The sequence below is a fragment of the Pelobates fuscus genome, chromosome 10 (genome assembly GCF_036172605.1).
Source record: "Pelobates fuscus isolate aPelFus1 chromosome 10, aPelFus1.pri, whole genome shotgun sequence".
Lineage (NCBI taxonomy): Eukaryota > Metazoa > Chordata > Amphibia > Anura > Pelobatidae > Pelobates > Pelobates fuscus.
The window spans coordinates 50,725,271-50,869,449 of record NC_086326.1 but is presented as its reverse complement, the minus strand read 5'-3'; the positions used below and the strand labels follow the sequence as shown (position 1 = coordinate 50,869,449).

The 144,179-nt window shown below is 39.8% G+C and overlaps 1 protein-coding gene across 4 annotated transcripts; it reads left to right on the top strand.

The window, feature by feature from the left end:
• The first annotated feature begins 40,956 nt into the window (after nt 1–40,956).
• On the top strand, nt 40,957–88,943 carry MKI67 (marker of proliferation Ki-67). Of its 4 annotated transcripts, XM_063434557.1 has the most exons (33): nt 40,958–41,061; nt 45,857–45,965; nt 48,152–48,233; nt 50,433–50,548; nt 51,734–51,800; nt 51,905–51,935; nt 52,021–52,995; nt 53,614–53,852; nt 55,656–56,035; nt 56,093–56,626; nt 57,509–57,771; nt 57,884–57,990; nt 59,006–59,177; nt 59,629–59,757; nt 60,275–61,035; nt 63,528–63,579; nt 65,808–65,888; nt 67,925–68,026; nt 69,697–69,936; nt 70,329–70,466; nt 72,313–72,537; nt 75,652–75,891; nt 76,609–76,857; nt 77,402–77,650; nt 78,195–78,437; nt 78,981–79,163; nt 80,733–80,822; nt 81,814–82,029; nt 82,443–82,571; nt 82,890–83,024; nt 83,697–83,825; nt 84,878–86,359; nt 88,198–88,943. In XM_063434557.1, exons 2-33 carry the CDS (start codon nt 45,874–45,876, stop codon nt 88,323–88,325), a joined length of 8,259 nt encoding a protein of 2,752 aa, XP_063290627.1. In that variant the 5' UTR covers nt 40,958–41,061; nt 45,857–45,873; the 3' UTR covers nt 88,326–88,943. The 4 variants fall into 4 exon arrangements, with proteins under 4 accessions (XP_063290628.1, XP_063290627.1, XP_063290626.1 ...); XM_063434558.1 differs by lacking the exon at nt 56,093–56,626 and having other exon boundaries at nt 40,957–41,061; nt 55,656–55,993; nt 56,963–57,771; XM_063434556.1 differs by having other exon boundaries at nt 55,656–56,626.
• Nucleotides 88,944–144,179: the final 55,236 nt, after the last annotated feature.

The following is a 144,179-nucleotide window of genomic DNA, read 5'->3' as shown; positions in this document are numbered from 1 at the left end:
CAGAGTGCTCTGACAGGTAAATTAAGAGACTGACAGGTAAGTCTCTCCATTTACCTGTCACATAACTCTGATTGGTTGGTTTGAAATCCACCAATCAGAGTGCTCTGTGTCATTTTACACAGCGTGGGAAAGTTCTTTGGAATTTTCCCACGCTGTGTAATTTAACTCATACCTCTCTAATTGGTGGATTAAGTAACCAATCAGAGAGTTATGAGTCAAATTACACAGCGTGGGAAAATTCCAAAGAACTTTCCCACGCTGTGTAAAATGACACAGAGCACTCTGATTGGTGGATTTCAAACCAACCAATCAGAGGCACAGGCAGTATAGCGAGTAGGGGCATAATTTACTAATACTAAGTAATCTTTACTTAGTATTAGTAAATTTGGCTGAAAGACCAATTTAGGTCTTTCAGCCTTTTAGTAGATAGCTCCCTAATACTGTGGGAATTTGGGAGTTATCTACTTATTCATTCCTGTCATTACACTGATTGGCTAAGTAACTTACATTTTATATGAATGTGTGTTACTTGATTGTTGTAAGTGTTGCATTATCAGGGAGGATAATGTATAATAAACACAGGTTACTGGCTATGGGAGGATAATGTATAATAAACACAGGTTACTGGCTATGGGGAGATAATGTATAATAAACACAGGTTACTGGCTATGGGAGGGATAATGTATAATAAACACAGGTTACTGGCTATTGTTGGGATAATGTATAATAAACACAGGTTACTGGTTGTGGGAGAATAATTTATAATAAACACAGGTTACTGGCTATGGAGGGATAATGTATAATAAACACAGGTTACTGGCTATGGGGGATAATGTATACAGGGAGTGCAGAATTATTAGGCAAGTTGTATTTTTGAGGATTAATTTTATTATTGAACAACAACCATGTTCTCAATGAACCCAAAAAAACGAATTAATATCAAAGCTGAATATTTTTGGAAGTAGTTTTTAGTTTGTTTTTAGTTATAGCTATTTTAGGGGGATATCTGTGTGTTCAGGTGACTATTACTGTGCATAATTATTAGGCAACTTAACAAAAAACAAATATATACCCATTTCAATTATTTATTTTTACCAGTGAAACCAATATAACATCTCAACATTCACAAATATACATTTCTGACATTCAAAAACATAACAAAAACAAATCAGTGACCAATATAGCCACCTTTCTTTGCAAGGACACTCAAAAGCCTGCCATCCATGGATTCTGTCAGTGTTTTGATCTGTTCACCATCAACATTGCGTGCAGAAGCAACCACAGCCTCCCAGACACTGCTCAGAGAGGTGTACTGTTTTCCCTCCTTGTAAATCTCACATTTGATGATGGACCACAGGTTCTCAATGGGGTTCAGATCAGGTGAACAAGGAGGCCATGTCATTAGATTTTCTTCTTTTATACCCTTTCTTGCCAGCCACGCTGTGGAGTACTTGGACGCGTGTGATGGAGCATTGTCCTGCATGAAAATCATGTTTTCTTGAAGGATGCAGACTTCTTCCTGTACCACTGCTTGAAGAAGGTGTCTTCCAGAAACTGGCAGTAGGACTGGGAGTTGAGCTTGACTCCATCCTCAACCCGAAAAGGCCCCATAAGCTCATCTTTGATGATACCAGCCCAAACCAGTACTCCACCTCCACCTTGCTGGCATCTGAGTTGGACTGGAGCTCTCTGCCCTTTACCAATCCATCCATCTGGCCCATCAAGACTCACTCTCATTTCATCAGTCCATAAAACCTTAGAAAAATCTTGAGATATTTCTTGGCCCAGTCTTGACGTTTCAGCTTGTGTGTCTTGTTTAGTGGTGGTCGTCTTTCAGCCTTTCTTACCTTGGCCATGTCAAGTATTGCACACCTTGTGCTTTTGGGCACTCCGGTGATGTTGCAGCTCTGAAATATGGCCAAACTGGTGGCAAGTGGCATCTTGACAGCTGCACGCTTGACTTTTCTCAGTTCATGGGCAGTTATTTTGCGCCTTGGTTTCTCCACACGCTTCTTGCGACCCTGTTAACTATTTTGAATGAAACGATTGATTGTTCGATGATCACGCTTCAGAAGCTTTGCGATTTTAAGAGTGCTGCATCCCTCTGCAAGATATCTCACTATTTTTGACTTTTCTGAGCCTGTCAAGTCCTTATTTTGACCCATTTTGCCAAAGGAAAGGAAGTTGCCTAATAATTATGCACACCTGATATAGGGTGTTGATGTCATTAGACCACACCCCTTCTCATTACAGAGATGCACATCACCTAATATGCTTAACTGGTAGTAGGCTTTCGAGCCTATACAGCTTGGAGTAAGACAACATGCATAAAGAGGATGATGTGGTCAAAATACTCATTTGCCTAATAATTCTGCACTCACTGTAATAAACACTGGTTACTGGCTATGGAGGATAATGTATAATAAACACAGGTTACTGGCTATGGGGTGATAATGTATAATAAACACAGGTTACTGGCTATGGAGGATAATGTATAATAAACACAAACACAAAAAAAAATGAATGCAGCTTCAGAATTAATTTAAATTGTATGCTGTCTAGGAGGTGGGAGGGTCTGGGAGGGAGGGTCTGCTGCTGATAGGCTGGAATGTGTCTGCTGACTGTGAGGTACAGGGTCAAAGTTTACTCAATGATGACGAATAGGGGGCGGACCGAACATCGCATATGTTCGCCCACCGTGGCGAACGCGAACAAGCTATGTTCGCCAGGAACTATTCGTCAGCGAACCGTTCGGGACATCACTATTTACCCATTCTTTACTATCCAAGGTTACTTGTAATTCCTTTTGCCATGCTAATAATGCTCTTGGTTTTACCCCCTGTTTTAGGGTAAGCATTATTCCATGAATCATCTTAATTATACCTGCTTAGAGTTTATTATCAAAGATTTTGTTTAGTTGATCATGTACTCCATTTTCATCCTAAGTGCACTCTAATATAGTTATTAATTCTTATTCAAGAATAATACTGAGGAATTAAAAGATCTAATTCTTTACATTATGTGTTAATGGTTTTGAGTTTGTCCCCTATTAGTAGATCTCTGATTTTGATTTTTTATTTATCGTATGGAGTTTTTACCGCTATGTTTTGATTATTAGATTCTAGGCTTACAAGAGAGGTGATTTTTAATAACTTTATCTTTTATTAGGAGCTTTTTCTTAAATCTTATCCAACCATTAATAATATTATCAAGAATGTTAGAAGTAGTATATGTAGTTATTTTTTTTATCTCATTATGATGAGCCCACAAAATATTTTCTAAATTCTTGATTTTTAGTACCAATCTTCTTGTTTGCAATTGTCTACTTGAAATTTATGAGCTTGAGTAACCATCACTACATTAGCATAGTTTTCCATTTTAGGTAGGCTAAAACCTCCTTGATGGACCATAGTATATAGTATGTTTCTACAGATTCTAGTTTTTTTTCCCCAACCATATAAACTTCTCTGTAATTTTTTTAAAATAGTCACAATATTTTTTGGAATTTTAAGGGGAATCATACGTAAACGATATAACCACTTGGGGAATTCGTAAGCTTTTATTATATTCATCCTGCCCATCCACGAAACAAATAGATGTTTCCATTCTGCTAGAATCTTTTTATATTCCTTAACAAGATAATTAGTTTGTCAAATATTTTCGACGTTGTCTGTTAAGATTATCCCCAAATATATAATCTCTGATTTATTCACCAAAAGCCCATATTGTCTTTGGATTTTGTGTATAGTTCCTTCTTCTATTGCTAGTGACATTATTTCAGATTTATTTTTATTTACTTTATAGTTAGACAGGGAACTATATACATCTATCTCTTCAAACAAATAAGATAAAGATATTTCTGGCGAACTAAGAGTCACCAACACGTCATCTGCATACATGTTAGTTTGCATTCTATTGTGCCTATTTTTATGTCCTTAATATTTCTGTTGTTTCGTATACTATTAGCAAGTGGTTCCAGAGACATGATGTAAAGTATTGGCGCTAACGGGCATCCTCATCTCATACCGTTCTTAATGTTCAACCAATTTGAATCCTTGACCTACCACTCTAGCAGATGGAGATGCATACAAGGCCATGACAGAGTCAATTAGACTGTCCCCAAAATGAAATGCTCTCATAGTTTCTTCGAGTAACAGCCAATCGACCCTGTTGAAGGCCTTTTCCGCATCGATAGATAACATTAACATCTGTTGATGCTTTTGTTTTGCATATTCAATTAAGTGCAGTATCTTCCTAATGTTACTAGTTGAATGGCGGGATCTCACAAACCCTGTTTGGTCCATTCTAATTATCAAGGGCAGAATTGTATTAATTCTCTCAGCCACTATAGCAGAATAGATCTTGGTATCAGAGTTAATTAATGATAATGGTCTATAGTTTGCTACCCCTGTGGGATCCTTATCTTGCGTCGGGATGGGCAGGATGGATGCTTGAAGCATCTCTTCTGGAAATCTTTTCATTTGTTTTATTTAGTTAAAAAGGTTCGTCATATGAGGGGACAATATTTCGGATAGTTTCTTATATAATATATTAGACATTCCATGCGGTCCTGGGAATTTGTTTGTTTTTAAGTTTTTTATAGCCTTATTTGACTTCTATTATTTTAAAGGGAGTATCTAAGATTTCTCTTTGTTCCTGCGTTATTGTCCGTAACTTAGTTGTAGTTAAATATTCTTTAATTCTCTGTTATATAAGCCATTATAGTAATTCTTATATGAGGTTTCAATTTTATCTGGGGAGCTGTAGACTTAATTATCTACTATTTTAAAAATTCTGGATTTTAAACTCTGTTTTTTGACTTGATTAGTCAGCAACCTGTTAGGTCTATTACCCATATAGTACCATTTTTGTTTCATTTTCAATAAGGTTTTATTCGCTTTATCTAATAGCTGTTTTCTAATCTCCTCTTTCAGCTGATCTATTTTAGTTTTAGCCAGAGAGGATAAACTTATATTGAATTCTCTTTTCAATTTTTCCAATTGGATATACAAGTTCAGTAACGGTTTGTAGTTCTTTTTTCTTTGATATGCATCTAAATTAATTATTCTTCCTCTAATTCGGGAATTATAGGTACACCATACATTTGTGAGGCTTGTATCCCCGGTCAAATTCTCATTAAAAAAACATTCTGATTCTTTAAATAATGTTTCAATATTTTCCTCCCGTCTTAATAGGTATTCTTTAAGCTTACATGAGGATAATACTTTAGAATATTTCTTTTCTATCTCCATGACTACTAAATAATGATTGGACCATGGAACTATTTGAATGTTTTGCACTCCCCTATATTTGTATCTTTAATCAATATCTTATCCAATCTTGAATATGAGTTATGTCTTGTTGAGTAAAAAGTATATTGTTGTGGCGAAACCAACCTCGCCACTATGAGCTGGAGAAGCCTGGTTGCTCGCCTGCTTCCTTTGGACTATGGACCAGACTAAAAAGCTTTATTTTACCTGCAGAAAGGCATATTCGTGCCTTTCAGCCGGGGTGTTCGGTAGATTCCAGCTACCGAACAAACTACCGTATGAGGGACCACCTAGGAGATGGAGTGTGCCGTCAATTAACCGCCCAGAAGCTGCGGTTAACCGCAGCTTAATTGATGAACGCTGGGTGGCCTTTGTTCGTTTGCCGACCACGAGGTAGCGGCCATTTTAATCGTGCGAAAGACCAGCGGTGTTCGGCGAGGATTCTATGGAACTATAAACGGACACTTAATTGCACGGACACCGCTGAGCCGTCTGTCGCCTGGGTCCTAATCGTACAAGGTTAACCGAACACTGGAATTCGGTATTTCTATGGGAATTGTAGTAACCCAGATAGCTATACCATGGAGCCTATTTGTGTGATTAAAGACTTTGGCTCCATGGCGATTAAACTGTATTCGTGTAGTCTGGGTGCCATTCACCTAATAATGTGCACCCAGACCTGAGCTATCTGGGGATATGTAACATGTCTGTGTTGGGAGGAATAAAAGTGACTTTATATATTTTAAAGCATAATACTGTATTTAGATCCCCACATGTGTTATTATTATTATTATTACCATTTATATAGCGCCAACAGATTCCGTAGCGCTTTACAATATTTTGAGAGGGGGGGATGTAACAATAAATAAGACAATTACAAGAAAACTTACAGGAATAATAGGTTGAAGAGGACCCTGCTCAAATGAGCTTACAGTCTATAGGAGGTGGGGTATTAGAAACATTAGGATAGGAAATATCAAGTAGGAGTGAAGCAGAGCTGGAGGAGAGAGCAAAGCACTATCCCATAGGGACAGGTATGTAAGGGAGAGATTACTCTGGGAGGCCATACGCTTTCCTGAAGAGATGGGATTTAAGGCCCTTCTTAAATGATTGAAGACTAGGGGAGAGTCTGATGACAGTAGGCAAGTTATTCCATAGGAGAGGAGCCGCCCGTGAGAAGTCCTGCAAGCGTGAGTTGGCCGTACGGGTGCGAGCAGCGGTCAGGAGGTGGTCGCGGGCAGAGCGGAGGGTACGAGGAGGGGCATACCTCTGGATCAGTGAAGAGATATAAGAGGGGCTGGAATTGTTCAGTGCTTTAAATGTATGGGTTAGCACTTTGAATTGACTCCTATAGGATACAGGGAGCCAATGTAAGGACTGGCAGAGGGGCGAGGTGTGAGAGGACCGACTGGATAGGAAAATCAGTCTAGCTGCAGCATTCATTACAGACTGTAGCGGGGCAGTACGGCTTTTGGGGAGACCAATCAGGAGAGGGTTACAGTAATCCATGCGGGAAATGACTAGAGCATGGACAAGCTCCTTGGTAGCATCTTGCGTAAGAAAGGGGCGGATGCGGGCTATGTTTTTGAGTTGGAACCTACAGGACTTGGCAACAAACTGGATGTGAGACTCAAAGGTGAGACCAGAGTCAAGTATGACGCCAAGACAGCGCGCTTGTAGGGATGGACTTATGTGGATATCACTGACTTGAAGGGAGAGTGAGAGAGGAGGATCAGTATTAGGAGGAGGAAAGACAAGGAGTTCAGTTTTAGAGAGGTTAAGTTTGAGAAATGTGTAATGGAGTCTTGTCTTTGTCCTGTGAGATAAGTGGATTACCTCTACAATTATCTCCAGGGCAGAAGGGAGGAGACCAGGATGCATTGTGGGAATGTTTACTGCTGTGTGTCTGTAATTGGTTTATGTCTGTCCTTTGTTACAGTCTTCCATTTGGTCCCCTAGGGGAGTGTCCACCAGGTGGGAGACCTGCATAAATACTGGGCAGGTAACCCTGAGTAAAAGAGTTGCTGTTTAACCCTGAAGCTGGAGTGTGTCTCTTTCTTGGGGGGAAGGGGACTGTATGTCGACTGCCAGGAGTGTAAGCTGTCCATATTGCTTTTCCTGTTCGGCTGCTTCCAGGGTTCGTGTGTCTGCTGTTCGAGAGTTGGTGAATTCGTGCAGTTTGGGAGTTCGGGGAGTTGGTGCTTATGGTAGCTGCTGGTCCATCTAAAGGGGATTATCGCCTAAACGGATTTTTCCCCTTTTATGCTGAAACGGTCCGTTACAATTGTTTTTCTAGTGGATTAAATGTTCTCCATAAAACGTATTATTTATATTTACCCAATGTTTTCTGAAATGCTCGAGACAGCCCTCTTTGAGAGGGATCTATAGTTTTACCCTTTGGGATACTTTTATCTAGGGTAGTATCTGATACACAATTAAAAACTCCCAGACATACAAAAGTACCTAAGGTAGTTTCGTATAGTTTCTCAAGAGTTTTATTAAAAAAATGCACTTGTTTTTTATTGGGGGCATATATATTCCAAAAAGAGAAATTTTTATCATCCAGTTTACAAATCAGGAAGAGATAACAACCCTGTTTATCTGCCTGTTTAAAAAATAGCTCATATTTTACAACACTAGATATCATTATTGCCACCCCCTCTTTTTGCCTTTCTGTAAAGCTGCGTATTCAACAATTGGATATCTCTTGCTGATTAAACGTTTATTATCCTGGGCCACCAAATGAGTCTCTTGTGGGCAACATACATCTATTCTGTATTTTTTCAACATATATATATATATAGCATAATTCTTTTTTGGGGTACGTTTAAGCCTTTTACATTAAGAGTAATCACTTTTAAATTATTCATCCTTTGTCTTTCTTCGTGTATCTAACGCTTGCCCATTCAAATCCCTCACTGCATGGAACCCTGTATACACTAATGTTTTTTTAGAAAGAAACATAAATATACACACAAACAAGCATACAAACTTACATATCCTGACTTAAAATACTTAAGTCCTCCCAACTTCTGATTAGGAGTCACATATTTATTATTGACTCTCCAACCAGAAAAAAGATGAACATGAGGAAACCCCACGTTCCTCATATACATAAAAAAAAAATAATAGGAACGGAATGAGTCACTGACCCAAAAGAGATACTTTTGTGGGTACAGCCTTCTTTTATGCAATCAACCAAAACAAAAATAAAAACCATACCCATCGCTTCTCCACCATGCTAAATATCATAATTTTTATTTTATTTTTTTTACCCTTTTTAACGTGTATGTGTAGCTACTACTCCACCCTCTCTGTGAGAGGAGGACTTATATAATCCTGAAGTTATTCCTATTTGTGCGTCCCCTTCTCTCAAATTATTAAGGTTTCCCTGACATAGCTTCAATTGTTAAAGCATTATGCTTTGCATAACCTACTAAATTATTTTAGTTTATTTATCCTCAGAAAAATAATTCTGTGTTATGTGACCATTTTTTATATATATGTGATTAACCCCTTAAGGACCAAACTTCTGTAATAAGAGGGAATCATGACATGTCACACGTCATGTGTCCTTAAGGGGTTAATGTGCTTACCACGGTCTATTTATTTTTCTTCCCTTTTCTTTTCCCTTTTTCCTTTCTTTTTAAATATTAAGTCTTAAATATAATATCTTATTTTCCCTTTCCACCAGAATCATTGTTATATTCATATGTGATTTAAATTGTGCCTATTATTATTATCTTATTATCTTATTATCCACCAACCAAAACTTAAATAAATAAATAAAAAGCGCGTTTTTAGCTACATTCCTCCCTTTCTCTTGTTCTCCCTCAAGCCCATTGCTTGTTTGAAATTTCTCACATGTAAATATTCAAACTGCTAGCTTGTCTACCCATTCCTTGGCTTTGGCCACATTATCAAATATGAAGGATTTGCTGTTGTTCCAGATTATCAGCTTCACAGGGAAACCCCATACATATTTAATATTTTTTTTTTCCTGAGGCAGGTAGTAATTTCTGCAAATTCTCTTCTTTTTTGTCTTGTTATAATTGATAAATCTTGGGAAAATGCCAAATTTATCAATCTTTTATCTGTTGGAGAGAATTTTCTGGCTGCTTGAAAAATATTTTGCCTAATGTAAAAGGTGGAGAAGTGTATTATTATATCTCTAGCTAGTTCTTCAGAAATACCCATTGGTTTGAAAATTATATGTGCTCTCTCTATGATAAATCACTGTTTGCTTCCTCAATCCCCGACCCCATCTCTTTAAATAGCTCCAGGAGTTGCGGGTTTTCAATTTTCTCTGTAACCCCTCTTATCTTTAAATTCTTTCTGCGACTACGATCTTCATTATTAGTTATTTTATCTTCCATTTCAACTATCTTCTTTTTCAATCCCCGCAATTTGTGCGTTGGCTTTCTGAAGATCAAAATGTAATCCTTCAATCTTTTCTTCCTGCATTTGAATCTTTGCACCCAATTTTATTATTTCTTCCTTAAAATCTGTATATTGGGATTTCAATTCCTTTTTTATTTGTGCAATATGATTATCCAGGCAATTTTATAATTGAGCCTGAGTAATATATTGTGCTTCCATTATTGAGGTGCTTAAAGAGGTTCTTCTCGTTATTTCCATATTTCCTCCTACCGAAATTACTGAGTCTTCCTGAGACTCTTCATCTTTATTTCTTTTCTTTTTTTTTTAGATTTGTGAGGAGAACATAGAAGTTAATGTATGTTTTTGTTCTACTTCTCCTTTTTTCTCATTTTTTGTATTTAATTTTGATTCTCTTTTTTTGTAGCCATATTGTCTTCACGGAACTCTTTACGAATTGTTTGTTTGTGTTTGTATTTGTCTTTCACTTCTTTCTTTATTTTTACTCTTGCAGCCTTTATTTTTGTGTGCACACGTTAAAGTGGGGACCAGTATTATGTATATATATAAAGGGTATAGGTATAAGGAGAGAAGGCAATAAGGGGCACTATCAGAGAAGTGACATTGCTTCACGCTATCTGGTTTCTTATTAATAGTTCTCCTTTCCCTTTTCTTTCTCTTTTCTTTCACTCTTTTTCTTTTCATGTCTCTTTTTCCACTATTTTTCTTATATGTTTCTTCACCCTTCTCCATGCTGCTCTTTCCTGCTTTCCTCACCCCTTCTTCCCTCCTTAATATTTACCAAGGTAAACTCCCCTCTGGACCAGGTACAAAGCCACCCATACTCAGTATGCTCCTTTCCGTGTTTTACTCACAGTTACCCGCTCTCCGTGAGAAGTCTTTATGTTAACACAACCACCAGATGAGGTATTATGTCTTGTCAGGCAGACACCCCTGCGTCACTGGACTGGGGCTTCCACACTCTTTCTCCCCCGTCCCCTTTCCGTATACTGGGCTGAGGCAAATCTCAGTGTTATACTGACTCAGGTTAACAGTTTGTTGCTTTCCTGCATGAGGCTTTTCGAGCTCGAGGAAGCGATCTGCACCCGCCGTCTTCTCAGATGCTCCGCCCACTCAGCGTCTTATGTCATGACACCTCTTGTTCCCGCAGGCAATGTTTTTGAGATTGAAGCGGCAGGATTTGGCGATAGACTGAACATGAGGCGTGAAGGAGAGGTTGGAATCAAAGAGAACACCTAGGCTCCAAGCCTGCGTGATGGAGCTGATGTTAGCACCGTTGACTTGGAGGGAGACAGACCCATGAGTAGCAACACTGGAGCAAAACAGGAGAGGACAGATAGATTTGATTCATCCAAATAGAAATGATATTGGAAACCAAAGGAGCTAATGAGTTTACCAAGGGAGGCAGTATAGATGGAGAACAGTAGGGGACCAAGGACTGAACCTTAGGGAACACCAACAGAGAGGAGTTGGGGAGAAGATGAAGAGCCAGAGAAAGAAACACTGAAAGAGCGCTGGGAGAGGTAGGAAACATAGAAACATAGAATGTGACGGCAGATAAGAACCATTCGGCCCATCTAGTCTGCCCAATTTTCTAAATACTTTCATTAATCCCTGGCCTTATCTTATACTTAGGATAGCCATATGCCTATCCCACGCATGCTTAAACTCCTTTACTGTGTTAACCTCTACCACTTCAGCTGGAAGGCTATTCCATGCATCAACTACCCTCTCAGTAAAGTAAGACTTTCTGATATTATTTTTAAACCTTTGTCCCTCTAATTTAATACTATGTCCTCTTGTTGTGGTAGTTTTTCTTCTTTTAAATATAGTCTCCTCCTTTACTGTGTTGATTCCCTTTATGTATTCAAATGTTTCTATCATATCCCCTTGTCTCATCTTTCCTCCAAGCTATACATGTTAAGATCCTTTAACCTTTCCTGGTAAGTTTTATCTTGCAATCCATGAACCAGTTTAGTAGTAGTGATGTCCTGAACGGTTCGCTGGCGAATAGTTCCTGGCGAACATCGCATGTTCGCGTTCGCCACGGATGGCGAACATATGCGATGTTCGGTCCGCCCCCTATTCGTCATCATTGAGTAAACTTTGACCCTGTACCTCACAATCAGCAGACACATTCCAGCCAATCAGCAGCAGACCCTCCCTCCCAGGCCCTCCCACCTCCTAGACAGCATACAATTTAGATTAATTCTTTTTTTTATTATTCTTTTTTTTGTTTGTTTATTATACATTATCCTCCATAGCCAGTAAACTGTGTTTATTATACATTATCCCCCATAGCCAGTAACCTGTGTTTATTATACATTATCCCCCAATAGCCAGTAACCTGTGTTTATTATACATTATCCCCCCCATAGCCAGTAACCTGTGTTTATTATACATTATCCCCCATAGCCAGTAACCTGTGTTTATTATACATTATCCTCCCCATATCCAGTAACCTGTGTTTATTATACATTATCCTCCCATAGCCAGTAACCTGTGTTTATTATACATTATCCTCCCATAGCCAGTAACCTGTGTTTATTATACATTATCCCCCCATAGCCAGTAACCTGTGCTTATTATACATTATCTCCCCCATAGCCAGTAACCTGTGTTTATTATACATTATCCCCCCACAACCAGTAACCAGTGTTTATTATACATTATCCCCCACAACCAGTAACCCATGTTTATTATACATTATCCCCCCACAACCAGTAACCTGTGTTTATTATACATTATCCCCCCATAGCCAGTAACCTGTGTTTACTATACATTATCCCCCCACAACCAGTAACCTGTGTTTATTATACATTATCCCCCCACAACCAGTAACCTGTGTTTAGTATACATTATCCCCCATAGCCAGTAACCTGTGTTTATTATACATTATCCTCCCCATAGCCAGTAACCTGTGTTTATTATACATTATCCCCCCATAGCCAGTAACCTGTGTTTATTATACATTATCCTCCCATAGCCAGTAACCTGTGCTTATTATACATTATCCCTCCATAGCCAGTAACCTGTGTTTATTATACATTATCCCCCCATAGCCAGTAACCTGTGTTTTATACATTATCCCCCCATAGCCAGTAACCTGTGTTTATTATACATTATCCTCCCCATAGCCGGTAACCTGTGTTTATTATACATTATCCCCCCATAGCCAGTAACCTGTGTTTATTATACATTATCCTCCCATAGCCAGTAACCTGTGTTTATTATACATTATCCCTCCCATAGCCGGTAACCTGTGTTTATTATACATTATCCCCCCCCCCATAGCCAGTAACCTGTGTTTATTATACATTATCCCCCCCCCCCATAGCCAGTAACCTGTGTTTATTATACATTATCCCCCATAGTTATTTATCGTTGGACCTAGGCAGCATGATGTCTTAGGCCGGCCCAGAGAGCGAGTGAGTGAGTGAATAATATAATATATATGTTCAGAATAGTGATGTCCCAAACGGATCGCTGGTGAACATAGTTCGTTCACGTTCGCCACGGTGGGCGAGCATATGCGATGTTCGCTCTGCCCCCTATTCGTCATCATTGAGGAAACTTTGACCCTGTACCTAACAGTCAGCAGACACATTCCAGCCAATCAGCAGCAGACCCTCCCTCCCAGGCCCTCCCACCTCCTAGACAGCATACAATTTAGATTAATTCTTTTTTTTATTATTCTTTTTTTTGTTTGTTTATTATACATTATCCTCCATAGCCAGTAAACTGTGTTTATTATACATTATCCCCCATAGCCAGTAACCTGTGTTTATTATACATTATCCCCCAATAGCCAGTAACCTGTGTTTATTATACATTATCCCCCCCATAGCCAGTAACCTGTGTTTATTATACATTATCCCCCATAGCCAGTAACCTGTGTTTATTATACATTATCCTCCCCATAGCCAGTAACCTGTGTTTATTATACATTATCCTCCCATAGCCAGTAACCTGTGTTTATTATACATTATCCTCCCATAGCCAGTAACCTGTGTTTATTATACATTATCCCCCCATAGCCAGTAACCTGTGCTTATTATACATTATCTCCCCCATAGCCAGTAACCTGTGTTTATTATACATTATCCCCCCACAACCAGTAACCTGTGTTTATTATACATTATCCCCCACAACCAGTAACCCGTGTTTATTATACATTATCCCCCCACAACCAGTAACCTGTGTTTATTATACATTATCCCCCCATAGCCAGTAACCTGTGTTTACTATACATTATCCCCCCACAACCAGTAACCTGTGTTTATTATACATTATCCCCCCACAACCAGTAACCTGTGTTTAGTATACATTATCCCCCATAGCCAGTAACCTGTGTTTATTATACATTATCCTCCCCATAGCCAGTAACCTGTGTTTATTATACATTATCCCCCCATAGCCAGTAACCTGTGTTTATTATACATTATCCTCCCATAGCCAGTAACCTGTGCTTATTATACATTATCCCTCCATAGCCAGTAACCTGTGTTTATTATACATTATCCCCCCATAGCCAGTAACCTGTGTTTTATACATTATCCCCCCATAGCCAGTAACCTGTGTTTATTATACATTATCCTCCCCATAGCCGGTAACCTGTGTTTATTATACATTATCCCCCCATAGCCAGTAACCTGTGTTTATTATACATTATCCTCCCATAGCCAGTAACCTGTGTTTATTATACATTATCCCTCCCATAGCCGGTAACCTGTGTTTATTATACATTATCCCCCCCCCATAGCCAGTAACCTGTGTTTATTATACATTATCCCCCCCCCATAGCCAGTAACCTGTGTTTATTATACATTATCCCCCATAGTTATTTATCGTTGGACCTAGGCAGCATGATGTCTTAGGCCGGCCCAGAGAGCGAGTGAGTGAGTGAATAATATAATATATATGTTCAGAATAGTGATGTCCCAAACGGATCGCTGGTGAACATAGTTCGTTCACGTTCGCCACGGTGGGCGAGCATATGCGATGTTCGCTCTGCCCCCTATTCGTCATCATTGAGGAAACTTTGACCCTGTACCTAACAGTCAGCAGACACATTCCAGCCAATCAGCAGCAGACCCTCCCTCCCAGACCCTCCCACCTCCTGGACAGCATCCATTTTAGATTCATTCTGAAGCTGCATTCTTAGTGAGAGGAGGGACTGTGTAGCTGCTGCTTATTTAATAGGGAAATTGATAGCTAGGCTAGTGTATTCAGTGTCCACTACAGTCCTGAAGGACTCATCTGATCTCTGCTGTAAGGACAGCACCCCAAAAATCCCATTTTAGGGCTAGAACATCAGTCTGCTTTTTTTTTTCCTGTGTAATCTAATCGCAGTTGCCTGCCTGCCAGTGTGTGTGTCAGGCTCACAGTGTATACTGTGCCCACTTGCCCAGTGCCACCACTCACTCACTGGTGTCACAATAGCTTGCATTTAAAAAAAACAAAACTTTTTTTACTGTAATTTAATTTAACAGTCAGTTTCCTTCACACGTGTGCGTTTCAGGCCCTGCCCAGTGCCACCACGCACTCACTGGTGTCACAATAGCTTGCAATTAAAAAAACAAAAAACTTTTTAGACTGTACTATAATAGCAGTCAGTTTCCTTCACACGTGTGCGTTTCAGGGCCTGCCCAGTGCCACCACGCACTCACTGGTGTCACAATAGCTTGCATTTAAAAAAAAACAACACTTTTTTGACTGTAATATAATAGCAGTCAGTTTCCTTCACACGTGTGCGTTTCAGGGCCTGCCCAGTGCCAACACTCACTCACTGGTGTCACAATAGCTTGCATTTAAAAAAAACTAAACTTTTATGACTGTAATATAATAGCAAGGACTACAACACACATCAGCCCCAATATATAGTAAAAACCAAAGAAAAGAAAATGTTACTTGCGCTTTCTCCTTAATCCCTATGTATATTTAGACAAATGGAGGTCATTTAGTTGCTCCAATGGCCATTGGAGGGAATGCCCGCCTGCCAACGTCAAGGCAGACCCCCCTAAGCGGGTCCTAACACTGACCCTTCAGCCTGCTTCCTTGAGCTTCTGGCAAAGATATCTCTAATGAGACAGAAAGGGGTATTTTTTATATACACCCCTATACTTATTCACCCTTAATAGGGAACACATGGGATGGGTAGCAGCATTGTAACCAGGCTGTGTGATGCAAAGTAAATACAAATACAAAAAGAGAAGTCCTGCGCTTAAGCAGCAAGGACTACAACACACATCAGCCCCAATATATAGTAAAAACCAAAGAAAAGAAAATGTTACTTGCGCTTTCTCCTTAATCCCTATGTATATTTAGACAAATGGAGGTCATTTAGTTGCTCCAATGGCCATTGGAGGGAATGCCCGCCTGCCAACGTCAAGGCAGACCCCCCTAAGCGGGTCCTAACACTGACCCTTCAGCCTGCTTCCTTGAGCTTCTGGCAAAGATATCTCTAATGAGACAGAAAGGGGTATTTTTCATATACACCCCTATACTTATTAACCCTTAATAGGGAACACATGGGATGGGTAGCAGCATTGCAACCAGGCTGTGTGATGCAAAGTAAATACAAATACAAAAAGAGAAGTCCTGCGCTTAAGCAGCAAGGACTACAACACACATCAGCCCCAATATATAGTAAAAACCAAAGAAAAGAAAATGTTACTTGCGCTTTCTCCTTAATCCCTATGTATATTTAGACAAATGGAGGTCATTTAGTTGCTCCAATGGCCATTGGAGGGAATGCCCGCCTGCCAACGTCAAGGCAGACCCCCCTAAGCGGGTCCTAACACTGACCCTTCAGCCTGCTTCCTTGAGCTTCTGGCAAAGATATCTCTAATGAGACAGAAAGGGGTATTTTTTATATACACCCCTATACTTATTAACCCTTAATAGGGAACACATGGGATGGGTAGCAGCATTGTAACCAGGCTGTGTGATGCAAAGTAAATACAAATACAAAAAGAGAAGTCCTGCGCTTAAGCAGCAAGGACTACAACACACATCAGCCCCAATATATAGTAAAAACCAAAGAAAGGCGGGCATTCCCTCCAATGGCCATTGGACAACTAAATGACCTCCATTTGTCTAAATATAGATAGGGATTAAGGAGAAAGCGCAAGTAACATTTTCTTTTCTTTGGTTTTTACTATATATTGGGGCTGATGTGTTTTGCAGTCCTTGCTGCTTAAGCGCAGGACTTCTCTTTTTGTATTTGTATTTACTTTGCATCACACAGCCTGGTTACAATGCTGCTACCCATCCCATGTGTTCCCTATTAAGGGTTAATAAGTATAGGGGTGTATATAAAAAATACCCCTTTCTGTCTCATTAGAGATATCTTTGCCAGAAGCTCAAGGAAGCAGGCTGAAGGGTCAGTGTTAGGACCGCTTAGGGGGGTCTGCCTTGACGTTGGCAGGCGGGCATTCCCTCCAATGGCCATTGGAGCAACTAAATGACCTCCATTTGTCTAAATATACATAGGGATTAAGGAGAAAGCGCAAGTAACATTTTCTTTTCTTTGGTTTTTACTATATATTGGGGCTGATGTGTGTTGTAGTCCTTGCTGCTTAAGCGCAGGACTTCTCTTTTTGTATTTGTATTTACTTTGCATCACACAGCCTGGTTACAATGCTGCTACCCATCCCATGTGTTCCCTATTAAGGGTTAATAAGTATAGGGGTGTATATAAAAAATACCCCTTTCTGTCTCATTAGAGATATCTTTGCCAGAAGCTCAAGGAAGCAGGCTGAAGGGTCAGTGTTAGGACCCGCTTAGGGGGGTCTGCCTTGACGTTGGCAGGCGGGCATTCCCTCCAATGGCCATTGGAGCAACTAAATGACCTCCATTTGTCTAAATATACATAGGGATTAAGGAGAAAGCGCAAGTAACATTTTCTTTTCTTTGGTTTTTACTATATATTGGGGCTGATGTGTGTTGTAGTCCTTGCTGCTTAAGCGCAGGACTTCTCTTTTTGTATTTGTATTTACTTTGCATCACACAGCCTGGTTACAATGCTGCTACCCATCCCATGTGTTCCCTATTAAGGGTTAATAAGTATAGGGGTGTATATAAAAAATACCCCTTTCTGTCTTATTAGAGATATTTTTGCCAGAAGCTCAAGGAAGCAGGCTGAAGGGTCAGTGTTAGGACCCGCTTAGGGGGGTCTGCCTTGACGTTGGCAGGCGGGCATTCCCTCCAATGGCCATTGGAGCAACTAAATGACCTCCATTTGTCTAAATATACATAGGGATTAAGGAGAAAGCGCAAGTAGCATTTTCTTTTCTTTTGTAATATAATAGCAGTCAGTTTCCTTCACACGTGTGCGTTTCAGGCCCTGCCCAGTGCCACCACGCACTCACTGGTGTCACAATAGCTTGCATTTAAAAAAAACAACACTTTTTTGACTGTAATATAATAGCAGTCAGTTTCCTTCACACGTGTGCGTTTTAGGGCCTGCCCAGTGCCACCACTCACTCACTGGTGTCACAATAGCTTGCATTTAAAAAAACAACACTTTTTTGACTGTAATATAATAGCAGTCAGTTTCCTTCACACGTGTGCGTTTTAGGGCCTGCCCTGTGCCACCACTTACTCACTGGTGTCACAATAGCTTGCATTTAAAAAAACAACACTTTTTTGACTGTAATATAATAGCAGTCAGTTTCCTTCACACGTGTGCGTTTCAGGGCCAGCCCAGTGCCACCACACACTCACTGGTGTCACAATAGCTTGCATTTAAAAAGAGCCAAACTTTTTGACTGTAATATAATAGCAGTCAGTTTCCTTCACACGTGTGCGTTTCAGGGCCTGCCCAGTGCCACCACTCACTCACTGGTGTCACAATAGCTTGCATTTAAAAAAAACAACACTTTTTTGACTGTAATATAATAGCAGTCAGTTTCCTTCACACGCGTGCGTTTCAGGGCCTGCCAGGGCACAGTGTCACACCAGTGCAACTCATATCTGGTGTAACAGTAGTGTACATTTAAAAAATAAATACAATTTTGACTGTAATAGATTGAATAGCAGTTAGTTGTCTGCCAGTGTGTGTGTCAGGCTCACAGCGTATACTGTGCTTACTTGCCCAGTGCCATCACTCATATCTGATGTCACAATAGCTTGCATTTAAAAAAAACCAAAAACTTTTTTGACTGTAATATAATAGCAGTCAGTTTCCTTCACACATGTGCGTTTCAGGGCCTGCCAGGGCACAGTGTCACACCAGTGCAACTCATATCTGGTGTAATAGTAGTGTACATTTAAAAAAAATAATACAATTTTGACTGTAATAGATTGAATAGCAGTTAGTTGTCTGCAAGCGTGTGTGTCAGGCTCACAGCGTATACTGTGCCCACTTGCCCAGTGCCACCGCTCATATCTGGTGTCACAATAGCTTACATTTAAAAAAAACAAAACTTTTTTGACTGTAATATAATAGCAGTCAGTTTCCTTCACACGTGTGCGTTTCAGGGCCTGCCAGGGCACAGTGTCACACCCGTGCAACTCATATCTGGTGTAACAGTAGTGTACATTTAAAAAAAAAATACAGGGGGCTTGTTGTCACCTTTCGGGGACCCTTGGTGTTGTACGTGGCTGGGTGGAGGAAGAGCCCTTCAATGACATCAGTGAGGACAAGGAACAGGACATGGCTAGCTTGGTATCCAACCTTGTGCAAATGGGGAGTTTGCGGTTGTGCAAATGGACTGTTTGCGGTTGTTTGCAGAGCGTTAAACGGGAGTTTGGTCCGTCACCGTGAAGCGGGCGTAACCCTTACACTACCTGATCGATACAACATCATACCTGATGTTTTAAAGCACGTTATTCCAAACAATTTAGGAATGTTATGTGATTTATGCCCTTTATGGATTAAAACCAGACTCTGCATCAACTATGTAATTTTCCATGGGAGTTTTTCCATGGATCCCCCTCCGGCATGCCACAGTCCAGGTGTTAGTCCCCTTGAAACAACTTTTCCATCACTATAGTGGCCAGAAAGAGTCCCTGTGGGTTTTAAAATTTGCCTGCCTATTGAAGTCTATGGCGGTTAGCCGGGTTCGCCCGTTCGCGAACATTTGCGGAAGTTCACGGTCGCCGTTCGCGAACGGAAAACTTCATGTTCGCGACATCACTATTTAGTAGCCCTTCTCTGAACTCTCTCTAAAGTATCAATATCCTTCTGAAGATACGGTCTCCAGTACTGCGTACAATACTCCAAGTGAGGTCTCACCAGTGTTCTGTACAATGGCATGAGCACTTCCCTCTTTCTACTGCTAATACCTCTCCCTATACAACCAAGCATTCTGCTAGCATTTCCTGCTGCTCTACTACATTGTCTGCCTACCTTTAAGTCATCAGAAATAATCACCCTTAAATCCCTTTCCTCAGATGTTGAGGTTAGGACTCTATCAAATATTCTGTACTCGGCCGTTGGGTTATTACATCCAAGATGCATTATATTGCACTTATCCACATTAAATGTAAGTTACCACAACTGACCGTTTTTCTAGTTTAGCTAAATCATTTGCCATTTGGCTTATCCCTCCTGGAACATCAACTCTGTTACATATCTTAGTGTCATCAGCAAAAAGACATACCTTACCATCAAGACCTTCTGCAATATCACTAATAAAAAAACATTAAAGAGAATGGGTCCAAGTACAGATCCCTGAGGTACTCCACTGGTGACAAGCCCAAGTTTCGAATATACTCCATTGAGTACAACCCTCTGTTGCCTGTCACTCAGCCACTGCCTTACCCATTCAACAATGGGTAAGCACCAGGAAAGAGCAATATATTGTAGACTGATATTGTGGAGGATGAGAAGAAGCTGTTGATGATCAACAGTGTCAAAAGCCGCAGAAAGGTCAAGGAGAATTAGGATAGAGTAGTGACCACAAGATTTTGCAGCGAGTAGATCATTGGATACTTTGGTCAGTGCCATTTCCACAGAGTACTTAGCACGAAAAAAACAGACCGAAGCGGGTCTAGCAGAGAGTTGGACTCGAGGAAGTCTGTCAATCTCGCATACACAACTGAAGTTAGGTAAAAAGTCTCTTCCAAATCCTGCAAGGCGAATAGCATTTATAGCTCTTTCTTACCCAAACATCCGTTGAGACTTAATGAAGGATCAAGCTACTGCTTTTATTGAAACAAGCACAGAAATATATACCCAGACCCTGAGTATGGGGTCTCCATTGAACATACAGTAAGCCTGCCCAGGCACCTCTGTACCTGGGAGAAAATTGTGTTAGCTCTCGCTTAAACTAATTATCTCCCAGATACAGACAGCAAAATACAAAATAACACCAAAAACACCAATAGGTGTTTTTTTTTTTGTCCCTTCCAAACTCGCTGTTATGTATTCTTATCAAATAATTTTTATTAAAGATTTTAGAAAATAAGTAACATAGTTTTAAAACATTGTATTAGGGGTGGAGCTGTTATGTATTCTCACTATTCTGACAGATGTTGGAGATGCAGCTCCAAATAAGGCTTTCACATGCACATTTGGTGGGAGTGTGATTTAATTAGGACCCCATGGTCAACAGTTTTTGATAAACTAAAATCGCTTATTAAATTGAGCTAGGACTAAAGATCTGATCAGGTTGTATACCAATTAAAGGGACAATCCAGGCACCCAGACCGCTTCTGCCCATTGGAGTGGTCTGGGTGCCAACTCCCACTACCCTTAACCTTGCAACTTTAATTATTGCAGTTTTCATAAACTGCAATAATTACCTTGCAGGGTTAACTCCTCTAGAAGACAGCCACTAGAGGGCACTTCCTGCTTCATAGCACAGGTTTTCTGTGCTAGAGCGTCGCTGGACGTCTTCACGCTGTTTGAGGACCTCCAGTGTCGCTCAATTCCCAATCAGAAAGCAAAGCATGCGCATTAGGTTTCCTCAGCCTGTGGGCGGGATCAGTCTCCCCCGCCGGCTGACGTGATGAAGGGGAGGAGTGGCGGCAACCCGAAACCACCGCCGAGGGACATCAGCGGGGGTCTCAGGTAAGTCACTGAAGGGGTTTCCACCTCTTCAGCAACCAGGCATGGGTGGTGTAAGGGAGAGGGGACCTGTAGTGCCAGGAAAACGGATTGTTTTCCTGGCACTGGAGAGTCCCTCTAAATATGGAAACAGGCTTAAGATGGATTGGCCAACCCTTAATCAAAAAGAGGAATGATACTGAAAAATAGTTAAAGCATCTCCAGGATCAGCATTTTTAGTTTACATACAAAAAGCACCTAACCATATTTTTCCTTTTAATAATCTCATCTTGACTTCCTGGTATAAATATTTATAGTTTGAATTGCTATTCCTCAGATGGTGTATTGTCTTAGTTTTTAATTTGTCTTGTGTATAATTTATAAAACAAAAATCCTGTTTTTGTTTTCGTTGCTTGTATCTGCGATTGTCTATGTTGTATAGAAGAAAACTATAATAGAGATTATAAAAATTACAAAAAAAATCACTGAGCACTTTGTAAACTGGGGAAGGTATAATTTCACTTTTTGTAGGAAGAGTGCATATTCAATTAATCTGTTTGCTAAAATTATATTGTTGTATAAGAGAGAATGACAAGAGAGAAACAAAAGTAAATTTTCAACAGGTATGATTAAAACCAAAGACTTTATTCAGGTGTATTTTTAGGATTTACTGCAGAGAAGTAAATCCAAAGAATATCTTTTCAAAATTGGTGGTGTGAAAGGGGTATGGTATAAGAGAATCTGAGACAACTCTCTGACTCCTTAGCAGAAGTAAAATAACACTGATTTTGGTCTATACGCAGATCAGATGAATCAACTGGCTTATTAAAATCTAGACATGAGCAATTCGTTTTGTTCCTAATGTACATTCAGACGAGTTTCATGAAATTTGGACATTTGGATGCTTCGAATGTCCAAAGTGTCAACGTTTGGTAGTTTGGAAGTGCCGAACCAAACCAAATTGCCAACGTCCCGAATTTATGTAGTTACGAATTGCTGAAGTTTTGAAGTGCTTCAGAATTTCGGAAAAGTGGCAAAACAAGAGAGAGGGAGGGAACATTGCCTTCTAGTAGCAGGGTTGAGAGGTCCTCTGGGTCCACAAAGCAGCCACCATCCAATGAACCAACACCTTCCCATGGCTGACTTCCCTGCAACACAGTTTACAACACCATCCAAATCTTGTAGACGACTGTTTACTCCCCTCACAACCACCAGCACGATTTCTAGTGGTGACATTATTACCTCTACCTCCACTACTGCCAGTTCCACTGCTGTGGTGACACCTGCTATGTTTTACCACAGCTGGGCAGTTTCAACACAGCCTGTTACTGCTGCTCATCCATTTAGGTAGCCTAAGAGGGAGATATTAGAGTTAGAGGAGGAAAAAAATGCTAGTGCTACTCGTGCCACCACCGCTACTACCAATGCTACTGCCACCACCTCTCATAGCAGCAGCAGTCCAATTGACAACATAATACAAGAAGATATTCTTGTAGTTCCTGGTAGCCAGGGAGAAGAGGGAATTGATCAGTTTTCCCCAATTTCAGCTGATGGTGACATATCTATAGCCCCCTCCAACTCCAGCAGTGCCAACTGCCTCTCCAGTTGATTGTGAAACCCACCCATAACTAGTAGTGGCACCGTCGTTCCACAGTGTGGGAACATTTTGCAACAATTGGAGATGGCCGTCTGGCAAAATGTAAACTGTGTTGCAGGGAAGTCAGCCATGGGAAGGTGTTGGTTCATCCCAGAGTTCGTAAGATGACCCAAAATCTCATACACACCACAAAGCAAGAAAGTGGTATGCTACTCCACCTAGCAGTACTAGGAGAAGTAGTAGTGCCACCACCACTAGGCAGAATGGGATCATCGAACGTCTGCTGCAGGTATAGTGCCACCAGTCATCTAATTTAGGCCGCACTCTCTAGGTTTTTCTCTCTCTAGGGGGATGTCCAATCCAGCAATATTACTCTGCTCATCAATGAGCCTATAGCCATTGGAGATGCTCCTTTTAACACGGTAGAAGGCTCACAGGCTTCAAGTATATTATGGAGGCTGTTGTACCGCAATATGTCATTCCATCGGGCACTACTTTTAGCAGGAACATAGTGCCCTCACTCTACCGTTCCTGTGTTGAAGAAGCACCATAGGACAGCAGGCAGACACGCAGATGGGTTTTGTGGTGATTGACGGGGACCAGACGAGACAAGGTCACCCCAGCAGTACCCTGTAGGGGATTTGAACCTTGGTACTTTGTGGTTCTAAGTCTGTGTTGCTGCCTTTGAGCCATTTCAGTTCTTGTTCGAGCCTGAAGCTTATCCTTGCCATGTCTCCAGCACTGGGGGTGGGCTTTACCAGTGACTGCTCCTGTCAATTATGGTCCACCTGTAACTTATCACTAATTAGCCAGGTATAAGATGCTGCCTCTCCCTGAAGGCAGTGTCAGTTCATTGACTCTGATTCACGTTTTTGGTTCCTGTTTCTAAGTATTCAGATCGTTTGTTCTCCAGTTTGTTCTTGGCTCTTCTTATCATTTTCTCAGATCTCTGGCTTCCCCTGACTTTGGCTTTCCACAACTATTCTTCTGCTTGTCCTTGCCTGTACTGTGACTTGGAGTATATCCCTGCACAGCCCCCGTGCACAGACTCACAGGCCAGGTGGCGTCTTGCCTGGTCACCTTGGTCTGTGTTTATTTGCAAGGGTGAGCATATATCTCTGCATACCGGACTCCACATCAGGTAAGACCCTGACATAATGAACTGACCATGGAGTCTGCAGAGATATACAAGTTACTCACCTCCCTTGCTCAGCAAGTAGCCAACATGTCCCAGACTATTATGGACTTGCAGAGAGATACACTGTCATTTAAATGAGCGGTACGCCCAACCCTGGAACATGCATATCCAGAACCCTATGTGATAATGCCTGACAGGTTCGACGGTACCCGCTCCTCATTCTTGACGTTCAAGATGGATTGCGAGCTCCTGTTTGCTTTGAAAACAATGACTTATGCCTCCGACTTTGTCAAAGTCGCTACTCTGTTATTTTGCTTTCTGGATGGCTGAAGGTGTGGGCTGTCCTGGACAACTGGGAGTCGTTCATGACCGCAATGGACTCTCAGTGTTGTGGACTACACCTCCCATGATGGTTTGCCAGCAATATGGGTGTAAGAGCATTATGGGGGATGTAATCCACAACATCTGGAGTGCCGAAGGTTGCCTATCCCTGCCATTGACAATAGTGGCAACTATCAATTTCGATATAGCTGTTAACGCCCACTAATTTAAAAAAATGTATGTGTCATTAAAATATTCTTAGAGATGTAAAAATCAAGATCAAAAAAGTTAATATTAGTTTTACTGGCAGTTTTAGTTAGTCTAATGCCACAATCGTTACTATTTAAGTTTTCATGTTAAAAAGCTCCATAGATCCTTTAAAAATAATAAAAATGTCATTTATGTAGCGTTTATAGAGGAGCAAGTTCACGCCATATTGATTACTCTGGTAAATAAAAGTTCTTTTCCAGAACGCCATAAAAATATTTTCGAAACTAGGCGTAAACTTGGTCCCCATAGCAGTGCCCCTAATTTGAAGAAAAAAATCACCACCAAACAAAAAATTATTTTTAAGAATCATATTGATACCTTCTAAAATAAATTGAATTTGTACATCAGGAATGGTATGTTATTCTTTAAGAAAAAATTCCACAGCTTCACAGCCTTTCATGTGTTCGATAATTGTGTAAAGGCTGGTGACGTCACAAGTAATTAAAATATAGTTCTTCTCCCATTTAAAAATTTCTAAAATATTTAAAAGACTCATAGAGTCTTGTAGAAATGGTTGTAAATGTGCGTCTATGTATTGGGATATTGATGATAAAATGGAGTCCATTCTGGAGACAATCGTTCTACCGGGGGGATTAGAGAAATCGTTGTGAATTTTTGGAAGGGTATATATATATATATATATATATATATATAGAAAAGATACAATTTATCCAGGAGCTTTTACAATAAAAAGAAGAGAATGCCTTATAGTTACACAATAAAATTCTAATTTCTAAAAATGAGGAAATTCTTAAAATGCAAATGTGTGTACTCAGGCAGACAAAGTTATACTCAGTATAAAATCACAGCATTATGTTTCATAGCAGCAAATAGTCCAAGTATAAATATATAGGTCCCAAATTGGATGAATAATATATGCCAGTCTTTTAGAGTGTGTATCATAAACCACCTTTGATCTGCTGGATGAAATAGCAAGATCAACTGGGGTATTTATGAATTTATATACTTTCAATACAAGAAAGATCGAGTGCAAAAGTAGAAAATTAGTGATAATTCAAAAAAATTGATCCAAAATGTCAGTAAATAAACCAAAACATAAAAATGTAAATGGAAATAAAATAAGGGATAATTAGTATTGCTGACTAACAGCCAAAATGCTTAGTCTCTCACCGAAAAAAAATCTGGGCTGACAGCATGAGAGTGATAATTGTGGCTGTAGCAATCAAAGATAAAAAATATACTGTGTTAAAGTCGTGACAGGATCCGTGTATAATCCGTGTGATGCCAATAAAAGATAAAAACTTGTAGGTGAAAAATAGAGTGTTATTTTATTTAATTAATAAAAAGGTAAATCATCTAAATATAGGTGAATAAAATATTATAGAACTGCTCCAAAAGAGAAGAAAGCAAAATTGGCTAAATAACCTGACCGATGATGCTGGATGGCTGTGGATGATATTCGTCTTTTACCAAGTAGGTGTTGCAGCAACCGGTGAGGACGGCGTCCGCAGTCTTGGTTAGTCCACCTCCGACCTCACATCGATAGGTGAGCCATCTCGGTGATGTCAGGCAGAAACAGTAGATAGCCAACAGATGCTTTCTCCAAACAGGCCTTAGTTCTCAAAACTTTCCAATGTGGATTGTAGCCTTACGCGTTTCAAAGGGTATTGCCCAATTTCATCAGAGGCACCTATCGATGTGAGGTCGGGGGTGGACTAACCAAGACTGCGGACGCCGTCCTCACCGGTTGCTGCAACACCTACTTGGTAGAAGACGAATATCATCCACAGCCATCCAGCATCATCGGTCAGGTTATTTAGCCAATTTTGCTTTCTTCTCTTTTGGAGCAGTTCTATAATATTTTATTCACCTATATTTAGATGATTTACCTTTTTATTAATTAAATAAAATAACACTCTATTTTTCACCTACAAGTTTTTATCTTTTATTGGCATCACACGGATTATACACGGATCCTGTCACGACTTTAACACAGTATATTTTTTATCTTTGATTGCTACAGCCACAATTATCACTCTCATGCTGTCAGCCCAGATTTTTTTTCGGTGAGAGACTAAGCATTTTGGCTGTTAGTCAGCAATACTAATTAGCCCTTATTTTATTTCCATTTCCATTTTTATGTTTTGGTTTATTTACTGACATTTTGGATCTATTTTTTTGAATTATCACTAATTTTCTACTTTTGCACTCGATCTTTCTTGTATTGAAAGTATATAAATTCATAAATACCCCAGTTGATCTTGCTATTTCATCCAGCAGATCAAAGGTGGTTTATGATACACACTCTAAAAGACTGGCATATATTATTCATCCAATTTGGGACCTATATATTTATACTTGGACTATTTGCTGCTATGAAACATAATGCTGTGATTTTATACTGAGTATAACTTTGTCTGCCTGAGTACACACATTTGCATTTTAAGAATTTCCTCATTTTTAGAAATTAGAATTTTATTGTGTAACTATAAGGCATTCTCTTCTTTTTATTGTAAAAGCTCCTGGATAAATTGTATCTTTTCTATGTTAATCCTTGGGATTTGGTGAAACCCCACTCACTCCAGTTTTCGAGCTTCCACTTATTACTTTGTCTTGTTCCCTCTTATTTTCTGATAGCCATTACTTTTGTCTTTCAGTTTTGTTTATTTATATATATATATATATATATATATATATATATATATATATATAACAGGGATTCTAGGATAGTCAACTGTTAAAAAAACTTTTTTCATCTTTATCCAAAATTTTAAGATCCATACCTTTATTTAAAAACGCTTGATATTTTTGTTTGATATCACTAGTAGGATATTTTTAAGTTTAGTATATGTGTCGCTATCTTTTAATTGTCTATTGATCTCTTGTATTTAATCCTCTGTATTTTGAATAACTACCCCACCACCCTTGTCGGACGGTTTTATAATAAAAGAGGAATCTTCATTTAATTGTTCTATAACCTTTCTCTCATGAAATGATAAATTAAAATTATATTTAGATAGGGGTTTAATTTATAGATGTCTTCTTGGCAACCTTTTTTAAACAAATTTTGGATAAAAACTTGATTTTGTAGGCTTGTGTGCAAAAAAAGCTTGAGATTCTAAATTAGGTTCAATGGGGGAACTTCTTCTCTTAATGTATTCTCATCTTCAAAGAATTTTTTAATACATAGTTTTCTAATAAATCGATTCACATCTATATATGCTTCAAATGTATTATTTGGTTGAATTTAAAACCCTTTGTTAGAACTCTAATTTGGGTACCAGACATCACTTGTTCTCATTTTTTTCTCTGTCACACACTCTCACTTGCTTGTTCACACACAAATTGCTTTCTCTCTGCTCTCACACTCTGCTCAGTCTCTCTTTGCTCAGTCTCTTTTTGCTCAGTCTCTCTCTGCTCAGTCTTTCTCTGCTCAGTCTCTGCTCCTAAACTCTCCACAAAGATGGTGTCACTGGGGTGGGATTATATAGTGTGCAGAAGTGTTGCATGCTGGTAGTGCTCCCTGATTGGCTGCACTATCTGTGCAGTGAAAATATCATCCATTTTGCAAATTGTATATATACCAAACTAACACTAATAATTATTAACTAAACCCAGACCACTTCTTTAAGATTAAGTGGTCTGGGTGCTGCTGTTTTCCACTATGCAATGTAGAACATCGCAGTTTAAGAAAAAAACACACAAGTTTATTTTTCAAAACGAATGACATTCCGAAGTCCTGAAGTGAAACAAATGACATTGGTCCGAATTGCCGAAGCAGACTATTTTTTTTTTTTTTACTATTTAAATCTACAACACAGTGTTAATATAGCTTACAGGGAGAGAGAAGAGACAACATTGTTATCAGTCATTTATTATCTGGCTGCATGCAGCTTTTTTTTTTTCTGGTACAAATCTCAGTTTAATAGGATGAAGGATTTTGCAACTGAATCCAGCAAGACCAAAATGTGATTAACTGAAATACGACATTAGCTTGTTGGAAACGATTATCCTGAGTCTTTATTGGATGATTTCTGCTCTGAATCTAAACTCATGTATACTGTGGAATGATAGCAGTGGTAGAACGAAAGTAGAGAGGACCCTGATGAAGGAATTTTGGGCCCCCTATCGCAAAGATGGACAAAAAGGTAGATTCCTATCTGTCGTACAACTTCCATATGCTTTGCCAGCTGCGGATTCAACATTTGCCTGTGTGTTCAGGATTGTACTTAGCAATGAGCAGTGCATATAATGTTTTTATTGTAAGCATGTTTTCGCGTGGACTATGTGTGTGTAAATGTAGGGGTGTTGTACTATGTGTTTTTATGTACTGGTGTCATTTAAAAGCAGTAGTTTACTTGTGTGTGGTGTTTGGTTTTGAATGTAGGGGTGTGTTTGTGTGTAGTGTTGGAGTTTGAGTGCTGAGATGTATACTCATATACATATACACTGCAAAACACACACTGATACACATACATATACAGACACACACTGACACATCCGGATACACAGACACACATGCAGATACACAGGCACACAAACTGACACATACATATACAAACACTGGCACACATTTAGATACACAGGTACAGACATGCAGATACACAGACACACACTGACATACATACAGATACACACACAGACACACACATACAAATACCCAAACACACATATTGATACAGACACATTAATACACATACAGACACACAGATGCACACATAGACACACATACAGATGACATATACACACACAGAGATAACGCATGCACACAGATAAAAACACATACGCACAAAGATCAAAATCTAGATATTTTAGCCATCCCTCTGCTTCCATGACTTTTTGGTGCAGGAGGTGGCTTCCCTGTGGTCCAAATGCATTTGCCGGAGTGTGATGGGAGTCTGCTGTCCATTCTGTACCCTTTGATCTTGGCCTGTCCTTACACCATTGTTGCTCTTATTTACAATGTTAAGTCCAGCCACCTCTAACGACTGGCAATATATTATTTTCTCTAAGCTTTCCTAGATGTGTGTTTTGGAATTCCCTAACAATCCTAAAAGTTATAAATTAGCAAAAGTTTGTATTTCTACAACGAAAAAATATATTAATATTTTATTTTCCCATTACATTTTTCTACAGAGAACTGACCTTGATTTTCTAATTAAACTTAACACAACTAACTTTCGTAAAGAAAGCAAAAAGTCTTGATTGTCAGGAGTCAGAATTTAGCTGGATTTTACTCAATTTAATATGGATTAGATGAGTTAATGTGTGAAAGACAGTTTTTTTATTTCAGTCTCGGTTACACTTTCGAATATGGTTACAACAATGAGATGCATTTATCACTGATTTACAGTTACTATGATCCTATGAAATCTTTTATCCATCTGTGGATTATTATTAACCAAATACAGAAAACATAGAGGAGGAGGGGGGTTTAACGATTCTTCTTCTGAACCATGGCCTCTCCATAAATCAAGTGCTGGGCAAGTCAGGGGACCAGTGTGGAAAGTTACAACTTGCCCCACCTCTTATTCCAAGTGTCCATTCTAGGGGACAGAAGACAAAGCAGGAAGAGACATTATGGAAATACTAAATATCCAACATGTAATCATGAACAGCTATATATGCAAAAAACGGCTTGCACTCACGGTCTTAGATGGAGTTAAAATCTCAAATCTTTATTGAATTTATTCCATAAAATATCGACGTTATCAGTGCCATATATTTGTAATTGCAGATCCAATATCATTGTCCCCATCTTATCATAGCTAATTAGTGCCATCTTAGTCTCAAAATATCCTTGTCCCCATCTTATCAGTTAGAACTTTTGTCTAACATCTTATCAGTGTCCAAATTGCTTAATAGTGCCATATTTGTGCCCAGCTTCCCAGTGCTGCCTCTCTCCCCATACAGCTTTGCAGTCTCAATATAGCTTTGTCTCAATATAGCTAATCAGTGCCATCTCTCTGTCTCAATATAGCTAGTTAGTGCCATCTTAGAAATGAGAGACTACAATGGAGTCTAAAGGGCCTTGGAGATTGTTTTATCTAGGATGCTGGCCAACATTCACAATATAGTGATATAAACAGCTCTGTAATACTCACCTCAAGCTGTCTCTTCTCACCTTAATTACTGTTGCTGGCTGACTGCTATGATTAGCAGGCTGCTGTGGTAGTCAGGCTGCTGTGGCTGGTTGGCAGGCAGGCTGGCTGCTGTGGCTAGCCGGCTGGCAACTGTGGTTGGCCTCTTTCTTCCACCAGCAGGCATCTATTTCTAACCCCTTTGTGTGTCTCTTTTTCCCCTCCCTTTTGTGTGTCTCTCCCCCAGCCCTTCCGTGTGCCTGTTCATCCCTGCAGCCCTTTTGTTTTCCTCTTTGTCTCCCCCAGCCCCATTGTGTGTCTCTTTCTCCCCTAGCTCCTTTGTGTGTCTCTTTTTCCCCTTCCCCAGCCCCTCTGTGTCTCTTTGCTCCCCACGTGCTTCTATGTTCCGTTTTTTTTCACGAGTCCTTCTATGTGTCTCTGTGTACCCCGTGCACCCGCCCAGGATCAGCTATGATACTGGGGTAAATGTTTAGGTGACCAGCCCTCCTCAGAATGGAGTAAAAAGGTATTAGATTTACCTTTTCTCCATTGCTACACTGGTCTCGCCGCGGCTGGCCCACCCAGTTGTGTATCCTGGTTTTGTGCTGCCCTAGGCAGGACAAAACTCAGGCGCCCCCCCCTCCCACCGCGCCACCCTCACCCAGCCCTTCCCCCCCTCCTGCCTTCTAAATACACACTCACACACACACATTCATTGACAGATACGCATACACTAGCTAATAAAAACACACACTCACTAACAGACACACACACTCACAGGCAATCACACTCACACTTACATACACACACTCACTCACTAGCAGACACACACTCACTAACAGACACACACACTCACACTAACAGGCAAACACACACACAGTCAGAGACACAAACACAGTCACACACACACACACACATACATGAACAGACACACTCACTAACAGACACACACACACTAACAGACACACTCACTCACTAGCAGACACACACACACTCACTAACAGACACACACACTCACACTAACAGGCAAACACACACACAGTCAGAGACACACACAGTCAGACACACACACACATTAAAATACACACACTCACTCACTAACAGACACACACACACTAACAGACACAGTCACTCAATAGCTGTCATGCCTTAACTATGGTATCCTCTTACTTCCTGGTTCCACGGAGCCTAGCCACACCCCTTTATGACACGGTCTCCATATTTAATCCGACCGCACCAGCTGATCGACGCTGGATTATTGAACTACGTTCCGTACTCACGAACCGGCTACAACTTCGTTGTGAAAGCCCTCTGTTACCGGACCGGACTTGAAGACTTCAAGTTCCCTTCACCTCTCCTCATCCACGACTAAAGCTGAACTCTCTTCACTCATGATAACCGCCTCTGAGGAGATCTCGGGAACCAGTGTTCTATGTGCCGGAAGCTAAGTAAAACCTCTGTGATAAGCGTTGCATCTCAAAGCCGTTATTTCCTGTCTCCAAAGTCCTTCGATAAAACAAACCAGTTACAGCTAACTTCAACTCATACTCTATATAAGTTAGCTGCATCTGTCTTGCTTCAGTTAAATACTATGGAACAGCTATTGTAACTTCCTATCACCTAATTCATTAATACTACTAAGAGACTCTTTCTGATTCAGTGTCTGCTAATTACTACCGTTTACTACTTAAAGCTACAGTGCCTGTAATTGTGGACTTCAGTTATCTTTTACTACTTAAAGCTACAGTGCCTGTAATTGTGGACTTCAGTTATCGTTTACTACTTAAAGCTACAGTGCCTGTAATTGTGGACTTCAGTTATCGTTTACTACTTAAAGCTACAGTGCCTGTAATTGTGGACTTCATTTATCGTTTACTACTTAAAGCTACAGTACCTGTAATTGTGGACTTCAGTTATCGTTTACTAATTAAAGCTACAGTACCTGTAAATTGGACTTAACGTCAATACCTTTTACTTTTTATAATAAATATTCAAACTATACGAAATCTGCAGTTGTGTTCCTTCATAACACATGTTTAGACGTGACAATAGCAGACACACACACACACTCACTAACAGACACTCACACTAACAGGCAAACACACACACAGTCAGAGACACACGCAGACACACACACACACACTCATTCTCCCTGGTGGTCCAGTGGCTGCTGGGCGGGCGGCGCTGGCAGCTGGCAAGGGAGAGCTGCCCCTGAGCTGTCTGCTCAGCTCCCTCGCGTGCCGCAGAGTGAGGCTGGGAGCCTGGAGATGACGTCATATTCCGGCTCCCAGCCTCACTCTGCGGCGCGCGAGGGAGCTGAGCAGACAGCTCAGAGGAAGTGCTCCCTTGCCAGCTGCCCGCCCACCAGCCCAGCATGTCAGTTAGCCGCAAGGCTAACAAGGCATTTGCCCTGGGCATTTGGGGCGGCGTTTTTTGCCGCCCCCTGGAAAATGCCGCCCAAGGCAATCGCCTTGTTTGCCTCACGGCTAAAACGTTCCTTGGCCCACCTCCATGGCTGATATCATCAATCTTGATGATCTCAGTCAATCCAATGCTTTCCCAAAGGAAATTGTTCATGCACACCATAACGACAATCAGCATCTCTTTATAGAGATGCATTGAATCAGTGTCTCCAAGCAGAGAGCTCAGTGTCTCCATGCAGAGCATAGAGACGCTTAATGTAGGTGCTGCACTGAAATGGGAAGAAATTCTAGTGGTTGTCTGACTGACGGCACCTAGAGGTGTTACTAGGTAGCAATGTAACCACTGTCTTGGGCAGCATTTACATTGAGTCTGCAGAAACATACTATAGAAAAAAGAACCACTACATTAAGCTGTAACAGTTCTGGTGACTATATTGTCCCTTTAATATTTTCTGTATGTTTTGTGTAAGGTTTATGTTTTCTTTGTGCACATTTCTGTATAGTGATCATACATATCTCTTTTCTTCCCTCTATGTTAAACTTATTCAATAAAAAAAATATACAAAATAGTTTATCTCTAGTGAGTTGTTTGAAACTGAAAAACAAATTTGCAAAATTATAAAGCTGGAAAAATTCCCAGCTTAACTACTTTGATATAAATATGATATTTTTTCACAATTCACTATTTACAGAATAAATCCCTAAATGTTCCAGGGATACATTTTTTTCTGTGGGTTATTTTCTAAAGTATGAACAGGTCTCTACAGAGGTATCTATGTCTGATCTGATAAATAAAAGAAATTGGTAATATGGGAACATTATAAGAAGACACTAATTTGCTTAAAAGTGAATTTACAGGCATTGTGTAGGTCATTAGTCAACAGCCACAATTCAATTTATGATCAAATTCAGAAATTATTTACATTTGGTTTTCAATTCCATGGAACATTACCACCTGGGTTAATTATTCTAAATCTGAGATTCATATTTGCCCTAAAATATTTTTTACTTATTTTGATACCTAACATTCAGAACTTAATAAACTCCATAAACTTTTCTCCACACGGTGCATACATCAGTACTAAAATACATTTTTTTTTTTTTGTTCAAACATGTGTTACCTAGGTTTATAACCATCAGTGTACTATATCAATAATAAATATATTGCATTCCAAATGAACACATTTAGAAACATTATTTTGGGGAAAACTTACAAATATAAAAAAATAGCACCCGTTACAAAGAATCTATTTTGTAACAATCCCCTTGCCTGAGTGAAGAGATAGTGTATGCCTATACTTCTTGGAAGTAAAGTTTATTCAAATGTTTATGGGGCATTGGAATTAAGAGTGAATAGAAATGCAAGAACTAGTGTTGGTGTGCCGTTCAGGACTGTATGTGTATAAAGACAAGAAAACGAATTATTGAATGTAAAAAGCTCAGATGTTCCATTTACATTGTCACACAGCTTTGACAGCTAGCTCATGAAAGGTATATGCTTAAAAGAAACTTCACCCATATTCCCATTATGGAATAGGGATTAGCAGCAGTTTTATTTTAACATAAATATAGAAATCTTAACTAAGATGACGTGCCTGAGCAACATTAAGAATAATGATAATGGAAGTTTTTTTGTGTGGATAATGGAAGTGTGTTTTGTATCAGTATCATTGGGTTGTGGTCTCTGAGGCTTCCTAACAATTGCAATAAGCACAACATTTTCACCTTTACAAATTTCAACATGCAAGGCATGTCCACCCCACTCCCCAAAAACACATGTCATCTTCTAAACATGTTTGAACAGAGCCTAACCTACAAGAATTTTCACAGGTAAAAAAAAAAAATCAAAGTAAAAAAAAAAACTTTTTTAGAGGGGCATCATTCAGGGGCATAAAATAAATGAAAAAGTAAGACATTACGAGCCAGCATTTTTTAGAATGGATTCAGCTGTTGTGTGTGGTTAAACAAGGCAGTTCACCTGTAAATATATATCCCCTCTGTTCCTGTGCGTCCAATTTCTCTGCTTACAATTACGTGTCTGTTAGTCCACCCATTGTACAGCGCTTTGGAATTTGCTGGCGCTTTATAAATAATAAAATAAATAAATATATATATATATATATATATATATGTAAAATAATTTTATATATATATATATATATATATATATATATATATATATATATATACATACATATAAATATAAAGATGCCAAAATACTAGCGTATTGCAGTGAACAATGATACCTTTCTTTATTGGACTAACACAATATTTCAAAGACAAGCTTTCAAGGGTTTTCCTCTCTTCCTCAGGTCTGAAGCAATACTGATCAATCTGATAAAGTTTAACACCTAAAACAACTGATGTCAGAGAAGGGGAGGGGGTGTCATAAAAAGCAGAAGATGTGCCTGAAAGTGAAAGGTGCAGGTTGGCTAAGAATTGCCAGAAAAAGTAAACAAACAGAAGAGAGTCAATAGACTAGTTGAAAAAAATAATAAAATCTTCTGCTATTTTTGACACCCCACTCACGCTCCCTCCCTCACCCCCGCCTCTAACATCAGTTGTTTTAAGTGTTAAAGATTGATTAGTATTGCTTCAGACCTGAAGAAGAGAGGAAAACCATTGAAAGCTTGTCTTTGAAATATTATGTTAGTCCACTACAAAAGGTATCAATGCATACTGCAATACTCTGGTATTTTGGCATCTTGTCTACTGGACTAATACGGCTAATCCAATCTACACTATATATATTACTTATTTTTTTTAATGTTTTTTTTTTTATTAGAGCATTTTTGTATTGGATCTGCAATTACAAATATATGGCCACCTTAAAATACTCAGCACAGAATACCCTTGAAACAAATGAAGACCTTGGGAGTAGTGTTTTATTCAACTTACAGTATGACTAAATCAATTCCCTATGCATTTCCAGCAATAATTAAACAGTGTTAGCTTTATTTCCTAGTATGTGTTCATCCTAAATAAGTGCTGCATGCCATTTTGGCACTGGGAATACAGGCATTTGACTGTGGTTACAGCAACGTGTTTCATGTAATGCCGAAGGAAGGGCAAGAGGAACATAAAAACAAAATAGATAGAAAGTCATCATTCTTTTAAAAAAAGTGAAGAACTAGCTCAGTAGTGCACATCAATAAACAATGCCAGCTTTTTGAAGGCATTGCAGCTGATCATTCATTTTATTTGGAAACAAAGCTATGGCATGTTTTCATTACGTAAATCTTAAAGCAATTGGTCATGCATATAACTGCGCAAGGGATGTTACCAGGCACACTCAAATCAGTTTTGCTTGCTGAAAAGCCTGAAAGTTGACAATTTTACAGAAACTGTTGTCAATAATGAAAAAAAAATCTTAATTTTTAACGTTCTATTTATTTTTTTTTTAACTATAAATTCGCAATTAAGAAAATATGTTGTTTCAGTTTGGGTGAACATAATTTTAAAAAAAATATAAAAAATTCCTTATAAATGTGTTATATTTTCTTTAAAAAAAAATAATGGGCCCATGAAAACAAGAAATATGTAGCAAATGTTAATTAATGTCTCAAGTACACATATAAGCTAGGTGTGCACAATGAATGTGTGTGCCAAGTATGGCAGGCACGCCCTAATACAAGACTGAATTTAAGTCACTATCTGTTATAATAGGTCACCTTGCTATTTGGTGGAAGATAAAAATCATGAAGACTGTTTATACGTATACCTTGTTATGAAGAAATAGTTTTGTTTTGTTTTTTTATTATTTTTGCTTAATTTTGTATATTTTCTTTTCTTTCATGGTTAAGTATGAATTTAGTTGATGAATAAAAAAAAATGTTCTTTATGATTCCATTTTCAATATTCTTGTTTTATTAAAAAAAAACATACTTAATGCATTATGTATAAAAAACATAACATTTGTTTCAGTTTTCTTATGTATAAAACTGTTATTCAATGGGACAAATTTTATGTCTTTTCTGTAATGTTCTGCAATAATCTGTGTGTTTCCACCACTTTTTAATGGCTCTTTCTGATTATTTGCTCCTTTTTCTGTTTCCATTGATTACATTAACAAAATAAGGCAAATGATCATTACTAAAGAAAAAAAAATTCATTTCTGGAAATAAAGCCAAATTTGCAACCTGATAGATTTTTTTTTGTTCCTTAACCCCTTAAGGACACATGACATGTCTGACACGTCATGATTCCCTTTTATTCCAGAAGTTTGGTCCTTAAGGGGTTAAACAAAAAGGATGACCGTGAAAGCTGCTTGTCTAACAGTCGAGGAAGAATTAGCATAAAAGAAAAATCTTTGTTGCGGATGCTTTGGGTGAAGAGGGTCTCTGTTGCGTTCCTGCAGGAGATACACTTTAAGGAGGGTGAGGCCCCAGTGCTTAAAGATAGATGTTACCTTGCTTACAAGTCCCTACATAATGCTGTTCCAACCTACCTATCCTCCCTAATACACAAGTATGTCCGTCAAGACCCTACGCTCTGCCAAAGACCTACGTTTATCCTCTGTCCGTACGCTCACCTCTAATGCTCGCCTCCAAGATTTCTCCAGGGCTGCACCTCTTCTGTGGAACTCCTTTCCCTTCTCTGTAAGACTTCCACCCAGTCTCCACTTATTCAAAAAATCATTGAAAACTCACTTCCTCAAGAATGCATATCAATTAAACTGTTAGCAGGTTTTTATCCCCCATGACTCCTCTCTTGCAACTGTCAAAAATTACATACTAAGCCCTCAGTGAATACTTTTCTTGCAACCTACTTCGTACCACTACTTTTACCCTTTGTGTCACTATACCCCACTCCCTCTAGAATGTAAGCTCATGGAGCAGAGCCCTCCACTTCTCTGTTCCTGTACGTCCAGTTGTCCTGTACATGTCTGTTAGTCCACCCATTGTACAGCGCTACGGAATCTGATGGCGCTATATAAATAATAAAAGGACAGAAAAGGATAGAAGACAGTGAGTACAAACCCATGCACTCTACCCTAAGGTAATAGTGCTGGGTGTACCCTCTAGTCTTCAGTACCGCAAGGAGACTCCAGGGGTTTCCAGGGGCTTAACCCCAACGTGAGAAATAGACAAAAGACAGGAGCAAAGATGTTACTGGTCTCAGTGCAAACGAAGCCCTGAGATCAGGTACATCACCTCGATATATATATGGCAATGTAGAATCAGGGTAACCATGTACTGGCTAATATATCGAAAAATATTATTTAAATAGTGAGACCATAAAATAAGTGAAAAATAAAGTATATTCAAGTGTAATTAATGCAACTATGCAACCAGGATATAAGCCAGGTAAGGGTAACTCACATATATGTATAGGGATGTGATCCAAGGTACTAAAAGATATATCTTTATTGAAAAACTGACTTAAAAGAGAAAAATCAATCCCAATGTATTACCCCTATCCCCGGTGTATCAAGGACACTCCTCGTAGTGACACTGTACCCTATAAGGTGGAATCTCTGAATCTGTACTCACAGGTTAAAAAAAATATATATAGTTTAATCCAAAGTGTCTCTGTAATAGTTATAGTATGGTTACAGTGGATGACTCAGTCAGTCTGTAGCGAGTGATGATTACAGATAATCTAAATAGGTCTAGAAAGGGTTACAGTGCTAGATTTCAGAGGAGAGATACTGTCAGACAGCCAGTGTGGAGAGAAGGTTATGTTAGATCAATAGGTCAGTTTCAAATAAACTGACAATAGAATTTTATAAAGCATCTCTCCCCGGTAAACTAGCTGGACAGGCATAGAAGCAGAAAGATTAGATAATGAATATCAAAATCATGTTTAAAGTAGGAGGGTGATTAAATCAACCAATGCCCAGTGCCCATAATACAAAATAAAAAGGAAAAAACGCCCGACGCGCGTTTCGGTGCTTTGTATAATGCACCTTCGTCAGGGGACAACAGAAGAGTGATTAGGTCTCTCTTAAACACTGATATGTGCCAAAGGCACTGAATGCCTGTAGCCAATCCTGGTTGCATAGTTGCATTAATTACACTTGTATATACTTTATTTTTCACTTATTTTATGGTCTCACTATTTAGATATTATTTTCCGATATATTAGCCAGTATTGTTACCCTGATTCTACATTGCTATTTATATATCCAGGTGATGTACCTGATCTCAGGGCTTCGTTTGCACTGAGACCAGTAACATCTTTGCTCCTGTCTTTTGTATAAATAATAAAATAATAACCCTGTGGGATTTTTTGCCAATTATAGGGACTCCAGATGCTCGGACGCCATCTTATTCCAATGCCCAACCCCACAAACAGACCCCCATGAGTAGATAACTCTTTGTTAAGGGTACTATAGCTGACCAAATCTACACCTCTGCTAACATTTAATTCCTTTTTTTAATATAGCAACAGCCCCAATATTTAATATGAAAATAGAGAGGAGCAGGACAAAGCAATTGGGTAGCGCGCATACAGGAAAAATTCTTCTGAAATTGTGGTGTGAAACAGTTGCACCACTTTCTACACATAACCGGCACGGTTTGTTCAGACTACAACAGAGACCTTTTTGTTGAAAGAATAAAATAAATAAAAAATAAATGAATATATATTTAATATTGACAAATATACACTTCAGGTGTTGTAAACTACTATAAATCCACAAAGTCATCACTGTTTTACTGGAAAGTGAGATGTTGTGCATTAGCTTTTTATTTTTTTCTTCAAATAGCCGTATAATATATTTCTGCCATAAAGAACTTGACCTTGTCCAAAAATAACTTTAAACCTATTTATCTCTTGTTTAGATTGTTTTGCAGCTAAATAAAACATATATGTAATAATAATGTGTTTTCTGTTGTCATTTATTATATTTCTGGTGTTAGGAAGAAGTTTTATTTTACAGTAATTGGCAATAAAAGGGCACAGACGGCCCTTCCAGCCGCCATCATGGAGCCAGCCTCCTCTACACTACTTCGCCTTCTTTGTTTGGTGAGAGAAGGAGCGAGAGAGAGGGAAAAAAACTGCGCGCTTTTTTCCTTTCTGCCGTAACTCCGCCCACCCTTCCGAAAAAGTTGTCCCTACGTCGCTGCCACGTGACGCTCCCTCCCCCTGACCAATCGCCTGCCTTCGCGCGGGAATTCGAACCCCCTCCGTTTAAAAAATTAATAAACAGAGTTCATCTCCATGCGCCAACTCAAGTAGTTCCTCGCGAGAAAGAAACCTCGCTGGCGTGGATTAATCAAAAGCCAAGAGACTCCCGGTTTCTGGAAGAAAATAAATAAAAAGGTGAGGGATAAGGCCGGCCGGTTGGCTCAGCTTGTCGCTGTGGCGGTGTTATTAAAAGCGGGGCTTGTTCGCTGGCACCGTTGCCAGTCGGCTGGAGGCGCGGAAGGATACGGCGGCTGTGCTGCTCGCTGCTGCTGCAAGGCAGGCGGGTTTGCCGGCGCTCGATGCCTGGCGCGCATGCGCAGTGCCGTCCGCTCGGTGGCGCCGAGATCGTGTGGTAACGGCCAGGGGGGTCACAGAGAGCGCCACTAGGTGGGTGAGGGAACGAGGGCACGGCTGATCCGTCCGTTGATGGGATCCGCGGCTCGGTAACGGGGGGAGGATATTACCGACTGTTAGCAGGTGAGTGGCGGGCTCTCACACCCGGTTACCCGCGCTTTGCTCAATATCCCGATTACTATCTCCCTCCCAACCCGCCAATTCCAGCTCCCGGCCTCCCCCGCATTGCATCCCCGGCCGGCCAGGCACCCTCTCTCCCCCCCGGCCGGGCCCGGCCAGCATGTGCTTCTGACAGAGAGCGCCGCTCGGCTTGTTTTTATTATTTATTTATTTCCATCTCCACGCTGGACACTGCCTCCTTTTAACTCCTCACTGTCCCAGCCAGCCTCCTGCAAGCCCTCACCGGCTGCACTCACACCGAGACAGAGAGCTCTGCTCAAACTAATAATCTGATTATTAACACTCACACTAATACTGAAAATAATAATCTGATTATTAACACTCACACTAATACTGAAAATAATAATCTGATTATTAACACTCACACTAATACTGAAAATAATAATCTGATTATTAACACACACTAATACTGGAACTAATCTGCTTACTAATACACTAATCTTCTTATTAACACACACTAATACTCAAACTAATAATCTGCTTATTAACACACACTAATACTCAAACTAATAATCTGCTTATTAACACACACTAATAATGTTTATTAACACACACACTAATACTGAAACTAATCTGCTTATTAACAAGTTCACCTCACTGGCACCATCATAAAAATAACCTTTTTTTTTTTTTGTAAAAAAAAAAGGGTTTTGTTCTATGTAGTGCGAATACTATTTATATATTATGCTACCTTTTATTATAGTTTTAAGGACCTGTAGATCTAAGTAAATAATTTAATTTTTGTTTGTATAGGGAATCTGTTAGTTTAATTGCACGTTCCCCCTTTTATTTTGTGTTACATGGGTCGGATGGAAGGTTTGCGAACAGGCATGCTTACTGCAGGGCACTAATTTGTTTAAATTGACTTTTTATTTTAATTTATTTTCCGTGCCAAAAAAAAACGTGGCTGTACATATCATACATATGGCAGGTTTTCTGATACTAAGCTGGGCGGCCTTTGAAATCAGATTTTGAAATATTACAACAGTCTTGAACTCTGCTGTAATAAGTGGCAAGATTATTTTTAACACCTTTATTAGATTGTGGCACGTACTGGTAAGTATATATGCTTGTATGGTAACTGGTTGGTTTATTTGTGATCTAAATAACTGCTGGTTTAACCATACATGTGCTTTGTGAAGTTTGGTTTATTATTAATATTGCCATTTATATAGCGTCAACAGATTCAATAGCACTTAACAATATTACAGGGGGGGGGTTAACTGTAAATAGGACAATTACAAGAAAACCTACAGAAACGATAGGTTGAAGAGGGACCCCCTGCTCAAACGAGCTTACAGTCTATAGGTCATTTGGAACCATTAATTATGTTTGACTGTAAATCTTGTCAATCTCGTATTAGGGATTTTAATCACAGCAGTTGATGTACATGTGGTATAGAGTTCTGATTAGTTAGAAATGCAATTAATTTTAGTTTTATGCTATGAAGGAAATCAGAAATATTCACTTGCTTTGTTATATCTGATCTGCTGGGTGAATTTTTAATTTAAAAATAAATATATTTATATTTGTATTTGGTAGTGGTTCTGAATGACCTGAGCAGGTGTTTGGCAGATTATAACACATGTATGAAACCATGTCCACAGGAAAGCAGTGCTATGACAACTTGATCTGTTGCTTACCAGTTGACATTACTAATAGCCAGCATTTGCTGTCTATGACAAGTATGAGTACTTGGTTTATTTTATTTATTTATTTTTGATTATGAGCTTGTTGCAATTCTGCTGTCATGTGCCTCTCTCATGGGATTCTGATTTCCAGAATTTTTGTATGTGTTTGGCACTTGTAATAATACAATGAATAAGAACATTTTCTTTTTAAAAATAACCCAGCCAAGACAATATTTCTTTAAAATAATATATTTTCTTTTATTTGATTTATTTCTTCTTTCAGAAAAAGGGAATCGAATTGCAAAAATAAATCAATGCATGCTCAAAGTTGCTGAAGTTAGTGCTGGGGGTGTCTTCCAAGACATCTGTGGTAGTTCTTTGTTGTATTTTTATATAAAAACAAGAGTGGTGGAGCAATTCCTAGGCAAGGTTGCCATTCCACATCCTCTCCTCATTCTCCTCTGTAGGTCATCCCAAGCAGCAGTTAGATATGAGTAGAACTGCTGAATAAGCAGACTATCAGCATATGGACAGCGTCAGTTTTGTGAATCGTCTGTGCATAGTGTTCTTCCTTTCCACCAATAACAAATTCTTCAGGCATAGTTAAATTGTATGATGGGTATTAATGGGACGGACTGTCTCGCAGTAGTTTGCCCTGTAAGCTGGGTGCCAAGGATTCTCTGTTGCCAGAGACATGCATCCAACTTCAGCAGAGCTAGATACCGATCATGCCAGTGGCACTGAAATCAGGTCAGTAGTTAAAGGGCTAGAGGCCCTGCTGCGGGGGTAGAGGGACACTACAGTGTTTGGAAAAAAATCTTAGTATTCCTAACACTAGAGTGTTTATGGTAAGAAAGTTACCTGCGCTCTCTCCTTAATCCCTATGACAAATGGAGGTCATTCAGTTGCTCCAATGGCCATTGGAGGGAATGCCTGCCTGCCAACATCAGGGTCCTACACTGACCCTTCAGCCTGCTTCCTTGAGCTTCTGGCAAAGATATCTCTAATGAGACAGAGAGGGGTATTTTTTATATACCATATATATATACTCGAGTTTGTCGAGTTTTTCGGCTTAAACTCGAGTATATATGGTATATAAAAAAATTTTGTGCTGAAAAAAAAACCACTCGTCTTATACTCGAGTCAAGGTCTGTATTATGGCAACTTACATTGCCATAATACAGACAAGGACCGCCGAGCTCATTACAAGCCCGGTGGTCCTGTTGGGGTCTGGCAGGAAGCTGTTACCTTTCCTGCAGCTAATGTCAGCTCCCTTCTCTCTCCTCCGGTCCGGTCAGCTCCCCTGTGCTCCCCTGTAAGTCTCGCGAGAGCTGTGGGGTCAGAGCGATGCCACGGCACTCAGACCGCGAGACTTGCTGACAGGGGAGCTGACCGGCAGGGAGGAGAAGAGAGCTGACAGGAGCTGCAGGAAAGGTAAGTAACAGCTCTCTGCCAGCCCCCTCCTACACAGTGCACACCACTGGACCACCAGGGAGTAAGAGCCCCCCTCCCTGGCCAGCTAACAAGCAGGGAGGGGGGACGAAAAAATATAAAGAAATTTAACTAATAATAAAATAAAAATAATATATTAATAATATAAAAAAAATATAAAATAAAATATTAATAATATTAAAACAAAAAAAAATGCCCACCCCCCACCAAGGCTCTGCATCACACACTGCATTCATACACACACACACACACTGCATCCATATATACACACTGTAAATAAATATTCAATTAATATAATTTTTTTGGGATATAATTTTATTTAGAAATTTACCAGTAGCTGCTGCATTTCCCACCCTTGTCTTATACTAGTCAGTAAGTTTTCCCAGTTTTGGGGGGGTAAAATTAGGGGTCTCGACTTGTATTCTGGTCGACTTATACTCGAGTATATATGGTACACCCCTATATTAACCCTTAATAAGGAACACATATAATGGGCGGCAGCGATTTCTATGCAAATCTACGGTTTACTGAACGTTTTTTTAGCATATATATTTTTTTTAAGTGGTAAATGCACAAAAATATACATGCCAGTCAGATTATTTTGTTTTCAAGAATATTTAGTATTCCTCTCCCTTCCCCGTCCCTTGGTGTACCTCTCACCTCCCTTTCCTGTTTTTTTTTTTTTAATGGTACCTAGCTTCCTAGTTCGATATCCTGATTGCAGTTGCCAAATTTTGATGATTTAAATTTATTCAAAAAGGGGGAACTTTTACAGATTTTCTATATTATGCTTATTTATCCTTGTATGTAACAAATGGTTTTGTTGTGAAAAAAGGAAATGCACCAATTTTATCCTGCGACAAGGCTACTCCCTCTTCGCGGTCTGTCATTCATTGCTTTGAGTGCAATTCTTTGCACCTGTCAATCCGCATAGACAAAACACCCAGATAAGAGGAAAAAAACATTTTAATTTCTCCTCTTATTTGCAATGTTTGCCCTGGAGTTGCCTTGTCAATGCTGGATTGTCATATACTAAAAAAAAAATAATTTAAATGAAAACCAGAACTTCTCAAGAAATACAGGGAAGACAAATTATAGGTGATTTTCACTGTTTAAAAATACACTAAAAGTACCCAAACCACGTCGTTCCATTGAACTGCTCTGGGTGTAGTGACCCTGTTTTAACCCATCCATGTAAAAAATTGCGGTTTTGTAGATATGGCAGTGTTTTTATCACAGTTAAACACATGTATATTGGCTGTCCTGACAGCCAAAACATGCACTTCCTCTGCAATAGGTCAGTCGGTTATTCAGTCAAATGGTTTTCATAGAGATAATTTAATCGGCACAGCCTATAGGAAAGCATTGGATTTGCTGAGATCATCAAGATTGATCTTAGCCAGGTAGGTGTGCCAGCAGGACAGACTGGTGCTTTCATGGTTAAAAGGCGAGAAATGCCTTTTTTATTGCATGGGGGGAGGGGGATAACCTAAAATAGGCACTATTGCATTAAGAATACATGTTTGCATTTCTATCGCTCTAGTGTGCATTTAATGTTCAAATAACTTTTTTGTGTATCATAGAAAATTTCAGATAAATATTTATTTTTTGGTTTTACTAGCAAAACTGTTCTTTGTTTTTTTTATTGCATACAGGTAAGACTGATTTGAAGATGCCTCTTTTTGGTGAAATTGTTGTGATTAAAAGGAATGGTTCAGACGGAACCCATTTTCCGTTGACTGCAACTACCTGTTTGTTTGGAAGGTAAGGCTTTTTATATATTTAAACTGTTTTTTTAAATCTGGCATTTTGTTTTTGTAAGAAGAAACAGCCTGTTAATAACAGAGGCCCTGAGTATTTAAAGGACACAGAGGACAGTTATGTGTGGAAGAAAACAAAAGGAACCAGTGCTTCCATCTTGTTAAAAGCTAGTTAGACTGCTCTTTACATTGCATGTATGGTGAGGTTTGGAACTTAAAGGAACACTATAGGATCAGAAACACACACACGTATTTGTAACTCTATAGTGTTAAAACCACCTTAGAAGGGGTTTAAACTTGCCTTATTTCCCACCGGGCTCTTTGGTTGACATCAGAATTGATAGGGAAAGCATTGAATTGCCTGAGATTGCCAAGGAGACGGGGTAGTGGCGGGATGAAATGTTGGCATGGCCTATCAGCATCTACTGATAGATCCATTGAATCCATGCATCTGTGAGGAAAGTTCAGCCTCTCCGTGCAGAGCGTGGAGACGTTGAACGTCCGTGCTGCACACTGTGCAGCATTGACCCAAGAAGCATCTCCAGTAAGCACTGGAGTTGTCGCTAGGCTTTAATGTAAACACTGAGTTTTCTCAGAAAAGACAGTGTTTACATTAACCCATTAAGGACACATGACATGTGTGACATGTCATGATTCCCTCTTATTCCAGAAGTTTGGTCCTTAAGGGGTTAAAAAGCCTACAGGGGTGGACTGTACTCACCAGAACTACTGTAACCTGTAGTTTTTCTGGTGACTATAGTGTCCGTTTAAAGCTATAAGTATTCTGCTACATTTGAAGATTTGGGTTAAGCATAAGCAAAGAAAGGCAAAAACAGCAATGTAGATTAGCATGGCATTAAAAATCTATAGCGTTATATTGGCACTACACGAGCCATGAGACTCCCAAGTGCATCAGCTTCACATAACACAGCAGTATATTGGCTAAGTCTTAAATTAAAGAAGCACTTTAGACTGGAAATCACCCATTTTCATATTTATAAATGTAAAATATATATGCTAAAACCACCAATGTGAAATAGTCTTAATGAAATTCAAAGTCTTTTCTCATAAAAGTTCTGTTTACGAAACGTGATAGTCTGGTTCTAATTTAGTGTATTAACTTGGTGTGCAGCATCATTTAAATGTTTTATAACTGAGCAAGTCATGTCATAATGTATTCTGGATCCAGACAGTTAGCCATGGATTATTCACAGTTAACTGACATTTAATACTGAGCTCAGGATGTAGGCAGCATTTTAAACTATTAAGAATCCCTGTGTTATGCTATTAAGAATTAGTATTAAATGTTATGGAGTAAAGTTTTTCCATGATGTTCATAATCTTGGGAACATTGTTTGCTGTTTATAAAACTGTAATTAGGGCATAAGTAAAACAATGTTACTTGGCCATAATTTTGCTGTCTGCGTGTAATGGTCTATTGTCTTTTCCGTGTCAGAGGGAGTGTAGAAACTCATTTGTTTATGGGTAAGGGGGCATGCTAATGGAGGTGTTAAGTGGAAAATAAAATGAAAACCTTGTAATGAAGTGGGTGTGATTTTTAAAGGACTACTGCCCCCTATAGTGGTTATGTCAAGCATACCCTGGCCCCATATCCTGGTATTGTGGCAAACAATTGTGCAATAGTTTGTCCTCTTATCTTGGTCTATGCCAAGCTCCCTGATGCTTTGGTGGCATAAGCCTGGCTTCTGCAGAAGCCAGATGTTGATGCCATTGTCATTCATTGGCTGTGCATGACACCCTGCTGGGCTTGCTGATGACACCCCAGTGACATTGCTGGAGGTGGAGTATCCCCTTTGGCAAGAAAGGGGTTAAACTCTTTATGTGCAAAACACTACACATACAGACTCCAGGTTCCTAGGGCACTTCATATCACTAAAGTGGTCAGAAAGCTTGTGGTATTAAAATATTTAAGTAGTTGCCACTGCTTTCTTCCTCAATAAAATTATGAAGTTAAGATTGTCAGTTATTTTCTAGGTTTAATTTCAGCTTTCAGTGGTCTTTGGATTTACATTGTTAAACTTTCCTACCTTTCTTTCTGACAAGAGCAAGCGAAGGAATTTTTTTTTTGGAGCCAAACACTAAATTGAACATTTCAATCCGAACTTATATACAATTGGAAATAACTCTATTTGCAGTTGTTAACCAGTGTTAAATGTTGTTTCCAAACAGAAAAGCAGAATGTGACATTCGAATTCAATTGCCCCATGTCTCAAAAGAACACTGCAGAGTTGAGATTAAGGAGAACAAAGAGGTAATTAATTTTTGTATGTTTATTGTAAACATTGTAATGTTGGTGCTATCTACGTATAACGTGGCATTTCTGCTGTCCATTATTCTCTTCATGCCTACTTTGATACACCTGGACAACTTTTTGCGTTAAATCTCATGGTGAAATAACATTCATGGCATAGTATGTATGTTCAAATTTAGCTTATTGAAGCAGTTTTAGTGTATAGATCATGCATCTCATGTTTCATTGCTCAATTTACTGCCATTTAGGAGTTAAACCACTGTTTTTTGCAGCCCTGGCCACACCTCTCCTGGATCTTATTATTATTATTATTATTATTATTATTATTATTATTGCCATTTATATAGGGCCAACAGATTCTGTAGCGCTTTACAATATATTGACACAGCCTCCATGAAACAAAAAATGGTTTCACTTTCAATGAGATGTAACTTACCTTAACCCCTTAAGGACACATGGCGTGTGTGACATGTCATGATTCCCTTTTATTCCAGAAGTTTGGTCCTTAAGGGGTTAAAGGACCACTACAGGCACCCAGCGAAACTGCTATGTTTACACTGCAGGGTTAATCCAGCCTCTGGTGGCTGTCTCACTGACAGCCACTAGAGGCCGCTTCCGCGATTCTCACAGTGAAAATCACAATGAGAAGATGCTGACATCCATAGGAAAGCATGTAATGAGTAATGCTTTCCTATGGGTGTTTTTAATGCGCGCGTGACTCTGGCCGCGCATGCGCATTCGGCTCCACTCGGGAGCTAACAGAGGGGGAGGAGAGGTCGCCGAGGGAGCCCGGTGCTGGATAAAGGAAACCCCTTCAGCCCAGTGAGTGGGGGGGACCTAAGGACTACATAGTTTCATGAAAACAAGTTTGTTTTCCTGGCACTATAGTGGTCCTTTAAACTATTTTATCTCATGCTCTGTAAATTGAACTTTACACACAGAAGGCTCTTTCAGTGTCTAGCAAGCTATTAACATAGCAGTGAATAAGACAATCTAACTTAAACAGTACTTGCAATAAAGGAAGGAAAAACATTCGATCTCACTTTACAGGAAGTTTTTTGGAAGACTGCAAGTCATATGCAGCTAGGTTTGACCAGGGTGCATAAACAAAGTGATATAACTCCCAAATGGCAGAATTGAACAGTGAGGCTGCAAGGGCATGATCTATACACCAAAACTGTTCAAGTTAAAGTTGTTTTAGTGACTATAGTCTCCCTTTAATTTACATGGAGTCCATTATTTATATTAACAGAAATGGTTTGGCTACTTAGTCTTGAAACTTAAGCAGTATGCTTTTGGAGGCTTCAGCTGGGGCTTAGGATAATTTTGGTTGTAAAAAGCAGCTTTCCATTAGGATGGTTCTGTATAGATTAGGGATGCACCGAAATGAAAATTCTGGGCCGAAACCGAAAATTCAGGATGCCCTTGGCCAAAAACCGAAACCGAAAATGCCTTTTTTCCCAAGAATGATTTTAAAATATTTTTTCCTATAATTTGTCCAGTCAGTCACTATAAACATTTCTTTCTAGCAAGGTCTTAATGTCTGCCCTAGTCACTGGGGTTTCCTCCTTGTTCTCAGAGCATTGGGAGATGCTATCTGAAGAAGGGTAAACATTTAGACAATGCAAAGGAAAGCAGGGTAGCTGACACTATTTCTTCAGCCTGGTATATATAGTTGCTAATTGTGTAGTAGCTTGAATCTACAAAACGTATGCTGCTTTTGCAGCGACCCACTCTTGTAAATTACACTTTGTCTCGAAATAAATACTCCTGAACACTGATATTGTTTTAGCTGAATCTTATTATGTCTGTTTCCCTTGAGTACTAGCTCTCTAAGTTGTCCATGGACTAAAAAGCCATAGGTTGATTCACCCATGTTATCCTGCCTTAATCCACAAAACTGCTTTTGATCCACATACATCATATCATTAATTAAAGTGTAAATGGAATCCACTTTCACAAGCAAGTGGATGCGCCTTGCGTTCTAATTACATTTTCTTAATTGAATAAGTTGCTGCTGGCATTTGCATTGCACTTCATTAAGTGACAATCATAAATTGTGTGAGAAATTAGAATATTATGGGCACATTCTTTAACAAATACTATTTTAAAATTATATTTATGGTACAGCTCTGAAATTGGATTGCATGGATTATCACAACTCTTGTTTTTATACTCTCTTGTGTTACTTTAATGTAGGTTTTTGTGACCAATTTAAGTATTGTGAACCCTACACAATTGAATGGAAGAGCTATTCAACAGCCTGTTCGTCTCAAACATGGTGATGTGCTAACCATCATAGATCGTTCTTTTAGGTAACCATTTATTCTCTCTAATGCACCCTGTATTGTAGTTTGATATGTTTTGTAACTTTCCTAAATACTGCTGATGGGTAGTTGTGCATTGTAAAAACGAATAATTTCTCTTTATTCTTTTTACAAAGTTAAAATGTTCCATGCCGCTTTGAAAATAGTGGGCTTTAAAGTTGTTAGGATGATATGGAATTTATTGCAAATTTAGTGTTGGTAGGAATCAATAACTCCTCACAACTGGGAGAAGCAGGTATCAATACCTCTGGCTTTCTCTGCCAAGCAAGATGTTCAGTGGCTCCATTTAGATTGCAATTGGTGCTAGGCTGTGCCAGCTGACCAGCGCTTATTTACTATGTGATATGCAGACAGCACCTTACAGAGGTGAATTTTGCACTTCTGTAACATTTCCCTCCGGTCCGTTCACATTCTTCCTCTGCTCTTTGCTGTTTTGCCCTGCTTCAGGACACTTCCCCAAGCAGGGCAAACCTCCATCGCACTGACATGGGGTCTTCATTGCTGGTGTGTGAGCGGAGTCACGTCACTCTGTTCCTATATTCTCTTGCCAGTGCCGGCCAAGTAGTTACTCTGTGCTTTAGTCACACTGAGTGGAGAGCAGAGGGACTTCCTGTGGGAGTTCACTTCTGCTCTTCGTCTCAATTCCTTGCCATTGAGCCTCTACTGAGGAATTGAGAGACCGGTGGCAGAAATGTATTTTTAAGTGTTTTTCTACTGATCTGTGCAGTTGCTTACCAAACTGCAAGCATGTTGTGTAGATGAATTGAAAGCTTTTAGAAGCGTTAAAGTAGTTTTGCCCATCACTAGTTCATTTTTAGTGCAGAAATGCCTCTAGTCGTGGATAATTTGAAAGAAATATTAAATATATTTTTTTTGTAAATTTTTCAAAATATCATACAAATAGTTTTTTTTAAACATATAAAATAGAGAGGGAAATAACATTGCTATTTCTCAAACAGCAATTTTTATATTTTTTCTGATTAAAGCTATGGAATCTAACCATCAAAACATCCAAGTCAAAATCATGTATGCTTGTAGTTGACGTTGTAGTTAAATTTTGCGATTTTTATATTGCGTGAAATGCCTTTATTCATTTCCTTGAGTTTTAGCTGTGAAACATTGTTTTGATTGTAAATGGAAATAAATGACATTGCGGATGTGTTCTGTGGATAGGTTTGAAGAAGCCGGTTCGAAACCAGTTCGCAGACGTTCCACTGGTTTGGGATCTGAAACATATCAGGTATAATCTGTTCTGTACCCATTAAGTTGCATTTCTTTAACTTTTTCTTCTGTCTTAAGCATATTGGTTGAGTTTTTTTTCTGAAGTCTGTTTTTATCTTCCAGGTGTTGCCAAATGAACAACATTCGAGCGCAGGTATGTGTCCAGTATTTGACTGTATGTGTACGTACGTATGTATTTATATAGAAGCATGTCTAAACACATTTGTTTTTGTGTTTAGATGAGACTGTAATGTGGGATAGTTCCAGAATAAGCAAAGGGTCACGGAAATCAGAAGGAGTTGTCTCCAAAAGCACACATACACGTCGATCTCTCCAAATATCTTCATCAAAGCATAGCAAAGATCTGTCTCCTTTCAGTGAATTATATGAAATGTTCAAAAGCAAGGTTGAATCCAAAAAATCTAAATCGCCTGCAAAGAAAACTGGAGGCTCTCCAAAAAACTTAAGTGACAACATTTTGCAGGCAGAAAATGTTAATCAGTCTCCTTTTACACCCAAAAGAATCTCCAGAGGAGCTAAAGCAAAGGTTGGAGGACCAGAGGTTCTCCTTGATGCTGTCACCAATGAGAATGGTTACTCCTCAAAAAGTCCATCCAGGGGTCGAAGATCTTCTTTAGCAAGACAAAAGAGCAATGAACGCTCTGAAAACAATGCCTATGTGCATGTGGAGGAGGTAAAAGCAGATTTTCCTTTGGTTCAGGAGCTGCGAAGTAATTCAAAGCAAGTTGGGGTTGATGGAGAAAACAAAGCTAGATCCCCTCGACAATCTAGAAGGTCTTCATCTGAATCTCATGTGTTTTCTTCTTCTGATACTTCAATTCAGCATGGAGAGAAAAAGAGTGAAAAGCATTCTCCTAGAAGATCTAGTTCTGGACCAACAGTTAATGTCGGTACAAGTGTTCCTGATTCGCACAGTCCCCGTCAAAGAAAAGGCAAACAAGCTGAGCAGCCTGGAGAAGGAAAGGCAGTAAGTTATTCAGAAAGTTCCCCAGTACAGCCAACAGATGTATCACTTACTCAAACTCGGAGAAGTTCACCTCAAGCCCAAATTAGTAAAGTAGCTATGATACTTCAAGATAAAACCATTGCTGGAGGAGATCCTGGTGCTTCACCACGGTCCAGAAGAGTGTCCCAGATGTCTGTAAGAGGAGGTTCACCCAAAGCTATGGATTTAAACGCTGAAACTACTGCAAGTGAGTACATGTCTATTTAAAATATTACTTGCAGTATATTTTAGTTTATAGAATGTATGTTCAAAGGATAATTGGCGTCTAAAATCTGCAAACATTAGAAGCTAAGCATGGTATCAACAGTTTTACTTGGCTTAAGAGAATACTATGGGCATCAAAACAACTTTAACTTAATGAATCCGTTTTGGTGTATAGATCATGCTCTTGCAGTCTCACTGCTAAAGTCTCTGCCATTTTATAATCTAATGGTAGCACCAACTCTATCTGGGCATCTATTGCAAATTAAATTTCCAATGAAAAATAAATTCATTTGCAATCATTTAAATTGTGTGGGTGGATAGCCTGGGAATTGTGTATACATAAGTCCCATTGTGAAGGAGATGTAAAGAAAAGTGTGAAAATGACTTATGGGTGTAAATACCCATATTTACATACATATGCACACACACTCCCTATTCATTATACACACACCTGCATTCACATGCACATTGAGGCTATTGATTTGTCTGAAATAGGTTTTCTTGCATCCAGCGTGGTTAAAATTTTTCTTTGGATTTTATTTAGCTTTAACACTTTTTTTCTTTTCTTTTTTTTTTTAAAATCTTTAATCATCCCCTTTAGTTGGATCCAAAAAGTCACCTAGAAAACGAAGAAGTGATGAACTTGCACTTCCTGAGCCACCAATGAAAAGGAAGAGGGTTTCATTTGGTGGACATCTTAGTCCTGAGCTTTTTGATAAGAGACTTCCTCCAAATTCCCCTCTGAAGAGAGGAGCAACACCAGCTCGACGGAGTTTGTCTATCAGCACACCTAGTGCAGTTATTCGAAAGAGTTTTGGTCTCAAACAGTCTGTAATAAAGGTAATCCTAGCTATGTTCACATTGGGTTTTAGAGAATGGAGTTCCAAATAACTCTTAAGTTTGCATTAAAGTATCCTTGTAGGCTGATTGCGATATGTTTAACATTGCTCGCATCACCTGTCTTTTGTTATGTGGTATCCTTTTTTCAAATTGTGCATCTGAGCTTTGCCCTTAATTTGCTTCTTTAAATGGTTGTCTGTTTTAGAATTAACTTTACAATAGACTCGAGCATTCGAATTTGGGTTGGTGGGCAAAAGAATAGGGGTTCCGTCCATGGTAAAACAAAAGGAAGAATAATAGATGGCGAGATCTATTTCTCTATAATTTTTAGAGATAACTCTCTATATAACTCTCTATATATATTTATTTATTTATGAGAGATAGCAAGGGCTTGCACTCCTGCAAGGATCATGTAGACATAGCAGTAATGACCTCACTCCAAGTACTTTATAGAGATTTTCAAATAAAATTTAACTTTTCATCAATCCATTTAAAAAGTCAACGTTTCAGCTCCCACATGGAGCTTTCATCAGGATAAAACATAACTTACAAGTGCAGACACAAAGAAATATATACTCCCAATCCCTCAAAATAATTTACCTTAATTGTGTACTCACCTAGCCATGAGACAGCTTGCCCTGCATTAGAGAGTAATTTATCTCTGAGTGTGGTGGCAATGTGTGCAAGGCCCAGAAAAGGGGCGGTGCTACAGGTTACTTAGTAACAATCCAACTGGACTGATTGCTTTCCACCTTGTGGCCTAGTAGCTACACTCATGATTGAGCTCAGGGTAAAGTAGGAGTGTATACAGAGTCTAGAATGTTTCAAAAACTAATCTGTCTGTGTTCATATATTTTAAACAGTATAACAGGCTGGGAGGGCCATCAGGAGTCCAAAATCTGTTATCATTCTGTGAATTCACTCTTTGAGTGCTGGAGCAATTCATCCCATGCAGCACTGAAAGGGTGTATCTGTTCCTTTGTAACTAAGGAAAGAGCAGCTCTTTCCTCAGTTACAAAGGAACAGATACACCCTTCCAGCCTGTGTTACTGTGTTTACATGTTTGTTTTCCTGACCCTATAGTGCTCCTTTAATGTAGTTGTTCTGGTGAGTATATTAGTTCTTCAGGCTTTTTTCATGCAAACACTGCCTTTTAAGAGAAAAGGCAGTGTCTACATTGCCTCTAGGGACACCTCAAGTGGCCCCTCCTTAGATTGCCACTGGAGGGGCTTCCTGGGTCAGTGCTGCCAAAAAAGCACCCTTGATATACAGCGTCCCCACACTCTGCATGGAGACGCTGAATTTTCCTCATAGAGAAGCATTGATTCAATGCATATCTATGAGAAGGTCCTGATTGGCCAAAACAGCATTTGGCCCCCGCCCCGTGCCGATTTTAGGCAATCCAATGCTTTCCCTATGGGAAAGCATTGGATTGGCTAAAAGTTGGCCATGTTGATGTCACAAAGTGGGCGGACCCGAGTGGCACTGGAAATAGGTTGAGTTTTAAATTTTTATATGGGGCTAAGAGGGCAAGCCACCTAAATGTTCCTTTACATTTATTCCTATCACATTTTCTTCCGTTGTGCATTATAGTGTATGCGTTAGTAGCAAAGACTAACTGATCATTTTCTCATAAGTCAAGGAAAAAGGAATTTATGGCATTACTGATTCTTTAGACAAACCCTTTTAAGGAGTATATCTTATTAAAATGTATTTTATTTAAAAAAAGTTTATTTAAATATTTAAGTGGGAATTTACAATTTCAGTTTACAACCCTGCAGTAATTTATTTTTTTTCTTCTAGGAAATGCATGATTTGCAATCTTTGAGAGTTGGATCTCACAATATCACACCAGATAAGAAATCTTTGGCTACTGGATCTCCTATTTCTACTACCACCACAGCGTCTAATATTTCTCCTATTAAGACCCCATCCAGAAGATCCTCTGCTCGAACTCTGGCCCAGCCTTACTCCACAGCTAAATCTCCCATTAGAGCATCTTCTGTGACAACTCCAGCAAAGACTCATGTGACCATTCCGGCATCTGTCCCAACCAAAATATCACCTGCCAAGAGATCGCCTAAAGCTTCTCCTTCCAAAACACTGGTCAAGAAGTCTCCCATCAAGACAACACCTGTCAAGTCTCCTGCCAAGAGGTCCCCCGCCAAAGCCACGCCTGCCAAGTCTCCTCTAAAGAGGTCCCCCGCCAAGGCCTCGCCTGCCAAGTCTCCTCTAAAGAGGTCCCCCGCCAAGGCCTCGCCTGCCAAGTCTCCTCTAAAGAGGTCCCCCGCCAAGGCCTCGCCTGCCAAGTCTCCTCTAAAGAGGTCCCCCGCCAAGGCCTCGCCTGCCAAGTCTCCTCTAAAGAGGTCCCCCGCCAAGGCCTCGCCTGCCAAGTCTCCTCTAAAGAGGTCCCCCGCCAAGGCCTCGCCTGCCAAGTCTCCTCTAAAGAGGTCCCCCGCCAAGGCCTCGCCTGCCAAGTCTCCTCTAAAGAGGTCCCCCGCCAAGGCCTCGCCTGCCAAGTCTCCTCTAAAGAGGTCCCCCGCCAAGGCCTCGCCTGCCAAGTCTCCTCTAAAGAGGTCCCCCGCCAAGGCCTCGCCTGCCAAGTCTCCTCTAAAGAGGTCCCCCGCCAAGGCCTCGCCTGCCAAGACTCCTCTAAAGAGGTCCCCCGCCAAGGCCTCGCCTGCCAAGACTCCTCTAAAGAGGTCCCCCGCCAAGGCCTCGCCTGCCAAGACTCCTCTAAAGAGGTCCCCCGCCAAGGCCACGCCTGCCAAGAGGTCCCCTGCCAAGGCCACGCCTGCCAAGTCTCCTCTGAAGAGGTCACCCGCCAAGGCGACGCCTGCCAAGTCTCCTCTGAAGAGGTCACCCGCCAAGGCGACGCCTGCCAAGTCTCCTCTGAAGAGGTCACCCGCCAAGGCGACGCCTGCCAAGTCTCCTCTGAAGAGGTCACCCGCCAAGGCGACGCCTGCCAAGTCTCCTCTGAAGAGGTCACCCGCCAAGGCGACGCCTGCCAAGTCTCCTCTGAAGAGGTCACCCGCCAAGGCGACGCCTGCCAAGTCTCCTCTGAAGAGGTCACCCGCCAAGGCGACGCCTGCCAAGTCTCCTCTGAAGAGGTCTCCCGCCAAGGCGACGCCTGCCAAGTCTCCTCTGAAGAGGTCTCCCGCCAAGGCGACGCCTGCCAAGTCTCCTCTGAAGAGGTCTCCCGCCAAGGCGACGCCTGCCAAGTCTCCTCTGAAGAGGTCTCCCGCCAAGGCGACGCCTGCCAAGTCTCCTCTGAAGAGGTCTCCCGCCAAGGCGACGCCTGCCAAGTCTCCTCTGAAGAGGTCTCCCGCCAAGGCGACGCCTGCCAAGTCTCCTCTGAAGAGGTCTCCCGCCAAGGCGACGCCTGCCAAGTCTCCTCTGAAGAGGTCTCCCGCCAAGGCGACGCCTGCCAAGTCTCCTCTGAAGAGGTCTCCCGCCAAGGCGACGCCTGCCAAGTCTCCTCTGAAGAGGTCTCCCGCCAAGGCGACGCCTGCCAAGTCTCCTCTGAAGAGGTCTCCCGCCAAGGCGACGCCTGCCAAGTCTCCTCTGAAGAGGTCTCCCGCCAAGGCGACGCCTGCCAAGTCTCCTCTGAAGAGGTCTCCCGCCAAGGCGACGCCTGCCAAGTCTCCTCTGAAGAGGTCTCCCGCCAAGGCGACGCCTGCCAAGAGGTCTCCCGCCACAGCGTCCCCAGCCATCCCTTATACAAAGGGCCGTTTTTCAATTTCTCGTATTAATACACCACCTTCTACTGCACAAGGAATGCTTGCCTCTCGAACACCGAAGTCGTCTCGAAAATCCTCTACATTAAAAAAAACTCCATCAAGGAGAAGTCGAAAGCTTGATGCTCTTGAAATGATCCGTGCTAGGAGGAGAACTGGTGCCTCAGAAGCTAACTTGCTTTGTAAGTATTTGCCAACTTGCTTTGCAATGCAACTACATCTCAAGATTTTTAATTTTAAGGAATAAAATAGTGTGGATAAACTTGTGTAAATCTTATTTATTGACTTTTGTAGTGGCAAGATCGTGGGCTGATGTTGTTAAAATTGGAGTGGCAAAACCCCAAAAGAAAAATGACAAGCCTGCTATCAAAGTTAAACGAAGGAAGCATAAAGTGCTTAAGGTATGTTAAAACTCTTATCCCAACACTATCTAGGCAAGTATTAAAGGGGTACTCTAAGCACCATATCCTCTACTGCTAATTAGTGGTTACTGTTAAGGCGTTGACTCTTCTCTTGGGCTCCTAGATTGCCACAATTATTTGAGTATTTTCTACTGATATATCAACAAACCATGTGATAGGTTGCGCATAATGCAGATTGCTGCAGTGGATTGAGAAGACTGGAGACTCCTGATGCCAGTCCCAGTTGTGAAACTGTGTAAACATTTTACTTTATCCCTTGGGGGGTTGTGTCTGGATAGTTTTCGTATTATAACCACTACAGCATGTGGTAGTGTACTTAGATCAGGGCTGCCCAACAGGTAGATCCCCAGATGTTGTAGAACTATGACTCCCATGATGCTTTGTCTTTCTAAAGGCATGCAAAGCATCATGGAAGTTGTAGTTCCACAACATCTGGGGATCTACCTGTTGGGCAGCCCTGCCTTAGAGTAACCCTTTAAATGACAAAATAAATTGGATAAACATTAGTTTATCTACTTATTTTTTTTTATCCTTTTATTTCTTCTCAAGATGGTATGTGTCCAAAACATGTTCCTTACTAATTTGTTTTTGTTTTTTTGTAAATGACCTGAAGGTAAATGTGAGAATCGTCTATTTAAAGATCTGAAAGTAACAAAGTTCATGTTGTTGACCATGTACACTATGGAAAAATTAAATCTACATATATGTGACAGAAAAAGCACTGATAATTGTGTTTAAATTCAGTGAGTACAAAAGCCTAAAGTGGTTCAGGAGCTAGTAAATTCTGTCTTGAATTATAAAATCGTATTAAACAGAAAATTGTATGTATATCCTGTCTGTCTATGTATATATTTTAAATCTCACTCACCTTCTTTCTTCTAGCTTTAAAACTCATACTCTTTCCAATTTCTGCAATTCAGTTTATATATAAACTCCTATAAAGATGTTTCTTTTTCTGACTTTTTCTAAAAATTTACTTAAATACTTTTAACAGACTCCAGCTAAAAAACTAAAGGCAATCTCCAGTACAGGCCATGCAGATTCCCCGGCAACAATTTTGATTGGAAAGGCTCATACAAGATCTGTGAACCTAATAGGCCATGTTCCTAAGGTTGTGAGGAACCAAGCTTCAAAAATAACTATTGATAAGGATGAAAGCTTTACAGGTAACTGCCACTGTTTACACAAATGTAATCAGAATGCTTTGTGGTGGGTTTATTTCGGTCTCCCAACTTGTTTTAAGTTAATTGATAATTTGCATCCTGTTTAGAGGGAAACTTTGCTGTCCTTTTGTTTTACTTAAGATTTAGTGTTTCATTAAGTTGACTCTGTCATACTGTTCTATGAGATGTTTGGTTTTAAATATGGAGCCCTTTCAATATTATTGCACACTTTGATATGTCCTTACGTTTGCATAGCTGAAGTAGTTTGTTTTTAATTCCTGTACTTTTGATGCTATGGGAACAGGGACACTACACCAATACCACTTTAATGAGAATTATGAAAGTGCTGTCTGTTTAGCTTTTAACTGCAGTTCAGAAGTCTTAAAATGTTCCTGCTTGTTTTTTTCTTTTTCCTTGTATTATCTGAAACAAATGTAATTTTGCTATCCATAAGGCATTTCTGAACTATTTACCACACCCGTGAGTAATAAACAAAGGAGAAGTGCCCGCAGAGAAGGCAATGCTACAGGCACACCAAGATCTGTTTCAGAGATGTCTGAGATGAAGACTCCGGAGGAATCAGGTTAGTTCCCCCACATACGCATTCAGTATCCCTTTAATTCTTCACAAGCACTGTAAGCGTTTGGAATGTATGTATTAGTTACCTTTCAACCCTTGCTGCACCAGTCTCCATTATCACGCTCAATGTAGATGATCACAGCCAATACACTGTTTCTCTATACGGAAACATTGGGAGACTATTTCGCATCTGCAGCAAAATGCTACAGTGCGCTAATCAAATGGTCTGTATGAGATTATCTGTTGAATAGCAGAAGATAACTGCTATTGAGGTGGAACTGCCTCTAATGGCTGTCAGAAAAAAACACCTTTAGTGGCATGTTAACTTTTAAATGTAAACCTTGCCGTTACAATAAAACAGTGTTTAGTTGCAGGGTTACATTGAGATGAAATGGCTTCAGTGCCTACAATGTCTCTTTAAATAGGTAAAACATTTAATTGGTGTATTTATCTGTGTGTGTGTATGTATGTATATGTATTCTCATCTCATGCATTAATTTAACTTGTTTCCCTTTTTTAAGGTGAAATGGTAGTCTCTCCAATTAATAGTCAGTTTACAACACAAAGGAAGAAGTATAGTAGGGATGCAGTGTCTCGTCTTCTTAGAAGTCCTGTGTCACCTGAGCTGCTTAAAGTAAATCAAGTAATAGAAACTACTTCAGCAGTCTTTCAAAGTGAGACAATAGAGCTTGAGTCGGCATTAACCAAAGCTCGGGAATCTAAGAAAGACAAAGGGACAAATATCTCCAAAGAGAAGAGGAAATCTATTGACCTGACTGGAATTAAAAGAATTATGAAAACCCCCAAACAGAAAGGGAAACCAGTTACTGATCCTATAGCATTGAAGAAGTTGCTAAGAACACCAAAATATGCAGTGTCTTTGCCTGTAGTTTATACTCGCAGATCTTCTAATCTTGAAGACTTGGTGGGAATTAAAAATCTTATGAAAACTCCCAAGCAAAAAGGAGAACCAGTGCAGGACATGGCTGGAATCAAACGCATAATGAAGACCCCCAGACAGAAGGGAGAACCAGTGGAAGATCTAAGTGGTATCAAGCACATTGTGAGGACACCTAGACAAAGAGGAGAGCCAGTTGAAGACATGATTGGCATCAAACGAATAATGACAACACCCAAAGAAAAAGGCCAGCCAGTAGAGGATATGGTGGGCATCAGTCGTATCATGAGTACACCAACAGAAAATACACATCCAATTGAAGAAATATTTGGAATTAAGCAACTAATAAAAACCCCACCCAAGAAGTCAAATGTGATTGAACAGGTAATTCATAAAACATATAGTACAGTAGTGACTTTCATAGCTAAAGTGCTCTAAGTGCAATTAAAATGGTTATTTATACAGATAAAGTGAAGGAATAAATTAAATACACCTACCTTTAGAATAATAAACCCGAAGATTTCCTCAACGTAATGTTCAAAATTGACCAATATATATAAATGGGGAAAATCCTATAAGGGAAATAAATGGCACAACATAGTGCAGAACTGTGCGTTTACAGTGATGAAAATGTAAGACAAGTGGCCACTCACAATTATAAGATGCTAAATTAGCCTGCAATGTATTTGTAGATGCTGGTCTTTTCGAGATCTTGAGTAATTGGTCTCTCCAAGTAATAGAAAGAAGCTGCAAGGTATCCAGTTATAAGGCAGCCAAGATAGAATGCACAAAATAGATTTATTAACTTACATTCAAGTTGACAGGTATCAGCATAAAACAAAGTTCTACGCGTTTCATCCCGTTCAGGGCCTTCATCAGGGACAATCCGACCATTTTAAAACCCATCATAAAGTGCAAAAATTCCTCCCCCCCCCCCCCCCCCCCAGTCCTTAAATATCTTCTTCCAGCTTGTGTGCTTCTTCCAATAGTTTCTTTGTTCTCCGTTCAGGTGTTTTCAATAGTCTCTTCTTTACTTCCTTGTTCCGGCTTCCTGACGTCATCACGTGGTAACACCATGCGGTTCACATGTGCGCTCCACTGTTAGGTATCCGGATCTTCCGGTAGTATGAAGCTGGATGCGTTTCACTTGCGTTGCATTCCGTTGGTCTTCGGTTATTTCGGCTCCATATAAATTCAATGTACTTGAATTCAATGTAATATATATCATAAGAAAGAGGAGGGGTGTGGGGATATGCCGAATTATTACAACAAGTTTATTCTATATAATTAAAAATATAAAATGAAAAAGTGTGCAACATAATTTTTAAAAACTTTTAAATGAAATCGAAAAGCCTTTTACATTCCTCCCCTTCATACCTGGAGTGGCAAAATTGTAGTTTCTACCTCGTGATTAAATAGTAGACCATAAACTTGGATTTTTATGTGCTAATTATTTTCTTATATATATCATCAGAATCCTACTCTTGCATACATCAAATTCTTGGTTTATGGACCTCCAGATGAAAAGTGGAGAGTATATTGCATAGCCTCATATGTCTAATTATAATTCCCCAAATGTGAAACCATGTATAGGAAATTGATAAAAAATAATATGGTTAAGTATGAGTTTTATAAAAAATGTGTGGGGGAAAAAAGGGACAAATTAAAGAAGAAAAAATAAATAAAAGTGTGAAAATATATGAAAGTATGCAAAAAAAAAAACTAACCATATGGAATTTTAACCATTTCCATATATGTAATCCAAAAAACACCATAGATCAAGGTCTATATTTAGTACCCCTGGTTGTAGAGTCTTCATGGTATTTATCCTATACGTTTCTCGCTGTGCTAAATTTTTAGTTCATTTCCTCCCCTCCAATACAAGTGGAGAATCATTGGAGGATGGGAATATAACAAAAATGTTTTTTAAATTAAATATAAGGAAATGGTTAAAATTCCATATGGTTAGATTTTTTTTTGCAAACCTTTTTTCATATATTGTCATACTTTTTTATTATTTATTTAATTTGCCCCTTTTTCCACATAATTTTATAACACTCAAACTTAACCATACCATTTTTTTTTATCCATTTCCTAATTTTCCTACACATTTAGGGAATTCAACTTAGACATATGATGCTATGCAATATAATCTCCTCTTTTCATCTGGAGGTCCATAAACCAAGAATTAAGAATTTGATGTATGCATGAGTAGGATTCTGATGAGACATTTTTATTTTCTAATTCATTTAAAAGTTTTTAAAAATTATGTTGCACACTTTTTCGTTTTATATTTTTTTAATTATATGGAATAAACTTGTTGTAATAATTTGACATATCCCCACATCCCTCCTTTCTTATGATATATATTACATTGAATTCATGGACGTTGAATATATATGGAGCCAAAATAACCGAAGACCAACTGAATGGAACACAAGTGAAACCCATCCAACTTCATACTACAGAAAGATCCGGATACATAACAGTGGAACGCACATGTGAACCGCATGGCGTTACCACGTGATGATGTCAGGAAGCTGGAGCAAAGTAGTAAAGAGGCTATTGAGAACAAAGAACCTATCGGGAGAGGCACACTGGCCGGAAAGAAGAAACTGTTGGATTGTCCCTGAACGGGATGAAACGCGTAGGACGATTTATTTTATGCTGATAATTGTCAACTTGAATGCAAGTAAATAAATCTATTTTGTGCATTCTATCTTGGCTGCCTTATAACTGGATACCTTGCTGTTTCTAATTTCTAATAAGAAATTGTTTCTTGTTTGTAGTTCCCCATTGTTAAGCTAGTTTACATTTTGTTTAAAGGTGGTAATGTTTCTTGAAATGCACATTACGACTTTTTTTTTCCTCCGTAGGTATTAACGTCAGGAGATCAGGTGCAGACTGAGAGCAATAAATCAGCAGAAGGTAACAATTGCAATGTTTGTGAAATATGTATTTGTGAGTTTACTTAAAGAAATATATTTTACCTGTGTCTAAAAATAATATATAAGGTAGGAAAATGTATGGATCAACAAAAGAGCAGAGGACAGCTAATATAGCAACGATGTTAAAAGGCATCTATAGTCCCAGAAATAGTAGTTAATTTTTTTGGGGAGGGGTAGGGGGCTATAAGTTACCGTTACTTCTGTCCAGCCCACATTACTGGTGAATTAGTAAAGTTGTAGTTGCCTTGTATCCATTGTCAAGACAATGAAACTGCTTGCTCTGCATTCTTGGTCATCAAGCCTGCTGGCGACTCATGTTATCATCCAATCTTTCTCATCGAAGCATTGAGGATGAGATGCACGGCAAAACACTGCACTCATCCAATGAAATGCTCTCTGAGAAGCTTTTGGTTGGAGAGCTGAGCTTGACTCTTATTTCAGTGGAAGTTCCTCTAGTCTAGAGGCTGCCGGTTAGATAAGAGGTATGTTTAGCCCTGCAATGGAAAAGTTTGTACAAGACTATGTTTTACATTGCAAGATTAAAATGACAAGATCACTGCACACAGACCACTTAACCAACTAACCAGACATCGTGGTGGTAGACAAGGAACGAAAGACTGCAGTCGTGGTGGATGTGTCAATACCCAGTGACTATAATATCAGGAATAAGGAGAAATACCAAGGACTGAATGAAGAATGTGGAAAGTGAAGGCAGTAGTAGTCCCAGTTGTGATAGGAGCACTCGGGACTATGACTCCCAAGTTGGGGGAGTAGCTTCAGCAGATTCCATTTGGGACATCTGAGATCGCTGTACAGAAGAGTGCAATTCTAGGAACAGCTAAAATACTGCGCAGAACCCTCAAACTCCCAGACCTCTGGTAGAGGATCCGAGAATGAGGAATGAACATACCACCAGGAGCGCAGAGAGAAAAAAAAAAAAAATATATATATATATATATATATATATATATAGTAATTTTTTTTTTTTTTACTTTTTGAGGATATACCTGAAGGTGCGCGTGTGTATGTATATCTATATCAGGGAAGCAGCACCTTCAGGTATATCCTCAAATCCATATAGGGATGGACAATGTCCTGGAGTCTGTTCGGCTTTAGATGTATGCGCCTGGACGGTACAATCCCAGTCAATGGATGTATTGATGGTCTCAGTAGTAGTGGGAATATACTTTTTCAGTGCACCACAGTGCAGCAGTCAGAAGAAATCTGTATAAAAAAAATCTAGCGCTATCTGTATTAAAATGGCTAAAAGGATAAAAAGGAGAGATACTCAGAAGAATCCTGGTTCAAGTGGATTGGCTGATGTGTGTGCATCAATCGCAGAAGGATTCACTATGAGAATAAGGCTGGCAGAGTCAGTGTTATGCTTTGGGCAATGTTCTGCTGGGAAACTTTGGGTCCTGGCATTCATGTGACTATTAGTTTGACATTTACCACCTATCTAGAGATTGTTGCAGACCATGTACACTCATTCATGGCAATGGTGTTACCTGATGGCAATGGCCTCTTTCAGCAGGATTATGCCATATATTCAAAAATTGCGCAGAAATGGTTTGAGAAACCTGACAGAATTTAAGGTGTTGCCTCGGTCTCCACATTTCTCAGATCTAAATCCCATTGAGATCCTATCCGTGGAGGCCCCACCTCACGTCTTGCAGAACTTAAATGATCTGCTGCTGATATCCTGGTGTCCATTACCACATGACACATTAAAAATATTCTTTAGTCCATTCCTCAGCGCATCAGGGGTATGTTGGCAATATGAAGCGGACCTACACAATATTACGCAGTGGTTGATCAGTGCATAATGTATCATCATTACTACAATCTTGATTCACATTTTTGATCTACCAATCAAATGCTTTTCCATTTAAAAGCATTTAGATGGTAGTGTGCATGTGGATCAAAATGTTGTGTAAATCAGATGGTCTAATAACATTTGATTGAAAAAGTTAAATTATACTCCACTATTTCAGTGGAAGAGCCTCTCGTGTCTGTTGGTAGGAGAGCCACTAGAATCATTAGTGAAATGTTTCCCTGGGTCTTGTTAATTAGATTGTTTGTTTATTTCATTAGCAGTACTCTTGTCTATTGACATTTTAGAATTTAGACACACACTCTGAGCTTATAATGTGAATGTTCATTAACATGCATGAGTGATCCATGTTTTTTTTTTTGTTTGTTTTTTAGCAACCGTGGATGCTGGCAGCCCTAAAACGTCCCGTCGAAAATCATCAAAACGGCTATCTCTAACTGGCCCTTCAATATCTGGTAATGCTCAATGCTCTTGCATTTAATGGGGAGGGGGAGTAAACATGAATACCAAACTTAAGAATGTTAAATGTAAAAATGTGGTGTTCTAACTTAAATATATTCATATATCTTGGGAAAACAAAAAATAAGCGGTGTGATTTTTAGAAGCAGACTTAATTGTGGATGAACACAAAGAATTACACTTAAATGAGCTGAAGTAACTAACTTTGTAACCTTGAGAATGAATGCCATTGGTTGGTAAAGACAGCAAATTGAAATGTAGGTTTATTTTGAAAAGTACAGTATAAAAAAAGTTGCTTAACTGACACTGTCCTCACTCTCGTAGGGCTTCAAAGTAAACAAAAGAGCGAATTTATTTTAAGGAGACGTGCATTTGCATATAACCAATATTTCAGTCCAACTACCTTGACGTTATAAAAAAAAGTTTGGTAATGGGGCTGAAATGGTGAATGTATGCTTTTACACAGATGTAAAAAAACAAATGGCGTTATCTTGTTGATTTTGAGGTTCTATGAGTGTGTTCTTCTAGGAAAGCATTGGGAGGCTATTGTGCATGTGTGGCAAGCTGCACAGCCAATCAGCAGCTCCATGTGGAGAGTTAGACGCCTCCATGCAGACCCAATCTAATACACTGTCCACAAACACAATACTCTGCTTGCCTCCCTCCGAATTAATACACTGCCCTTCTGCCAATTTAACACATTGCCCCCCTTCCCACCACTCTCACTGCCTCCCCCTCTCATCAGTCTAATACACTGCTCCCTCCCTCCCTCCATCAAATTAATACACTGCTCCCTCCCTCCCTTCATCAAATTAATACACTGCTTCCTCCCTCCCTCCATCAAATTAATGCACTGCTCCCTCCCTCCCTTCATCAAATTAATACACTGCTTCCTCCCTCCCTCCATCAAATTAATGCACTGCTCCCTCCCTCCCTCCATCAAATTAATGCACTGCTCCCTCCCTCCCTCCATCAAATTAATGCACTGCTCCCTCCCTCCCTCCATCAAATTAATGCACTGCTCCCTCCCTCCCTCCATCAAATTAATACACTGCTCCCTCCCTCCCTCCATCAAATTAATACACTGCTCCCTCCCTCCATCAAATCAATGCACTGCCCCCTCCCTCAAACTAATACACTACACAGGAAGGTTCCCCAGGCCCCTCTTCTCCTACCTTTAGATGAGACGCCCGTCTTCCAGTTCCAGGCCTGCTCTTCTCTGCTCAAGCAGGCCAGATGTTCCTCTGGCACTGCGAGCAGGAGGGAAGTGGGGGAGTGGGCCGGCCTGCTGTGCAGGCAGCCACTCTGCGCCATTGCGGCCGAGGGAGCACGTGATCGGCTGTGGGAGGGAATCAGACAGGAACGATGTGTCTTGTCTTGCAGCAGGTTGTAGCCACAGCACAAAGCGGCCCCAGGGCAGACGGGCCGCAAAGATATTCATTGTGGGACGCCTGCGGCCCGCAAGTTTGACATGCTTGAACTAATCCTTCATATTCATGCTGGCATGCCCTTAATTTGACTTTGAATTTACTTTTTATAGCACAACTTATTTTAAAACCATTCTATGCAAGAATGTCAGTCTGTCAGGGTTATTCATGAAAGTGAGAATTGTAAGGAATTCAAAATTTAATTTCAAAGTAGGGCCAAAATAGGCAAGCTGAAAAAATCTGATCGACTTCCAATTCTGCTACGTGGATCTCAAATTTACTTTGATTTCTCAAATCTCATTTTAGTAAATAAGCTGGTGTCTATTTCTGTATGTCTTATTTTTTTTTCTTCAATCTCTTGTGTTCAGTAGATGGAAGTAGAATAATTATTTTATAAAATCACTTTGTTCTACTATTTGCTTTATTTGGAGTAGAATCCGTAAGTTAGCCACTCTGAACATGATCACAACTTTAAATATTTGCAAATCATTTGTGTGTTAAAACACTGTTAGCTTTGTCAATTCGGTTAAATGACTGTCATTTTGTTCCTTCTGTAGGTTAGTAACTTAGGTTTTTTTCTTTGGTGTTTTTTTTTTTATGCACAGTTGAAGTTCAGCCCTTAGAAGAAAATGATGTGCCAAGTAATGGTGTAGTTAAGTCCATTAGTACTGGCAGAAGAGGACGCCCTTCAAAGAGCGCTTTGAGTGGTAAGAAAGAGTATAAAAACTTAAAGGGACACTATAGTTACAAAAACAACTTTAGCTTAATCAAGAAGTTTATGTGTATAGTTATGCACCTGCTCAATTCACTGCCATTTATGAGTTAAATTAGTTTGTTTATGCAGCCCTTGTCACACCTCCATGCAAATAACATGTGCAGCCTTCCTAAACCGTTCATTTATTGCAAGTTCTGTTTCATTTAGGATTTCTTATTTTATGCTCTGTTAATAACTTACTGGACCCTACAGGAGCCTCCTGTATGTGATTCAAGTTCAGTTTACAAAGCAAGAGTTAACATCTAACTGAAAATTAGTATTTAAAAAAAAAAAAATAATTTTTTTAATGCCGGCTGTGTGAATCACAGCCAGGGGAGGTATGTCTAGGGCAACATGGACAGAAATAAGTGATTTAACTCCTAAATGGCAGAGAATTGAGTGAGATTTCAGAGGAATGCTCTATACACACAAACCTGTATTCATGACCCTATAGTGTCAAAATCACCATCTGGCCCCTCATGCCTCCATAAATATAGCAAAATCTTACTGTATTCAAACCTGAAGCTGTAACTCTGCATGCTGTTCGACTCAGAAAAACAAGCAGTCTGCTGACATTAGAAGTGGTAGCCTGCTCCAATCACAGTGCTTCCCCATAGGATTGGCTGAGACTGACAAAGAGGCAGAGCCAGCATGATTCAAATACAGCCCTGGCCAATCCGCATCTCCTCATAGAGATGAATTGAATCAAGAAATCTGAGTAAAGTTCAGTGTCTGCATGCAGAGGAAGGAGATACTGCATGTTTGGATGCATTTTAGGCAGCCATGACCCAGGAAGGATCTCTAACAGCCATCTGAGGAGTGGTGAAGTTACTAGGCTGTAATGTAAACACTGCATTTTCTCTGAAAAGACAGTGCTTACAGCAAAAAGCCTGAAGGTAATGATTCTACTCACCAGAACAAATTCAATAAGCTGTAGTTGTTTTGTTGACTGTAGTGTCCCTTTAATGTAATTATATTCAGAGCTATATCAATTTAAGGTCTAATGGTAAAGTTCTATGGACACAAGGTTAGACAAATTCTATATCATGCCAGTCCCTGTGACTTCATAAGTCATAAAGGAGCAAAAGGTTCCTTAACTAATGTAGCAATATTGAGAATCCCAAAAATCTTACTTGTCAAAACTATTTTTTGGGACCTTGGATTTTTGTGAAAGGCACTGCAAATGTCTCCTGGTGTCATTGATAGTTCTTCCTTCAAACGTGGATGGTAATTTTTTAGAAATTAGTTCTGATCTCACAGAATTAATATTTATGGCATTTGGCTTTATCAACTTTCAGCTTTTTAAATGTGTCTTTTAGCACTGTCAGCTTTTATTTAGACTAATATGGAAAAAATACCATGCAAACTTAAACGGAAAACTTAAGGAACTTGTATCCGTCAACCAAAAAGCAGTTTGCAGTTTTCCACCCGTAGTTGTTGTACTGTTCTGCTCATGCATCACTATTTTAAAGGAACACTATAGCAATAGGAGTAGAAATCTGTATTCCTAATGCTATAGTGTTCCTGCACTTAGTACTAAGGATGCGCCCCCCCACCTCCCTGTTTTTCATGAAAACTACCATTTTCAAAGCATGCATTTAAGTTAGATGCATTTCTTTGCAGTTGGACAACTCGGCTCAGATACACCGAAACAGCGAGAAAAGAAAACTGAAGAATTAAAAGCTGATCTCTCTCCTAAAAATAAAAGGACACCAACGAAGTTAACACAAACAATTGCTGAAACAAGCAAACTAGAAAGTGTATCTGCTCAGACTTTAGAAGACAGTCTTCACAGTGGCGGTATAGCTGATAAAACCACACCACGAAAGGTTGGCCGGCCTTCCAGGAGCAGTCTGTCCCAGGGTGAGTATATGAATGGTTGCATGCTGATATAAATTTCCAGAGGTCACGGAGTTAGAATTTGTATGCAATTCTGTCATGACCAGCACTTTAAATTTCTTGTGAAAGCTGTAGAAATCCCTTTATTGGTATGATGGTTGTTGCAGAATTACATGTTTACACTAAAGCATTGCCACCTTTGAGAATAAGGGAGCATTTTTTTGTGTGATCTCAGTGTGCTCAAAAATACTCAAGTGAAATGCAATAATGCAGAGGAATTCACTTCATTGAGAGATCTGGTGCCTGCAGCATTCCTACTTGTATCTATATTTCCTATTTAGTTTTTTTTGTAACCTGTGTAGGTAAATGTTTAATCTGTATTGAAGAATGACCCTTTTATCAATTCTTTATTAAAGGAACTAACACAGTGTTGCCTACTGATGTCAACACTCTGGAAGTTTCAAACGATCAAATAACCAGCAGTGAAATCTCCACATCTAAACGGAGATCAAGGTCTTCCTCAAGTGTTCCTAACGTTTCTATTTCTTCTCAAGGTAAGTAACTTTAGCTTTGGTAAATCACTTTACAAATGATGCCTTTTCTTTCAGAAATATTTAGCTTTTTGCATATTCAGTGCGTACATAATTTTGTGTGCTGCAATATCACTATTTTTCAGATCCCTCCTTTGTGCAGAATCAATTGACTTTTAGTTTGTTACAAATGGAGGCAGGAAAATAATAAACAAAGTAGAATTGTGTTTTCCCTATCATACACCCTTTAATGCATTTCTCATGTGTGCAGTTTAATTTTTCATAGCTGTGAGTTTTTCGTTTCGTATTCGCATATTTGCTATTTATGAAATGTGTGTGTATACAAGAAATTGCTAGACATAAATAGATATTGAGTTTAAATGTACATTGTCTAAACTAGCTGTGCCCTTACAAAGGGATACTCTAGGAATCAAAACTTTGTCTCAATGAATTTATGATGCCTGTGGGATTCCTTTCACTTATGTAGTGGGAATGTAAGGCAGGAACTAGCAGACAATATTCAGATTGTATTGTGCATTGGATGTTAAAAGGATACTATAGTCTTTAAAACTACAACTTATTGCATTTGTTCTGATGAGTATAATCATTCCCTTCAGGCTTTTTGCGGTAAACAGTCTTTTCAGAGAAAATGCAGTGTTTACATTACAGCCTAGTGATAACTCCATTGGTCACTCCTCAGATGACTGCTTGCTGTGCTTCCTGGGGCAGTGCTGCACACTATACAGCACTGACATTCAGTGTCTTTACCCTCTGCATGAAGATACTGAACTTTCCTCATAGATGCATTGATTCAGTAGATGCTGATTGGCCAGGGCTGTGTTTGACTTGTGTTAGCTCTACCCCTGATCTGGCTGCTTGGCAGTCTCAGCCAATCCTATGGGAAGGCATCATGATTGGCTCAGATCATATCTTCTGATGTCATCCAAGCAGGCAGATTAGGGGAAGAGCCAGCACCAGCAGACTGAAATAAATGTAAGCTTTTCTGTACAGGTGGTCATCGCTTAACGAGCTACATGATTTACGACCACTCACACTTACGACCAGCTCTCTAGCATTAAGGATTCAAGGGATTCCCCAAGTTAGAGAACTGGTCTATGTATGGACAATTTTCCCTGTGCTAGTGAACTGGTCTATGTTCGGGGGAATTCACCCCAACGTAGACCTGCTCGATAACGCATGCTCACTTACCCATTAGTTTTATGACTGAGTTGTAAGAATGGAACCCAGTCGGTAAGTGGGGGCAGGGGGGACTAGATGGTGTTTTTAACACTAGGATTAGGAATACATGTTTGTGGTTCTGACCCGATAGTGTTCCTTTAATAAGGAATGCCTAGTACATGTGAATCACACTATATATGTGTGTGTTTTGCACTCCAGCTCTCCTCCAAGTCTTGGCTTGGTGAAAAAATAGGCATTTAATCCAATTGGTCAACGTTAGAGTTCACAAATGCCTATTTTTTTTCACGTTGAAGTCCTTGAGTGCTGGCTTTCTTTTTGGAGAATATATATAGTCTCCAAAAAGAGAGCCAGCACTCAAGGACTTCAACGTGAAAAAAAATAGGCATTTGTGAACTCTAACGTTGACCAATTGGATTAAATGCCTATTTTTTCACCAAGCCAAGACTTGGAGGAGAGCTGGAGTGCAAAACACACACACACACACATAGTGTCGTGTGTGTGTGTCTCCGTGTGTGTGTGTGTCTCCGTGCCAAAGATTTTGTTCTCATTTGAATTGAGAAATTATGGTTATCATTTGATGCTTAGAATTCTGTTTTAATTGCAGAACTGAAAGTTTCTGTTGTATACTTGTTTGGTTGCAAATAAATAGAAGTTATCCATTGTATTTCAGCTACACCTAAGCGACAAAAGATTACTGAAGAAGTTAAAGCTCAACCTTCCCCTAAGACTAAAACACTTGGCAAGTCCCCTGAGGCTGGTACAATAACTCTTGTAACTTTGCAAGCATCACTAGAAACAAGTCCACAAAGTAGCAGTGGAGCTGATAAATCCACTCCAAGGAGAAGAGGACGACCTTCCAAGAGCACTTTGTCTGCTCAGTCTCCTGCTGTCACAGGTATGTCTGTTTATTTGAATTTCAAACTTTAAAATTTTCAGATTAAAAAGAAAAAGTGCTATTTATTACAATTTCTTTCCATATTCTACTCAAAGGCAGTAGGTCATTTAAAAAGATACTCCGGTCATGCTTAACATTCAGATCTAATTCGTTTTAAAAAAGAAAAGTTACCGTATATACTCGAGTATAAGCCGAGTTTTTCAGCCCATTTTTTGGGCTGAAAAACCCCAACTCGGCTTATACTCGAGTCAGAGTCTGTATTATGACAATTTGCATTGCCATAATACAGACCGGGGGAGAGGGGGGCTGGCAGAGCTGTACTTACCTTTCCTGCAGCTCCTGTCAGCTCTCTCCTCCTCCGCCGGTCCGTTCAGCACCTCGGTCAGCTCCCAGTGTAAATCTCGCGAGAGCCGCGGCTCTCGCGAGATTTACACTGGGAGCTGACCGAGGTGCTGAACGGACCGGCGGAGGAGGAGAGAGCTGACAGGAGCTGCAGGAAAGGTAAGTACAGCTCTGCCAGCCCCCCTCTCCCCCCCACTGAACTGCCACTGGACCACCAGGGAAGGAGAGCCCCCCTCCCTGCCATATATCAAGCAGGGAGGGGGGACGAAAAAAAAAGAAAAAAAATAATAAAAAAAAAAATAATAATAATAAAAAAAAAAGGGGTATAAGGACCACTATGGGAGGGGGGGGGGGTATAAGGACCACTATGGGAGGGGGGGGGGGTATAAGGACCACTATGGGAGGGGGGGGGGGTATAAGGACCACTATGGGAGGGGGGGGGGGTATAAGGACCACTATGGGAGGGGGGGGGTATAAGGACCACTATGGGAGGGGGGGGGTATAAGGACCGCTATGGGAGGGAGGGGGGGGTATAAGGACCGCTATGGGAGGGAGGGGGGTATAAGGACCGCTATGGGAGGGAGGGGGGGGTAAGGACCACTATGGGAGGGAGAAGGGGGATAAGGACCACTATGAGAGGGAGGGGGTGGGATAAGGACCACTATGGGAGGGGAGGGGGAAGTAAGGACCACTAGGGGAGGGGTGAGTCAGGACCACTGGGGGGGGGGGGGGGGGGGGGGGGGGGGGAGTGAAGGAACACCGGGGTGGGGGAGGTAAGGACCACTGAGGGAGGAGGAGGGGAAGTCAGGACATATGGGGGGGAGGGGGCGGCAAAATTTTTTTTGCCTACGGCGGCAAATATCCTTGCACCGGCCCTGCACACACTGCATTCACACACTGCATTCATGCACACACACACTGCATTCATGCACACACACACTGCATTCATGCACACACACACTGCATTCATGCACACACACACTGCACTCATACACACACACACACACATACGCACACACTGCATTCATTATACACACACTGTAAATAAATATTCAATTAATATATTTTTTTTAGGATCTAATTTTATTTAGAAATTTACCAGTAGCTGCTGCATTTCCCACCCTAGTCTTATACTCGAGTCAATAAGTTTTCCCAGTTTTTTGGGATAAAATTAGGGGCCTCGGCTTATATTCGGGTCGGCTTATACTCGAGTATATACGGTAACTGTTTTTCAGCTTTCCGCCGCAAAACCTTGTACCTTTCGCCATGCTCACTATTTTCGCAAAGCAATTTCCCTATTGTATGTATTTTGAGAATTTACTCTAGTGGACAGTAGCTATGGGGATGGAGTATTGTCTGCTGCTCGGCTCCTATTATTTGTACCTTTTCTGCTTGGCACATCTTTAAATTATTATACAGATAATAGTACAGTGGCTGTGGGGGGAATTAAGGCAGCAACTCAGACTGATGGCTCATTGGCTGAGTTGAATGTGTGCTCAGAATACCTCTAATAAAGTTGTTACACACGAATTCCCTTAAGAAATAGTTATTTTGGTGCTTAGTGTCAGTTTAACTCTCAGTAATACTAAACCAACAAGTGAAAGTGTTCTGGGACTTGACAAATTTTAAAAATTATTAGAATTACATGCACAATTTTCAGAGAGCATTTTTAGAAAATTTTAGCATTGTTCTCACTAATGAAAAAAATATGTTGGTATGTCATTTGAAATGTTCACATAAACAAAAAATCTGTTAAGCTTTCTGGATAATAATCAATGTTCTCAAAGCAGATTCATTTTGGTAGTCACAAAGGTAGTTTTCCCCAGCTTTTGGGCTATAACTCAAGGATGCTTTGTCAACCTTAATGCTGGGTTATCTACCTTTAGAGACTCATAGTTTGCATTTACCCCAGTGTATCTATGTTAAGACTTAAAGGGACTATAGTACCCTGAGGGTGCCCCCACCTTTAGGGTCCCTCTCCCACGGCGCTGAAGGGGTTGAAACCCCTTCAGCTACTCACCCTTTCCCCCCGCCAGGCTCCCTTACCTCTCTTCCCCCGCAAACATCAGCATCCTTGTCTGTCACTGGCGCCGAATGCGCATGCACGGCACGCTTTCAAAGTGTCCATAGGAAAGCATTTTTCAATGCTTTCCTATGGACGCTCTGCATGATTGAGGCATAATATGCCTCAATCAGTGCCGATGCGCCTCTAGTGGCTGTCTGGAAGACAGCCATTAGAGGCTGACTTAACCCCAGATGTAAAAATAGCAGTTTCTCAGAAACTGCTATGTTTACATCAGGCAGGGTTAGCCCTAGAGGGACCTGACACCCAGACCACTGCATTGAGCTGAATTGGTCTGGGTGACTATAGTGTCCCTTTAATGTAATCTATTAAGTGCAAAATAAAAATTTTTAATAATGCCTTCCTGATAATGGGGCATTTCTATGCAAAATGGGCTTTAGTGCCTTTGGCACTTGATGGAACCTCCTGCAGTTTTGGTGTGAGCTGTGTTAAATACTTTGTTGGGTATAAATATAGGATATTAAATTAAAGGCGTATCTGTCCTTGTATAAAACAATATATAATCTATTTATTGGGAAACTTACGGAGAAACCCTTAAAATGATGTGGAGTAAATAAAACAAAGTATAGGGGATAAATATTTTAATTGTTTAGGGTGTATGTATTTGTGTGTGTGTGTATATATGTGTATGTATATGTGTGTATATATATATATCATTTGTTTTATTGTTTTTAATTATTATTTTGCAGCAGATGAACCGAACTTGGCTACACCAAAACAATTGGAAAAGAAAACTGAAGTAAAAGTGCAACCAACTCCTAAAACTAAAACACCTACTAAGTCACCTGCAGCAAGCAAATTACAGTATGCAGCTGTGGAGGCATCACTAGAAACTAGTCAACAAAGTGACAGCAAAGCTGACAACTCCACCCCAAGACGAGGTCGACCTTCCAAGAGCAGGCAGGCTGATCTCTCTTCATCTGCCCAAGGTGAATGTTAATATTGATAAGTTTCAGTATCAATAGGGTTTAATATAGAATTTTAAAGTCTGTAATCTAGTTCCAAATGCCGTAGTGCTACAATGTTAACAATATAGGCTACTTGCATCTACTAATATTTTGAGTCACGCAATTGCAACATGTCCCTGAGTAACTAGAACAGAGTAAATTGAATAGACAGCCAGGCAGGATTAGCATTTTTAAAGTAAATCTTGCAGTTTCTCAAACTGCAATGTTTTACATAGCAGGGCTTAGGGGGACAGTGGCACTGCACCCAGACCACTTCAATAAGCTGAAGTGATCTTAGTGTCATTTTAATAGGCTGCTACAGCCTGTAACATGCTCCTGTTTGTGATTTAGCGCTACGGAATATGTTGGCGCTATATAAATGGCAATAAATAATAATTTAAAGGTCAATTAACATATTAGGTGATAAGACCTTTTAAAATAACCACACTGCTGTAAGATCTGATTGAATTTTTTTTATTTTAAATCCACCGAGACTGTTATAGCTAGGGGAGGTTTGGTCAGGGCTTAATAAACATAAGCAAATGTGATTTTGTGGTAGAGAATTGAGTAGTGACACTGCAGGGACATGATCTATAAACAAACATGGCTTCATTAAGGCAAAGTTGTTTTGGTGGTTAGTGCCCCCCTCCTTTTTTAATTTATTTTGTTTGTATATTTCTTTTACATTTCATTTTGCAGTAGATGTACCCATCTTGGCTACACAGAAACAATTAGAAAAGAAAACTGAAGAAGTAAAAGTTCAACCATCTCCTAAAACTAAAAGAACACCTGCCAAGTCGCCTGAAGCAAGCAAGCTACAGTATGCAACTGTGGAAACCTCACTAGAAACTAGTCAACCGAGTGACAGCAAAGCTGATGACACCACCCCAAGAAGACGAGGCCGACCTTCCAAGAGTAGTCAGGCTGATCTCTCTTCTTCTGCCCAAGGTGAGTGAGTATTCTTGATAACGTTTAGTTTCAAGAAGGTTTAATGTAAAATTTGAAAGTCTGTAGTTTAATCCCAAAAGCCTGATAGATAAAATACATAATTAAAATAGACTTGTTACATCATACTCTAGGTGTTTTCAGAGGCACACAATTGCAACGTGTCCCAGGGTTAGCAGAATAGGCAGCCACTAGAGGCAGTCTTATCACTGCAATGTAAATATTGCAGTTTTTCTAAAAACGAAGGGGGACAGGAACACTGCAACCAGACTACTTCAATGAGCTGAACTGGTCTGGTTGCCAATAGTGTCCCTTTTAATAAACTGTTGCAGCCTGTAACATGCTCCTGTTTGTGATTAAAGGTTAACACATTAGGAGATAAGAAATTCTAAAATAAACACATTGCTGTAAGATCTGACTGGAAATTAGTTTTTCCCCACTGAGGCTGTTTGAGTCACAGCCAAGGGAGGTGTGGTTAGGGCTGCATAAAAGTGTTGGCTAATTATTTGTTTGTATATATTTGTGTATTTTTATTTTAATTTTGCAGCAGGGGAACCCAGCTTGGCTACACCAAAGCAATTGGAAAAGAAAACTGAAGAAGTAAAAGTTCAACCATCTCCTAAAACTAAAAGAACACCTGCCAAGTCGCCTGAAGCAAGCAAGCTACAGTATGCAACTGTGGAAACCTCACTAGAAACTAGTCAACCGAGTGACATGAAAGCTGATGACACCACCCCAAGAAGACGAGGCCGACCTTCCAAGAGTAGTCAGGCTAATCTCTCTTCTTCTGCCCAAGGTGAGTGAGTATTCTTGATAACGTTTAGTTTCAAGAAGGTTTAATGTAAAATTTGAAAGTCTGTAGTTTAATCCCAAAAGCCTGATAGATAAAATACATAATTAAAATAGACTTGTTACATCATACTCTAGGTGTTTTCAGAGGCACACAATTGCAACGTGTCCCAGGGTTAGCAGAATAGGCAGCCACTAGAGGCAGTCTTATCACTGCAATGTAAATATTGCAGTTTTTCTAAAAACGAAGGGGGACAGGAACACTGCAACCAGACTACTTCAATGAGCTGAACTGGTCTGGTTGCCAATAGTGTCCCTTTTAATAGACTGCTGCAGCCTGTAACATGCTCCTGTTTGTGATTAAAGGTTAACACATTAGGAGATAAGAAATTCTAAAATAAACACATTGCTGTAAGATCTGACTGGAAATTAGTTTTTCCCCACTGAGGCTGTTTGAGTCACAGCCAAGGGAGGTGTGGTTAGGGCTGCATAAAAGTGTTGGCTAATTATTTGTTTGTATATATTTGTGTATTTTTATTTTAATTTTGCAGCAGGGGAGCCCAGTTTGGCTACACCAAAGCAATTGGAAAAGAAAACTGAAGAAGTAAAAGTTCAGCCATCTCCTAAAACTAAAAGAACACCTGCCAAGTCGCCTGAAGCAAGCAAACTACAGTATGTAGCTGTGGAGGCATCACTAGAAACTAGTCAACCAAGCAAAGCTGATAACTCCACCCCAAAAAGACGAGGCCGACCTTCCAAGCGCAGGCAGGCTGATCTCACTGCATCTTCCCAAGGTGAGTATTAATAATATTGATAACGTTTAGTTCCAATGAGGTTTAATGTAAAATTTGAAAGTCCGTAGTCTAATAAATAAAAAATAAAAAAAATCTGAGAGGTACAATATAATCAATATAGACTTTTTGCAGCATATTCAAAGTCACACAATTGCAACCTGTCTGTGGGTAAATTAATATGAAATAGTTTATTTTTGTACTGAAGGCATAAATAAAGGTAACACATAATCTAAGTGTGCACAGAACGCTTTGTTCACTACTGTAGATCAATGTCTTTCACTGTCAGAATAGAGGTAATGCTATGCTTATTTTTCCACATTGCACACTGGTCTATCTCAGAATGCTGTGCTCACAGAAACTGCAATTGTTTTATGTGCTGCAAAAAACAAATGTGGGCATTGAAAAACATGGCTGTGGAAAGTTTGACATGAAAGTGTAAATCCTAAATGTTGTGGTCTGCTGTAATAGTGGATTTTAATAGCTATGTTTACAATTATTAGCAACTTCTGACCTATATCTATAAATATACTCTTTTACCTACAGAAGAACAAGATTTAGATCAATCGACACAACCAGGCAAAGGATTGGAAAATTCAAGAACTCTTATTGCTCCTGAGCAAAGAAGTACACGTGGTAAATTGTCCAACATGATACCACAGTCCCTTGAGCAAAGAGATGTACATGTTAAATCCCCTCCAACCAAGAGAAGAGGTCGAGTATTGACTGGTGAGACAATAAATAAGCTTCTTGTTTAATCACAGCAGTTTAAATAAAAGTCTTGGCACTGGAGTCCTGAAGTGCCCTTGCGCCTCCCATCCCATGTCGCTTAAGGGGTTAAAACACCTTCAGCCACTTACCTGAATCCAGCACCAATGTCCTTCAGTGCTGGGTCAGGCTCTGCCCATGCTCCTCCCCCACTGACATCCGCCACTGGCGGAAGTCCACATGCACATTCGTGACAATGGCCACATGCATTAGACCTCCCCATAGGAAAGCATTATTCAATGCTTTCCTATGGAGATTCTGGCGACGCTGGAGGTCCTCATGCATAGCGTGAGGACGTCCAGCGTCGTTTAGACGACGAAAAGTTGTCCAAGTACCCGGTAGTCCCTGGTAGACAGCCACTAAAGGAGGATTTATCCCTGCAAGGTAATTATTGCAGTTTATAAAAACTTACAGGTTAATGAGCTGAAGTGGTCTGGGTGCCTACAGTGTCCCTTTAAGGCATCCGTTTTGTGAAAGACAAATGTGTCGGGGCATGTTCTGAACCAATTTCTGCATCGTGTAACTGTTATGATAGGTGCACTTTCATTTTTACCTCAATGTTCTTCTCATCTCATACATTCTCTCAACATACCTTTCACAGTGTGACTATTTGCATCTTTAAAGGGACACTAGTCACAAGAAGAACTACAGCTTATTGCATTTGTTCTGTTAAATAGAATCATTCCCTGCAGGCCTTTTGCTGACAACACTGTCTTTTCAGTGAAAATGCAGTGTTTACATTACAGCCTAGTGATAACTCCACTGGCCACTCCTTAGATGGCTGCTAAAGCTGCTTCCTTAACCCCTTAAGGACACATGACATGTGTGACATGTCATGATTCCCTTTTATTCCAGATGTTTGGTCCTTAAGGGGTTAAGCAGTGTGTACTGCCTTATGTGCATCCCAACATTCAGTGTCTCCACCCTCTGCATACAGGCACTGAACTTTCCTCATAGAATTGCATTGATTCAATTCATCCCTATGAAGAGATGCTGATTGACCAGGGCTGTGTTTGTCTTGTGCTGGCTCTGCCCCTGATCTGCCTCTTTGACAGTCTCAGCCAATCCTATGGGAAAGTATTGTGATTGGCTCAGACCACCATTCTGATTATGTCAGCAGACAGGGGCAGAATCAGGAGCTGCAAACTTGAATAAAGTAAGATTTTACTATATTTAGGGAGGCAAGAGAGTGCCAGGCTAGATGGTGGTTTTAACACTAGGGTCGGGAATACATGTTTGTGTTCCTGACCCTATAGTGCTCCTTTAATATGCTGCTTAAATCTTCCAAACTTATTGCTTCTGGTTCAGGTAATTGGGATAATGAATGTCCATTCATTGGTTAAATTAAAAATTAAATTGGCTGGTTAACTACACTTTTTTAAATTGGTTTATGAAGTTTAGAATATTGAGTCTCTGAAGGAGAAAAAAATAGTAGATGATGTTTCAACATACCAGAACAAAGAGTAAAGTTGCTCTGCTAGCTTTAATGTAAGTTTATTTTTTTTAACAAATACTAAATTATTTTAATAGAGGAATCCGGTTCCACACAACTTGAACCAAAATCTGCACCTGCAAAGTCTTCTCAAAAAACATTAAGGCAAAGCAAAAGGGATGCTAAAGGTAATTGTTTTCCTGAAAGTCACTGATTTTTTTTTTTAATTATTGTTGATCCTGTCCCATGCATGTCTCTTAACTGTTGCTGATGAAACCATTTCCTATATAAATATTCAGTTGCTTCTTTTCTCCTCTTAATTGGTAACTTCAGTGTCACTTTTATTTTGTCTTGGATCATTTGTTGGCCTTTTACAGTTTATCCTCTAAACCATTTAATCTTTTGGGTGCCAATAGCTATTTGCATACAAAATATTTAAGCACAAAAATTATATTGAAAATATAAAATCCTCTAATTGCAATTGCAGGTGGACTTTCCTGCCTCCACTATGTAGGGAAACCTGAATCCCAAGTACTACATTTACTGGTTTTGCTAGAGCCACCAAAATGTTGTAAGGTAGATCTATATTTACAAAAACAAAATGCTAGTAATAATTAGCTTAACCTATAATATAGTCCTCTTTATTGTCTTCACTTTTTATGAGAATGGGAGCATCAAAATCTAAGGGAATCAGAAAATGCTGTTTTCTGCTTTACACTTGCAAGCCATTTGACTAGCATTATTAAAATTGATGGCATATAATACAAATGTAAAACAATGGTTTTAGGGGACCAGTACGTTAAATTTGCAAGTGATTAATACTTGTCCTAAAGAATCCCTGGACATTAACTTATTTGAGGAGAGACTTCCTGGTAATCTCCCTCTATTGTCAGGTGGTGTAGAAAATATTCAGTTTATTTTAGCATTTGAAGTACCTCTTTCAAGTTAGGGGAGGAAGATTCACGTTTTACAGATATCCGGTCCAATGTTATTTAAGAATAAAGCAAGGTTTTCTCTAGTTTATACAATTTGAACCATTGGTGGAAGTGTATTAAAATAAATGATCTTGAATCTATGATAACGTGTTCTATTGGCTTGGGTGTATGTATATAAACATTATACACAAACACAGATCTATATTTAATGTGAGCTTGGTTTCTTGTTTTCTGAATATTGTAGGTTTAGAAGAATCTGTGCAGCAGCATTCAGAAGAGTTAACTGAAGATAATTTGGATAATTCATCTGTAAGTCTTTCATCAAGATCAAGCAGGAGAACTGTGCAAAAAGAAAACACAAAGCCCAAAGCAAAGGATTCTGTGCAAGAAAGTGAAAGTACTGCATCTGCACCATTACAAAGAGGGAAAAGAAATCGGACACAAACCTCTGATTCTGCTGGTATTTTTGCTATAACTTCTTTTTTTTTTTTTTTTTAAATAAATGTGTTGCTAAGGGGGCGGGATACTTCTCAATCACACAATGGCAGTCATATCTTTGCTTGGGCCAATATACTGTTATTCCAGTTATAAATATAATATCCCTGAATATTTCACTTTTGCAAAAATTAATCTGGTCACGGTTTTAAAATCTGTATAGACTGATAAAACCATCTCTAAAGAACCCTTTCCTCTCCTTGCTATTTGAGTGCACAAGCCCCCTAATCTAAGTCACATTCATCAGATTTTAATGGCTTCTTTTCCATAAAAGAACTAGTTAAAAACACCAGAATTCAGCAGTGATTACAGAAGTGTAATGGGGCAAATCTATGTATGTTTCTGACTGTTGTTTTATCCTTCTATCTATGAATTTAGCAGCGAGTGAGTCTACCTTGTCAGATGCACAGCCAGAACATTTAGCAAATAAATCTTCTGAGAAGGCAGTTGGCATACGAGTTGGGAGAAGTAAGAAGACTGTGGTGGACCCAAACGAGCAAATGTCAGGTATTACACTGTTTCTTGAAAGATATTTAGGCATCTGTTAACGGAGATGGTTGGAAAAAAAATGGTAAAAATCTGAACACACATTGTATTACCACTGATTTACACTAGTAAGTGGATCCCACTATGTAAAATTAATGACTGCATTTCTACAATAAAGCAAAACTGAAACATACCATGAAACACTGCACATACAGAGATTAACCCCTCTTCATTGGGGTGCCAGGCAGACCAGAGAAAGGGGTGGGGGTCTTAACACTGGTTGGAGTAACCCATCAAATGCAATGTGCTAATTGTCTTGTGTTCCTCCTTTGAATTCAGAGGCAAATAAGTCTGCGCTGACTGAAGCACAGCCAGCACAACAAACAAAAAAATCCTCTCCAGTTGGAAAGCGTGTTGGCAGACGGGCTGGGAGAAGTAAGGAACCTGTCGAAGAGGCAAATGAGCAGTTGTCAGGTAAATATCCAACACTTCATAGTTTGCCAGGAAGCATAAACTTGGGATATTCTACATTCAAGGAACAGTCAAAGCACCTTTACCAATACAGCCCTATTTAATAATCTTGCCAGTAGTGCTTTTGTGCCATCCCACAATGTCGTCAAACCTTTTTTTATGATGGTTTGACATTATACCTGGGTCACCAGAATGCAGAAATGGCTGGATGTCTCCATAGAGTAAAGCACAGCTGACACAGGACAATGCTCATTGGCAGAGCATCAGATGTATTGGCTTTGTTTTTAAAGGGACACTCCGGGCACTAATACAACTTTAATGCATTTAGATTTTGACATCAGTATGTTGTATTTTTTATTTTTTTTTTGCATGCTCAGATCTTTGTTGTTTTTGCACAAAATATACATTTTGAAGAATGCTGCCTCCCTAGCCACGCTCCTCATGCCAGAAAGACTATCAAAGCAATGCACAGTCTCAGGCCCAACAGCATTTAGTAAGCAGTTTTTATCCTCACTATGTGCCTCCCTGAGTGCACGTCTCTCTAATCTAAATTATATTCAGCAGTTTTTACAGGCTGCCTTTCCACAGAAGAACTAGTTAAAAACATTACTTTTGTTTCTTTTCTCCTTTTTCCCATACTTTATGGTATTTTGGTCTCCTTCTCCTAAATTTTAGAAGACAATCAATCAAAGTTGGTTGAAGCAGAGCCAGAGAAGTTAACAGAAAAATATTCTCCTGCAAAAACTGTCAGTAGACGTACTGGGAGAAGTAAGAAGGTTGAAGAGGCAAATGAACAATTAACCGGTACAACCGCATAAGATACATTGGCAAACCAGAAAAAAAAGATTCTATTAGAAATATGCCAAAACTTATTATAAGGGATTTCTCCAAAACAAATGCTATATAACTAGAACTAATTGACTCCTAATCACTCACCTGTAGATTTGCTTGATGAACAGGAATTTAATTTGGTCTAAACTCTTGAAATGGGTGTTTTGAAGTCTAAATTCTATATTATGTGGTACAGCTGCCCTCCCACTCGAGGAAGACACTTAACCCATAAACGTCGGCACAACAGTATTTTCTATGATAAGTAGTTTAAACCCAAATAGCCTTTGATAGATCAGGGGTAGGCAACTTCAGCATCTTGCCTAATGCTCTTTCAGTTATAATGCTGGTAAAATATCAGGGAAAGTGTTTTCTACAACATTTGGAGTGCCAAAGGTTTACCTCTCCCTGGTATAAATCACGGTCCTGCGTTCTCACTGCTCAATTGTATTATTTTTCAGAGTTAAATCGCTTTTGTTTTTGTACAACCCTAGGCTTATTTCCTGGCTGTGACTCACACAGCCAACATTTAAAAAATGTTTTATTTTCAACCAGCACAGTGTGTTAACATTAGAAGTTTCTCTATTTGTTGAACTGTTATCATACACAGGAGATTCCTGCCAGCTTTTAACGCAGTAGGAGATAAGAAATTCAAAGTTGTGTAAATGAAGTTTAAATATTAGACATCGCTTTTAACAGGCATTGTGTAAGGACACTGAATAGGCCACATACAGGTGAAGAGACTAGGGCTGCATAATCAATGTGGTTTAACTCCTAAATGGCAGGAATTGAGCAGTGAGATTAGTGGCATTTTCGATCAGCCGAAACACTGTTTAGTTGCTTTGGTGCTTAGTGTCTCTAAAATGTGCTGACCATTTCTACACAATAGCCAAGTTGCAGATTAATTAAAGTAAGTGTTAATTACACGTTTCAGTTCTTATAGACCTATATGCTTCCATAGATCAAAACAATATATAAAATTCTAGGATTCTTAAAGTTGCAGTGCTGACATTTTTAAATATTTACAGGTCTTAAAGAAGATAGCTTCAGTACAGTACGAGAAGCCTTGGCAAACAGCACTAATATATCAGATGGAGAGTTGAATCCAGTTGAACAGAAGTCAATTACAAGAGCATCAAGACGTCAAAAAGATGTGCTTGCTGCAGATAATACAGAAACTCAAAGCAAGAAATTGCGCGGAAGGCTAACTTCGCCTGAAAATATTTTGCAAAGATCTGATGCAGCATCACTTACCGAGTCTGCGAACACAAAAATGTCACAACCTGCTAGGAGAGGTAGGACTGCCAGAAAAGACAATACAGTTTCTACTTCTGAAGGGAAAGATCATGAGAATAGTTCATCCGAATCTACAAGTAAAGATGCAATTGTGCTTGCAAATCAGGTTGCTGATAACCTTTTAACCCTCAAAAATTTGAGGGGAAGAAGAAAAAATCTGAGTGTAGAAGAGAGTACATCTTTGGTTGTTGAAGATAATGAAAATACAACACTGGGATCTAAACAAACAATTACTAAAAGATCTGCACGTGGTAAGAGAGACACACCACCAACAGATGTTTTGCATACTGAAATTAATGTTACAATGAGGCATTCTGCAAGAGCCAGACCTTCACAACCTTCTGATGAACAAAATAAAATTGTGAAGGAGCATAATTCAAAGACCAAATCAGTACAATGGCACCCTCTTGTGGCTTCTCAAGGAACTTTACCAGAGAGCCAAACTGCAAAAATTGTGGAGGCCGAGTCTCCAAGCATTGGTCGCCGTAAAGGGAAGGACAAACAGGCAGTCAAGGAATCCATTCCAGCTAAAAGGTCTCTTCGAGGAAGGGTTGAAGAAAATTATATGGTTCCCACTGCTGAAACAAGTCCTGTCAAAGCCAAAAGAAGCCCTGCCAAAAAAGTAAAGAGATTGCAATTAAAAGAAGTTCCAGATGAAGATGCTTCAAGGAGAGAGCTAGATCGTCTTACACCAAACTTGGCTTTGGAAGAAACTGTGACAGTTGAGAAGAGGGGTAAAGGCAGGAGAACCAATAAATCCTCACAGAAAGATTCTTCTGATTTTACACATAGTAAGTTTAGTGCTGAATCAAACATGCCTCTTCACAAAGATATTTCAAATCAGAAAGAAAGGCAAAGAGGAGCAATCTCTAAAGCTTTACACCTGGAAAATAATGAAGTTGAAGAAAGTGCTGTTACAAATAGAAGAGGGCGTAGAGCAGCCATTCAAGCTTATCCTCAGGAAAATATAAACAAGTCTCCCATCAAAAGTTTAAAAAAGGGAGCTTCAATTTCTGAAAGCAAGGACTCTGAAAACAATGCACCTAAATCAAGGCAGGGTGTGAAAAGGAAAATAACGAGTGTTGAGCCTATAAATGAAAGTTCAGATGTAGCAGTCCTTGTGACTGTTTCATCGTCCACCAAACGCACCAGAAGAAATGCAAAAAATATTTCAATGCAAAATAAAGAGTCTCCAGCAAAGAAACAGAAAACAGGTAATTGAATGTAATCTGATACCACATTTTAGAATATATTTGTTAGTGCAAAAGTGTAGAAAAACTCCACTGCCCAAATATAAAAACCTAAAAATCAATGTTTAGTTGATATACCGCCAATGAAACTATGCATGCGTTTAATTATTACGATTGGGATATATCTAAAAACAGCTTGTAAAAGCTGCAGGTCTAATTTTAAGTATTTGAAGACCCTCCCCTTCTAACCCCACACAGACTTTGTTGCTGTCCACAGACTTCCCAATGCAGCTCAATAAAAAGTCTTTGTAAGACAGATGCTCTGGGCAATTGCTGCCTCTTGTGTTTAGCTCCACTGGGCTAACCAACCCAGGAAGTAACGAGTCTGGTTATTGGACAAGGTCAGAATTGAAGTAGACTAATAGAAACAAACCAATATACATGCCAATGTTAAAGTAGGGATTACCAAACAATGTAATTTACCGGTTTCTAAGGATTAAGAGTTTGAGGGCATGAATAGTATACGTGAATACGTCAAAGAAAAGCAGTGTCTTGGAAGTGATCCCACTTTTAACATTGTGTGAATTATTATTATTGCCATTTATATAGCGCCAACAGATTCCGTAGCGCTTTGCAATATTATGAGAGGGGATTTAACTATAAATAGGACAATTACAAATAAACTTACGGGAACAATAAGTTGAAGAGGACCCTGCTCAGTCGAGCTTACATTCTATAGGAGGTGGGGTGTAAAACACATTAGGACAGGACAAAAAAAGCAAAACAAAATTACTCTCCCTTTAAACTCCTAAAAAAGCAGCACCTGCATGATAGTGTAGACCCTTTTCAAAACAGACTAAGGTTCCTCTCATCATGATACTTTCTAGTTTCCTTACACCCCCTCTCCTTCCTTATCACCTTGATCCCTCTATGGGTTATCTAGTTTATCCTGCAACCACAGTTCCGCTTGTCATACAGATGTACCCTGCACTGTACCCTGAAGTTTGGATTTTGGATGACAAGGGAAAACCCATAATTAAGAGAAAACAAGCTTGAAGCGGGATACGTTTTTACACCTTTTATCGGTTTTAAGCCACATGGAGTAAGGAGACTTAGAACCTTGTGCACCACAACATATATATTTTAGGGATAGGTTATGGTTCTTAAAGTGACCTTGTAAAAAAGTACGCTACTATGTCAGTTATCACAATGTGATATATTTTTTTGACATGTGACATTTATAAGAGTAACTGTAGAAATGCTTCCTATGATTACAAACTACTTAAAGGGACACTGTAGGCTCCCAGACCACTACAGCTCAAAATCTGCCCGTAGTCTCCCTTTTTTCATTGTTTTTTTTTTTTCCTGACACAAACATTAACTCATACACAAACCTTGCAACTGTAAAAAGAATTAAATCCCACCCCTCCTCCCCCCAAAAAAGTCCTGTCCTGAACCACATGTCATGGGTATCAGGCGAGAAGTTCCACATTCCCTGCAGTAGAGGTGTAGTTACTCTACAATTAATCATTGCCTGATCTACTTGCATTGCAGTGTAAGAAAGTGAAGGGCCACTGCACACAGACCACGTTGACTCCTAGCCTACCCTACTCCCTCCAGCATGTAAGCTCATTGAGCAGGACCCTCAACTCCTCTGTTTCTGTGCATCCTACTTGTCTGGTTAGAATTACATTTCTGTTAGTTCAGTCATTGTACAGCACTGTTGAATTTGTTGGTGCTTTAAAAATAATAATAAAGTGGTCTTGGGTGCCTTTAGTGGTCCTATAATTTGTTGCATTACTTCTTAGTTATGTAAACTGATTTTTTTCCTTGAATTTCTAATTTGTATTCATTTTTCCTAGAAGCAGCTATTGATGCAACTCAGAAAGCTGGGAAATCACGAAGTGTATCTAAAGCTGAAAACGAGAAGGCAGCTAAAGTGATAACCAGAGTAACAACTACCAGAGCAAGTGCACGCACAAAGAAATAATTGTGAATGTATTGATTCCTTTTTTAATTTTTAATTTTTTTTTTTTAAGGTCTGCTTTCATCCTGTGCTAAATTAAATGACTACAGAATTTTTCGAATCATTTAAGTTTTTATGTAATTTTTAGATGTTTCAAAGTTTTGAGCACAGCAGCTTTTCCTCAAAAAATGTAAATTTTTATATTTTTATCTAATATTTTATTCAATTTTGTCATAGACCGTTCTAAGCTTTATATTTTAAGCAATATATCCTGTGACTGGAATTTGGAAATGTTCTAAGTCTTTTTGATTTTTTTTTGGTTTTTTGTTTTATTTTTTTATTTTTTTTTTTAAATTGCCCCTGTATTACATGTTAGAATGGTTTGTGATGTTGAATAAATTAAACTGCCAGTCTTTTTTTATATAGGTCTTATATTTTTGTGGTTTAAAATAAAATGTAATGAAGTGATTCTTAATTTGTCACAGTAGTGATTGACTCACTTATGTGTTGGAGATTGTATTAAAGTCATTCCTGTGTCTGTAATTAAGTCTTTAATTGGATTTACAAAATTCCAGCTATACTCAGTCTTAGACTTATTGATTACAAACATAAAACACAAGATTGTAATGTTGCTTTTAAAAATAAATATATATTTAACATGGATACCATTTATGTAATAAAAAAAAAAAAATCTGTCCACTTAAAACACACATTTTAAACGTTGTGTAGCTCCAGCTGTGGTGGTCTATTAGACGCAGTGGTCCCCAACCCAGTCCTCAGGGACCACCAACAGTCCAGGGTTGATGTATTTCCTTGTTTTATTCCAATGGAGATACTGACAAAACCTGGACTGTTGTGGTCCCTGAGGACTGGGTTGGGGATCCCTGTACTAGCGCATACTGGTAACAGCTGGCAGGACTTTCTTCCTTGATCACTATTTAAAATGTATAATTTATACATTCCTTGCTTTCATAAAATTCAAGATTGCCTGCCACTCAGTTATACTATATAAATTTTAATCACTTGAATTCTCTGCTTGCTAAACATTTTGGAAAACAATGTGAGTTTAAAAGCAGCTATGTTGGTTTTTTTTTTTTTTATGGGGGGGGTTATGACCCCACCCACTTATTGATTATACTCCCTCATTTGCCACTTGCCTTTATTTATAATTATTCCTTGAGCAAGATCTACATATCTGGCCTTAAGCTCCGTCCATTGTCAAGTTTTGTCAACTTGACTGCCAAGCATAGGGAACAATAGTCCTTGTGTATTTTTATGAAAATTATAGCACTCAGGAAAAAGATTCAGATACAGCGGACTATTCTGAAGCAGAATACATTACTTTTGGTGACAGTCGCTTTAAGGGAATTAGTTGAATGATCAATTTTGTCTACCACCTGCTCTTTAGACTGGCCAGTACCTTTCATTTCCAAAGGACTCTTACTGTCTCTTTTTTGTTTAGTTTTTTTGGTCAGTCCTATTGAGTTGTTGGAGTTAAAATGTTTTATTTCGCTATATATTGCTTAGCGCAAAACTCAACTGAAAGTATTTTATAGGTTTCTATATGTGTGGAGCACATTTACCATTAGAAACTACATTAGTAAAGTTGAGGAATATCTACTTCACTTCATGTAGCAGATTTAAATATTTTGTTTTTATTGAATGTTTAACACAATTAAAAATGTATAGTGTTCATTTGACAATATTTGAATGTTAAACAAGTAACATATTTACATCTTTGTATGTTTGCTCCATTATGGAAACATGGATTGCTTTGTAAACAAACCTCAATAAATACAAAATGTTATTTTCTTGATTGAGCATTTTGTATTTTTTGTTTGAAAGTATGATAGAAAGCACAAATGCATTCAGAGAAGACTGCAAATCGTTTTATCCATAGTTTAAAGTGCAGTTAATATTTGCCTCAACTGAAACTTGGGACAGAATCCCTGAGCAGAACACCAATGTAAGTGTGTTTTGTTCCCGCGCGCCCCCCCCCCCCCCGAGCCCGATTAGTAGCTACACTACTCACCCTATTACATTTTTCAGGCACTACCAAAATTTTGCTTTAAAGGGACACTGTAAACCATGTAATTGCTATATCTCTATTAAAATAGCGGTGTCTGAAGTCCCATGGCAACATTCTTCTACTCAATGTTAAATTAATTTTAATACTATGAGAGTTCCAAGCAGCTACTCCAATGCTGATTGTGTTAGAGGAAGTATTGCCACGGGGCGCTGTGTTTGGCTGAGTGTCAGTTCACTTTTCAGCCTGTCTGTGCACATTCATTTATGAATTGGCATGGCTAGACTGTTGTGTAATCTCTATAAAACCAAAGGGAAAACTGCTGGGATTCTTTGAACAGCTGCATATTTTTGCCATTACTTCCTTGCTAGCTGTGTCTTTGGTATGCACTTTGCCTTTTGGTGCACTGTAGTGAGTTAGGAACTGCAGTGAATGCTGGAACATTGTAGGACTTATTTTGCTGAGGTAACAAATATTTTTACACTGCAACAAAAAACACAATTTGAGAGAGACAAAACATCAGTAGCGTGCTCTTTGTTTTAGTCCCTGCTCAGATCCTAATGTTTATTTCCTCACCTTTGCCATTATGGATTGAATGTACCATTAGAATATCAGACTGAAAGTACAGATGCGAAATGCTGGCAAGTTCAATCTGCACGAGATACAGCAACTGCAAATGTTCAGACAAGTGTGCAAATTTCCCCTTTAATATAAATTTTTGTTTTATAGATTTCATTTTATATATAGCTCTACAATAATGTATCTAAGGTCTAATTATTTTAATATGTATTAAGATAACATTAACTGTTATAATACCCACTTTAATATTTCATTTTTCATAATTTTTTTAATATACTCTTCATTTACCACTTCAAAATGTTTTTCATAACATTTACAGTTATACCACATTTTTATAATTACTATTCATTTATTTTTTACAATTTTTAAATCTGTACTCTTCATGATTGAGAGACTTATTGCTTTCACACTTTTTATAATTACATCTTGCATGTACTTATCACTAGGTACATTTAACCTAGAACCCTTCACATCAAAATTGATATAAGCCTAAACCTAATGGATTTTTAATTAACTATGCCAATTTTATGCAGTATTATGCAGTATTTATATAAGGGTCACTAACATATTGTCTGTGTCCCTTGCATCACTTGCTTGACATACAACAGCAGAACTTTAGGACCGTAATACCTCATGGAGCTTCTGGAAGTGACGTGACGGACATATGAAGACTACAACCCCCATGTCACAGAACAATCGGGAAGAAAGGAAGCTAGAGGCTTGGGACGCAACACTCTCCCTATGCTGTGGGAGCTTGCGAGAGTCCAGTCTCAGTAATATTAATGATAGGACAACGAAAAGGAGGCTTGCAATGTTATGCACTCCTGGAAAGGTAGGAGATTGCTTTCATCTGAGCTCAATTAGTCCACTATTAAGGGATATTTAAGCAGGAACCTGAACAGAATTGTTATGAAGCCAGCTGATGATGTGGGCGAAATGTGTGACTAAATTATATATATATATATATATATATATATATATATATATACACACACACACACTCATAAATGAAAAAAATCATTTGTGTATATATATATATATATGAAAAAGTGTACAGTACCTTGCACTCAGGCTGCCAGTGGATTCCAAAATTGTCCAAAAAAACGGGTGCAATACCAGGGCTGTTTATCCATATATCAGAAAGATGTGGCTGCACTCACGGTGAGTGCAGCCACATCTTTCTGAGATATATATGTGTATATGTATATATATATATATATATGTATGTATGTATGTATGTATGTGTATGTATATATATATATATATATATATATATATATATTATAAAAATAAAAAAACAGAAGGGAAGGCTGCTCTCCGGACTTTTAAAACATAAAAATTTATTCAATTATTAAAAACGACCAACGTTTCGGTCCCCGTTCGGGACCTTCCTCAGGGTCAAAAAATAGAACAGCAAAACAATTGTTCTATTTTTTGACCCTGAGGAAGGTCCCGAACGGGGACGGAAACGTTGGTCGTTTTTAATGATAATTGAATAAATTTTTATGTTTTAAAAGTCCGGAGAGCAGCCTTCCCTTCTGTTTTTTCTACATTACTTGGAGCTCTGGTGGTGCGCCCGGCATTTGACTGCCTTTCAAGCGTGAGTGCAGGGGATACATCTATTTTCTATATATGTGTATATATATATATATATATATATATATATATATATTTTTTTTTTACGGTTTTGTTTAAATCTTTTTTTTTTTTTTCTTTTTTTCACTTTGTGCATAAACCATATACTTTAGTTCCTGATTTATACAAAGGTCACACAATTTGCAGAAATTGAGCCCTATCTAGAGGCTCCCCACTTGTGAGTACCCTGTTTCAAATATTGTATGTAAACATTGTATTATAATACTACTCTATGTACGTACCCCTTTGAGTTACCTCATAGGACTACCTGTGAAGATACCAAGAAGAGATATGTGCATTACCTCTTGAATGTGTATTCCTTTGTGATTACTGATACACAATTACTAATATTATTGGTATTTATATAGCGCCAGCTTATTCTGCAGCGCTTTACAATAAGAGGGAAATTTACCAAATGAGACAATAACAAAATGTAACCGGAACAATAGGTAGTTGGAGACCCTGCTCTAACGAGCTTACAATCCAGAGGAGGTGGGGTATAAAAACACAACAGAAAGGGTATTGAGCGCCCTTAATGAGAGAGCAAGAGGAAGGTTTGAGAGATAGAAGTTACTCTTGAAGGCCATAAGCAATCCTGCAAAGATTGGTTTGTGATCAGAAATGCTTCAGACTTGAGAAAGGGAGGTTCTCTGAAAGCTTGTCATTAAAAAATTCTGTTAGTCCAATAAAAAAAAGGTATTACAAGATACAAATTTTATCTGTTTTTTTACACTTACATTACTGGACTAATACGGCTACAATCTCTACTTGAACACTATATATATATATATATATATATATCTCAAAAAAAATAAAGGGAACACTTAAACAAAACAACGTAACTCCAAGTCAATCACACTTCTGTGAAATCAAACTGTCCACTTAGGAAGCAACACTGAGTGACAATCAACTTCACATGCTGTTGTGCAAATGGGATAGACAACAGGTGGAAATTATAGGCAATTAGCAAGACACCCCAATAAAGGAGTGGTTCTGCAGGTGGTGACTACAGACCACTTCTCAGTTCCTATGCTTCCTGGCTGATGTTTTGGTCACTTGAATGCTGGCGGTGCTTTCACTCTAGTGGTAGCATGATACGGAGTCTACAACCCACACAAGTGGCTCAGGTAGTGCAGCTCATCCAGGATGGCACATCAATTCGAGCTGTGGCAAGAAGGTTTGCTGTGTCTGTCAACGTAGTGTCCAGAGCATGGAGGAGCTACCAGGAGACAGGATAATACATCAGGAGACGTGGAGGAGGACCAGGAGGAGCACTGCCAGAGGCCTGCAAAATGACCTCAAGCAGGCCACAAATGTGCATGTGTCTGCTCAAATGGTCAGAAACAGACTCCATGAGGGCCCGACGTCCACAGGTGGGGGTTGTGCTTGCAGCCCAACACCGTGCAGGACGTTTGGAATTTGCCAGAGAACACCAAGATTGGCAAATTCGCCACTGGCGGCCTGTCCTCTTCATAGATGAAAGCAGGTTCACACTGAGCACATATGACAGACGTGACAGAGTCTGGAGACACCGTGGAGAACGTTCTGCTTCCTGCAACATCCTCCAGCATGAGCGGTTTGGCAGTGGGTCAGTAATGGTGTGGGGTGGCATTTCTTTGAGAGGCCGCACAGCCCTCCATGTGCTCGCCAGAGGTTGCCTGACTGCCATTAGGTACCGAGATGAGATCCTCAGACATCTTGTGAGACCATATGCTTTTTACTCGGGAGACTTCACTGAACACAAATATTAGTGTTTCAAAACAGTAAAATGTATTACAACGATGATATCGTCAGTGAAAGTGATGTTTTTTTTTTTGTTTTTGTTTTTTGCATGTTATTTATTATGGAAGGTTGCACTTAAGTGGATTAGCAGCTAATTATTTATATACACGTGTGTTAAGCACTTGCACTTTTAAAATTACTCTGTTTTATAACTAGCGCTGATACAAGATATAGATACAATATTACATATTAACATATTTACAGATAGGTCCCTCCAAAGTTTTAGAATCTTTCGAGAGTTACAAGAAGGCTGAAAATGAGAACCCCTCATTCAGTCTCTCTGGAGAGAGAGTTTTAAGTTTGTATATCCAATAAGATTCTCTCTGTTTTACCTGCGGTCCCAATCACCCTTACGTTGAGTTTGTGGAATCAGTTCAATACCCATGAATCTAATCCTACTTGCAGAATTAGCATGGTGTAATTTCAGATGGCATGAGATAGGTGTCTCCAAAGGTCTTCTTACCGAATTGAAATGTTACCTAATCCAGAATTTAAAGATGGAAGTTGTCTCTACATATTTCATTCCACAGGAACATGTCAATAGGTAAACTATCCCTTCAGTGCTGCAGTTAAAGAAGGACCGTACAGGAAACACCTCTTTATCTCCACTATCGATATAGTTTCTAGTTACCTTGGCGATGTAAGTGCAAGCATTACAATGGCCGCATTTATAAATACCCTTTGATAAGTATTGCTTTAGGGGTCTACTTAAAGGTGTGAAATGGCTCGATACCAGTGTGTCTTTTAAATTCCTACCCTTGCGTGCTGTTTCCGTTTTATATGAGAATCAGAGGTAAGGACTGGCCAATAACGTTTAAGCATGTCCATCATTTTTGGCCAGACTGCATCGTATGTCAGTATGAAGCATATTGGATTAGAAACAAGGACTGAAATATGGTCTGTAAGAAGAGCGTCTCTGTCTGCACTGGTTGCTCTAGAGTAGGCTTAAGACCCTATTGGGATAACCCTTCTCTTTGAAGGTTTTTCGAAGGTCCCATGCCTTGATTTTAAAATACTCTAGTGTGGAGCAGTTTCTACTAATCTCAATTGTCCTATGGGTATACCAGCCTTTAGTGATGTTATGGGCAAAAGCAAATATTACAAGTTTCAGAATGCAAAGTTGTATTTTAAACTGTATTCTTTGTCTTTAAGATATTAAAAACTGACAAGGTGTTAGAAATGGAACATATTGTTTTTCATACATTGTTTCTTTAATAGCAATAGCCTCTTACCTACTTTCAGTGCATAATATGCTGCATAGTTCTAACTTGCGCCATTTGGTCTTTGCTTAATACAATAACAATTATTGCATAAACAAACTTCAAGGCAATGCTACGTTATAGCAATTATCTCTTACCTACTTTCAGTGCATAGTATGCTGTGTAGTTCTATCTTACACCATTTTTTCTTAGCTTAATGGAATTTCCCATGACGTGTGCACCCTTACGTTTTAGTTATGACCTTGTATCTTTGCCAAGTTAAGGGAGGTCCTAAATCGAACATTTAAGGTATAAATATGTGCACTATTAATATTAGGACACAGAGAGGAGAGATGTGGAGACAGAAACGCTGTTCCATCTTATGATGACTGAGAGGCTGACATGTTCAGGAGGGTATGTTATTTTATTTTAATGAAATTGCAAGTATATGGTTTAATCTTATAAACTCTGCTATAAGTTATTGTAATGGATTTTATATCTCTATATTTTTATTTTATAAAATATCTAAAAAGACAAAACTTTATTGCTTACAAGACAATCCTTATTTTAAATTGTATTCTCAATTATTTATATATTTTAATTAAAGGATCTCTTTCTAACTATATAAAATTATGACTAAGATATCTGTATGGTTAGCCCTGCTAAGTTCTATGCTTTAAGAAGTTATAGTGGTAAATAAGGCTGCGGTTACAGTGGTTGTGGGTTGTGGGTGGTAGCTGGTCAAATTTAGCAAGCCATTGGTGGCTGTCTTTTTACGATAGTATGGTGACAATATTACCTGCTGGTTGTATAGATATGGTTAGGTCCAATAAATTAAGATTTTTACCTCCAATCTCACTTGTGACTTTCAAGTTGCAGTTATTAACATTTACGAGTTGGACAAATTCATTAAAGTCTCCTATGGATCCTAGCTATATGACAAAGATATTGTCTATATATCTTTTCCAACAGTGTATTTGCTCAAAGTAGATTCATGGACGTGGCAGGTGGACTTACACATACACTTTAATGGCTATTGGAGTGAAACAAAAAAGCCTCCAGTTATTTAAATGTGCATAAGCCATTGGCATGATGGTAAAACAAAAACACAAGTTATTTAAATGTTCATAGGGATTTATGTAGGTAATTTTTTTTTTTTTTTTGGTGGGGGGGTTAAACATTTATTTGTAGCAAGGGATGCATAGCTAGCATTTAAACAGGGCAGGAATTTTGTTTATAGATTGCTTTGCACACAAACTTAAAAATTGAATGTATGTAAATTTACACAATTTCATTTTTCACTTAATTGTTTAGCCTTTATTGAAATATAAACAATAAGAAAAGAAGAGGTACAAGTAAACTTGGAGGATACAATGAATCTAGGTAGTAAACCTACAGGTTTCTAGTACAGTTTCAGCAACCCATAGCCTGATAAAATACAACTTTTAATAATAAAGTATTAAAACTAAAAAAGCACGGTCGCTAAGTGAAAAGAAGTAAGTAGTAGGAGGAGAAGGAAAACCTCCTTGGAAGAGCCGCAAAACGCGCGTCGGGACTAGGTTAGTGGAGGAGCTAGACAGGGACGATGCTGCTGCTGAGACTATCCGCTTAGTATAGCCACCCTCTTGATTAGATTTTATTTTTGAGAATTATTATGTGCTACAATAACAACAATGATAATGTGCCAGAGGAGAATATATAGCCTGATGTTAATGTGAATCCCTGTGAGTGTAGACCAATGATAAGTACACACTTAATTGCTTTTCACTTTACTTGTAAGTAATACTGTAATATTATCGATATCGTGGTACAATCTTACCTTGAACTAACCAATAAAATTCCATCACCATGGAAAATTATGTGTGTCTCTGATCCTCTGGCTAATTGTGACTACTCTCCAGTGGTAAGTGTATTTACGAAATGACTATTAAATTGTATGTACTGAAATGTAAAATGTTTAATATCAAGTAATGATTTAATGTAGACTAGAAAACATAACTATGGTATATTCCTTATTGCAAATGAGTATCCTGAGCACTGTTAATGTAATTTCAATAGCTTAATTTGAATTTCTAGCTTCACTCCAAATGGTTATGCAGTTATTTAACTGGGACAAGGGATGGGGGTTGGCCACCTAAAATTGTTTTTTTTAACACTGTAGAGTCAGGAATAGACATTTTATTCCTGACACTATAGTGTTCCTTTAAGTCTGTACTTTTAGATATTTTATGTGCTTGGACCCTCTTTACAGTCTATAAAAATGAAATATGACTTTTAGAGCTGTTAATGGACCTTATTATGTATGTATCTGATTCATATCTCATGTAATTACAGCCACAGATATGGTACTGCACAGGAGTCCGACCTTGCCCAAACACCAATCCAATAGCAAAATCACTGAATAATCCATCATGTCTTTAATTCTTCAGTGTCTCTTTATTGAAATTCACAACAGATACAGAACAATGTTTCAACCGGGAACTGATCTTTGTCAAGCTGAGGTGTCACACACTGTGAATCATATATAGCTTCAACTTTTCATATCCCATGTAAAACATACAAACATGAATGGGTTATGTGTAGATTAACTGCAAAAAGACATGGCATTTCTGTCCATTTACAAGCAAGGCCTACGTGGATTTGTGTGAGTTAATGGCATTCTTGCTCACGTTCAACACAGTTACAAGTATAGCATTTTTATTCCCACCAATGCTGTTCGCCTCACCAAAAATCTTCCCCACTTTTTCTGGGACTGTGCTCCTGACTACTCCTCCCAAATTCTAATTGTACTAATGGCCCAACCATGGGCGTCCGCAGGGGTGGCGAAGGGGGGCTCTTGCCTTCCCCTGGATTTTTCAGCTTGTTCTGCTATTTTTCGTGGGAGATTGAAAAAAATGCACTGCAATACCGTGTACTGTGTATGGAGAGAGACAGGGATTATTATTATTATTATTATTTTGTTATTTATATAGCACCATCAGATTCCGTAGCTCTGTACAATGGGTGGACTAACAGACATGTAATTGTAACCAGACAACTGTATGTACAGGAACAGAGAAGTGGAGGGCCCTGCTCAATTAACTTACAATCTAGAGGGAGTGGGGTATAGTGACACAAAGGGTAAAAGTAGGAGTACGAAGTAAGTTGTTAGAAAAGTATGCATAGGAAGCTACATCTTATCCCTGCTTCTCTCTGCTGACTGAAACCGCAGTGGAGCAGCACATGCAGCCAGCAGAGACAGCCTACAGATCAGGTAAGTGAGGGATGGGGGGCAGCCTACATATCAGGTAAGTGAGGGATGGGGGGCAGCCTACAGATCAGGTAAGTGAAGGATGGGGGGCAGCCTATAGATCAGGCTAATGAGGCATGGGGGTCAGCCAATAGATCAGGGAAATGAGGCATGGGAGGGCAGCCTATAGATCAGGGATGTGAGGCATGGGGGGCAGCCTATAGATCAGGGATGTGAGGCATGGGGGGCAGCCTATAGATCAGGGAAGTAATGCATGGGGGCAGCATATAGATCAGAGAAGTGAGGCATGGGGGGGCAGCATATAGACCAGGGAAGTGAGGCATGGGGGGCAGCCTATAGATCAGAGAATTGAGGCATGGGGCAGCATATAGATCAGGGAAGTGAGGCATGGGGGGCAGCCTACAGATCAGGGAAGTGAGGCATGGGGGGGGCAGCCTACAGATCAGGGAAGTGAGGCATGGGGGGGGTGCCTACAGATCAGGGAAGTGTGGGAGGGGGATAGGGAAGAGACAGCCTGTAGATTAGGTAAGTGAGAGATGGGGGGTGCAGCATACAGATCAGGTAAGTGAGAGATGGGGGGATCCACCTACAGATCAGGTAAGTGAGGAATGGGGGAGACAGCCTATAGACTAGGTAAGTGAGGGATGGGCGGGAGGCAGCCTACAGGAAGGGTCAGCAAGGAGCAGGAAGGTAAAGTAAGAGAAGGAGCAGAAAGGAGAAGGAACAGAAATGAGCAGGAAGGGTCTATAAGAAGCATGAAGGGTCTACAAGGAGCAGAAAGGGTCAGCGAGGAGCAGGAATGGTCAGCAAGAAGCAGGAAGGGACAGAAGGAGCACAAAGGTAAAGTAGGAGAAGGGGGATATGTTTTATGCTGCTATTTTTACTTCTGCACTTTACTGCACTAAGTCCCTGAGGAAGTCCATATCCAGGACGAAACGCGTAGGACGTGCATGGTGACAAGCCGTTTATTTTATACTGATATGTAAGTCATTAAATACTTTTTTATCCAACTCTGGAAGTGTACTACATTTGTGTATATATCTTTTTCTCTTGAGATACATACATTCTGCTCTGTGAGGAACCTGTGAGGAGGGACAACATACTGGACACTGAAAGATATCACCCAAGGCTTTTAAAATTCTGCAAATCTGTGAGTGACCAATTGTAACTATTAAACAGTGCCCATCCCCACACAGTTAAACGCTATGTTTTTTTATTCTACTCATATTTAGCAGATTTTCCCCTATCTATGTGCAAAGTAGGAGAAGGGACAGAAATGAGCAGGAAGGGACATCAATGAGCAGAAAGGGTCAGCAATGAGCTGGAAGGGGCAGAAGGAGCACAAACATAAAGTAGGAGAAGGAGCAGAAATTAGCAGGAAGGGTCTGCAAGGAGCAGGAAGGATCTGCAGGGAGCAGGAAGGGTCTGCAAGGAGAAGGAAGGGTCTGCAAAGAGCAGATAGGGACAGAAGGAACACAAAGGTAAAGGAGCAGAAAGAATCAGAAGGAACACAAAGGTGAAGCAGGAGAAGGAGCAGAAAAGGGTAGCAAGGAGCAGAAAGGCACAGCAAGGAGCACAAAGGTAAAGTAGGAGAAGGAGCAGAAAGGGATCAGAAAGAAAAAGGAGCAGATGGGCGCAAAATCAGCAGAAAGTAGCAGAAAGGAGAAGGAGCCAAGGAGGAGAGAAGACAGTGTCAGAAAAAAAAAGAAGTCTGTGCCAAATGAAGGAGAAGAAAAGGAGATTGGAGCAGGAAGGACAAGTGAAGTGAACCCTCCACTTTATTCTGGACACCACATCATAAGGCTTTGGTACCTGGGCCTGGCAGGGAAACTTTGGACCTTCTCATCTCCCCAGGTAAAAAAGAATATCAATGTTAATGCGATTACTTTTATTTACTGAGTGTCAGGAAGCACAGAGTGCCACTGGGTAGGGGTGTCACTGATTGGCTAGAATGGTCAGCTGGCACTCTAAGCCAATCAGTAGCTCCCCATTCATAAAAAAGAAAAACATTTTTATGAACCGGGAACTAGCGATTGGCTTAGAGCGTCAACTGACCATTATAGCCAATCAGCGGCACCCATGCCTGGCGTCAATCTGCACTTCCTTACACTCCATTTCAGAAACCGAATACCACTGAGCGACCTGAAGATCTGGGGCTGGAGGAAGCCTTTGGGGTTAAACCATTTGAGTGCGGTTTAACCCCTTAAAGGAAAGAGAGCACCCACAGGGCTTCCTGGAATCATAGCATTTTCATTCAGATGAAGTTGTTATGGTGACCAGAATGTTCCTTTAATTTGCTTAAATGAACACTATAGTGTCAGGAATACAAACATGTATTCCTGACACCATTCCTGACATGTATTCCTGACACCATAGTTGTAAAAACGCTATTCACCCAGGCTTTATGTGATAATGACTATGCCCCTTCCCTTTCATGACACTGTCAAAAAGGGACCAAGCATGGATGTCATTACAATTATGCCCCCCCCCCCCCCCCTGGAAAAATTACTGCAGATGCCCATAGGCACAACTTAAATACATGATAGTAGATAGAGACAAAAGGATCAGCGCTGGTCAACCAAGTTTAAGTTTAGAATATTAGATAGGTAGGCAGCACACCTTAGAATGTAGGGCTTCCTCTTAGCCCCACACAATAAATAAAAGTGTAAAAAAGGATAAGGGAAAAGTTGCACCAAAACAATACGTGTATAAGTTACACGAAAACATTATGTTGATAAGTAACACGAAAAACTATTGTAACCGGATTTAGCAAATATATAAATAGAATGATAAAAATTAAAAAAATAGTGGGTATTGTTATAAAGAAATGTCCAGTATAGAGATATAAACTTGCCAGAAGAAATGGCTATGGTATTTTTCAGAGAATATTCTTCCGGTGAACTGCTCAATGGATTTAAGTGGTATAATCCCCCCCTAGGATTCTTTGGAGTAGTACTCACTGGAACAGAATAAAAATGGATGCCAGGCAGTAGAGACGTAAAAGAATAAAATAATAATGAAAGAGTAAAATGGCACACTCACGGTATACAAGTAGCCAAAATACCTTTATTAACAATATTAACAATAAATATTAACATTAAAGTTACCAAAATACCTTCATTAACAATATTAAAATATCCAATGTGGATAATTTAATATTGTTGATAAAGATATTTTGGCTACTTTTATACCGTGAGTGTACAATTTTACTCTTTTATTATTATTTTATTCTTTTACGTCTCTGCTGCCTGACATCCATTTTTATTTTGTTCCAGTGATGACTACTCCAAAGAATCCTAGGTGGGGATTATACCACTCAAGCGCTATGTATTGAGCAGTTTGCCTGCTCAATCAAATGTGAGTACTAATTTAAATTTTTATACACCTGGAGTTTTAATACAGTGAACATTATTGCTGTTCCTTTTACCTTTTTTAGGTCTTCACATTATTGAAACTATCAACTTCTCACGTATCCTATACGTGGGGATTGTACCACTGTACGCTATCCATACTAGAGCTGGTCAAAACTCTAGAAAACATAAGTAGGACTATATAGACTTTTTTATATACCAAATTCTAGGATATTTTACACGATTAGTCTCTCTTTGTTTTTATATACAAATTCCAAGACTTCTTCTGACCTCGATCTTCTGGTGGAAGAATACTCTGAAGAATACCATAGCCATTTCTTCTTGCAAGTTTATATCTCTATACTGGACATTTTTTTAATAACAATACCCACTGTTTTTGAATTTTTATCATTCTATTTATATATTTTCTATGTCCTGTTGCAATAGTTTTTCGTATTGCTTATATACATTAGAATAATATTGTTTTGGTGCAACCTTTCCCCTTATCCTTTTTTACAACTTAAATACATGCATTCTCTTCTGGTCCAAACATTAGCAAAGATGTTCTATCTGGGGCTACATCCTGATTCCTTGTTGACTTAAGATCCCTAGGATGCCAGTGTTTGCCCTTGCCTCTATCACTTGCTGGCTGATGTTTCTCCACTTGTTCCCTCCATGGGCTCGAGCTCAGTTAGACATTTTTAGTAATAGTGTCCATCATTGATTGAATTCCCTGTTTGCTTTCTTAGTTCTGATTATAATATATTGTTGCCAACTGTCGATCATTTTTGTTGTGTAATTGGTTCTAGTAGACATAATTGGAAATTGACCATCACTGAATTCAGTTAAAATGAATTTCCATAATGAGAGTATTTGATTGTGTATTTTCATCAATCAGTTTCACATTTCAACCATCCGCTTGCGTCCAGACTGGCTGAAATCCAAACTCTGTAATTTGGAGGTTGCTTTCAAAAACATGGACATCGATAAATCTTGTGAACGATGTTCAGATTTTCAAGTCAGAACACATTCAGACTTCAGTGAACAATGCTGTGAGTAGAACACTTCTAACAGGTTTGAATTCTTGAGAGATCCAGGCACACAGTCAGAAGGGATCACAAGGGTCTAGAGCGGTTCATATATGGGATGAAGGTCTGAAGTATGCAGAAAGTAGAATGGAATTCTATGACGGTTTGATGAACAAAAAAAAAAAAATCCTTTGCAAGTCATGTTGTGTGCCATAAAGTAATTTAAAGATTTTTAAGACTTAATGTGTAACAATATATTATTCTATATTGTTACACATTAAGTCTTGAACATCTTTAAATTACTTTATAATAAATATAAGATTCCTAGGATGCCAGTGTTATAAATATATAAATAAATATATAATGGGATTAAAATTTGCAAATATGTTATGGACTGTTTTTTGTACATAATAGTTCAATGCAAATTTCCCCTAAAATAACTATTGAAAAGTTAATTTCCCAAAGGACTCAGTCTTCTGAACTTAACCATTCCACTTGAAATGTTTGCAGGCTAAACCTTGCAATTCCCATTTCTTTTTAGTTTCCAGGTGATCTAAACTAGAATGATTTTAATACTCTGTGGCATCATTTTTGTTTAACTAGATCTCAGGCTGAAAATGCTAAGTCGTACAGGTCATTCTCTCGTGTGGGGAAACATACTGAGTTAGAACACTGACCAAGATTATGTATTGTAATTACAAGACATTACATCAGGTACTTAAGATGTGATAGTTTAATGCTTTTATTTAATTAGAGAAGGGATTGACGGTAGCTCTTCGTCCCCCTGTGGGTTAGGATGATGTACATTAGCTACTAAATAAAATCCTCTTCTCCTCCCTCCTTGTTCAGTAGTCAGTAATGCTCCACATGCGTCTTCCAAACATGAAAGTAGTTTAGAGACCTTTAAATAGTGTTTACTGTACAATGCATTGTGTCTTTTGTTTCCTTTTATATTGTAAATACAAAATGAAGGCAGGCGCTTAGTAGTATTTATAGGTATGGTGGCAACCATCTTCTATTGATTCTTTATAGAAATAGTAAACAGTGTAATATTTTGACTTTACGTAATTAAGTTACTGATTAACCTTATAAAGTCAATATCTAGCTGCCTTTTGTGTTATAGTGGCAAACCCTAAATATATCAACCCTTAGATAACCTTGTCATAATTATTTTGTATTACATTGACAAAATGTTTTATAATTCACTTTTTGTTTACTTTATGAAACTAGAATATGCTTAAAGGACCACTATAGGCACCCAGACCACTTCAGCTTAATGAAGTGGTCTGGGTGCCAGGTCCCTCTAGGATTAACCCTTTCTGCTGTAAACATAGCAGTTTCAGCGAAACTGCTATGTTTACAAATGGGTTAATCCAGCCTCTAGTGGCTGTCTCATTGACAGCCACTAGAGGTGCTTCCGCGCTTCTCAGTGTGATTTTCACAGTGAGAAGACGCTGCCGTCCATAGGAAAGCATTGACGATGACGGCAGAAGAAGGAGGAAATTCCCCGGTGCTGGAAAAAGGTAAGATTTTAACCCCTTCCTCACCCTAGAGCCCGGCGGGAGGGGGACCCAGAGGGTGGGGGCACCCTCAGGGCACTATAGTGCCAGGAAAATTAGTACGTTTTCCTGGCACTATAGTGGTCCTTTAAGTTTGTTAAAATACTGCCCAAACTGTTACCCCTTACTTTAACTGAATGACTATCTGTCAGGCTCATAGCTGACAGACCAGCTACTAGTATTGATGTTGTGCTTTGTTCTTGTGTCAATAGAGATGCAGCAAGGCATCCTCATTTCAATATCAATGCAACAAAACTTCCTTGCTTTAATATTGAATCCGTACAACCTCGTCATTTTAATACTGACGCTGCGCAGTATCATCACACCAAGAATCGCGCAGCTCGACATTTTTGGCATCAAAAGTGATGCAGAATGCTTTCCTTAAATATCAGAATTATGAGACTACTCATTTTTTCAACGCCCATCTTGCATTTTACACAGTACAGGCCCATAATAGAACACTTATCTCTATTTAAACCCCTTCTTCCAACTAGTCTTTGCCCTACCATGATTCTGGCTACCCACAAGTACATTCGTCTGCTAAATTGTGTTTTCCTGTTGACCAGGCTTTCTTTGACTACTCTGATTTTCTGTATTCATTGACCTTGGCATGTCTTATCATTCTGTCATTATTCTCTATTACGTGACCTTGGCTTGTCTTACCATTCTGTCGTTGTTCTGTATTCTATTCCTTGACCTTGGCTTGTCTTATCATTCTGTCATTATTCTGTATTCCTTGACCTTAGCTTGTTTTACATTCTGTCGTTATTCCTTGACCTTGTCTTGTCTTACCATTTTGTCGTTATTCTGTATTCCTTGATCTTCGCTTGTCTTATCATTCTGTCATTATTCTGTATTCTTTGACCTTGGCTTGTCTTGCCATTTTGTCGTTATTCTGTATTCCTTGACCTTGGCTTGTCTTACCATTCTGTCATTGGTCTTTAGTATCCTGTTTATGAATTGTTTCTGTTGTCTGTATGATTGGGTTACTAAACCTGACACGTGCTAACTAGCTATATGCTAATGATATACTTAATTGTCTTCTGAAATGTAATCTCTGTAAAGTATATTACATTCAGATATAATTTTGAATTTCACACAAACTCAACTTATATTTTAAATGTATGTACCATAAAAATAGTTTATGATATTTTAATGATAACAGGTTTTGTAATATGTTATGTAAATTGGAGGCAAATGATATTTTTAAATCCCAGGCTTGTGTAATGCTCTGCTATTACATAATTTGCCGATTATTTCCTACCATGTAATTACACTACATCAAGGAAATAGATAAATACATGTATACAGCTTGCAAGATGCTTATGATGGGGACTGCTTATCATTTATACTTGGGTTCCCAATATGAAACCTGTACCTAGATTAAAAAAAAACAAAAAAACACCAGTTTGAGAACAGGCTCCATTTTAACCGGGATTGCACTTAAAAACCTAAATATATATGGGGTTAAACATTAATTAATCCATGTGGGCTCCTCCAGAGCATTTTAGATATATTTTGGGAGAATTGATGTCACATAGATAATATCTTTATTGGACATGAACAGACATTGCACTATTTCGGCCCACAGCGGGGCCTTTGTCAAGCTTAACAAAGGCCCCGTTGTGGGCTGAAACGTTGCAAAGTCTATTCATGTTTAATAAAGCTGCCTGAATTGATTCCTATAGGACATTGAGGGATTGCCAGCCCTTGTTCAAGAACACACTATTACTGTTCATTGCAGTGTGGCTTCCTTTTCTAGTGTGGACTACATAGATAATATCTGTCATGAGATATGTGAATTAAGTGTAAAATAAATGTTATAAAATTTACTAAACCCCTGTAATCAGTCATAAAAAACATTAGATTACATCTAAAAAACCCAGGCAACTTAATTGCTGTATAAACACTCACTAACCCCACAGATTCTGGGGTAAGCAAACTTTCACACACCAAATTTTGTAGACTACATCTTCTATAATCTTCAAATAGCCGCAAAGCTGGTAAAGCATCAGGGGAGATGTAGTCTACAACATCTGGAGTGCCAAAGGTTGCCTATCCCAGGAGACTATTCATCAACACCAGTTCTGAGTGATAGTCTCTATTCCCCTAGCATAGAACTTACGTAATCTTGTTCGGTCTTGTACAGTAGATATATTTTTACCTCTCAAATGCAGGCAACTTATGTGAATATCCAGCCACCACCTGTGAGAACAAGTGAAAATGTAAACTAATTTTTACCCTTCCTTTATAGTCTTTCTCTTCTGCGAGACAGATTTTATCAGATAATCCATATGATGATGTGGTGGAGTAGCTTCAGAAAAGCTGGAAGAAACATTCCAGCGTTATACAAAACGAATATCTTGCAATCCACACAACAACGTAGAAGCTGCTGAAAATGTATTCCATTATATTAAAAAGGTACAACAATCTATGCAAAGGTAAAAGACGAAACTAGAAACATTGAAGATTCCCACGCAATCATTTTGTGCATAAGGCACTTTAGTGACACATTTTCACTCATGAAACATCACATGTGAAATGTCAAGGAAAATCCAGTTTATATTCTTGAATGGACTAGTTATCTATTGATAGTTGAGTTACCTATTTTTATTATTACACAATGGATAGACCACACATTGCTTATACGTTGATGCTTACTTAGACGAACAAGTTAAAATACATCTTTCTATGATACTATTCCGGAGAAGCACACCTTTATGACGCAGTGAAAATTTACTTTGTAAAGAAACACTACATTTGTTAATACACGTGCGTGTTATGAATATGGCCTCTTTGAAAATCACGAAAAGGACAACAATAGTCTGCTTGTCTGCAATAATGCTAATTACATGGATATTAAGATCAATATAAATATCCCATCTGGTCATAAAAATGTAGATACGTTAACTCGAGAACATTTCTTGCAATAAAACCTGGAGTGAAAAATATCCCAAAAATTAGATTAAGTTCGTGTTAGCTTGATTCCTCGAGTACTTCAAAACTCATATCACTGATTACAGCTGCCCATCGTCCTCTAGCACACAACGATAATCACTGTTTAACACAATCACTTGCAAATGAATTGCAAATAAAGCACTTACAGAAATGAAAATTAACACTGAGTGGTGAAAGTGTATGGTCTAAAAATCCTATGAAGGTCAGCAATTAAAACGGTATGTTTTCCATATACTGTCTAAAAAAAAAAAAAACTTTTGCAGCAATACGTTAAATGAAAAACACCACCAACCAAGCCAGTGAAAGATGTACTTTTTAATACAGGTGTTTTATTGCAACAATAAAATTATTAGCCCTAATTTAATTTTTAAACAATTATTAAGCTAATGTTGGATGCAAATGAAACAAAAATGAGCCTGTAAATATATGTGTTTTTCTCAAATTAGTAATTGGATTTTTTGATGATCTTTGCCTTGACATTGATAAGCTGCTTCTCATAACAGTCTAATTAGGCAATATGTAAACTTTGGCATTCGGTTCTGTCCTAGTGGCTTTTTCAAATTATGTTTGTAAAATTTGCAATTTCATATTACAGATTAAAAATTAAAAACTGCAGGAGGCTAACATTAAAATGAGAATTCATTTCAGGCAAAGCCCAATAGACAAAATTCACCCTAATAGAATTGTGCATAAGGGGCTGCAAATCATGATCTGTACTTACACAGGGGAAGGCTTGTCAAAACCGGCATTGTTGGCCTGTGTTTCTATTCTCAGCATTTAAACCATCAGTGAAGTCACTTTGGGGAACATGTGAACATTATCAAAGAACAGTAAATTAGCAAGAAATTAAAGCATATACCCTTGCATTTTCAAAACAAAAGACCCCTTCATTAAAAACCTTTCATCGGTGGTTTAATATTCATAGCACTAATTTGCATAACTAAATCAGTTTTCACTGATGAGAGACGAACAAAGTTTCCCCCACTAATTTCTTTTTTGAATGAGCTCTCTGGTTTTTTGATTAAAATTTCACACCAGTAGTTGTACATATTTGAATACATGGCTGAAACATATTTGCAAGTATCATTCTTTCAAATGTCAGATTAACTGCTGCTTAGGTGTGGAACATTGATAAGACTGACTATATAGTCTTGTCGATGTTCATCTCACTTACTATTGACTAACGTTTATTGTACATCTCCTAGTTTAAATTGGCAATAAGCCACGGCATTCATCTGCTCCACACATCTCAAAACTAATTGTCAGATGAGATGTAGAATAAGTGATAATAACAGTAGCTAGCATTTTAAAATCATTAGCAATATACATAACATAAATGCAAATCACAACTGTATAATATATTTAGAATTATAATATACTATATATATATATATATATATATATATATATGTGTATACATTGCAAAGCATGTATTACTTCTAGGAAATTGTAACGGTTTTAGTTTGGAATTTATTACTTAAATAAAGCTTAGTCCGTTGAGACAAAAATTCTTGTATAAGATCCATTTCAGCGAATACCCTAAGGTTTTTTTAAAAAAATATTATTTTATGCCCTTAACAATCCAAGCTTCAAACTAAATAAGTTACAGTATTTTCCCATAGTTTACTAAATGCATTACAAATCTTCTTAGAAATATTTTGGTTGGGCAAAGAAAGGATATATGTATGAAAATCGTTTCTCAATTCAACATTAAGGGAACATAAATATATATATATATATATATATATATATATATATATTATACATTTGTGTGCCTTACTGTATTTGGATGACCCTCTTTCTTTAGTTAAAAAAAAAAAGAACAATAAAACTTTATTTCATGACCAGGACAGGATCTCACAGCTGCCACTTTGCCTTTGGTGAACTCATCAGTTATGGTAGCTTTTTTACAATCCAATATTTCTCACCGAGGCGTATTGTGGAACAGGGTGCATGCACCAGTCTTCACGAACCTGATGCTTCCCATTTATTTTATTTTAAGGAACGTGACTTCCCCATTCACTATCTGATATAAGATGTAAGGTGATATGGATCAAGCAACATTTTGGCCAAAATGGTCTTTTTCAAGCATGGCATAGACTATTTTGGTCAAACCATTGCTGGGTCTATTTTGATGGTGGGGTAAAGAATTTTTTATATTTTGTTTATGGTAACTGATATTTTGAAAATATAATAATTTCTAAATGAGGAATGTGATGTGTTATTTTTGGTACATTTATTAGTTATGGTCTAGCTGCGTTGTATACCCTAAGAAAGACACAGAGAATTAAGGCATTCCAAAGTGTGTTTACAGCCATTAGGTCTGGTGTTGTCTAGGTTTTTGTTTGAAGTGTTTAGTAACACAGGGGGAGGGAGAACTAGAATTTCCAATGAAATATCCAAGCTTATTTTGTCTTGGGATAAGAGCAAAAGAGCCCTGGTGATAATTAGCTCAAACCAATTCACATCCCTCAGTCAGGTCTCCCATCCCACGTGGAAATTGACAAGTGCAGCATCATTTATGGCTCTCTATCTGTGTGTTTGGTGTAAATATTTGTATATACATTCCCTTTGTGGTGTGGTCTTTTAAAAATAATTGGGATATCCAGATTAAAGACTTGCATTCTGCAAGTTGCCATCAAGAAAAGTGTGTTTTGTCTCTTTGCTCGTGCTATGGAACCATATTAATTGAAGTATATTTCCAATCGAACAAGCTAGGTAGTATACTCTATAACAGCCAGAACATACAACCAAAGTATATCCGGAGTTGCAATGAGTCGACTACCAAGCAAACGTAACCGTGGGGCTTAGTTGAGCAGTTAGCAGTGCAGGTTAGGCAAAGAAACCCACGGACAATAGCAGACCTGACCTGGTGCACTTTTGGTGCCAGAGAAGCCAGGGCCATATTGTCACAAGGAATAGTAGATGATTTAAGTTTCTTTTCAAGGCAAGTATTTAATAGATAATCCAGACAAAAAATTAAGTAAAAGTTGACTAAAATATGTCTCCTAGTAATAAGATGAGGACAGAGACTCCCCCCCTCCCCCCCCAAAAAAAATAATAGAAATAAAATTGATTTTTAGGAGAATAAGCCATAAGAATAAACTTTATAAATCAGAAGTTTCAGAGTATTAGATAATCTGAGGTTGGCAACAGGTGATCAATCCGGGGAAATCCTAAAAAGGGAATCCATGAGCCTAGCTGAAGTATCAACCCTTGAGGTCAGTCCACAGTATTTGAACAATTTCCTTTATTCAGTACTAGTTTGTATCCAATAGGCCAATCCAGAGAAATATATAAAAGAAATACTTAATCCAGTTCTAATTCGTATCCAGGAGATCAGTCCAGAAAAGAGGCACAAATACGAACAGAAAAATCCTTTAAAGGTAATCCGGTCCAAAAGGGTGAAATCTATCCTAATGGTAAAACAACATGGTAGAGTAATTCAATAAACAAAGTCAAGGTAATTTCTACCTGAATATCATTCAGGTGAAGGTCCAGAAGGAAGATGGAGGAAGATTGGAAGGAGGTATGGTGGGGTATGGTGGGGCCCATAGTGGCAATCATGGCTAGCTTTTTCATTTGACAAATCAAAGAGAGATATTTGATGTACATATACAGACATAGTCTTCTCGGACCAAGATTTAAGCAGTACGATTTCCAATTTAGATATTACCTCAGCCTTAACTAATTTATTTAAGCAACAAATTAAAACTGGCTGGGAAATAGCTTCTTTGGAAACTTACCTTAAGATAGACCTTATACCTAGAGGCCTCAGGGTCCAAAATATTCCGGCCACACACATTGAGGAAGAGGATTTTATTAAAAAGTAGGAGGAGGCAGCGGCTAACTGTTCAGGGAGATTCATTGAGATTCTATGTAAATTTGAAACCAAGAGACTTGAAAGAGTTAATAAAGAGGTCAATGATCAAATCAACCAGATAGAAAAGTTTAAAAATGAGTCTACACTTGAACCACTGGAAACTAAATTGAAAAACATAAATACGAGCATACCATCAAAACACGCAAACACTCTAAGTATTTTAGAGACTGTAAAGACTTTAAAAGCGGTAATGTTTACAAAAGGAACAGGAGGACTAGGTAAAGCTTCTCTGAGTCACTGTCTACATCTGAGTACGAGACGAGCGGCTCAGAATCAGATTCGAATAGGGAAGGAACCTCTGCCTCTTGCACCTAACACCAAAAGTATACTTAAAAGAGGGGTTTCTTTTTTAGGGCATCTGACCATGGAGGAGAATGTAGTTCCTCACACAAGGAGTCACTCGAGACCATCACAACAGTACAGACGAAAGAGATACTAGATAAGAGTGAGAACCAAATGATCAACCTTTCTTCTCATGCTCTTACATTGTCTTAACCCCTTAAGGACCAAACTTCTGGAATAAAAGGGAATCATGACATGTCACACATGTCATGTGTCCTTAAGGGGTTAAACTCTTGCGGAGGGGTTTGTTCTTTGTACCTGTATCTGATTTTGATCAATTTAGTTGGACGAAGGACATACACCTATTTGCAAGGAAATTTGCCGTCCATAAATTTCATCGAATTAGAGATGAAAAAGTTTAGGCCCGCAGTCCTCAGATATCACTCTACTAGACACCCTCATTGATCTCCTGACAACTAAAGATTCTCCTGACAATCTACAACCACCATACACTAAACTTATGAAAAAGAGTGAATTTACCCCTCACCTTTCAGATTCAAGTACATAGACTTGTTTGTCGAACTTACGTGTAGTGAGATCAAAAAAATATACAAGACAGATCTGGTACTCCGACCATGTGACAACATTACCCCTAAAGAACAAATATCTCTTAGACAACTTAAGGAGATGGATACGTTGGTTATTAAACCTTCTGATAAAGGGGGTAATGTGGTTTTCATGCATAAATAAGAATATATTGGGATGGCACATAGACTCATTGGGGACAATGGCACATATGAAGTCTTAAGCGGAGATCCCACTAGAAAGTATCTATTGAAGTTAAAATCCCTCCTTGATGAAGCTTTATCTTCTTCGTTGAATTCTAAAGAAGAATATAGCTTCATGTTTGTTAAAAATCCCAAGATTGACACCTTTTATGCACTACCGAAAATACATAAAAAACAGTCAGTACTAACTGGTAGGCCAATAGTGCCAGGTAGAACCAATCTAACTCAAAATATCAGTACCTATGTGGATCATATATTGAGAGAAACCATCACTAAGCTTCCATCATATTTGAGGGACACAAAGACAACACTGAATGTTCTAGATGGCATACAGGTATCTAATAATGCAATCTTATGCAGCCTGGACGTAGAGAGCTTGTATAGCTCCATTTCACACACAGTTGGTCTCGACCATTTGAAAGCCTTCCTTGACACACGATCAGCATCATTTTCAAGACACAACCAATTTGTCCAGGAATTGATGCGTTTCATTCTCACACACAATTACTTCCTCTTTCAGGGGAAGTACTACCGACAGTTGAGAGGGACAGCTATGGAGATGGCTTGTGCCCCCTTATATGCCAACCTCCACCTAGGGTGGTGGGAAAAAACTACAGTGTTCAATACCGTAGTAGAGGGATATACTAAGCATGTCAAAGTATGGAGAGATATATTGACGTTATCCTGATAGTATGGACTGACACTGAAGCACTTTTTAATGAATTTGTCAATATACTCAACTGCAACAACATCAACTTGAGACTAACTTCAGAAATTGGTGGGAATGAGATCAATTTCCTGGACATCACAATTAGAATTGAAACTGGGGAGAATTTGTCAACCACACTATTTCGGAAACCCACTTCAACCAACAGTCTCCTAAACTGGGACATTTATCATTCACCGGCCTCAAGAAAGGAATTCCAGTGGGACAGTATCTACGTCTTATACAGAATTGCTCCACTGTAGATGAGTTGAAACAAAAAGCGATGACATTAAGGTCCTAATTTAAAAACAAGGGTTATCCAAATAGATGCCTTAAAGCTGCATGTAAGCGTGCCCTCGTAGTTGATCGGAATGAACTATTGACTGAAGATCTACCAACTAATTCATCTACTGGAATTATTAGATGTATTGGCAATTTTGATGCTGTTTGGCATTCTATCTAGTGATGTACCGAACTGTCCGCCGGCGAACAGTTCCCGGCGAACTTAGCGTGTTCGCGTTCGCCGCGGCGGGCGGACACATGCGCAGTTCGATCCGCCCCCTATTCGTCATCATTGGGCAAACTTTGACCCTGTGCCTCTCGGTCAGCAGACACATTCCAGCCAATCAGCAGCACTCCCTCCCTTCCACACCCTCCAACCTCCCTCCCAGCATCCATTTTCGATTCATTCGGAAGATGCATGCTTAGTGAGAGGAGGGAAAGTTTAGCTGCTGCTGATTAGATAGGGAAATTGATAGCTAGGCTAGGGTATTCAGTGTCCACTACAATCCTGAAGGACTCATCTGATCTCTGCTGTAAGGACAGCACCCCAAAAAGCCCTTTTTAGGGCTATAACATCAGGCTGCTTTTTTTTTTTTTCCTGTGTAATGTAATTGCAGGTGCCTGCCTGCCAGCTTCTGTGTGAGGTTCACATTGGATACTGTGCCTATTTGCCCAGTGCCACCACTCATATCTGTTTTAACAATAGGTTAAGCTTTACATTTAAAATAAATATTTTTTTTTCACTGTAATAGAAGAGCAGTTGCCTGCCTGCCAGCTTCTGTGTCAGGTTGGATGCCTTGCCCATTTGCACAGTCAGTGCCACCACTCATATCTGTTTTAACAATTGGTTAAGCTTTAGATTTAAAATAAATAATTTTTTTTCACTGTAATAGAAGAGCAGTTGCCTGCCTGCCAGCTTCTGTGTCAGGTTGGATGCCTTGCCCATTTGCACAGTCAGTGCCACCACTCATATCTGTTTTAACAATTGGTTAAGCTTTAGATTTTAAATAAATCATTTTTTTCACTGTAATAGAAGAGCAGTTGCCTGCCTGCCAGCTTCTGTGTGAGGTTCACATTGGATACTGTGCCCACTAGCCCAGTGCCACCACTCATATCTGTTTTAACAATTGGTTAAGCTTTAGATTTAAAATAAATATTTTTTTTTCACTGTAATAGAAGAGCAGTTGCCTGCCTGCCAGCTTCTGTGTCAGGTTGGATGCCTTGCCCATTTGCACAGTCAGTGCCACCACTCATATCTGTTTTAACAATTGGTTAAGCTTTAGATTTTAAATAAATCATTTTTTTCACTGTAATAGAAGAGCAGTTGCCTGCCTGCCAGCTTCTGTGTGAGGTTCACATTGGATACTGTGCCCACTAGCCCAGTGCCATCACTCATATCTGTTTTAACAATTGGTTAAGCTTTAGATTTAAAATAAATATTTTTTTTTCACTGTAATAGAAGAGCAGTTGCCTGCCTGCCAGCTTTTGTGTCAGGTTGGATGCCTTGCCCATTTGCACAGTCAGTGCCACCACTCATATCTGTTTTAACAATAGCTTAAGCTTTAGATTTTAAAGAAATCATTTTTTTTCACTGTAATAGAAGATCAGTTAGTTGTCTGCAAGCATCTGGGTGTCAGGCCTACTTCAGCGTGTGCTCTGCAGACCTGTGCCAGCGTGCTTTGACAGTTGCCAATCATATCTGGTGTCTCTTTAGCGTGCTTTTACAAAGAAAAAAGGTTTCCAGTGTAAGCTAATAGCAGACAGTCAGTGTCCTTCAAGCGGCTCTGTCAGGCCTTCCTTCAGCGTGTGCCCTGCACAACCCTGCCAGCGTGCTTTGACAGTTGCCACTCATATCTTGTGTCTCTATAGCGTGCTTTTACAACCAAAATTTTGTTTCCACTGTAATAGAAGAGCAGTTGCCTGCCTGCCAGCTTCTGTGTGAGGTTCACATTGGATACTGTGCCCACTAGCCCAGTGCCACCACTCATATCTGTTTTAACAATTGGTTAAGCTTTAGATTTAAAATAAATCATTTTTTTCACTGTAATAGAAGAGCAGTTTCCTGCCTGCCAGCTTCTGTGTGAGGTTCACATTGGATACTGTGCCTACTTGCCCAGTGCCACCACTCATATCTGTTTTAACAATTGGTTAAGTTTTACATTTAAAATAAATCATTTTTTTTCACTGTAATAGAAGAGCAGTTAGTTGTCTGCAAGTGTCTGGGTGTCAGGCCTACTTCAGCGTGTGCTCTGCAGACCTGTGCCAGCGTGCTTTGACAGTTGCCAATCATATCTGGTGTCTCTTTAGCGTGATTTTACAAAGAAAAAAGGTTTCCAGTGTAAGCTAATAGCAGACAGTCAGTGTCCTTCAAGCGGCTCTGTCAGGCCTTCCTTCAGCGTGTGCCCTGCACAACCCTGCCAGCGTGCTTTGACAGTTGCCACTCATATCTTGTGTCTCTATAGCGTGCTTTTACAACCAAAATTTGTTTCCACTGTAATAGAAGAGCAGTTGCCTGCCTGCCAGCTTCTGTGTGAGGTTCACATTGGATACTGTGCCCACTAGCCCGGTGCCACCACTCATATCTGTTTTAACAATTGGTTAAGCTCAGGCAGGCAGCATTAAATAAATAATTTGTTTCCACTGTAATAGAAGAGCAGTTGCCTGCCTGCCAGCTTCTGTGTGAGGTTCACATTGGATACTGTGCCTTCTTGCCCAGTGCCACCACTCATATCTGTTTTAACAATTGGTTAAGCTTTAGATTTAAAATAAATCATTTTTTTCACTGTAATAGAAGAGCAGTTAGTTGTCTGCAAGCGTCTGGGTGTCAGGCCTACTTCAGCGTGTGCTCTGCAGACCTGTGCCAGCGTGCTTTGACAGTTGCCAATCATATCTGGTGTCTCTTTAGCGTGCTTTTACAAAGAAAAAAGGTTTCCAGTGTAAGCTAATAGCAGACAGTCAGTGTCCTTCAAGCGGCTCTGTCAGGCCTTCCTTCAGCGTGTGCCCTGCACAACCCTGCCAGCGTACTTTGACAGTTGCCACTCATATCTTGTGTCTCTATAGCGTGCTTTTACAACCAAAATTTTGTTTCCACTGTAATAGAAGAGCAGTTGCCTGCCTGCCAGCTTCTGTGTGAGGTTCACATTGGATACTGTGCCTACTTGCCCAGTGCCACCACTCATATCTGTTTTAACAATTGGTTAAGCTTTACATTTAGAATAAATCATTTTTTTTTCACTGTAATAGAAGAGCAGTTAGTTGTCTGCAAGCGTCTGGGTGTCAGGCCTACTTCAGCGTGTGCTCTGCAGACCTGTGCCAGCGTGCTTTGACAGTTGCCAATCATATCTGGTGTCTCTTTAGCGTGCTTTTACAAAGAAAAAAGGTTTCCAGTGTAAGCTAATAGCGGCTCTGTCAGGCCTTCCTTCAGCGTGTGCCCTGCACAACCCTGCCAGCGTGCTTTGACAGTTGCCACTCATATCTTGTGTCTCTATAGCGTGCTTTTACAACCAAAATTTTGTTTCCACTGTAATAGAAGAGCATTTGCCTGCCTGCCAGCTTCTGTGTGAGGTTCACATTGGATACTGTGCCCACTAGCCCGGTGCCACCACTCATATCTGTTTTAACAATTGGTTAAGCTTTAGATTTAAAATAAATATTTTTTTTCCACTGTAATAGAAGAGCAGTTGCCTGCCTGCCAGCTTCTGTGTGAGGTTCACATTGGATACTGTGCCTACTTGCCCAGTGCCACCACTCATATCTGTTTTAACAATTGGTTAAGCTTTAGATTTTAAAGAAATCATTTTTTTTCACTGTAATAGAAGATCAGTTAGTTGTCTGCAAGCGTCTGGGTGTCAGGCCTACTTCAGCGTGTGCTCTGTAGACCTGTTCCAGCGTGCTTTGACAGTTGCCAATCATATTTGGTGTCTCTATAGCGTGCTTTTAAAACCAAAATTTGTTTTTCACTGTTATAGATTGAATAGCAGTTACTTGTCTTCAAGCGGGTGTCTCAGGCCTACAGTGTGTGCTCTGCAGAACTGTTCCAGTGCACATTGCCAATCATATCTGGTGTCTCTATAGCGTGCTTTTAAAACCAAAATTTGTTTTTCACTGTTATAGATTGAATAGCAGTTACTTGTCTTCAAGCGGGTGTCTCAGGCCTACAGTGTGTGCTCTGCAGAACTGTTCCAGTGCACATTGCCAATCATATCTGGTGTCTCTATAGCGTGCTTTTAAAACCAAAATTTGTTTTTCACTGTTATAGATTGAATAGCAGTTACTTGTCTTCAAGCGGCTCTGTCAGTCCTTCCTTCAGCGTGTGCTCTGCAGAACTGTTCCAGTGCACATTGCCAATCATATCTGGTCTCACAGTAGCTTGCACGCATAGTACCACTAATCCCCAAAAAAATGACAGGCAGAGGCAGGCCACCCCGCAGGGGCCGTCGTGGTGCTGTGATTCCCTTTTGCCCTAGAATAATGCCCAGTTTTCAGAAGCCACGTACCCTGAACTTGAAAAGTTCTGAGGACTTAGTTGACTGGCTAACACAGGACACCCAATCTTGTACAGCCTCCGCTCGGAACCTTGACGCACCATCCTCCTCCAGCTTAGCTTCAGGCACCTCTCAAGATAGCACTCACCCGCCTGCCGCCACCACCAAAACTAGCACCACAGCCGCTTTACTTGGTATGTCAGAGGAGTTATTCACACACCCGTTTGAAGAAATGAGTGATGCGCAACCATTATTGCTAGAGGATGTAGATAACAGGGATATGTCTCAGGCAGGCAGCATTAAACACATGGAGGTACGGTGTGATGATGATGATGTTGTACCCGCTGCTGCTTCCTTTTCTGAGTTGTCAGATACAAGCGAAGCGGTTGATGATGACGATGCGTCCATGGATGTCACGTGGGTGCCCGCTCGGCAAGAAGAAGAACAGGGCAAAAGTTCAGATGGGGAGACAGAGAGGAGGAGGAGGAGACGAGTTGGAAGCAGGGGGGGGTCGTCGCAAGGAGCTAGTGGCACAGTCAGACAGCATGCATCGGCACCCGGGGTCAGCCCGACAGCACGCCAATCAACGCATGCTGTGTCCACCACCAGAATGCCGTCATTGCAGAGCTCAGCAGTGTGGCATTTTTTTTGTGTGTCTGCCTCTGACAACAGCGATGCCATTTGCAACCTGTGCCAAAGGAAACTGAGTCGTGGGAGGTCCAACACCCACCTAGGTACAACTGCTTTGCGTAGGCACATGATCTCACATCACAAACGCCTATGGGATCAACACATGAGTACAAGCAGCACGCCTACTCTAAGCCGCCATCCTCCTCCTGGTCCAGCATCTTCAGCCACGTCAACCACTGCTGTCCTTCTTGCCCCCTCTCAACCATCCGCCACTCCGTCTCCCGCCTTGAGCAGTTCCCGCTCATCTGCCCACAGTCATGTGTTTCTGTCAAGGACATGTTTGAGCGTAAGAAGCCAATGTCACCAAGTCACCCCCTTGCCCAGAGTCTGACAGCTGGCTTGTCCGAGCTATTAGCCCGCCAGCTTTTACCATACAATCTGGTTGAGTCTGAGGCGTTCAAAAAATTTGTAGCTATTGGGACACCGCAGTGGAAGGTACCCGGCCGGAATTTCTTTTCACAAAAGGCAATCCCCAACTTGTACTCGATTGTGCAAAAGGAAGTCATGGCATGTCTGGCACACAGTGTTGGGACAAGGGTCCATCTGACCACTGATACCTGGTCTGCAAAGCATGGTCAGGGCAGGTATATCACCTACACTGCGCATTGGGTAAACCTGCTGACGGCTGACAAGCAAGGAATGCGTGGCATTGCAGAGGAGTTGGTGACACCGCCACGAATTGCAGGCAGTCCTGCTGCCACCTCCTCTACTCCTCCTACTCCATCCTCTTCCATAACCTCCTCGGCTGAGTCCTCTTGTGCCGCTGCTTCTTGCTCCACATCAACGGCACCCCCCCAGCTTCCCAGGTACTATTCCACATCCCGGATACGGCAGTGTCACGCCGTCTTGGGTTTGACTTGCTTGAAAGCAGAGAGTCACACCGGACAAGCACTCCTGTCTGCCCTGAACGCACAGGTGGAAAAGTGGCTGACTCCGCAGCAACTGGATATCGGCAAAGTGGTGTGTGACAACGGAAAAAATTTGATAGCGGCATTGAAGTTGGGCAAGTTGACACATGTGCCGTGCATGGCACATGTGTGTAATCTGATCGTACAACGCTTTGTGCATAAGTACACAGGCTTACAGGACGTCCTGAAGCAGGCCAGGAAGGTGTGTGGCCATTTCAGGCGTTCCTACACGGCCATGGCTCACTTTGTCGATATCCAGCGGCGAAACAACATGCCAGTGAGGCGCTTGATTTGCGACAGCCCTACACGTTGGAATTCAACACTCCTAATGTTCGACCGCCTGCTCCAACAAGAAAAAGCTGTTAATGAATATTTGTATGACCGGGGTGCTAGGACAGCCTCTGGGGAGCTGGGAATTTTTTTGCCACGTTACTGGACGCTCATGCGCAATGCCTGTAGGCTCATGCGTCCTTTTGAGGAGGTGACAAACCTAGTCAGTCGCAGTTGTGTGTGTGCGTGTGTATGGCTGTCTGCCTGTGTGTGTGTGTGTGACAGGGTGAAGATTTCTTGCACATGGGTGTGACAGGGTGAAGATTTCTTGCACAGGGCGCCCAAAGGCCTAAGGCTGGCCCTGCGCATGGGTCAGTGGCTCTGCATCAGACTTTCCTCCAATTGATCAAAGTTAAAGGATTTCAAGTGGACTGATTACAATTACAGGGCCTCTAAAGAGTCCTGTATTGTTATTTGTCGTCACTACCTTCCCGCGTCGGGAGTGGGTCATTTGCGCCCCTGCTGCCTTCCTTGCATGTGGTAGCTGTTTGTCAGGGATTTGTCAATCCATATCTGCCAAGTGACCCTATGACAGGGTGAAGATTTCTTGCACATGGGTGTGACAGGGTGAAGATTTCTTGCACAGGGCGCCCAAAGGCCTAAGGCTGGCCCTGCGCATGGGTCAGTGGCTCTGCACCAGACTTCCCTCCAATTGATCAAAGTTAAAGGATTTCAAGTGGACTGATTACAATTACAGGGCCTCTAAAGAGTCCTGTATTGTTATTTGTCGTCACTACCTTCCCGCATCGGGAGTGGGTCATTTGCGCCCCTGCTGCCTTCCTTGCATGTGGTAGCTGTTTGTCAGGGATTTGTCAATCCATATCTGCCAAGTGACCCTATGTAGGGGTAACAGTCCCTATTCTGCTCTGTGTCAGTGTGTATCATGGTCTCTGTGGACAGGGAACAGTCTCTATTCTGCTCTGTGTCAGTGTGTATCAGGGATCATTAGGATAGGTGTCAATCCATATCTGCCAAGTGACCCTATGTAGGGGGAACAGTCCCTATTCTGCTCTGTGTCAGTGTGTATCAGGGGTTTTGAGGACAGGTGTCAATCCATATCTGCCAAGTGACCCTATGTAGGAGGAACAGTCCCTATTCTGCTCTGTGTCAGTGTGTATCAGGGGTTTTGAGGACAGGTGTCAATCCATATCTGCCAAGTGACCCTATGTAGGGGGAACAGTCTCTATTCTGCTCTGTGTCAGTGTGTATCAGGGCTGGGCTTTGAGGACAGGTGTCAATGTTAGGTGATTTCTGCCCTTTATGGATTAAAAGCAGACTCTGCATCAACTGTGCAATTTTCCATGGGAGTTTTGCCATGGATCCCCCTCTGGCATGCCACAGTCCAGGTGTTAGTCCCCTTGAAACAACTTTTCCATCACTATTGTGGCCAGAAAGAGTGCCTGTTGGTTTTAAAATTCGCCTGCCCATTGAAGTCAATGGCGGTTCGCGCGGTTCGCCGGTTCGCGAACATTTGCGGAAGTTCGCGTTCGCCGTTCGCGAACCGAAAATTTCGGGTTCGCGACAACACTAATTCTATCTTTAAAATTCTGGAGGTTTTGGTTCCTTTTGCATCACCTACTTAAGTTAGTCACTCCACACGTCTCGGTTACAGCGAGACGGGGTCGGAATTGTAAAGACATTCTAGTTCCTAGCTTTCTTAAAACTACCCCTATAAAATCTTCATGGCTAAAATCTCCCACTCTGGACACATATCAATGAGGCAGATGCAAGGCTTGCAAATTCATACTGAGACCATCTAGAACATTCTTTGATTCAACTAATACCCATGAATACACCACAAAATAATTTTTAATTGTCAATCAATACGACTTGTATACCTGCTGACATGCAGTTGAAATAGGAGTGTCCACCTGTCTCAGTGGGTTGACAGAGTTAACATGTTTTCGGATTCTAAATTTAAATATATATAATTGGAACAGGATAGACACGTGTACTTGTGCTGTGTCTTATCCTGTCTCAAGTACTTATCCATTTTTGGTTATTTGGGGCCCATAGATGCAGCACCTGTATTCAAGGAGAAGCAAGGAGACATACAGTCCAAGGTTTGAACACAGTAACAGTGCGTATTAACCCTTACAATGTATTACAAAGTACACAACATAATATATCTCATCATCAAATTCCTTGTTGTTGTTGTATCATTTCATTGATTTTTACTGTTACAGGCTCGCAGATACCCATGACCTCGCAACCACAAAGCTCCCTAGGTAAAGAGCAGAGTAAGCAGCTCTTCAATACCATCCAATTAGACATGTAGTAAGTTCCTGAGGTTTGACACCATATCCAGGAGGCAACCATTACCAGACTTAATATTACTATAATTGTGATTATTCTACAAGAAAATGTATGTATTTAACTTGGGCCAAGTTTGGATAAATATTGATAATGCTGTGAATTTTCAAGTTTTCTTTAATTTGTAGCTCTATTGAATGGAATCCCTCTTTTTAGAACTATTAGAAAATGGTTAACTTTAAATGTGATTTAACGGGATTTAAACGTTAGAAAGCCACGAGAGTATAGAACAACTCTGTGTATTTAGTGGGTGGTTGAACTTTTTAGTTAGCATTGTTTGATTGCTGCTTTGCCTTGTGCTAATCATAAGCATATTTTCTCTTTATTATAGTTTACTAAATTTTAAATCACATTTCAAATTTCTATTAATCTTTTCATTAAACAAGATAATGCAGTGTTTAAATATATGGATTTTAATCTCTGTATTTTAGAATAAAAAGATCCAATTAATTAAAGTGATTGGTTCTTTTCTAGGGAAGCAGTTTAGATAAATATAATTTCTATATTGGTTTTATGAACTTCCCATATTATGGACATATCCTGTACTGAGCCTATGTTAATATCTTGGAATCATTTTAATTGGATGGTAATCTTTTTTTAATTACAGGGTCTGCTTATCAAGGATTTAGTAAGTTGCTATGTGTAGAAAAGTCTACAGTGGGTACTATATGCATCTTAAATTCAACAAAGCAATAGTTGACCCACTGATTACATTTATTTGAAATTCTGTAAATATTAAATACTACCGAGCAAAATCAAATGTTTATATAAACATGTCTAAAGTCAATGCATATTCTCACAAACATATTATATCAGTCAGGTATGTAACTACATTTTGACTGTCACGTAATCATTTATTAAAGGGAGGCAAGCTATATTTCTTGAGTTTTACTATCAAATGCACATCTCCTATTATTGTATTGAAAATTTTTTTATTTATTATTAATATAATTTATTTACACAGTCCCAACCGATTGAACAACATTAGATGTGTTTTGGAGCTATCGATAATTGAATAGAGATCCACGGACTCCAATAGCTTCAGGCACATTTATCGGAGCAAAAGGAGCATTGCAAGGTTTCGACCCAAGATTGGGTCTTTGTCAAGGTACTCTACACCCAAGAATACTTGGGTATTTACACTGATAAATGTTCCTGAAGCGATTGGAGTGCCTGGAGCTCTTTTCTTTTTTTTTTTTTTTTCAGTATGCATAAATGAATAACAATCGTTTCTTACATTTCTGAACAAAGTCAAGATGGTTACAAAATATTATGTCAATCTTGAGAAAAGGGTTTACAAGAAAATGAGTTTTGTAAATATGTAACAATGTGTAGACAATATACCAACAGTATATATGATATAACTTCACTTCAGTTTACAATGGCACAATCAAACAAGTATATTTATCAGGTATAGTACAAAATCACTTCAAATCTATGTTGTCTGAGTCAGGATTTGTGTGCGGGTTTATCAATAATTAAAGAGATCGCTAGGTTTGTCCCTGTTTTTGGGTTTTGTGTTGTAGTCTGTAGCTAATGAATATAGTGTTAACTCTCGGTCATAACGTGGTTTGTTCTCGATTGCGTCTGTTTCCCTACTCCTGAGTGTTTTTGTCTATAAATAAGTTCCAGGGTTCCCAGGTTAGTTTATAATGCGGGTATCTATGGGTGAGTGAGAAGGTGAGTTCTTCCATAATCCTAGTATCTTCCACTTTTTGTATCCATTCCCTAACTGAGGGTGCGAGAGTCTGTTTCCACTTTATAGGTATTAGTAAGTTCGCTGCAGTCAGTAGATATTGGATGAGGTGAAGTCGTGGTTGAGGGGTGTCAGTGGGGAGTAGCAAGAATAGGTATGTTTCTGGATTGAGGGGTAATGATATGTCTGTGATGATTTTAATCAGGGCTGAGATTTTTTTCCAGTATGTATTTATTATAGAGCAGGACCACCAGATGTGTGCTGATGTAGCTGGGGTATGTTCGCATCTCCAGCATGAGTTTTGGGTGTTTGGGTATATTTTACCTAATTTATCTGGTGTGTAATGCCCTCTGGTGATTTTTTTGTAGTTACTTTCTTGTATTGTGTTGTTGGTAGTAGTAGAAATGGGCTTTAGTTAGAATTTTTGTCCAGACGGGGTCGGGAATTGATGTGTTCAGGTCGGTCGCCCATGTTTCAGCGAAGGGTGGAAAACTAGTATTGTCTTTTTGGAGGAGTTTGTACATAGTTGAGAGGTGTTTGCCTTTGATCCCCTGTGTTTGGCATAAAGTTTCGAACTCCGTCTGTGACCGGAGTGTCGTTAGTAGGGTATTGTCGGCCTTAAGAAAGTGTGTCAATTGTGCGTGTTGGAAAGTATGCATCGTTGTTATCTGGGAGTCAACTATTAGGTCCTTCACTGTTTTGATGTTTCCCTCTTGTATCACGTCTTGTAGTGTAAGTTGTTGTGATTGTGTGTTATGTTGTAGGAATTGAGCTTGGCAGCCCGGGGGAAAAAAGGGGGTTGTTTGATATCGGATATAGTGGGGACGGGTGTGGGGATAGCACTGGGGAGGCCCTGATTTGGTTCCACACCTTCAGTGCAGGAGTGATGGTCGGGTGTTGGGAAAAGGGTGGCTTTTGCAACATTCGCCCTTTGGGGTGCCAGACTACATTGTGTGCGTGTGTTAATAGGAACGTCTCTTCTATTGATCGCCACTGTCTGTGTGGGTGTGGTGCTGTCCACTCGTACATGCGATGTAGTATGACTGCCTTATAGTAGGCTTCAACATCAGGTAAACCCAAGCCCCCTCGGTTTTTCCTTTTAATGAGAGTTGTGTAACTGAGTCGGGGGCGTTTGTTCGCCCAAATTAATTCAGAGAAAAGCCGTCTTACAGCAGTAAAGAAGGTTTTTGGGAGTGCGATTGTTAATACTTGTAGGAGATAAAGTATTTTGGGTAGAATGGTCATTTTTAGGATGTTTATCCTACAAAGCCACCCAAAATGGGGTTTCGCCCATTGTGCTAGGTCTTGAGTAATTGTTTCTAAGAGAGGTTTATAGTTGAGAGAGTATAGGGAGGATTGGTTCTTCGGAAGTTGTACCCCTAAGTATTTTATCGCTTTGTTTGTCCACTTGAAAGGGAATTGAGCTTTAAGAGGGTTGGAGTTTTGAGGGTCTATTTGTAGAGGAAGGATTTCACTTTTGGTGAAGTTCACCTTAAAGTTGGACACTGTTTGGTATTGCTCTAGCTCTTCCACTAAGGGGCCCATGGAAGTGATTGGGTCCATTATCGTGAATAACAGGTCCTGGAGCTCTTTTCTATTAACGGTATTTATGTTTGATGGAATTGTGCTGGCCCGTGGTTTAGATTATGTGGATTGAGTGCGGTTCCTATTGGTATATTGTAAAGCGTTTAGGAACTATGGCCTCAATCACAATCTGTTGTTTAATAATGATATATGTGTTATTGACTGCTGATGAGATTTGGACACAATCACTATTTTATGATACTTTAGAAAATACTTTTCCGTTATTGGTTCAGTGAAAAGGGGGCCTATACGTTACATTGACGTGACAAGAGTAAGTGACTACATTCATTCTGCAGAAGACGTATCAGCAAGTTAATGGAATGGTTGTATACTTATTGAATTCAGGGCCGGACTGGCCCACCGGGATACCGGGAAATTTCCCGGTGGGCCGTCGGCACCTGGGGCTGGGGTGACCTGCTGCCGCAGGGAGAACTTGAAAGGCGGCCGCAGGGGAAGCTTTTCATGAGGCCGGGAGCAGGCTCTTCTGGGGGAGCAGGCTGTTCTGTCTCTGCTCCCCCTCCCTCGTGCGCTAGAAAGAGACTGGGGCCGGAATATGACGTCATATTCCGGCTCCGGTCTCATTAAGCTGCGCGCGAGGGAGGGGGAGCCGAGACAGAACAGCCTGCTCCCCCAGAAGAGCCTGCTCCCGGCCTCATGAAAAGCTTCCCCTGCGGCCGCCTTTCAAGTTCTCCCTGCGGCCGCCAGCACAGCTACCAGTCTGCCCACCCACAGGTACTAAAAAATATGTATGTCAGTGGGAGTGTGTGTGTGTGTGTTCCATGCTGTGTGTGTGTGTGTCTGTCTGTCATGGTGTGTGTATGTGTCTGTGTCATGCTGTGTGTGTGTGTGTCTGTATTATGCTGTGTGTGTGTGTCTGTCTGTCTGTCTGTCTGTGTCATGCTGTGTGTGTCTGCGTCATGCTGTGTGTGTGTGTCTATGTCATGCTGTGTGTGTGTCTGTATCATGCTGTGTGTCTGTCTGTGTCATGCTGTGTATATGTCTGTGTCATGCTGTGTATCTGTCTGTGTCATGCTGTGTGTTTGTGTCTGTATCATGCTGTGTGTCTGTCTGTGTCATGCTGTGTCTGTATCATGGTGTGTGCCTGTCATGGTGTGTGTGTGTGTGTGTCTGTCATGGTGTGCGTGTGTCTGTCTGTGTCATGCTGTGTGTCTGTGTCATGCGGTGTGTGTCTGTCTGTGTCATGCTGTGTGTGTGTGTCTGTCTGTGTCATGCTGTGTGTCTGTCTGTGTCATGCTGTGTGTCTGTCTGTGTCATGCTGTGTGTGTGTCTGTCTGTGTTACGCTGTGTGTGTGTCTGTCTGTGTTACGCTGTGTGTGTGTCTGTCTGTGTTATGCTGTGTGTGTGTGTCTGTATGTGTCATGCTGTGTGTCTGTCTGTGTCGTCTGTGTCACGGTGTGTCTGTATCATGGTGTGTGTGTCTGTCATGGTATGTGTGTGTGTCTGTCATGGTGTGTGTGTGTGTGTGTGTCTTTGTCTGTCATGGTGTGTGTGTGTGTGTGTGTGTCAGTCGTGGTGTGTGTGTGTCTGTGTCATGCTGTGTGTCTGTGTCATGCGGTGTGTGTCTGTCTGTGTCATGCTGTGTGTGTGTGTCTGTCTGTGTCATGCTGTGTGTCTGTCTGTGTCATGCTGTGTGTCTGTCTGTGTCATGCTGTGTGTGTGTCTGTCTGTGTTACGCTGTGTGTGTGTCTGTCTGTGTTACGCTGTGTGTGTGTCTGTCTGTGTTACGCTGTGTGTGTGTGTCTGTATGTGTCATGCTGTGTGTCTGTCTGTGTCGTCTGTGTCACGGTGTGTCTGTATCATGGTGTGTGTGTCTGTCATGGTATGTGTGTGTGTCTGTCATGGTGTGTGTGTGTGTGTCTTTGTCTGTCATGGTGTGTGTGTGTGTGTGTGTGTGTCAGTCGTGGTGTGTGTGTGTGTGTCAGTCGTGGTGTCTGTGTGTGTTTTTAAAAATAGTGTTTTACTCACTTTTTTTTTTTCCAACGTCGTGCTGGTCTATGACTGAGATCATCAAGCTTGATGATCTCAGCCAATCCGCACTGACACAGGAAGCGCCTCTAGTGACCGTCTGAGTGTCTGTCACTAGAGGTGTCACTAGGAAGCAATGTAAACACTGCCTTTTCTCTGCAAAGTCAGTGTTTACATTCAAAAGCCTGTAGGGACAGGCTATAGACACCAGAACCACTACATTAAGCTGTGTGTGTGTGCGCCTGCTAGTGAGCTTGCTTGCATGTGTATGTGTGTGTGTGCCTGCTAGTGAGTGAGCTTGTGTTTTTATGTCAATGAGCTTATGTATATTAGTGAAATTGTTTGTCTATGAGGCTGTGTATCAATGAGCTTGTGTGTGTCAGTGAGATTGTCTGTGTCTGCATGTGAGTATGCTTACTGTATAATTAAATGTTTTACTCTGAAAGGACCAATATATTATATTAGAAAAAGCAATATATATATACACACACACATATATTACTCAATCATCTGGGGTGGCAAGACATAGCCTTACATATTACATGCAACAATATATGGCGCAATTACTTATGGGGCTGGCATAGATTTTTTTTTTCCAGGGCTGCTTTGTATCCCCAGTCCGGCCCTGATTGAATTCCAAAAGGATTTTATAAACCACAGAACACATTTTACATGACACAATATTCTCCAAATATAAATTTTGCGTGTTTAACAAACAGCACAAAACATTTTTTGAAATGTCAATACAAGTATAGTTAGGGCCCAGAGTAGGTTCAATTAAGAGGAGTAGGTTCAATTAGGAGTAGTATGTATGGAGTGTTTACAGGGCTCACTAAGTGTTTAGAGGGATCACTAAGAGACAGAATGAGGCACAAAAGAAAAGTAATAAATATTAAAGGGATACAATAGGCACCAAAAAAACAGTGAAAATCACGCAAGCACCTCTAGCGGCTGTCAGTGAGACAGCCACTAGAGGATTTGGAGGCTGGATTAACCCTATTATAAACATAGCAGTTTCTCTGAAACTGCTATGTTTATTAAAAAAAGGGTTAATCCTAGAGGGACCTGGCACCCAGACCACTTCATTAAGCTGAAGTGGTCTGGGTGCCTAGAGTGGTCCTTTAAGAAATGATCTTCGACCTTTTTCAATAATCATGCCCTAAAAATCTGCCATTCATGCTAAATGGATTATTCTATGTGAAAGTTTAAAATAGCCCCATACTTATAGAACTATATCTCCTGTGATAATTTGCCAGCATTTAGAATGGCAAAGCATCATGAATGCTTTAATTAAAAAAAACCTGGGATCTTCCCTTTGTGCAGCCCTGCAATGTCCATGAGTTTATATTTTTTCTCTTACAACCAGTAATCCTAACATGGTGTATATTCTAATTATATTCCTTTAAAACATATTACATTCAATTCAATACAGGAAAAAGATGACTATAACAGACAACTCAGTAATCTGGACTGTATTTAAAAAGCACAGGAGTATAGGGGATTAACTATCTTGGGTTTAGCAAAATACATAACTACATAAAGCAAAATAAGTTAGCTAAACCCAAAGTTTTCAGAGAAATGCATGCAGGAAAAGAAACATGCATTTAAAGGACCACTCTAGTGCCAGGAAAACATACTCGTTTTCCTGGCACTAGAGGGCCCTGAGGGTGCCCCCACCCTCAGGGTCCCCCTCCCGCCCGGCTCTGGAAAGGGGAAAAGGGGTAAAACTTACCTTTTTCCAGCGCTGGGCGGCGAGCTCTCCTCCTCCTCTCCGCCTCCATTCCGCCCCGTCGGCTGAATGCGCACGGGCGGCAAGAGCTATGCACGCATTCAGCCGGTCGCATAGGAAAGCATTTACAATGCTTTCCTATGGACGCTTGCGTGCTCTCACTGTGATTTTCACAGTGAGAATCACGCAAGCGCCTCTAGCGGCTGTCAGTGAGACAGCCACTAGAGGATTAGGGGGAAGGCTTAACCCATTAATAAACATAGCAGTTTCTCTGAAACTGCTATGTTTATAAAAAAAAATGGGTTAACCCTAGCTGGACCTGGCACCCAGACCACTTCATTAAGCTGAAGTGGTCTGGGTGCCTAGAGTGGTCCTTTAAGTGTATGGACTTTACTTTTTCTTTGTCCAAATACCCTAATTTTTTCCTCAAATAACCTCATTCAAGCATCAATTTCTGAGTTATTAAATTCATACCCAGAATTACTGTAATTATTAGACATTTTCACCGAAAAAATTAATAATTTGGTTCTGCCCAACCACTTCGGATCAAATTTTTTTGGAGGGACTGCAGAATTTAAACGGTACTGACAAAAATTCACACAATCTCCCATCTCTATCAAAGTTGTTTTAAGTGCCACCGCTGCTAGCTAGGTAGATAAATACAACAGTACATTAAACCTAGTCTCAAACTAAGATCATTGAAACAATGGCAATCTCATATCTTCTGCTCAAAGTTGTTAGGAACCTAGTACTACACTAGAATCAATTAACCTAGCTATCTCCCACTCCCACACAGGCACATCAAGGGTAAAACACACAGTACCAACGCTGGCATGTCTCCCTCAATGGCTGCAGTAAAAGCTTAGTAGTATAGATTGTAAAACATTTACTGTCTGTACCCTAAACATTGATCATCTTTTTTTTTTTCTACCTCTTAATTGTACAGGAAATAGAGCCCTCAAAATTGAGCAGATATGGCACACTAAGCTGTTTATTTGCCCACACCATAACAAACAGCCCTTTTTCCACTTCAACCCCCTCTTTAATGTTGCCATTAATGCCATTTTGAATCAGGAATCAAAGCAAGCATGTTCAACTCGGTTTCCCCAAAATTCTGGCACGCAGTGGTTTTAGAAATCGGAATTTCAGACGGTCACCTACTTGGCCCATGGGTTGTGCAAGGTGTACCAAGGTACATACTAATGCATGACCAAATTGACCTCCCTGTCATCTGTTTAGCAAATACTAATGCATGACCAAATTGACCTCCCTGTCATCTGGCCACTTTTATATGAATTTTGGTTATATCGTCATAAAAATTTCTGTGTGCTATTAAAGCGATATATTTTTTTACATAATTTTAAAAATAGTATTTTAAGTAACATTTACATGAATTTTTATCTCAGTGCATATTCTAATGCAATGTTTTGTGCACATCTACACCCTGTTCCAAATTATTATGCAAATTCTATTTAAGTGTCACAAAGATTAAATATTTTGTATTTCAGTTTAACTCATCGATGGCATTGTGTACCAGGGCTCTTTTGATCACTGAAAACAATCTCAGACACCTGTGATAATTAGATTGCCAGGTGAGCCCAATTTAAGGAAAAACTACTAAAGGAGGGTGTTCCACATTATTTAGCAGAGCACCATTTTCATGCAATATGGGGAAGAAAAAGGATCTCTCTGCTGCCGAAAAGAGTGAAATAGTTCAATGCCTTGGATGAGGTATGAAAACATTAGACATTTCACGAAAACTTAAGCGTGATCATCGCACTATTAAGAGATTTGTGGCTGATTCAGAGCACAGACGGGTTTGTGCAGATAAAGGAACATTGAGAAAGATTTCTGCCAGATCCATGCATCGGATCAAGAGGGCAGCTGCTAAAATACCATTACATAGCAGCAAACAGATATTTGAAGCTGCTGGTGCCTCTGGAGTCCCACGGACATCAAGGTGTAGAGTCCTCCAGAGTCTTGCAACTGTGCATAAACCTTCTATTCGTCCACCACTAACCAATGCTCACAAGCAGAAACGGCTGCATTGGGCATAAAAATACATGAAGACTAATTTTCAAATAGTCCTGTTCACTGATGAGTGCCGTGCAACCCTGGATGGTCCAGATGGATGGAGTAGTGGATGGTTGGTGGACGGCCACCCTGTTCCAACAAGGCTGCGACGTCAGCAAGGCAGTGGTGGAGTCAAGTTTTGGGCCGGAATCATGGTAATAGAGCTGGTCGGCCCCTTTAGGGTCCCCGAAGGTGTAAAGATGACCTCTGCAAAGTTTGTGAAGTTTTCTTCCCTGGTACAGAAGGAAGAACTATGCTTTCCGTAATAAAATCATCTTCATGCATGACAATGCACCATCTCATGCTGCAAAGAATACCTCATCAATGGCTGCTGTGGGGATAAAAGGAGAGAAAGTCATGGTGTGGCCTCCATCCTTCCCTGACCTTAATCCTATTGAGAACCTTTGGAGCATCCTCAAGCAAAAGATCTATGAGGGTGGGAGGCAGTTTACATCCAAACAGCAGCTCTGGGAGGCTATTCTGACATCTTGCAAACAAATTCAAGCAGAAACTTTCCAAAAACTCACAAGTTCAATGGATGCAAGACTTTTGAAGCTGCTATCAAATAAGGGGTCCTATGTTAAAATGTAACGTGACCTGTTAAAATGTTTAAAAAGTTAAAATGTTGTTATAAGTTTGATTGAAATAGCTTTTGATTTCAGTAAATATGCTGCAAAGACAACAAATTAAAATGTTCTGTTCTTTACAACCTACATGTGTTTTGAAACTTACTGTGCGTAATAATTTGGAACAGTGCATTTTAAGTTTTTTATGTTTAAAAAAAATACTGTTATCATTAGGAGGTTTGTTCAATAAAATTTGAATTGTACTCTTAATAGTTGATAACATGAGAATTATGCTGACTGTTATTTACATCAATTATTTATTGGCAATTCCCTAACCCTACCCCATAACCCCAACCCTACCCCATAACCCTACAACCAAAACCCTATTACCCTACCTCTACCACTTACCGTAACCGTACTAGGGTTCAGGTTAGGGTAGATTTAGAGGAAGGTTGGGGTAAGGCTTGGGTTAGGGGTAGGGTTAGATTCCTGTCATCATTCCCTTAATTTTCTCTCCCTTCTCGTGTTTTGCCACTTTTCAGAAATCCGAAGTACTTCGGCACTTCCGAAATTCGGCACTTTGGCAATTCGGTTCAGTTTCTGCACTTCTGAAATTCGGCACTTTGGCAATTCGGACATTCGGAAGCAAATTCATTGGAATTTAAATTCGGACCAATACGAATTGCACATGTCTAACATAATACCATTTGTCATACATAACAGCTGTGGTCAAAATAGATAGAAATGGTTGAATGTCCTGCTTATGGGTATTTAAAAAAACAACCAGAATGAGATTAATCTCCACGTGGTCATAGAGTATTATTTTTGTATCATATTGACTTGGTGGAACTTTTCTTTCGTAAGCAAATTGTATGCAATAGTTCTTCAAATGGCTCACTCTGTCTGCCCAAATACCTCTTTGGGGGAGAAATCACTGTTTCACTTTATTATTCCATCATGTCCTGTAGATATTAGTGGCTATAGCCTGTGATAATTACCACCAGACTTTTCTACTGGTTATTTATATATAAAAGATTGTAGTTAAGATTTTAAATTATGGGATGTAACTGTAATAGTTGACATTCCATGTTGCTCTATGTTCCTTAATTTAATTGAAATAAATAATTTTAGCCCTGCTTATTTTGTTTTGATCTGGCATTATTCAATAAGAAAAGTTTAATGAAATAATTTACTAGGTTTTAAGCATTCTCGTGTAATTAATTTCCATATAATTCCTAATTAAATGAGCAAGAAACAATATGACTGAATTATGCAAACCCTCTTTCGTAACGATCTATTGTCTCAGAATCCTAGAATTTATAATTGTAAAATCTTTCTCTGTATCCATATAAGTTTTGTTCTCCAAGTTCCATTCCGATCATTAAGCATTACAAATAATTAATTGTGAATGTATTAATGACATGAAAACTTCCTGTGACCTTCTAAAATCATAACTGCTCTCCGATTGTGAGGTTAAATGACAACAGTGCATTTTCAATGATCGCAGAAATACATGGTTTGTTTTTTGTTATTTAAAATTAATATATAGAGATACCTGTTGCTTAATGTTAATTTTTAGGAGCTCTTAATACATTAAAATATATTAAAAAAAAGAAGAAAAAAATGAAATAAAAAATATACTTTCAAATAATCACAAAAGAGAACACATAAAAGTATCCTAATATTAAAACAAATCCTAAGAAAGATCCGTTCCAATAGTGCATGTTGTGTCTGAATGTTGCAAGCAAAGTGAAGGCTCCTCCTATTCTGTGTCTGAGCCAAGGCAGCAGGGTTGCAGTGACTTTTTAAATTGCCGCAGTTGAAAGTGACTCTTACAAGGGAGAAGGGTGCAGGGTACTTTCTGCACCATTACCATTGCAACGAAAACTTGTTAAAGTGCTTAGACTGGCTCTTTAAGTTAGATGTAAACTGTTCTGGGGGTATAAAATCTACTTCTGCCGAAATATTTACAGTTTGTATATATATATATCAATCACCACAATTAAAACCAACGCATCATAATGAGAATCACTAACTTCCGCTTTGAATTACAAGTCAAACTGAGTGAGCCCAGAAAAACTCCAAGCTCTCTGCTTGACAGCTGGGTGGTGTTACTAAGGGGAGTTCGAAAAGTCAGTTTTTCTTGAAAACCGTACTTTTTAAAATAAACCTGCTGGTATGAGGTTTTAACCCTAAAGCACTTTGAGGAACTGGAGTGTTGCTTTAAGATCTGATCATTGTATTATTATATTATTACAATCCAATCACCATAACCACTACATTACATTGTAGTGGTTATAGCGAAAGGAGTGCCCTGGTGCCTCCCCACTGTATTTAGTAAAGCTTTTTGATAATGGTTTGTCTTCTTAACTGGGGTCCCCCAGGCTCCCCACATCCACTACTAAGGACAGAGAGACAGAAGCTTCTATCCAGGAGCCAATGAGCTTTGAGTTGCTCCAGAAGACTTAGCTCAAACAGAGCCAGCTTGAAGGAGTAGGGGTGGGGATCAGTACCTGACAGACCGCAATTGACAACTTACAATGGGATGGCACAATTGCCACTACATCATGCTCTGGTGGTTTGGTGATTAGAGCTTTTTTTAAGAAACAAGGCAAATATACTTGATAAGCATAGTTTTTAGATAAACCTTTCAAATGTAACGTGGAATTTTCAGACGCGGAAGGTAAATATTTTCAGTTACAAAGTTTCATTACTCCCAATGAGAGAACTAACAGTAGATGATCCATGAAAAAAATGTAAAGGAGCCTAAAGGCAAAAATCCTATTTAAACAAAAAGACTAGTAGGCAATTCACAGGGGTATCAGTAGAATCCCACTGAGGAAGCAAGGAAACTAATCAACAAACATATTGCTATTGGTTATTTGTTTAGTAGACTAACTGTGAGCAGCAGGTGTTCCACCAATCTTGGTAATCAAACAGGTAAACAAAACATTTATGCAAATCTGGCATGTTAGAGGAGAGGTCAGGGCTATTTACCCAAAGCAAGTTCAAAATGGGCAGTGGCAATCAAGTGTAGTCTATGTCAGCGAGCACAAGTTTGTAAACCCAAAAACCACAATTCAGGGAACAACAAGTGGTGCTTGATATCCAAAAAAGACTTGAAGTCATGCATGGTAGGTTTTTATAGCTTGGATAAATATAGGGTAGGACAGTTACCGATCATTAATTGCAGCAGATGTCTCATTAACTATTTTAGCAGCTTGTAGAAATAACAGCACACAAAAATGTGTTAATGTTTGATTTCCCCTGTGACTCATACGGTTTATGCAGGTAAGAGTTTATGGTTCAGTTGTGTTAATTACTACTTCTCAAACTGTTGTGCCTCTTTTTACTCATTAATCATTACTTTTGGTCTCGGGACAAAAGAGATTGTTCTTGTCCAAATGGCAACCATCTGCTTGGACTTATGCAAAAACCTCCAATAGTATCTCAGCTACTGCATCTAACTGAATCTGCAGGCCTCACCTAGTTATAATTGATAGTTGAGGTACATGGTAGAAGGTGCTCACTAATCATTAGGAGCCCTCACACAATATAAGCCGGTGAGTCTCTAAGCACATACCGCCATGTCAGGAGCAGACAAAATAAATAGTATGTATTTATGTAAATAGATGGAGAATATGTATGCTCAGTCTGTTGTGAAAATGGTGTATGAAGGTCACAGTTCTAAAACCAGTCATCACGGACCAAAAAGAGTCCAAGATTTTATCTTACCATGATCGATTAGGAATTTGGACACTATCTAGGTTCTTCATGTTTTATGAAGATTGGCTAATAAAATGCACTTAACAACTGCCAAAAATACCAATCTAGCACACATCTAATATTGTTTCATGTTTAAACTCAATTGGGTAGAGCAGTTATTCCCAAACCAGTCCTCAAGGCACCCCTAGCAGTCCAGATTTTAGGGGTTTACCCATGTGTGTCTCAAAACACTTTAGACACAACTGGGCGACTGGGTAATCCCTAAATTCTGGACTGCACTGCCTTGAGGACTGTTTTGGGAACCACTGGGTTAGGTGCTTTTCAACTTGAAAAGCAGTATAGCTTTTTGTAAGACACTTAATTAACATATTCTTATAAAGTTAAATACCCACCAGCTATACATATGTGTAAAAACACAATTATATGGTGAAGAGGGATCAGAAGAGAAGAAAAAAGAAAACTAAACTTAGTGCAATCATTTTAAAACTAAAGTGGTGATCTTTATAACTAAATAGTAATGCCATTAGCACGGTAACAGACAGCTTAAAACTCCCCACAGGGAATTTATTTTCTTTTATTTGATGCTTACAAGGAAGGTACTGATGTCCCAACTTAGCTCTTTTCATGTCATCTCCCACACCCCTTCCTTAAATTCTATATTTAACAAACACCCTGCTCATTTAACCCCACTCTGTCAAATTACGATAGACTTTAAGATTCATTTCATTGCAAGATGCAATTTGCCTGAATTCTGGTGATTGTTAGAATTCCTGCTCTCCAAACCAAGTTGTAGAACCAAACGGAATGCACAATAGATGAGCATTTTGTTTGGTTCTTATTTGTTATCCTGAATTCCACCTGAGGGATGATTGATGTGAAAAAAAAGATGATTAATGGCTAAGGGACAATCTCTAAATGTTGATTTAGACACTTCTCGCTTTAGAGATCAAGTGACCAATAGAGGGAAAAAAGGAAGAGCAATAAACAAATCTATCTTTATATATATATAATTATGTAAGTATAGATTTTTTTACTACTCCTCTTTTCCCCCTATATTAGATACTTTTTCTCACCTGATCTGTGAAGCAAATGGAGAGACCTGTTCCTGGAGATGGTCAGGGAGCCTAAGAGTATTCAAAATGATTATTTCCTCTGCATTTCCTGGAGATCCCAGAGAGGCCTAGTGTGAGCATTGGACAGGTGAAGCAGCCAATTGCCTGTTCATTGTGCTACCCTGTCTCCCCCCCCCCCCCCCTCTTTGGAATGGTGGGTGTTATTCTGGCTCCCACTGGCCTGTCACACTCACCGGCATGGTTACATACTGCTGCTGGAACTGCAAATTTCCTAAACAAGATGGGAACTGAGTCTTCTTGGCGTGGTACAGAGCGTACATAACCAGAGAAGGAACGTTATGATGTTGTTCAGCTGTCCCTACGGCAACTTGAAAGGCAACTAGCTCACTTAATGTATATGGTGTGATTTCTCCTTCAGGCTTTTTATTATAACAATTTTTAAAATAGTAAATATGTATATTATGAAAAAAACAAAACATAATCTGCAGACATTAGAAAATAGATTACTGAGAAAAAAAACAACATTCCTCTAGGTCAGTCCATATCTGATAAGTTCATGATAACCTTACAGTTTAGGGGTAACTTATAGCCTTCACTTATAACCTTGCACTTGTAGGGTAACTGAATATTGTGAATATTTGGACATTTAAGAAATTCACAGTGGAATTAAAAATTTTAGGCCAAGACAGCAAATTAGAAAAATTCTAATTTTTCCTGCTTGGCTAATTGGCCTAAAATGAAAAATTCCCTAATCAATTCTCAACAGTTCCTGTTTTAGTGAATACATTTGTTGTCGTTCCAGCCCTGAGCAGTTGTCATAATGTCTTCATGCCTGCCACATTATTACTTTTTTTTTTTTACCGTATGCATACAACCAACATGGTTATTCAATGAAGTGAGACTTGCGGAATTCAAAGTGAAGTCAAGGAGAATTTCACAAGTTAGGTAAATATAGCCTACAACAGGCATAAACAACCTTCGGCACTCCAGATGTTTTAGACTACACCTCCCATGATGCTTTGCCAGCATTATGGGTGTAAGAGCATTATCGGAGATAAAGACCAAAACATCTTGAGTGCAGAAGGTTGCCTATCCCTGGCCTAGAAGTTTTCAATTCTGTTTTTACTTTAGCTAATTTGGCTTAACCCCTTGAGGACACATGACATGTGTGACACGTCATGATCCCCTTTTATTCCAGAAGTTTGGTCCTTAAGGGGTTAAAATGTTACATTCACTTTGAAATCATGTTAATTTCCAAACAATTCTCTCTTGTGAATAACCCTGTAAATTTTTGTGAGATTTGGGGCCAATGATTATTTTTGGCTACATAGGTGGTATAAGGATTTCACAGCAGTTTTTTATGGCACCACACAATGTTACTAATATCCTGATTTCACCTTGGAAACATATGAATTGTATATGCTGCTGGTGAGAATTTCCCCTAAATATAATTGAGCAGCAATTGTTAAGAATCTAGGGTCTTTATTTTTCTTCAACCAAGTGCAAAGTTTTTGTGTCAGTAAAATAAAGAACTTTGTTTCCTTACGAAAAGAAAATACAGGTTTCACAGGATTCTGTCCAGGTCATTAATGGAATACATCCACGTTGCTTTATTGTAGGATGATCAGATGTGATCCCATTTAAAAATTTATATCCTTAAAAACTCTGTGACTGTTGAAAATGTATGCCTTAAATCAGAGATGTAACTAGAATCCACTGGGTACCGGTGCGAAAATTGTCCTGGGGCCCCCCTCCCATGTGTCTCATTCTCCCCCCATCGGTGTCTCATTCCCGTGCACAGACCCCCCCTCCATGTGCCTCATTCTCTCTGCCCCACAGCCCCTCCATGTGTCCCATTCCCTCTCCCCCCTCATCCCCTCCATGTGTCCCATTTGCTCCTCCCCCAGCCCCTTCATTTGTCCCATTCCCTCTCCCCTTAGCCCCTTCATGTTTCTCATACCCTCCTCCCTCCCAGCCCCTCCATGTGTCCCATTACTCTTTCTCCCCTCCCTGTGTCCCATTCCTTCCCTCTCTCCCTCCTCCCCTCTCTCCCTCCTCCCCTCCACGTGTACCATTCTGACCTCTCTCCCCCTCCCTTCCATGTGTCCCATACCCTCTCTCCCTCCTCCCCTTCCCCCCTTCCATCCAGGTGTCCCATTCTGCCCTCTCTCCCCCTCCCTTCCATGTATCCCATACCCTCCCTCTCTCCCCCTCCCGCTCCCCTCCAGGTGTCCCATTCTGCCCTCTCTCCCCCTCCCTGTGTCCCATACCCCCATCTCTCCCCCCTCCGTACCTGTGTCCCATACTCTACCTCTCTCCCCTCTATTTGTCCCATTGTTCCCTCTCTCCCCCTCCCCTCCCTGTGTCCCATTGTCCACTCTCTACCCCGTCCCCTCCCTGTGTCCGATTTTGCACTCTCTCCCCCTCCCCTCCAGGTGTCCCAATACCCTCCATCTCTCCCCCTCCACTCACTGTGTCCCATACTCTCTTTCTCCTCTATGTGTCCCATTGTTCCTTCACTCCCCCCTCACCTCCCTGTGTCCCATACCGTTCATCTCTCCCCCTTTCCTAACTGTGTCCCATACCCTTCATCTCTCCCCCATTTCCTCCCTGTGTCCCATATCCTCCATCTCTTCCCCCTCCCCTTCCTGTGTCCCATACCCTCCATCTCCCCCCTCCCTGTGTCCCATACCTTCCATTTTCCACCTCCCCTCCCTGTATCCCATACCCTCCCTCTCTCCCCTCCATGTGTTCCATTGCTCCCTCTCTCCCCCTCCAATCCCTGTGTCCCATTTCTCCCTCCCTACCCCCTCCCCTCCAGGTGTCCCATACTCTCCATTTCTCCTCCCTCCCCTCCCTGTGTTCCATACCCTCTCTCTCTCCTCCTCCCTTCCTGTACCTTACTGGCTGTGGTTCCCGGTCTGACAGGACGTGCTCTTACAGTGAGCATTTCCTGTCAGACCGCAGCACAGTGCAGCTCTCTCTTCCTGCCAGACCTCCTGAACCACGGACCCAGGCCGGTGCGACTGTGCACCGGCCCATAATGTATCCAGGGGGCCCGATCGCAGCTGCAACCCCTGCGACCGTGGTAGGTACGCCAGTGCCTTAGATTGACTGGTAAAAATTAATGTGGTATTGTTTTGTGGTATTGGAGAAGTCTTTGAACAGCTCTGTTATATTCACGTTTAACATGTTTGGCTGGGTACATTGCTTTTTGGGACTGACTCAAACGCATATTTGAAGGTTTTTGCACCTCTGTCAATCAGCCAATGATAACATGTTTTATGTTCTTTTATCTAATGTTATTCTTATTTTTTTTCTTCATGCTAGCCTTTACCTCCATGGTGTCCTCTCACCTGTTTTATTTATTTTTTGACAATCTCATTTTTATTGAAAAGTGCAAGAGAATAGGATAGCACGTAAAGGCCATGCATGTAACCACAATTGGAGACAATTGTTTCTATATTCGAAAAGAAGGTTACTTTTAAACAAGCTATGCCAAACCAAAAAGTTGTGACATCTGCACAGCAACGGGAGTACAAATGAGGTACTCACGACCTTTGAAAGACTTGCGAAGCTAGAACATGTCGTTGTGTTCCAGGAGAGGGCAGCTGATTTGAGAATTTTATTTTACTGATGACTTCTAACCCAGGAAGCACCTGATGGGAGATAATGAAACTATTGTTACCGGAACCTGAATACAGTTGATACATTTACAATAACAGATTAAAAAAAATAAATCTACATTTATGAATTAGGCATTCCCTATGAGTATTTTAGCAATTATTTTGGCATGTTTAAGCTATAGTATGGGATCCTAAATCCTTAAATGGGAAACATGTAATAGGTGTTTCATAATAGATGTAATTTTCATTAGAAAACTACATTAAGATCAGAATGATTATTGTATTTTTATGTATCTTGTTCATTCCTGTTTGCAATTTAAGCTTCATCATTGCATATAACGCACTTATCACACATAATGACTTGACCATAGCTACACACATTAATGAAAAAAATATGTTCAAACGACAATAGAGCTTCCCACTCCCACTACCAAAAAAAAAACAAGGCTTCAAAGAAAAACGTAAATAATATTTAAAGGGGTACTCTGAGCACCATAACCACTACACCTCATTGTAATCCATGTAACATCTAATGTTAATAGGCTAAGAGCACTAGGAGTGGATTACCCAACACTTTGCCTATCATTGCCATCGAGGCTGGACATAATCACACTTAATAAAGTGAAAACATAGTTTGTGAATCATCAGTGCGGCCGAAAGCAGAACAGTCATTGGTTTCAGAGAGCCATGCCTCTTGCCAAATGACTGCAGAATAGATTTACAAAAAATATATATATATATAATATGGTGGAGAGCCCATCGAGTTAAAGTATCATAACCACTGTTGAACTGTAGAAGTAATGGTTATCAGTGCCTTATTTAAACACTTTTTTGTCATCTCTCATTTATAAATGTACGTTATTGTTTAAGGGGTTTGATTGTTGGTTTAAAAAACAAAACAAAAAAAAACGGCCTATTCAATAAAAAAGGGATATTCTGGCTGCTGGATCGGCTGAGTAAATTTGCTGTAATTCATTAATTTTGAGTTCACTTAGCTAGTTTTATTTATATAGTAGCATCTGTATCCAGAAATATTCCCACACTGCCAAAATGTGTTTTGAAAATCATCTGAGTTCATTGCCACATTGCCCATTGGAAGACATCAGGAATGTTTTCACATTGGCTTGTAATTTTTAATTATTTTGACAATACGGCAGCCAACATAACTGCTGTGCTGTCTCCTGGATTTGCATTGCACATGCCACATTCAACCTCCTGAATGAGCAAAATAAATGGCCCTAGTGTGTAACAGTAACACTGTACATCCTGTCTAGTGAAATCTCATCTTGCCTCTCTTAACCCACTAAATTGGATTCCTATCTAAATTTTTTTGGCAGAGTTACATTACAATATTTCGCCACCACTTTTTTTTTTTTTTTTTAAATTCTTTATTTTGGGTGTGCAGTGATTAGTACAGTTTACATTTTGGTTTCTTAACACAAGGTATATTGACAATGTTGGGGCGGACATAGTCCAGGTATGCTGCACATTTTTTTTTTTTTTTAAATTCGTGGAGAACAACATGGTTTTTCACAAGGCGGAAATATATAAACAATAAGACAGGATAAAACAGAACAGTATCATTATATTAAGAACCAGGACATTTCTATATTGTACTTACGCACAAATCGAGTGTGGCGTATGATAGTGAGTGGTAGCAAGTGTGATTACAGTAGTGGCGACTGGTAGTGGTAGTAGTTGTAGTCGTCATGGGTACAGTTTTGTTAGTACAGGCGTTCACGTGGTGTCATGTCAGGGTGTCCACTATTCAGGTAGACTAGATAAGTTTATGTTTGTCGTGGTCAGGTGTGTGTGCCTCCGGGTACGTGGCTTTTTATGGTGTTGTGTGGCCCTATTCTGCTTCGTGCGGGAGAGTCCTTTGTCAGGGTGTCTCAGTCAGGCTGTAGGCTGACTTGTGTTCAGGTTTCATCGGGTTATACGCCCGTGTGTCTAGGGTGTCCCGGAGGGAGGCTTTGTACCCCTAACCTAGGGGGTGGCGGGGGGGAGGGGGGTGGAGAGGGAGCTCCTATAGTTCCTGCTTCTCCAACTGTTGCGTGAGGCTCTCAGCGTGTGCAGTCTACTGTGAGTTAGTGTGTCTATGCGTGCTGTCATGTATAGGTAGCATTTAGATGTGTGTCAAGCTGGGTATCAGCATTCAAGGAATCAACAATAGTAATGTTAAAAAGAAAGATAACAAAAGGAAAAATTACGAAGAAGGGCGGCAGTCAGTCTAAAACAAAGTTTTAAAAGAAAGTTTTAAGTCCGCCGTGATTCCAGGGACTGTGTGGGAATTGTTTCAGTCCCTGTTTTTCAAGTGTCCTGATTTGTCGGTCCCTTGTTTCTCGGGATGAATGGCACCGTATTGTTTGGGTCCCATCTCTGAGCAGCGGTCTCTGTTGCATATGCAGGTATTTCTGTGGTCGCGGAGACCCTGTGTGTGGTCCCGTTTTGGGTAATTAGCAGGGATCGAGGCGTCCCCCAACGGTATGGCAACTTCGCGGAGCGTAGTAAGCTCTTAAAGTGGGATAGTGTCCGGCGCCATTGAAGTGTGGCTCTGGTCAGATCTTGAAAGAAAAGCAGCTGTGCATTCTCAAAGGCCAAGGGGGTTTTGTCCCGTATTGCTGCCATAATGGTGGCTTTGTCCTGTGTGGTGGCACAGCGCAGAATAACATCCCTGGGGGTTGTGCTAGGCATTGTGGCGGAGGGTGGGAGTCTGTACAGCCCGTCGAGGAGCATCTTCCGTGCTGTCGGTGGCGGCAAGATAGTGGCCAGGAGCCGTCTCACATAGTGAGGTAGTTCTTCAGGTGTTATATCAGAGGGTACTCCGCGGATTTTGACATGGTTGCGGCGAGCTCGGTCTTCGTGTGTTGCTAGTTGTAGGGAGAGACCCTGTTGGTTGGACTGAAATTGTTTTATTGCTTCCTTTACTGCTGTCATATCTGTGTGGAAGGACATAATGCTCTCCTCAGTCACCCTTACTCTCTCAGTTACTTTCTGTACTTCCCCTTTAAGCAGGCCCACGTCCGCGGCCAGTGTCTCCTTAATGTCTTGGACCCAGTTATGGAGGTCTTGTTTAGTGGCCAGTGTATTGTCAAGTGGTGCCTGTGTTGGTGTCAGGGTGTACTCACATTCGTTCTCTGCTTGAGCAGTTGTGTGGGACTCTGTCCGGGCCGTTGTCGGAGTTTGTGGGGCCTCCGCGGCCATCTTTGATTGTGCTTGCCTCTGCAGCAGAGCCCCTATGTCGGTCTGCTCCGCCTGGTGGCCGGTTAGTACCTTCTGTGTTCTTCTCCCCATGTTCGTTGGGGTATTGTTATAGGTCGACAGAGGGTCGTTAAGGGGTGGGGGCTCACCTCGGCTGTACACTCCGTCGAGGAAATACTCAAGCCCGGCGGCTGTCGGCGAGGTGTAGGCCTTGAGCCTCCGCTTTACCTTTCCCGATCGCTGGGGTTGGAAAAAAGGCATCAATGTGTGCGGTTTGTCACCCTTATGCCGGTTTCAGTATGGGTCAGGCACTTGGTCGGTTCTATTTGCGGATGTCTGCGGATTCGTTTCAGGCTTGTTAGGAGCAGGCAGGAATGGCGTCCGCTCCGGTGCAGGTTCAGGCCACCCGCCACCACTTTTTGAACTTGAATTGCCAAAGACTGAATTATATGAATTGCCATAAATTGAATTCTGTAGACTTCTATGTTGTAAGAAATTGAAGTTGGAGGTTCAATGTAAGGACACTAAATTTAGATATTTGGGAACTAACTACTTATATTAAAAAAAATGAAATTGTTAATCATGG

What these genes read in the sequence shown, in the direction of transcription:
- MKI67 (XM_063434556.1), top strand. Translation starts at nt 45,874, where the DNA reads ATGCCTCTTTTTGGTGAAATTGTTGTGATTAAAAGGAATGGTTCAGAC. An exon ending in ACTACCTGTTTGTTTGGAAG is followed by an intron (nt 45,966 to 48,151) that starts GTAAGGCTTTTT and finishes GTTTCCAAACAG; the next exon opens with AAAAGCAGAATGTGACATTC. An exon ending in TGGGATCTGAAACATATCAG is followed by an intron (nt 51,801 to 51,904) that starts GTATAATCTGTT and finishes TTTATCTTCCAG; the next exon opens with GTGTTGCCAAATGAACAACA.